Source organism: Melozone crissalis, unplaced genomic scaffold, assembly GCF_028551555.1.
Source record: "Melozone crissalis strain CALT ecotype California unplaced genomic scaffold, PUWL_Pcris_2 ptg000061l_1, whole genome shotgun sequence".
NCBI lineage: Eukaryota > Metazoa > Chordata > Aves > Passeriformes > Passerellidae > Melozone > Melozone crissalis.
Genome location: NW_026535839.1, coordinates 618,397 through 759,175, shown reverse-complemented (window position 1 = coordinate 759,175; position 140,779 = coordinate 618,397). Strand labels below are relative to the sequence as shown.

Below are 140,779 nucleotides of genomic sequence, written 5' to 3'. Positions count from 1 at the left end.
CACCTTTCAACGCGCCTTTCATGCGCTTATTGACTTTAATTAGGGACTACGTGGCCCAATGTGAAAGCGGGAATTGGAGAGTAATCCCCGAATGAGGAGCAGTCAGTTCCCCCCGGGGCTCTGCCCTCTCACCCACTCGGGTTTGTGCCACCCCCTTGTCCTTGGATGGAGCAGGATCCAGAGGGGTCCAGCTGTGCCCCCTGGCTCCCCACCATCCCTGGCTGTGCCCCTGGCTCCAGGGCCCTGTGGGACACCCCGAGGTGGGATCTGTGCAGCCCCACAAACCCCAGTGCTGCCCCGTGCAGGAGCACCAGCACCTCTTGGTTCGTTTAGCAACCCCTAAAATAAAATCCAATCACTAAACCTTTGACCTGACCCTAACCAATCTTCTGGAAGTCCTGTGATCCCTTAATCTGATGAAGCATTCTGACCTCGGAGCAGTGGTGCAGTAATGCCACCACTGCCTTTGCAATAATTACTCCTCAAAGTCTCACACGGAACAAAAATCTCAAAATGCCAAGTTCAGCCTGAACGTTTGGGGTTTTCTCTAGAAATAGCAGCTCCTACTTTTTCTGGGGTAAAAATCAATTACCTCAGATTTTCTTTTCAGCTCATTTTTCCTTACACGTTACTGCCTATTGTGCCAGAGAAATTATTAAAAAACCCCACATATTTGTTACTCCTCCCCTTTCACTTTCATCCTTATTTCCAGGTAAACATCTGGATATTACTGGGTTTAAACTCATCATTCCTAGCAGAGGGAGCCTGGTTTTGCCAGCAGTGGGTAGGACATTGTTGGCAGGACACCCTTGCCAGGCTTTTGGTTTTGACCGGCTTTGCCCAGTGAGGTGCCCGTGGTGCCCAGGCACGGCCCCAGCCCTCAGCCTCCTCCCCAATTAATTCCTTGCCTCGGTAACTGAGGATGCCCCATGGGGAACAGCAGCTACAGGAGGATGATCTGGTTGATTACAGCTTGATTTCTGTACAGCGGTGTTTGGAGAACTGAACACACAGCTCCAGCACAATGGAGGTGCACAGAGCCCCAGCCTGCTGGAGAAAGGCTCACAAAGGGCCCTTTGTGCTATTCTGGCATTCTGCTCATCTCAGACCTGTTTTCTGTCTAAAGCACCTTTTATCCCTGTCTGATGCAGCACACACAACATCTGGCTGTGCCCACATGCCTGGGTGTTGTCAGAGCAGTTTTACACAGACACTTTTGCTGTGCAGCTCCGAGGGCAGTGGGTGAGCCCTGGAGGAGCCTGCCTGGGATGGGGACCCTGCAGTCCAACCTGCACCACCTGAGCAGGGCAGGAACTGGAGTTCAACCACAATCCTTCCACATTCCCTTTGGGGGACCCAGAGTTTTCTCACACAACCCGAGCAAAACTCTTCAGGGGACATTTGGAGCTTTCAGAGCAGCAGAGGGGGATCCTGGGGCTGTGCTGGTCAGGCTGGCAGGGATTCATCCCAATGATGCCCTTGGGAGCCGTGGGCAGTGCAGCACCTGGCCAGCTTGGAATGCTGCTCCTGCCAGCCTGGGCTGCTCTCCCAGCCCTCCAAGGTGCTGTGAGAAGTGACCCTCACCCAGCTGTGACCCAGGAGCATTTTGTGTTCTTCATCCACTTTTCAGCACAAAAACAGGACTAAGATCAATCCTACCTGACTGCCTGATCACACCTGGAGGCACATCGTCTGCCATCCCTCAGGGATCCTGTGAAATCCATGAGCTCAGTGCTGCCAGGATCCTGCTGCAGCTGTTCCATCTCCTCCTGGCCACAGGGGTTATTTCCTCCTGTGCAGATCAGTCGCACCTGGGCCAGGTCTGTCCTGGCAAGGTCAGCACACCAAGCCCTCTGTTCTTGCTCCACCTCCTTTTGGGAGTCCTGGCAGCAGCCTGGCTGGATTTTGGGTTTCATTTGGGTGCTGGGGTCTTCACCAGGGCAGCAGCATCACTCTGACTGGATTTAGGGTTTCACTCAGGTGCTGGGATCCCCACCAGGGCAGCAGCACCACCCTGGCTGGATTTAGGGCTGCATTCAGGTGCTGGGAGCTCCGTTGAGGCCAGCAGAGGTGACCCCTGCTCTGGCAGCACTCAGGGCTGCAGATGGCTTCCCAGGTTCCTGCTGGGGGAAAACAGCTTGGATCAGACTTTAACATCACTGTGTGTGTGTGCCCTGAACAGCTTGGATCAACTTTAACCCTGTGTGTGTGCCCTGCCCTGCAGTGCCCCATGCCCAGCCCTGGCAGGGACACCACAGGGAAGGGCAGCCAGGGCAGACCCTCCTGAGGGAGCTGAAGGGCACAGGGGGTTCCCTCAATGATGTTTCACAGTGAAATCTCAGAGCAGAAATGAAATCACAGCCTCCTGTGAAAGCCTCTGCAGAGGGGGTTTGTGCTCCAGGTTTTCCCTGTCACTCAGGGCTGAGGAAATCTTGTTGCCCTTTGCTGAAAACCCAAAGTCCCCGAATTCATTACTGCCATCCACTCCTCTCCTCTGGGCACTAAGCACTATAATTCACTTCTCCAGGCCCCACCTGCACTGTGTTCATAAAAGTAAAACTTTGAGGAAGTATATTTTAAAATCAAAGTTGATAGATAGTAGTTAATTTTATTGCAAGTGGCGTCCTCTATTTGTCACAATGGGAAGTACTTTCACCTGATACTCTGGAAATGAAGTCATGACCTTTAATAACTCCATTTAGCCTAAATGAATAAATAGAGCTGGGAGAGAATTGAAAGTCTTCCCCAGTGCTACCAGAGGATATTCTCTATATCTTGTTGTCATTAATAGCTGATGAATCCAGCTAATAATGTCAGAGGACATTGTCAAGGTTGATGGACCCAAAACTTGTCCTTGTTTTGGCAGTGTTTCCATGGAAGAGGGTTTTTTAGGGAAAGCCATTACCCAGGCAGTGAGAGTGGTCTCCAAGGAGCAGATCAGGATGGATGGGCACCGGGAGATGGATAGAACAGGATTTATTTCTTCCTTTTCTTTTAAAACCTCCAGTTCTGACCCACCCTGATGCTCAGCTCTGGTTCTCTGCCAGGGCTCAGTGTCAGCTCTTGACTCCCCACGGTGCCAAGAGCAGCGGAGCAGAGCCAAGCGCTCCCAGATTTTGTCAGGAATTGTTCTCTGCTCCTTTGCCTGGTCTGTCACCAGGTCTGTTGTGCCCCTTGGCTTCCCCTGCCTGGCACGAGCCCCCTTGGCGTTATTGCAGACATTTATCACACTGCAGAGCTGCTGGGTGGGCACTCATCAGCCGGGGGGAGAGGGACAAGCTCCCCACAGAGATCCAGCTGGGACAGGCCGGGAAAGGCTGCCCTGACCCCTCTGCTGAGGGGAGGAGAATCCCATCAGTGCCATCCCCTGCCCTGGACAGCACCTCTAGTGCCGTCCTCCCCCTGGGATGCCACCAGGGCAGCGCCTCGAATCTGAATTTTTGTATTATCACACTGATCTGGCTTCTACCAAACACTCCCAAGGCAGCAAATCCAGAGGGAGCTGAGCACTCACCTCAGGGCTCCCTCACTGAGGGGCTGGTTTAGGTTTTCTAATGGAACTGCATTGTTAATCCCAATCGTTAAACCAGGCACTATGAGTGGAACATGGGCCTTAAAAAATCTGCATCAATGTTTAACTTTACAGAAAAAATACATTTGTTTTGCCAAATTTTTAATCTAAAGCCACTTCACACGTCAAGAAAATAAGAACTGAGGCTATAAATCACTCAGCATTGGTGGGGAGAAACAAAGAGATACTGGACATGCTTTTATGTTTTTCATATTGTCCTGTGCAAGATAAGGTTTTACTCTATTTGGAATATCTCTGCCTTGATCTCCCCAGTGAAATAGAGAGGCTCGGTGAAGTCAGGAGGAGAAATGCATTTGTGGGGTGAGTGCAGCTGGCAATGGAAAGAAGAGCACAAAGGATAAGGAGTGTCAGCAGGAGCTGGGCTGGGCTCTGCTGCCTTCTGCCTCCCAGCAGAGGCAGGCAAGGAAGGAGACAGGAATGTTGAAGGACTTGGATTCGTTTCAGATTTGCAAATATCTGTGATTTTGCAGGACCCCACAGGCTGGGGTTTTTTGTTTTTTAACATCCCAGAATCCCAGCCTGGTCTGGGTTGGAAGGACCCCAAAGCCCTCCCAGTGCCCCCCCTGCCATGGCAGGGACACCTTCCCCTGTCCCAGGGGTCCCAGCCCCAGTGTCCAGCCTGGGCACTGCCAGGGATGCAATGCAAGTGGTGATGCCACCTAGAGCGGGGTCACACAGGAAAAACCCCACAAACCTGGGAATTTTATCCCTCTGAGGTGAGGATTCTCTCACGTTTTGCCTACAAGAGAGCTCTCTGTGGAGCTTTGAATTTTGTAGCCCCAACTAAACTGTGAATACATTATGAAGTGACCTTGTATAAATTAATAATCATTAAATAAAATGCTTTGAACTGCTAAACAGCATTACACAGCGTGCACTCTAATTATTTAAGTGACAGAGGCCAAACCCTCCTCTCCATACCAGCACCAGCTCAAAGCAAATCCATTATTTAGTGGGGAATTACTCTGTCTGACACGAGCACAGCTGAGATGGAAACCTGGCCCCTGCTTTGCCTGCTCTAATGAAGTTCAATTGTGCAGAGCACTTGAAAGATTTTTCCCTCCAGTCTGCAGTGTGTACAACCAGGAACACTGGTCATTTAAAAGATAAAAAAGCTAAACACCAAACCTGAGCATATGTAGATGTTTAGGCCGCCGGGAATAAAATTCTCCAATTAAAATACTAATAAATGCAGAATATCCCCTCCCTTAATTAATTGGTTAAATAAACAGTGAGACTAGGTGAAATACTGCCATGATTATTTAACACAGAGAAAAACCAAGAAGGTTGACTGAATAACAATTCCTCAATTAACACACAATGAAGAACATTTGAGTTTTAATTAATCCTTATTGGCACTGCAGTAACTTCCACGGAGAATCTGTTCCAACTCATTTCATAGGCAGGCCTTTCAAGTTTAGGTAATTTTAACATTTGGTGCCCAATATAAATCTCCTTATTAAACCTGATACAAATACAGGGATTAAGCTCAGAGCCCAGGGGCACTTGGGGAGTTATTTCCTCACTCGGAGCATCGCTGCTGTTGACAGAACACGGCTCCATATCCTGCCCTGCTGATGAGAAATGCTTTGCATCATCATCATCACCATCACCATTATTATTACTATTACTATTATTATTATTATTGCTTGAAATCCTTTCTTGTGAGTGGCCAGAAACAGATAAACTGTTCTTGTTCTGTGTCCAGCTGTGGCTGCCCCTGGAGCCCTGGCAGTGCCCTGGGACAGAGGGAGGTGTCCCTGCCATGGCAGGGGTGGCACTGGGTGGGCTCTGAGCTCCCTCCCCACCCAAACCAGTCTGGGATTCTGTGCAATGAATAATTTCAGTTTCTGGGGTTTGTTGACCTGAACATGGGTAATCTAATGGAAAAAGATATTTAAGCACATTGACAACACTGTTACGGGTAGGACTGGGTAACAAATACTGTAAAAGCCCTTTCAGGTAAGATCCAATAATTGTGTGACTAAATGTTGCTTCTATGAACAGCAGCTGCAGCAGATTTGCTGTTGTGCTGCATCTCAATCCTCAAACCAATTTCTGAGTTACGAGTGAGGAAGCTGAGAAGCAGCTCCTTGTCCTGCAGCGATGCCACAGACCTTTTAAACTTTTCATTCTGATCTTTCATAACCTTAATTCCTCTTTCTTGCTCAACAAAAGTCTTTCTGTTTGGATTTATAGCTATCTCACAGAATTATTTCTGTATTCTAGGTTGGATAAACATCATCCATCCATCATCCATCCATCCATGGATCCATCCATCCATCCATGGATCCATCCATCCATCCATGGATCCATGGATCCATCCATCCATCATCCATCCATCCATCCATCCATCCATCCATCATCCGTCCATCATCCATCCATCATCCATCCATCCATCCATCCATCCATCCATCCATCCATCATCCATCCATCCATCCATCCATCCATCCATCCATCATCCATCCATCCATCATCCATCCACCCATCATCCATCCATCCATCCATCCATCCATCCATCCATCATCCATCCATCCATCCATTCATCCATCCATCATCCATCCATCCATCCATCCATCCATCCACCCATCATCCATCCATCCATCCATCCATCCATCCATCCATCATTCATCCATCCATCATCCATCCATCCATCCACCCATCATCCACCCATCATCCATCCATCCATCCATCCATCCATCCATCCATCCATCCATCATCCATCCATCCATCCACCCATCATCCATCCATCCATCCATCATCCATCCATCCATCCACCCATCATCCATCCATCCATCCATCTGTCCGTCCGTCCATCCATCATCCATCCATCCATCCATCTGTCCGTCCGTCCGTCCGTCTGTCCGTCCATCCCTCCCTCCTGCAGGGCTCTCTGGTGCCCCGAGGGCAGAGCCAGGGCTGGCTCTGTACATGGCACCAGGTGGATCTCAGTTCCCTTGCTCCAGGCACAGCCCCGTGTTTGCACAGCTGCAGCTCTCTGCTAAACACCAGCACTTTCTGAGGGGCTCAGCATTTCCACCTCACCCTTTTTTTTTTCAGGAAACCTAATGCCTAAATGGGAAAGATGAAATTATATCCGGAGTGGGGAATGGAGCTGCATTAATCCAATGGCTCCTTCCAAAAAAGGGGCTTTTGTACAAGAAATGCCACGGCAGAGATCTGTTATTGGGGCGTGTTTACATTAGAGATGAAAAGCCTGTCTCAATCAAATAGGAACCAGAGCAGGGCTCTCTCCAAGGCTTGTCTAGACAGCCCAGCAGCAGCCAAACCACAGCGGGGCCGTGGCAGCTGCGGGGCTGTCCCAGCCCTCCTGGGCTGTGCCCTGCTCAGCCCTGGGGTCACAGGGGCTGCAAGGGACCCCAGGATCCCCCAGTGCAGCCCCTGCCCTGCCCAGACCCCCAAATCCCACCCTGTGCATCCCTGGTGTCCAAAGGCTCCTGGAGCTATGGCAGCCTCAGGCTGTGCCCATCCCTGGGCAGCCTGGGCAGTGCCAGCCCCCTTGGGGAAATCAGAACCTTTCCTGATCCCCAGCCCCCAGGGGCTGTGCTGGGGGCAGCGGAGCTCCCTGTGCCCCCCCAGCTGTCGGGGCAGTTTCTCACAGATGTGATCCCAGCATCGCCGAGCTCACACACTGCGAGCACTCCGTGCTGGCAGCAGCGCCTCCAAACCTTCTCCAAAAAGCTTGAACTCTGCTATTGCACTTCATTAAGAGCCCTGCAGAGCTAAAAGGAGAGGTGTGTGAAAGGCTTTGCGAGCAGCAGAACACTTGCCGTCCATCCTTGACTGAATTTGGTAAAGATGAGGCGTGAGCAAGGTCTCTGGCTGCTCCGGGAGCAGAAGTGTTTTAGGAAGGAGGCACCAGGAGCTGCCTGTGCCCAGAGCCAGCCCTGCTGCTGTCCCTGGTGCCCAGAGCCAGCCCTGCTGCTGTCCCTGCTCCCAGCCAGGAGCTGGCTGTGGCACAGGAGGAGCAGGGGAGGAGCAGGGGATGAGCAGGGGATGAGCAGGGGATGAGCAGGTGTGCCTCACCCAGGCCCTCCAGCCCTGCTGTTCTTTGCTTATCCATGTGCAGCACAGAGTGATTCATTCCACACCTTCCCTGCATCCCCATCCTACTCAGCTCTGGGCAGGATTCTTACCAAGCACCAGCAGCAGCCTGTGTTGAATTATTGAGTCTGGAAGAGCCTGTTCAACTCAATTTAGTCAAACCAGCCCCAAAACTGCACATGCTGTTGGAGTGGGAGCCTTTTCTCACTCTGCTTTTGCCTTCATTCTGCCTGGACACCTTCATTTCAAAGTTTGTTTTGCTTATCTTTAACTTCCAGCTCTTAGAGCAGAATATTCCCCTTCCTCAATCTCCACCTGGAGCTCAATGATTTCTTCATTATCTCCTGTCAGTGGCAGAGCTGAGAGCTGAACCTGTGCAGAGCTGCTCCCACAGTTTGACACACTTTGGAGAACATTGGGTGATGGATTTGTTAATGTCTCCTCTCATTCTGCCCCTCTAAAGTGTCTTTGTGCACCCTTTAAATGTTCAATAACTGGAATATGAGGTCGGACACATCCAGTTTGGGGGCCCTGAAAAGGGAGATACAATCCCCAAACTACCTCTGAAAAAGCATCTTAAGGCAGCTGTGAGCAAATGAAGGGATCCCAGGGGCTGTGCTCTGTGTGCTGCCCAGGCTGCAGAGGAAATCCCTTTGTTCCCCACAAGAGCAGCTCTAAAGCCAGCACCGAGGAACCAGGAGGACACATCAGGGTGGGGCAACCAAAACCTCCCCAGAGCTGTTCTCATCTCCCATCATCTCCCCCTGCTTGCACAGCTGGGGCTGGGGGAACCCCAGGCGAGGGGGGCTCTTGGGCTCACAGCAGCCCAGAGGTGCCCAAGAGCAGGCCTGGCACAGCACTCGTGCAGGGCACTGCCCTGAGCCATGGAAATGCCCTTTCCTGGCTGAGAACACCTGGGAGCTGGGAGGTGGCAGCTCAGAACCAGCTGCTCCCAGGTAAATCCCACCTGTGCCACAGCTCCAGGCTTGGCAGGCTGGGCTGGGGGTGCCTTTGGGGGGACGCTGGGGGTGCAGAGCACTCTGCCTCTTGCAGGAGCAGCCTGGGAAGAGAAGATGAAAGCCAGAGCCTGGAGATGGAGCTGTGAGGGGAAATGAATTCCCTTTGTACTCAGCCATGTGCACAGGAGGGAAGGAGGGAGGGATGCTCCCAAGGTCCAGAGACATTGAAAGAACCTGTCCAGGCCCAGCAGGGAGCTGTCACTGCTTGCCAGCAGGGTCACAGGGTCAGAGAGGATTTCTCTCTGTCTCCCAGCCCTCATGAGAACGTGAAGCAGCTCGTGGGGAGGATCCTGCTGCATTTAAGGGTGTCCTCCAGCTGCTCGGCAGCGGCGGAGCCGCATTCCTGCCAATCCTGCCTGGAAGTGATGCAGCTCCTTGCGTGACCAGAAACTGTAAAGAAACTGTAAAGAAACCCATGTAAGGGCAGCCAGGCAGCCCTGAATGCACAAAAGCAGCCCCAGATTTTATACCCCGGGTTAAGGCAGGAAAGCTTTGTTTGATCTGATTCCAGCAGAGGACTCAGGGCGGGAGCTGGCCCTGGGCACAGCCCTGCAGGCACCTCCTGCTGCCCCTGCAAGGTGCAGCTGTGCCCCTGTGCAAGGAGCAGCTCTGTCCCCTGCAAGGTTTCCTGCGCATTTCCCTGCAAGGTGCAGCTGTGCAGAGAGCAGCTCTGTCCCTGCTGTATTTGGGCTGAAAGGAGCCCTTTCCTTTGCCCCCTGTGCCCATAGCACACAGCAGGGCAGGCAGGGGACACTGGGGGTCACTGGGGTGTCACCCCCTGCCACCAGCCCTGCCAGCCCTGGCTTGGCACCCTCACAGCAGGCCTGCTGACAAATGGCTCCCAGAGGAGGCACAAAGGGACCTGATGTTCCATCAAAAGCTCCAGCTTGGAGCAATATCCATGGCTCTCCCCAAAGGGCTCAGTGTGACTCCTGCACGTTCCCATGGGCAGGAGTGCTTATGGCAGCTGCATAAATCAGAAATAACTGGGGATATTTACTACAATGCTGAAGCTGAGGAATGAGATGCTTGACCTGGGTTTGAATGCCAACCATCACATTTAACAACTGCAGGGAGCCCATTTATTCCCTGGGCTCTCCCAGCACCCATGGCAGCGTGATCCATCCTGTGTGCAAGGAGGGGGATGTTTGTGCAGGCTCCCAAGCCGTGAGCCCACAGATTAAATTATCAACCTCTGCTCCTGGCCCTGCCCCAGGAACGTGAGGGTTTGTTCCCGTGCTGTCCTGGCTCCCGGCGCGGCCGGGGCACGGCACGCACACAGCTGGCTGCATCTGCACGGCCCATCTGCGGCACCAGGACACCCCCAGCAGCAGCAGCAGGGGAGGGCCACATCCTGAGCTGTGCTGAACGCTCCTGCAGAGTCAGGAGAGCAGGGGGAGAGGAGCTGAGACTCAGAGCTGGCAGGAGCTGCGCCCCTGTACAGCAAACACATCCCTGCATCGCAGCCCCAGGCCAGCCTGGGCTCATCCTGCTGCTCTCACACAGCACCTCAGGCTGGGACTTCTCCTGTGGTGTGCACAGAAATCAGTTGGTTTGCTCAGGCTGCCTCGCAGCACCCTGTCCCAGAGAGCAGTGATAGCAGTGACAGCAGTGACAGCAGTGACAGCAGTGACAGCATCCCCTCACCACCAGTAACAGCTCAGACATCCCCAGAACACGGCCCAGAGCAAAGCCCCGTGGTAAACAGGGCTGCATGACTCATTCCCATTACGGCCTTCATTTAAAAGGAAAATAAATTAAACACCTCCTCAGAAATTAGGAGGCTGGAGGCCCTAGCAACAACAAAGTGCACACGTGTGTTTGGATGTTAAAGCAACGTTGGGCTCCATCCTCATCCTGTCCCGGTTTCCCACTCCCAACCTCTGCGGGGTTTGTGGGCACCTCTGAGCTGGGATTGCTGGGAATGACCTTGTGCAGCCCCGAGACAGAATCCCAGGATTGGCAAGGCTGGAAAAGACCTTGGAGAGCATCAGGGCCAATTGTCAGCTCAGCCCCACCACGTCCACCTCGAGCTCCTGCAGGGAACAAAGCCCAGACCCAGCCCTGCCTGTGGCCCTGCAGCAGCAGCAGCAGCAATAAAATGTAAACCCTGCAGATTTACACCTCTTCCCAATGTCATTCTGCTAATTGGACCTTACATCACTGCACCTAAAATAGTTCTGTGACTGGGCACATGCGTTGCTTCAAAAATAATTATAGGAATGACAGAGATTTCCCCCCATTGTCTTCCTGACACCCCCGGTGATTTTAGCTGCCTGGCAAAACACACCTCAGAAACTTTGCTGTGCTGCTTTGGCAATGCCTGGAGTCAGATACCAATCAATCCATCAATCAATCAATTAATTAATCATCATCCTCGTGTTTCCTTGGTTTTATTGCACAATTTAAGGCCCCTCTGTCCCAGCCCAGTGCCACCACCCTGCCTGTCACTGTCCCCAGCACCAGGACCAGCATTGCTCCCTTTGTCCTGCTTACAGCACACACCAGTGGCACCAAGGTTGTTTGGGGTGTTTTATGATTGGATTATACAACACCAAATTAATTTGCATACATTATCCTAAGCCAAAAAGGAGAAATTAAGCAGGATGTCCTCTCACCAGTTAACAAAGATGATTAATTAAGGAGCAATTGAAGAGAAGAAAAACATCTTTTTGCTAAATATTTTATTCCAGCTGAGATTTTAATCAGGAGTCTAAAGAACATCTCTCCAAAGCTTCACAAGTTGCTGAGAAGATTTACATAGGTAAAACCCACTGAAAATAGTTACTTGTACTTGTCACTAATATAAATATTCTCATTCTTAGCCTTTTCTTTTTTGAAAGGACAAGTTTGTGATGTTTGTAAAACTCCTGTGCTGTGCTTTGAAAGCCAAGAATACAAATCCCCCTCTAAAAACAGCAGAATAAAACAAATCTGGCTGGATAAAAGCCCAAACACAACCCAGCACAGAGAATTCCAGCATCATCCTCGGGCACCAAGAAATCCCCAGGTGAGGAACGCTCCCACCCCACCTCAGAGGCCCAGGAGAAGCAGCCCTGCCCCAGCCAGGGCACACTCTGTCCCTCAGAGAGCTCTCCCAGGTGCTCCTGGGGCTGTTTCTGCAGAAAAGTTTGAATTCCCCACAGTTTTAGACATGAAAGTGCAGAATTCCTTCGCCAGGGTTGACTCATGAGCTTTTAGAGATCCAGTGGCAACACTTTAAAATAATGGCCAGGCCATTATTCACCGCCATGACATTTATTTTAATAACATTAATCACAATGAACTCATTTGCTATTAATGCAGGTGTTACAAGGCCTTCTATAGAATTCCTCAGGCATTCATTAGGCTGGGCCATTATTTTTATTATTTCTCTAAAAGTTAATTTAACTGTGCCTGAAAGGTGCTGGGCTGGCAGAGCCAGGCTGGGCTCTCTGTTTACCTAGGGAAAAAGCAGAAATCAGCTCCTAAAGCCCAGAGGCTTTGGCTGGGCTCTGGTGGGATGCAGCACCATTGCCCTGCTGTGCCCAGTGCCCTGCTGTGCCCAGAGCTCCTCAATCCATCACCCCCTCACCATTCCCTGCGTTAATAACCTCGTCTCCCAGGCAGGCCCACGTTGCCAAGCAGCTGGGAAATGGTGCCAAATGCTGCATCTCTGCAGGAAGCTGTGAAATCCCTGAATCCCAGAGCCCTGGGGCTGGAACAGCCCTGCCTGCCCACCCAGCCCCAGCTGTGCCCATGCCCAGCCCAGAGCTCCGGGTGCCATCTCCAGGGATGGGATCCAACCCTCCCTGGGCAGCCTGACATTCCCTGCCATGGAGAAATTCCTCCTGGGAAACGAGCCTCTCCTCCTCTGGGCTGCTCTTTAGGGACCAAGGCTGGCTTGGTGTCCCAGAGCACGCCCAGGGCTCCTCAGAGCCTTTCTCTGAACCAGATAAGCAAAGCAGCTGATCCAGACTCTTCATCTCCTAATCCAAACACTGCCTCGTCCATAAATATTTGTGTTTTAGAGCTGCTCGCTCTGCCAGGAGCTCGCAGGGAGAAGGAAAACACTCCAGACATTAAAAGTACAGTCGGGGAATCCTGAGAGAGAAACCTGCTCCTCAGGGAAATCCTTCTTAAAGGAAAAGTGTCCCATTTGGGGCTGCGTCCCTGAGGAGGAGAGTGCAGCCAGCCAAAGATGGAAAACTCAGAAACATAACGGGATAGAAGAGAGAAATCAATGTAAAAGCCACAAAAAGAAACCCCCAGCACTGCTGAAATCTCTTCAGCTAAACTCAAATTCAACAGCCACATACCCCTTGGATGACAGCTCCTGTAGGGTGTAACAAGGAAATAATGTGAATTCTGGCTGCCTTTGCTGCTTTATGGCACATTTCAAGGGAGAGTTTACAACCACCCACATCCCTGAAATTCTGGGATTTTCATAATCTTGGAGAAAGCACCCAAACCTCCCAGCAGTAGCACATTAAAAGTCTGGTTTTCAGCTGGGAAGGAATTGGATGTGAGGAGAAGGCAGCCTCCCCTCTCCTCTGTGGTGGGAATCTCAGTTTTGGCAGTACCAAGAGCACTGACATGGGAGCAGGAGGAGTTCAGCACTCTGCAGTTGTGGAATTGCTGTTGCACAGGCAGGCCCTGCTTTGACAGCGGGCTCTGGGATGAGCTGGTTGTTATCTGAGGCGCTTTACAACCAGAATGCTTTCAGTTTTATATCCCAGGCCTCTGCAGCAAGAACTTTCCAGTAACAGCAGGGTGAGTAAAGAGCCGACATAGCCCTGGGATGAGTCACCCCAAGAGCAGCGATGATAACACAGGAACCCCGAGAGGCTCAGCCCCAGCCGGGCAGGGGGAGCAGCAGGAGCAGGAGGAGGAGGAGGAGGAGGATGATGATCATCAGGCAAACATCACTGCTGCCTCTTGGGGAGCGGGACAGCCCTGGTGTTGGGGAAGATGAAACAGGAAACCCTTATCAATATGATTGCCTGGCAAAAGGTTTTGAGAATATGGAAACTAAAAGTGAGACTGAAATGAAAGCAAGCTTTGAGATCCCTCAGTTACTGAACAACTGGAAAACAATGGTGTGGCAGCTGAAGGTGATCCCCTTTTGATGGAACAATTTCCTCTGCTTGCAGACAGGCCCAAGGGTCAGAGCAGACTCTACAGCTTGGCAGAAGGGGCCCAAAGAGGAGTTTTTAGGGTTTAAAATGTAACACAGTATGGTAATGTAACGATTCTTATAGGCTGCATGTAAATGCTGTAGGATTTGTATATGGTACTAGATTGGTTAGTGAGAATTAGAATATTCAACACAGAAGAAGATTTATGGTATTGTAATGGGAACCTCACGCTCTTACCCCTTTTAGTCTCTTACCCTTTTACTCTCTTACCCTCTCATCCTCTCTCCCCCTCTCTTCTCTGGGGCCTACTCTGAGCTGTGGCAGCTCCCAGCAGGGCCCTGCACCCAGGCCCTCTGCAATGAACCCCAAATCCCAGCAGGGCCCTGCACCCAGGCCCTTTGTAATAAACCCCAAATCCCAGCAGGGCCCTGCACCCAGGCCCTTTGCAATGAACCCCAAATCCCAGCAGGGCCCTGCACCCAGGCCCTTTGCAATGAACCCCAAATCCCAGCAGGGCCCTGCACCCAGGCCCTGTGCAATAAACCCCAAATCCCAGCAGGGCCCTGCACCCAGGCCCTTTGCAATAACCTCAAATCCCAGCAGGGCCCTGCACCCTTTGTAATAAACCCCAAATCCCAGCAGGGCCCTGCCCCCAGGCCCTTTGCAATGAACCCCAAATCCCAGCAGGGCCCTGCACCCAGGCCCTTTGTAATAAACCCCAAATCCCAGCAGGGCCCTGCACCCAGGCCCTTTGCAATAACCCCAAATCCCAGCAGGGCCCTGCACCCAGGCCCTGTGCAATAAACCCCAAATCCCAGCAGGGCCCTGCACCCAGGCCCTTTGCAATAACCTCAAATCCCAGCAGGGCCCTGCACCCTGTGCAATAAACCCCAAATCCCAGCAGGGCCCTGCACCCAGGCCCTTTGTAATAAACCCCAAATCCCAGCAGGGCCCTGCACCCAGGCCCTTTGCAATAACCCCAAATCCCAGCAGGGCCCTGCACCCAGGCCCTGTGCAATAAACCCCAAATCCCAGCAGGGCCCTGCACCCAGGCCCTTTGCAATAACCTCAAATCCCAGCAGGGCCCTGCACCCTGTGCAATAAACCCCAAATCCCAGCAGGGCCCTGCACCCAGGCCCTGTGCAATAAACCCCAAGCTACAAAAGACCCCTGCCCCCAGGCCCTTTGCAGTGAACCCACAAGTTCCCAGCCCTGATTTCAGAGATCTCTCGTCTCCATCCATCCCCACTGTCCTACCCCCTGATGCTCCTACACCCAGCTCGGGGGTTTTCCTGCCCCAGCAGTGCAGTCTGGCCCTTGGTGTGGCACAGTCCCTGTCACGGGCATGAGTGCCAGCCCTGAGCCAGCTGCTCCAGCTGTGCCAGCTGTTCCAGCACCCCAAACTGGAGGCAGCTGTCCCTGGAGCAGCAGGAGCACACAGGAGCAGAGCCTTGCACTGGCATTAGATGGAATGTCAGAAATTCCAGCTCCCGTGCCCACACAGACCCCTCCAGTCACACCCCTGTGGCACTGTGCTCATTCAGGTTATTAAAGCAGAGCGGCACAGCCATTACCCATCACCAGTTTTGTGCCCCTCTTGGCTGTGGGAATAAAGACCCCAGCTTCTGCAGGCTGGCAGGAGAATTGAGCCAGAGCACGAGGCCACAATGGCCCCGGCCGTGTCACTGGCAGGAGAGGCAGAGATGCATTAGGTGCCTTTGTGCCTGACATTACAGCATTCTCCAGGTACAAGACTCCCAATACCTTTAAAAACCCCGTCCTTGAAGAGGTAATGGCTGTGTCAGACAATGAAGTTAAAATAGGAGATGTGAAAGTAATAAAACACTCTGTGTACAGCAGAGCAGGTCCCAGCCTTTCACCCCTGGCACACCAGGATGTCTCTTTCCCCAAAGATAAGCTGAGAGAGATGACTACTCTGAAAATTACATTTTAGCTCCAATGAATCACATTTTCCAGCTTGAAGTCACTCATAGTGAAAGCACTATGTGCCCAAGGACAGTGATTTCCAGAAATAATGCTTGGAGTGGCAGGGAAAAGCCCCAGATGCAGAGGCTGTAGGGATGCAGGGACACTATGCAGATGTGCCTCAAGATCTCCTCCAAAGACCACGACCATCCCTCTATTTTTAATCCCCCAGGTCTTTAGCAGAGGACATTTGTGCTCATTCTTTTCCCAACCCAACAGAGGGTTATAAATACCCAGAGGTAGTGCTGGGGAGAGAGCCCAGGCAGAGGAACACAAATTGTCTTTTCTTGGTGCTCTCACATCATTTCCCTTCCCACTTTCTCTCCATACTTTGTTTTCTCCCTCTGCTGCCTTCTCCATGTTCTGCTGGCAGTGGTAATTATAGTTTTAAATGCGAGATGAAAGGGATGAGCTGGTTGCAGAAAATCCTAGCGCTTTATGTACTCACCAAATTGAATGTTTTCCTTTTCTTGGATGTTCACATGAGCTATTAATTTTGTTTTCTTTTAGGTATGGAAGTCGGAGCTTCAAAATAATCACTTGGCTTGTTTATTTGCAGAAGATTTTCTGATTTAATTATTTATAAGAATTATGAATTAAGAATGATGAATAAACATGTGTGACAATTAATGGATTCTTTGTTGAATTCTCCTATGGAACCAGATGGTCTGACTGATGCATGTAAACAGATCATTTATTTCATTTGGAATTCTGAATATTGAATAAGAAATTAGATAGTTGCAGTTGAAGCCCTTACCAAATGTTTAGGCTCATTCAGAGCAAAGCTGGGGAATGGGTTGTACATGGAGATCAACCCAGGGCCTCGCCAGAGTGACCAGGGCTTAACAGGAGCTGATCACAGCTGCTCAGTGTGCACAGGAGCTGATCACAGCTGATCACAGCTGCTCAGTGTGCACAGGAGGGAAGTATTTGCCTGTTTGCCAATCTGAGTGCCCAACCAGAGCAGCAGCCCTGGAGCTGCCCCAGGCCCTGCCCTGGCTCAGGGGCTTTGCCTCCACAGCAGGGACCTGCCCACAGGGGTCCCTGCTGCTCACAGTGACCCCCAGATGTGTCACAAAGTCTCTTTTCCCAGCCTGGCCCTTGAATAAAGAGTCAGGGCTCTTCATTTCTGGGTCTCAAGGCTGTTTATTGTATTTTATCTATAAAATTCTTTCTCCTGCCCTGTGGAGGTCTGCTCAGCAGGACAGTTCCAGGCACTCTGCCTCCCCTGGGGCAGTGTTATCTTATTATACCAAAAACTACTTGTACACTATTTCAATTACTTCCCAATATTTATCACCTATGTTAGACAGTGAGCTTCCACTCTAAACCAATCTGTAAGTGCCAACATCACCCAGAAGATGGAGGCCAAGAAGAAGAAGGAGAAAGGCTGGACACGCCCAGATTCCTCCATCTTGCCCCCTGAACCCCCATTCTAAAAACCCCAAAATCTACTTTTCCACCCTGTGATAAGTTCACTACCATTCCGCTTAATTTGTCATGGCTTGCAGATCCTCATCTAAGGTTGGTAACTTGCTCCATGGGTCATAATCAAATCCAGAGGCATCTTGGGCTCTGAGCCAGGGTCAGAACTCAGCACATCCCTCCAGGTGTCCAGAGTTGCCCAGGACCTCGTTGGGGGGCTCAGAGACCCTGGCACACAGCCCAGAGCACCTGGGGATTTGATTGTGACCCCTGGAGCAAGTTGCCAGCTTTGTATGAGGACCTGAAAGTCACACAAGTTTGAATAGTGCAATAACAAAATGATCACAGGGTGAAAATGTAGATTTTAGGATTTTTGGTGTGGGGGTTATGGGGACAAGATGGAGGAATCAGGGCATGTCCAGCCTTTCTTCTCCTTGTTCTCCATTTTCTGCAGTGATGTTGGCACTTTGGGATTGGTTTGGAGTAGAGGTGCACTGTCTAATATAGGTGATAGGTATTGGGAATGAAGTGTAAATATGTTATATGTAGTTTGTTGTATAAAAGGACAACACAGAGTGCCTGTGACTGCCCTGCTGAGCAGATCTCAGCTGCGCAGAAAGAAAATTTTATAGATAAGAATGAATAAACAACCTCAAGACCGAAAAGTGAAGAGGCCAGATTCGTTCATCAGCCACGCGGGCCGAAGCAGAGACATCCTGCACAATAAACAACCAAAACCTGAGATTCTGGGGTCCCTGAGCCCCCTGGCAGGGTCTGGGCTGCTGGGCACAGCCTGAGGGGTGTGCTGGGTGCTGGCATGGCCTCCCCTGAGCCCAGCTGGCACCTGGGCACTGCCAGGGCCACCAGCAGCACCAGCTGGGCACAGCCAGCCTGGCTGGGCACGGCTGCCCTTGGGGAGCTGCTGAGAGCCAGGGCACAGACACTCTGTTCCCTCTCCGCTCTGGAGCACTTTGGTATCGACTACAACACCATTTTCCTGGGCAATTACTGCAATGAAGCTATTGAAAAGGCAGGGATTTAAAAATGGACTCCCCGGCTATTAAAAAAAAGTAAAAAATCCAATAGTTAAAGTGTCATTAGTGACAGAAATCACAAAGATTTTCACAGCTTTTAACTATAGGTGGAAGAATGAAAATTTTACCTCTAATTTTGAGGTTTGGGAGGGCCTGAGGTCCAGCTGGGATGATTGGAGTCAGCAGCACCAGAGGAAATCAGCCCCTATTCAAGCACTGAACAGAGGTTTAAAACAGCAGCATTATTGTTTATTTGACAGCTCATCAGCCTCGGGTTTAAATTCTAGGAAATGCTGGGCACACACCTGGAAGCCCCGTCCTGAGCCAAGGAAATCTGCCTTGGTGGCACAGCCTGGGCAGGAAGAATGCAGTGCTGGTACACGGGTGATTCATGCAAATGGAGATGAATGATGCTCCCTTTTCCCTCCCCACACCCAGCAGCTCCAGCCATATCCCATATCACTGCAGGAGAAAGCCCAGCCCAGCTTTCCTGTGGGCTTCTCATGGATTCTCTTTAGCTACACAATGCACAGGACACAGAGCAGTGACCCAGGGCTGTGTGTGCCACCCTGCCAGGGGTGGCTGTGCCTGCAGCACACACAGGGCTGCCAGGGCAGGAATTCACCCCCAGAGCTGTGCCCGGGCACACAGCAGGATCCCTGAGGCTGGAAAGCAGCTCCAGAACCTGACATCCAACCTGTGCCCCATTATCCCCATCCTGTCCCCAGAGCGCCGAGTGCCACCTCCAGGGACACTCCAGGGATGGGCATTCCAACCCTCCCTGGGCAGTGCCAGTGCCTGAGCCCCCTTTCCATGGGGAAATTCCTGCTGTGCCCACCCTGAGCCTGCCCTGAGCCCCCTTTCCATGGGGAAATTCCTGCTGTGCCCACCCTGAGCCTGCCCTGAGCCCCCTTTCCATGGGGAAATTCCTGCTGTGCCCACCCTGAGCCTGCCCTGGCCCAGCCAGGCTGCTGGGGCAGGTGTGCTGCTGCTGTTTGGGGCTTTGGAAGCCAAAGGGACCCCGTGAACAATGCTGGGGGCTGGAGCAAAGCAGGGCCGCTGCCAGAATTTCAATGATTAGCTGAGCTCAGGAGATGCAGGCACCTCTGAGTGACTATGAATATTCAGGTAAATATGTTTGGCTGAAATATTGAGTCAACAGCAGACACTACATGCACAAAATGTACTCCTGCCTATTTGTCCTTAATTTCAGCACCGTGCTGGCCAGCACTGTTGGCAGCTGCACTCCAGGCAGGCTGATTCCCTGGCATCACAGGGCACCAGGGTACAGCTCCTCACTGCACCTGAACCTCCAGATCCACGGGGATTGCAGCTCAAAGGAGGCCGGAGCACAAGGAGGGGAAGAAAGAGCTGTGTGGCCCAGGGAATTGGGGAGGAGGGTCCAGGATGGGGTGGGTGCTGTGCCCGCCCTGGGGATGGGGCTGTGCCCCTCTGGGAAGGGGCTGTGCCCACCCAAGCTCCCCTCCCGTGTCCTGTCCCGCAGGAGCCCCCAGGGCCGGGCTGATGCTGTGGCCACCAAACCCCCAGTGCTCCCAGTGCTGCTTACTGGGCAGCCCAGGCAAGGCCAGCGTGGCTCCCCAGGGTGAGCCCCTGGGAATTATCCAGTGCTGAGTCAAAAGGAAAAGCGTGACATTGGAGTTTTGTGTCCCAAACGCTGCCTGAGGGGCATTTTGGGTGCCCCCTGCCCCCGGGGCAGCGGTGGCTCTGTGGGAGCCCCCAGGAGCTCTGGGGCTCTCCCTGAGCTCTGGATGTGGCTCTGCCCCTGTGCAGTGCCAGAGGTGGTGCCTGATCCAGGACACTTTATGGCATTAAATGAAGCGTTAGAGGTGTGAGAAAGGACAGGAGGTGTGTATTGACAGCTGAGGGAGGGGAAGGGGAGCAGATTCCAGTGAGCCCAGCGCTACCACGCACTGCACTGAGATCAGGGCCTGGAAAGCTGCAGCCAGTCCTACCCATTCCCTGTTTTCCTTGGCCAGTTTCTCCCCATCCCGGGCCATCCCCCCTCAATATCCCGGGCCAGCACCCCCAAACTCCCTGGGCCATCCCCTCCCCGATATCCCGGCCATCCTGTCCCCATCCCGGACCATCCTGTCCCCATCCCGGCCATCCTGTCCCCATCCCGGGCCATCCCCACCCCGGACCCCCCGGCCTCCTGGTGGAGCAGCCTCTCTCTCTGGCTTTGCCATTTTTCATGCAGCTGCAATATAAACAGCCCCGGCTGTGGGTAAATGTTAGCTCTCCCTGACAGCCCCTGCACATATAGATTGCATACAGTTTACTCTGCCTGTTTTGCTTAGAAGGTCACAGGAGTGCTCAAATATTTGGAAGAGGCACGAAGTTTACAGCACCTGAGGAATTGCAGCACACACACACACGCGCGCACACACACACACGCCCATTTCTGTGTCTGTACACACAGGGAGGGCTCAGCCCGGCCTGGCACTTTGTTCCTGTGCAGCAGCCAGGCAGGGAGCTCCTGCTCCTTGGCAGCTCCTCCAGCTGTGGCACACAGGGCCGATGCAGATCTCTATTTACATTATCTTTATTTAATTAAACCGGTTTGGTACACACAGCCGTGCAGCTGACACTCACGGCTCCCCTCGGTGCCCAGTGAGGTTTCCTCTCTGCGGCCCCTCTCCAGATGTTCGTGTTCAGAGGGTGCAGGGCTCCCCCAGCTGTGCAGGGCAGGGAGGGGGCAGCAGGGACGGCGCCGACCCAGCCCTGCCCTCTGGGTGAGGATGGGAGCCCGTCCTGCCCTGGGTGAGCATGGGAGCTCGTCCTGCCCTGGGTGAGCATGGGAGCCCGTCCTGCCCTGGAGCTGGCAGTGCCAGGCCCAGCCCTGCCCTCTGTGGCAGCCCTGGCAGCTGCAGGGCAGTCCGGCTGTAATTCGTGGGAGGGTTGCAGCTGCAGCTTGGCTTTTGACACAAAGCTCTCCTCCCTCCAAGACTGGCTGGAGGTCACTGCTCCCTGCACCCCAAGGGCTGGCCCTGGGCAGCTCCTGGGGGTTCTGCAGCGCTGGGTGAGCCCCAGGATGGCACTGGGTGCCACTGCTGTTGTTTTCAAGAGAACAGACTCAGGCTCAAGCATCGCCTTTCACAGCACAGAACGAGTGGGAAAAGCAAAGGGGTGAAAGCTCCTGAGCTGGGTGACAAAGGGACAACGAGGGCAGCCAGGGGCACATCAGAGCAGCTCAAATCCTGGCTGCAGGCTCCCTGTGAAGCCACTGGCCACCATGCCAAAGGATGATTGATTGTTACCCTTTGCCCTTCCAGGCACCAGCCAAGTCCTGCCCCAGCACTTGCAGATTAGAGAATCCTGACAGACTTGGGTGGGAAGGGACCTCAGAGCCCCTCCAGTGCCACCCCTGCCGTGGCAGGGACACCCCCCCCCGTCCCAGGTGCTCCCAGCCTGGCCCTGGGCACTGCCAGGGATGCAGGGCCACCACAGCTGCTCTGGGTAACAGGATCCAAGCCACGGAACGGCTTCCACCAGCAGGGTTTGCTCAGGAGGATTGTTAACTCAGCCCAAAGATGGAGTTTTCCCCCAGATGGAGTTTCAGGACGGGGACGTTCAGTCTCTGGGCAGGATGCCCTGCAGTCTGAGCCTCTCTCTGCTCTGTCCCAGCTGCTCAGCCCCAGCCTGGCCAGAGCTGCTGCCCAGGGGCTCTGGAGCATCCCTGCAGTGCCCGGCCCTTCCCGGCCCAGAGCTGCAGCAAAACTCACACGGACGCTTCACAATTCCTCACACAGAAAGCACTTAAAACCCTCATAATTAAAATAAAATGTGGTCATTTTTATGTACATCATCTTTTTCTCCTTGGTCTATTTTTAGAATTTGAGTTGCCATAACAACTTATTTTACCATATAGCACATCCTGAAATGGGTCTGGGCTCCCTCGTGGTGTGCAGCAGAGCCCTGAGCACCTGCACAGCCCCAGGGGAGGGGGCTCCAAGCACCAGGCCCACCCAGAGCAGGGCAGGGGCCAGGCACAGCCCCGGGGTGCCAGGCACAGCCCCGGGGTGCCAGGCACACGGGGAACACAGACAGACAAACAGCCCCAGCAGCTCTGTCCCGCTGCAGCCATCACTGCACAGCCCCTGGAGCCCCCCACACCCCAGCACAGCCCTTACCTGCAGCCAGGGCCCTCCCTGCCAGCAGAGAGACCCTCAGAGAACAGCCAGAGCCCCTCGGGATGCACTGGTGAACAGGAGAGGGAGAGGGGGATGGGGCAGGGGCACCTGTGGGCAGGGGCACTTTGGGAACACCTGTAGCAACGGACACAATGGGCACATTGGGAACACCTGTGGGGATGGGCAAATCAAGCACATGTGGAACACCTGTGGGCACTTTGGGCACATTGGGCACACCTGTGAGAATCAAGCACATTGGGAACACCTGTGGGCACTTTGGGGCACATTGGGAACACCTGTGGGCACTTTGGGCACATTGGGAACAGCTGTGAGAATCAAGCACATTGGGAACAGCTGTGGGCACATTTGGAACACCTGTGTGCACTTTGGGCACATTGGGCACACCTGTGGGAATGGGGGCCACACGTGGCTCACCAGATCACCCAGGTGGGCAGGGGGCAGCAGCAGGCAGGGCGGGCTCTCTGTGCCACCTGCCCTGGCTGCAGGCCTCACCCCATCCCCTGGCACCTTTAGGATGCAAACCTGGGCAGTGAACATGGTGCTGCTGTGGCACCCAGGGCTGAGGGGTGCCTGCAGGGATGGCATAGGCTGTGGGCTGCTGCTGCTCCTTCAGAATGCGCTGGGTCTGGGGGCTCGGTCAGAATGGGCTGGGTGTGGGGGGCTCCTTCAGAATGGGCTGGTTATTGGGGGGCTCCTTCAGAATGGGCTGGTTATGGGGGGCTCTTTCAGAATGAGCTGGGTCTGGGGGCTCCTTCAGAATGCGCTGGGTCTGGGGGGCTTTTCCCCTGCTCCAGCAGGCCGTGGCTCCCAGGAGCCGCCTGTCACTGGTGACTGAGAGCAGGGAGCAGGGGGTGCTGGGCCCGGCTCAGCCCCGTGGTCACTGAGCACGGCCTTCAAACACCTCCCAGGGTTCATTCCCTGCTTGTCCCCCCTCTCTGCAGGGACAATGGCCGTGCTCCTCATTCCCTGCTTGTCCCCCCTCTCTGCAGTGACAATGGCCGTGCTCCTCATTCCCTGCTTGTCCCCCCTCTCTGCAGGGACAATGGCCGTGCTCCTCATTCCCTGCTTGTCCCCCCTCTCTGCAGGGACAGTGGCCGTGCTCCTCATTCCCTGCTTGTCCCCCCTCTCTGCAGGGACAGTGGCCGTGCTCCTCATTCCCTGCTTGTCCCCCCTCTCTGCAGGGACAGTGGCCGTGCTCCTCATTCCCTGCTTGTCCCCCCTCTCTGCAGGGACAGTGGCCGTGCTCCTCATTCCCTGCTTGTCCCCCCTCTCTGCAGGGACAATGGCTGTGCTCCTCATTCCCTGCTTGTCCCCCCTCTCTGCAGGGACAGTGGCCGGGCTCCCTCCCAGCCCCACAGGCCAGGGGTGCCCTGCAGCAGGTGAGCCCCCCTGGCTGCCCCACAAGCCGGGATCCTCTGAGCAGGGACGTGCTCAGACCAGCACGGGGCTGGGGGAAGCACGTTCCGTGTTTGAGCGGCTGAAGGGCCTTAATGAAAACCAGGGCGAAAGTTTTAAGTACAGAAAACACTATTTTCTCCAGAATTATTTGCTCTGCTTGAAAGCTAATGCTCTGTTTAAAGTCTGGTTTTATATGTCTCTTGGACTTGAGTTACGGCACATTAATTATGGCCAGAGGCAATGAAGAAGTGTTATTTCTTTACAAAGGAGATGGAGAAATTCAGTTAAAAATAGATTATAAGGCAGCGCTGTCAGGCAGAGGCATTTTCCTGCTCCGCTGGATTTCTGGTTTCCATCGACCAAGGAGGAATTTGCTTGCAGAATATAAGGAATTTTTTCTATTACTCAGCATAATTAAGTGTAGCTGGTTAAATGACTGTGGAGGTCACTAGAACAGCCAGTAACTTCTCCCTGCTAAGGGAAGTGGCGCTTGGCCAGAACCCATTATCCTCCCCACCCCTGTCTGGTTATTTTAGCGTGGCTGCAGAGGATTGGGAGCCTCTGTGGGGAGGATGAGGAGGAGCGGGGTGCACACGTGTCCTGTGCCCCGGGTGGCACCGGGGGTGGCACTGGGCTGGCACCGGGCTTGCTCAGCAGGCACAGAGCCTGGGAACAGAAACACCGACCTGTCCTTCCTTCATTCACAATGAGTCCCTGCCCCAGCTGAGCTGCTGGGCCGCGGGCTGGGCTGGGCGGTCCTGAAGGTCTCTTCCAACCTGGACATTCTGTGAATTCTGTGGATCACGGGGAAGCTCTGGATAATTCTCAGATCAAAGGCAGGGTTTCTCTCTTGTGCTCTGACATGTTAAATGTCTCAAACACATCACCAAGGCGTATCCAAAAGCAGCCCTGGCTCTGGCTGTGTTTGTCGGGCTGGGACCAGCTCCTGCCCGGCTCCGGTCCCGCTGCTGTGCCAGCTCCTGTGCCAGCCCGCACAAGTCCCGCAGCCGGGAGCGATGGCACCCGCAGCATCCCGCATCCCCCCCATCCCCCCCCCATCCCGCATCCCCCCGCATCCCCCCGCATCCCGCATCCCCCCGCATCCCCCCGCATCCCGCATCCCCCCACATCCCCCCGCATCCCCCCACATCCCGCATCCCCCCGCAGCATCCCGCATCCCCCCGGGCGCTCCGGGCACGCTCGGGCCGGCATGCCCCATCGCAATGAGCCGGTTGCCATCTAGCGGCACCCAGAGCCGCCCTCCCAGCTCTGTCCCCAGCCTTGGTGGCCCTGGCCGGTCCGCGTCCCTGCAGGGCTGCTCGGAGCCGTGACCCCGCCGCTGCCATGCACTGCCCGGGCCGTCCCTGCTGCCAGCCCGTGCCCCCTCCTGCCCCAGGCGTGCCCAGGGCTCCCCTCCTCGGGCACAGGGGTGCCCAGCTGGCATCGCGGCTCTAGGGTGAGGAAGGAGCCGTCTGTAAAGCCTGGGGTGAGTTACTCACATATGGACATGTGCCCTAGGGATCTGTGCCTGAGCAGGGGAAGCCCTTGGAGATGTGCTGAGACAAAGCCTGGGAACAGTGAGGAGTGTCGAGAACCACAGATACAAAAAGCAGTCAGGAACTCCTGGTTGAGAGAAGGATGCAGGTGCATTGCTGAGAACAGGACTGATGAGCACAAGGCAAAGACGCTCTGCTGCTGTGCTGGGGGCCTGGGCCAGGGTCCTGCTCTGTGCCCTCCCAACAAACATTCCCCTGCTCTGTGCCCCTGTCCTCCCCTGGCATGCAGAAATCATAACAAAAATGAACCAACACCTTTGTGAGCTGCTCTGCAGGGAGAGGGGTCAGTGCCTGAGGGGCGGCAGGGGCTGGGCACGGACTGGCACGGGCTGGCACGGGCTGGCACGGGCTGGGCGCGGGCTGGCGGCGTTCCTGCATCTCCAGCACCTGCAGCCCACCCCTGCCCAGCCCAATCCCCTCAGAACGGGCAGAGCCCAGCCCCAGCTCCCTGCACGGCTCCATCCAGCGGGGTCTGGGGAGACCACGGGGCCATGGCAACCAGGCCAACAGAGCCGGGTGGGATCTGAACACGAGCCCGGCGCCGGCTGAGCGCTCGGGGTTGTTTGGGGGATCGCACTGCAGGTTTCCATGGAAAAAGCTCCCTCAGAACAGCCTTCCAGACAAATTACTGGGTAAACTGCAGAGGTTTCAGAGCTCCAGCCTGATGGCTTTAATGGGTGCTATCTTGCTGCTGCCAGTGCTTCACAGGTCCAAAACTCAGCTTTGCTGCCTTTCCTCTGGGGTCCTGGATTGTGCCTGTGTTTGAAACAATGGGGGTCCAAGGAAGGGAGCCCATGGTTATTCCATCCCCTGCTCAGCAATCCAGGCAGCAAACAGGGAATGTGCAGAGGCAGCAGCAGGGAGAGAGCTGAAGGCAAACCCTGCTGTTCCCCAACAGGAGCCTGCCTCTGTGCTCTGGGTGACCCCCACAGCTCCCTGTGCTCACTGAGGACTCCCTCGGGCTCCTGTGCCAGCCCTGGGGCTTTGTCTCCCCTGGCACCCTCTAACCAAGCCCCTGTGCCATCCCTGGGGCTTTGTCTCCCCTGGCACCCTCTAACCAAACCCCTGTGTCCTGCAGTGGGTCTGAGGAGTGGAGGATGCAATCCCATCCCATTCCATCCATGGGCTCCATCCCAGCACAGCCACCCCACATCCTCCCACCCCACCCAGGAATGGGGAAATTAATGGAAACACTGACTGGGGGGGAACTAACCCCAGCTAGGTGTAGGCAGGAGGATCATCTTCAAATTCAAACTCTACATTCAGGCCTGAAACAGCACTAAGAATAGGATTGAGGCAGAATTAGGCCTTTTAAGCTCAATTAAAGCTCAGGCAGAACATGAAGATCATCAGCACACGAGTGAAGATCTCTTGATTGCTACAAATTTATTCTGAATTAACAGTGGTGGGAAGGAGGGAAGAATTAATCCGATGATGTGGGCTTGCACTGATCAATCATTTGTAATTATTATCTTCTCTTTTGTCAATAGGCACACTGGAAATTTAATTCTGATGGTGTATCCAGCAATGACAGGGAAATCACCAGGGATGAAGAAGTGAAATGAGGAGAGGCCCATGCAATTAAAAACCAACAAAACCCACACACAGACTTTGATATTTAAAGCAGATAATTAAATAAATGAATGGAAATAAACTACCCCATGGTGTTGGAATTGTCATCTTGACTGTGCAGACATGTGAGTGCATCAGTGCATTCTGAGTGAGGATGCTGAAATTCCCTGTTACCCAAGGAGTGAGACACAGCAAAGGTTCCCCATGAACGGGGAGGGATCCCGGCCCTGCAGCATCCCCATCGTGGCCGGAATGGATCCCTTCCCCTGCCAGGGACAGAGAGCCCCTGGATCGGGGCTGTGACAGCGGGGAATGTCACTGCAGCCGATGTGGGACACCAGCAGGGAGGGCAGGAGGAGGGAAAGGCTCCCCAGGCCCTGCTGCAGCCCAGCAGCAGCTTTGGGTGCAGCAGTGGCACCGTGGTGCTCGGGTGTTTGCACAGCACTGCAGGACCCGCATCCAGCAGGGATTTCTGCAGGGACAAGGTGTTAACAGCGGCAGGGGGTGTGGATCCCCATCCCTGGAGTGCCCAAGGAATTCCCGGCCGTGGTGCCCGCTGCTCTGGGCCGGGACAAGGCGGGGGTCAGGCACAGCTGGGGCTCGATGTGCTGGGAGGGTTTTCCCAGCAATGTCAGGGCTCTGTGCCGGGGTTCTGCAATGGGGTCAGGCACAGCTGGGGCTCCATGGGCTCGGTCAGGAACAGCTGGGGCTCCATGGGCTGGGTCAGGAACAGCTGGGGCTCCATGGGCTCGGTCAGGAACAGCTGGGGCTCCATGGGCTCGGTCAGGAACAGCTGGGGCTCCATGGGCTCGGTCAGGCACAGCTGGGGCTCCATGGGCTCGGTCAGGAACAGCTGGGGCTCCATGGGCTGGGTCAGGCACAGCTGGGGCTCCATGGGCTGGGTCAGGCACAGCTGGGGCTCCATGGGCTCGGGCAGGCACAGCTGGGGCTCCATGGGCTGGGTCAGGAACAGCTGGGGCTGCATGGGCTGGGTCAGGCACAGCTGGGGCTGCATGGGCTGGGTCAGGCACAGCTGGGGCTCCATGGGCTGGGTCAGGAACAGCTGGGGCTGCATGGGCTGGGTCAGGCACAGCTGGGGCTCCATGGGCTCGGGCAGGCACAGCTGGGGCTCCATGGGCTGGGTCAGGCACAGCTGGGGCTCCATGGGCTCGGGCAGGCACAGCTGGGGCTCCATGGGCTGGGTCAGGCACAGCTGGGGCTCCATGGGCTGGGTCAGGAACAGCTGGGGCTGCATGGGCTGGGTCAGGCACAGCTGGGGCTCCATAGGCTGGGTCAGGAACAGCTGGGGCTGCATGGGCTGGGTCAGGCACAGCTGGGGCTCCATGGGCTGGGTCAGGCACAGCTGGGGCTCCATAGGCTGGAAGGGCTTTCCCAGCCACGCCAGGGCTCTGTGCCGGCTCGGAGCACATCGGGAGTGCTGCAGACCCACCCAGTGGAGAGGCTGCAAACAGCAGCGCCCGGCTCCGCACGGCCCGGCCTGCAGCAGCCCGGGACAGCCCGGGACAGCCCGGAACAGCCCGGGACAGCCCGGGACAGCCGCTCTGGCTTTACCCCCGTGTCTGGGCAGCGGCCGGGGCGTGGGGCCAAGGCTCGGGCAGCTCTGTCACTGCCGCAGTCCCTAAAGCCGGTACCGACCCTGAACGCTGCTGCTGGCAGAGCCGGCCCCGGGTGACAGCGGCTGCAGGTGACCCCTCCCGGCCGTGCCAGCCCAGCCCTCGCCCACAGGGCACGGTGCCAGCCCGGTGCCAGCGCACAGAGCCCCGGGGAACGCTCCGGCGCCGTCCCTGCAGCCGGCGCTCTGCAGCTCCACAGCCACGGCGGTGACAGACACTGCTGCACCTCAACAACACAGGGCGGCACGGGATGGGCCCGGGAGGCTGGGACAGGAACGGAACCGAACGGGACCGAACGGGACCGGGGGCAGCAGCTGCCCCACAGCACAGGGGACCTGGAAAACACAGCCACTGCCACTGTCACCAACAGCCCAGGGTGACCACGGACAGACTGGGAAAGGCAACTCACAGCTCCTGCAGGGCAGGGCACGATTTCAGGACTGGGGGATAACAAAAGGGGGTTTGAAAAGGCCACTGCAGCATTTGTTGGGTGCCATAACCTGAGCGACACAAAGGGAGCCACAGCAGGATAACGTGGTGCTGAAAGCCAGGTGAGAAGGGTGGGGACAGACTGTGGGGGAGCTCGGACGTGGAAAGAGAAGTCCTAACTGAGAAAGGCAAATGTGGGAGTGCAGAGCTCCAGCTTCCACTCTTGCCTTTCTATGGGACTGGGAGACTGAATCATCTGAAATGTAACTAAAATTGAAGCAAGAACTAGGACAAAACTTCATTACAGAAAATCGATGGGATTGATTTTGGAAAGGCAATAAAGAGTCGAGGCAATCACATTAATTACGGAACCAGAAGTTTGGGATCTTTAAGACAACTACTCTAGACATAACTGGTTTTTATCAAGTCCTCCACGAAGTCAAGTGTTTGACCACCTGCTCTCATCTGCTTCTCTCTGCTCCCCAGAGACCACTTAGAAATTCAGTTACAAACTGCTAAATTCTGTGAGAGGAAACTCCTGGGTCAGCCCTCACTGCTGGAGTAAACGTGCAGTGTCCTCCACTGCTGACTTTGTGAACATTTAAATCTAAATAAATCCCTTTTCCTATGGTTTCTCCAAACTCAGCAGCTCTATTGCCAGGGCAACACTGAGTTGTTCTTCCTGTGCACTGAGGTCTGCTCATGCTGTGGTGGAAGAAAACATTATTTATAGTATTTTATTACCCAGGTGATCACCCTGGAAGGCACCTATGGAATCACTGCAAGGCTGTAAGAACTTTCCCTCTGGAATGTGCAGGCTAAGCTGAATTAGCTGTTCTCAAAGTACAATATTAGAGTGCTAGAACCTGACTTGCTCAAGCAGCTGAGGGAGCTCTTCTGTGCCCTAGAACTGTGTTAATTTGGCTTATTGGCAATCAATGGTATTGAACTGCACAGACACAGGACAGGAGCTCCCTCCTGCTCTTCACTCACTGTAGCAAACACCAAAGCCACCCAATGAATTCAATTTTAAATGCGATTTTGTTTCAACAAGAAAGTCTCTATTTTAGTAAGTGAACATCAAAAATAAAGGTTAGGAAAATCAAACACCTTTTTCAAAATTTAAGGAAAATTTAATCAATATGCCTTAAATTATTTTACAATAACTACAATACTGACAAGCATAACGTTTTCCAAATGGTGTTTTAATTAGAAGCACTGTGAGAGAGATTCCTCTTCATCCACCCAGCAGAATGTGCACCATGAGGGAAGGAACCTCTGCCCACGTCCTTCAGAAACCCCAGTTAACATAAAGCTACAGACACCCCAATGTGGTCATGTTTCAAGTGTGACAGAATCACAGATCCCTTTCACTTTTAAGCATCTGTTTTCTACTTCATAATTTAAGTATCTTAAATCCTGAAATACTCTCACAGCAAATGAACAAATAATTGAGACTGGAGAGCTTAGGAGGATATTGGTTAAAATACAGGAAATACTCTTATTACTTTTGTTCATTGGTGAGAGGGGTCAGGAAACAGGTTCCCCTTTCCTGCAGATTTATCCAGAGTCCCCCAAATCCACGGCAGCTCCTTTAACTGTTTTGGATAAAAATCTACCAATTTGCAACTGCAACCCTTCGCCCTCCCCTACAAAACAAAACAAAACAAAACGAACAAAAATCACAACCCTCAAAAAAACAACTGAAAGTTACTTTTTCTAAATATCTAGGAATGGGAAAGAAATCACAGGAACTTGATAAGCATGAACACGTATTAAAGCTCTGGACTCTCCAAGTCATTGAAAACAGTATTCAAGGTCCTAAAAAAGTGAACACGAGACATTTTCCATTGTTCCAGGTGATTCGAAGAGGTCTAAGTTTCATGATAGCAACACGAGACAGTTGTTTGCAGCTGTTTCTGGTCCGAGTCCATGTTCCACGCTGGGATTTTCCTTTTGGCCCCCAGAGTCTGTTCAGAAGACGGAGATGAGGGCGAAGACTCCGTACAGCAACGCGCAGGGATAGGCCACGAGCAGCTGCTGGCCCTCCATGGCTAAGGCAGAGATAAAGATCTTGGAAGCAGAAAAGCTGCACCAGCCAATAATTCCAGCCGTGAGAATAATCCCCATCATCCCCCTGCAAAGGCAGAAAGAACAGAATTCCTGTGAGCCCTGGGAATGTCCACCTGCAGGAGTCACACCTGGATTCATCAACACCTTGTGCAGGTTCTGGGATGAATTTCAGCATTTGGCATTAACTGAAATATTCCCACTAAAAGCACTGGGAAAGCCCTGGCACAGGTGCCCAGAGCAGCTGTGGCTGCCCCTGCATCTCTGGCAGTGCCCAAGGCCAGGCTGGGCAGGGCTTGGAGCACCCTGGGACAGTGGGAGGTGTCCCTGCCATGGCAGGGGTGGCACTGGATGGGCTTTCCCAACCCAAACCATTCTGGGATTCTAGAATTTTAGAAGAGTATCAGTCAATTATGACGGTAGAAAGCCCCCTCAGAATTAACTCTATGCATATGAAAATTTCAAAGCAGTGAATATAAATTCTCTGCCAAGCCGTTTCTTTTCAGTCCCTAAATTCGCAGAACCAAGACGAATCATTCAAAATTTCTTGTATTTGTATAATCCTAATTTGTGTCTTCAATAATAATTACTTTCAGACTTTACAGGTGCTGAGACCTGTCAGATTCAGAGCTGGCTGAAAACAAACCTGAGCTTGCTCTTGGAGCCTAGGTATTCAAAAGCTGTTTAATGACTTAGAGGTCAAGCCAGGATTCACCCCCTTCCCCCAGTAAATACCTGAAGGCACTGATAATTAATTCTCGCCCTTACTGAAGACTCCTGCCACACTCAAACGACACACAGCTGCAGCACTGAGCGTGCAGACTCCTCCCAGAGATTCCCTCCCGTGGCAGCAGGGCCCCGTGCCCAGGGGCACACAGCAGCACTCACTGCAGCGAGAAGACGATGGCGAAGGAGGAGAGCAGGATCATGGGCAGCAGGCAGTAGCCCAGCACGCTGGCCACGCAGCCGAAGGACACCCCGGTGATGCTCATCAGGTTCAGCAGGCAGAACATGCCCAGGCAGCCGATGGCGCTGATCCCGTACACGTACCCGAACTGGATCTTGCCAGCCTGCGGCGGGCACAGCACGGGTCAGCACAGGATGGGGTTCGGGATGGGGTCAGGATGGACGCAGCACAGGATTGGGGTCAGGATGGAACCAGCCCAGGACGGAACCAGCCCAGGGAGCACACCCACCCACCCTGGAACACAGCAGGGTGGGCACAGGCACTGTTCCCCAGCCCCAGCTCCCTCACTCCCATCCCACGGGGAGTGTTTCCCCCCAGAGTCCCAGACATCTCATGCTCCAGGAGCCTGGAATTCCTCCTGACTCTGTGGACCTTAACGAACAGGTTCGGATCTGGTTGTTCCCTGATCTCAGCCCAGCAACTGTTTAGGGTTTATCAAGGACTTCTCATGCTGATTGATTATTTGCAATAATGATCTCTACAGAACTGGTATGTAAAGACAACAAAACTGTAATTCAGGAACTTCTTGACAAACCCAGAGCTGAAGCCCTTTAATTTGTGGTAGAATGCACAAAGTTATGGCACAAAGAAAACCATTTTAGAAATCCCAGGAACAGCTGAGGCTGAGCTGCCAAGCACTGTGTGTGAACTTGGGATTAGCTGAGGGAGATTTTAAAAAGCCAAACCCAAATTTGCTTGTTCAGAAGCACAGGGGAAGCACATGTGGCTTATGTCCATGTATTCAGGGCATCTCCTGGTTTTCCCAGGCTGAGACTGCTGCCTCCCCTCCAGCACCTGTCCCAGGCACCCTGCAGGACAGGGGGCTGTGCAGCTTCCAGTGTCCCCCTCCAACAACTTCCCACTGGATGTGCTTAGACCCAGCTCTCCTCCTTCCCAAGCAGCACAGGAAACAAGCACAACCGTGCAACCTCTGAGCCAGGCTCAGCCCACTTCCTTCCACAACATTCCATGGATTTTTTTAAAAAGCACACAGGAGAAATAATTTTTTGGGAAAAGAAAATCGAAACGTATCTATTCTAAACATGTTCATTAATTTGACTGGCCTACTTTCCATAAATAGAAGTTACTTATTAAAGTAGGCTTGAAGGCCCCTTGGTACCAGAGTGTGTTTTAACTGTCACAGCAACGTGAAATTTCAGGCAGAAATGACAAGCAGTGCCTGAAGCATTTAAAGCTAGAACAGATTAAAACCCCTGAAGCTTTCACTGCCAAGGAACACTGTTTGCTGTCATCTTTGAGCCATTAAAGCACAATTATTCCAATTAAGCCCAGTTAGAAAAACTGACCAGACTCCAGCAGTGCCAGCCCCACGGAGCAACACAAGCAGTGTGGGAGCAGGTTTGCTCCAGAGGGAGCTGACACTGAGATCCCACCTGGTGTGACAGAGCTCACCCACCCAACAGTGTGAGGCCCCGGCGCCTCTCCCATGCGCACACAAATTTCTGTGCTGTGCAGGGCGAGCAGCTGGCCTCTGACGATCCCTGGGGGTCCCTTCCCACCCAGGACACTGCAGGGGCAGGATGGGCTTTGCTGGCCCCGTGCCCAGCCCCAGGAGCCCTGCAGGTAATGCAGGGTTCCCCTGGCACGTTTCCCAGCAGAGCTGTGCCCAGCAGCCCCCGTGGCAGTGCCTCACCAGCAGCAGGGTGGCCCCAAAGGCCAGGCAGAACACCATGGGCCCCGCCAGGTCCGTCTCGTTCATGATGGTGCCGTCAGCCACCTTCAGGGGGTGCAGCACCGTTAGTGTTTTCTGCCAGATGTGGTCGAAATTGATCCCCAATTCTGCAAGGGAACACAACGCGGATTTCATTTCTTCCCTTCCTGGCTGCCCCACTGGCTCCCCCCTTTGTGTTCCCTGCCTCTCCAGTTCCCATCTCCCCCAGATCCGTGGTGGGCACCAGGGCATTGAGCCCTCCCCTCTCTCCTCCTGCTGCCTGCACACAGGCCCAGTTCCCTGATCCTGTTTTATTCATATAAATATATTAACAAAAAAGGTAATGATACCTTCCAGGTGGTGGAAGGTATCATGCCAGGGGACAGGTGACAGGTGTGACAGATGCCACCCTGTAACAGGGACAGTTTATTCAGTTGTTGGGAAGTGAAAAATAACAGAAATAAGCTGGAATCTGATCCCAGCAAGCCAAACTTAGCTGAATATCCAGCCTGGCACTCTGCACAGGCTGTACTCCACACAGGCATTTCTGCAGTGTTTAGCACTCCTTGTTAGCAATGAAACATTCCCATTCTAACCAAGAATCAACTCACAGCACCTGCAGGCACTTACTTTACAAAGTGGGCAGTTACAATTATTATTTGCAACGTGAGGAATATTGAGTGTTTTGCCACAAAGTCGGGTCTCCCAGTTAACTGATTTAATCTGGTGTGAAGCAAGAAAGTACAAATTCCCAACTGCAGAAGTTCACACAAGAACAGGGATTTCACATGCCAAAATACAGGTTACAAGAATTAATGAGAATTACAAACGCACGGAGCAGTCGCAGCAGCAGGGAATGCACACACTGCTACCAACTTACCCCCAAACTAGGAGGAGTTCTGGATTTAGGCCACAGCAAAGTTATACCTTCTAATAGCGGAGGCTCGTCCTCAAAGTTGCTTCCATAAAAAGACTGTGCTGAGGCCGGGGTGTAGCCCTGCGTGGGCTGGTAGATCTGCCCCGTGTAGGGCTGCTGCTGCTGCATCATGTCGTGGGGCACAAAGCCAGCCTGCTGGGGGTACTCGTAGCCTCCATAGGGCCTGCAAAGCACAACCCCACGTTAGGGACACCCGGAGCTGCTGCTGAAACACCTCCTGCGAGGCAGAGCTTCTTCCAGCCAGTATGTCACAGCCAACCCTTCCATCTCTCTCAAAAAGTTCCACAACGTGGTCCCATAGGTCCTCCACAAAAAACCCCAATCAAAGCCACCCTCTGCCCCAAACAACTCTTCAGGTATTCCTGCCACTAATCTATCCCAAGTCTCACCACAGAGATTTCCATAAACACTTCCAAAACCTTTAACTGTGGAAGCAGAAGGAAAATGCAGAACTCCTCGTGTCAGCAGAGTCCAGCACAGGGGCACATTTGGTCAGGTCACAAACGGCACTGAGCTGCTCACCCATCTCAGGGATCACACGGAGGGAAGCAAAGCCCTCAGCCTGAGGCTGGATGCTGACATGGGGCTGCCAGGATCCCCCTGCCCCAGGAACACCCTCCACACCTCCCTGCTGCAGCCTGGGAGCCACCAGGACACTGCAGGCTCACTAAGGTGACACTAATTCCTAGTTCCCAAGTGAGTGGCTGGAGATGGAGCTGCAGAAGAACAGTATTTCTTCTCCCAAGGACATGCAGATCACTCATATAAAACTGTTCATTTGGCTTGTCCTTTAATCTTCTAACACTTGCTCTAAATCTACCAGGCAGAGAATTGAACACAAAATTCCTTCAGATCTCCATTTACAGAGAGTTCAGCTCTCCATCCAACAGAACAACCTGGACTCATTTCCAGAAACCAGCAACTGGCTGAAGTACCAAACCTTTCCTGGAGACACAGACTGTCCCAGAAGTACCCTAAGGAAACCTAGAGGAGAGCTGGAGAGGGACTTTGAACAAGGGCCTGGAGTGCCAGGACAAGGGGGATGGCTCCCCAATGCCAGAGGGCAGGGCTGGATGGGATATTGGGAAAGAACTGCTCCCTGGGAGGGTGGCAGGCCCTGGCACAGGGTGCCCAGAGCAGCTGCGGCTGCCCCTGGATGCCTGGCAGGGCCCCAGGCCAGGCTGGACAGGGCCGGGAGCGCCTGGGAGAGCGGGAGGGGTCCCTGCCATGGCAGAGGGGGACGGGCTGAGGTCTGGGGTGCCCCAAGCCGAGCCCCGGGATGCCGTGCCCGGCAGGGCACACGAGTTACTTGCTGTACGGCCGCCCGCTGTAGTCGTAGGGCTGCGCCTGGTCCTCGATGCTGTAACTGGTCTGGAAGAATTCGGTGTTGAAGCCGTCGAACCCGGACATCGCCCCCTCTGCAAGAGACCGGCGAGGCGGGTTGCGGCCGGCCCGAGCGGCCCCGCGCGGCGCTGCCCGCCGGCCCTCCCGCCGCTCGGCCCCGCCGCGGGTCCGGGACCTCGCGCTGCGCCCCGCGCCCCGTTCCCTGCGCCCCGGGCCGTCCGTGCCCCGCGCTCCCTGCCGGGGTCCCGGCCCCACCTGCGGCCCCGGCCCGGCCCCGCTCCCGCCGCCGCGGCCCCTGCGACGTGTCACGGCCGCGCCTCCACTTCCGGGACACCGCGCGCCGCTCCGCGCACGCGCGGGACGGGACGGCCCCAGCCCGGCCCTCCCTCGGCCCCGGCCCCGCCCCAGCCCAGCCCGGTATGGCCCTGGCCCTCCCTCGGCCCCGGCCCCGCCCCAGCCCAGCCCGGTACGGCCCCGGCCCCGCCCCAGCCCCGGCCCCGCCCCAGCCCAGCCCGGTATGGCCCCGGCCCCGCCTCAGCCCCGGCCCCGCCTCAGCCCAGCCCAGCCCGGCCCGCCCCGCCTCAGCCCCGGCCCCGCCTCAGCCCAGCCCGGTATGGCCCTGGCCCTCCCTCAGCCTCGGCCCCGCCTCAGCCCCGGCCCCGCCTCAGCCCAGCCCGGCCCGGCCCAGCCCGGCTTGGCCCCGGCCCTCCCTCAGCCCCTCCTCAGTCCCTCCTCAGCCCAGCCTTCCCTCAGCCCGGCGCTCCCTGGAGCCCAGGTTCAGCCACACGGGGTCGGTGTGGCTCCGGTGCAGCGGCTTCACTCCCTTTCATAAGTCTACAAGAAATATTTTCCTGTGCCACACGAAAATAGCTTTGCTAGAGCTGTGAATCTCCTTGTATCACAGCCCGGCTGTTGGCCCATCCCTACCAAATGAGCTGGCGGACCTGGGAATGCGGGGCCGCTGGAGGAGCTGACATGACTGGCACTGTGAACACGCTCTCATGTGGAGAAGCTCCTTTTAGGGTCACTCACTGCTTATAAACAGGGCTGGGGGAAAGGATTTCAGCAGCCTTTAGAAGCCTCTTAACTAGAATTTATTTTTATTAACTCACTCATGTCCCGGAGCTGAGCACAGGGAGGAGCAGCCCTGCTTTGTGGCTTGGGTGGGCTTTGAGGCAGCAGTCAGAAAACCCTGGCTGGGGAAATGCAGCTGAAACTTCCCAATGAGCTCAGTCAGGGCTGCTGCTTTATCCCTGTTTCACACCTCGCTGAAGGGGTGTGTGGTGGTGAGGCTCAGAACTACCCCAGAACCATTTCCATCCCATGCGTGATGTGCTCTGAGCTCTGGCAGCCTCCTGGAGCCGAGCGCAGCCGTGGGGGCTGTCATGGTTTAGGCCTGGCACAGAGCCAGTGCCCCCTGAGAACCCGACATTATGCAGGCCATGTTCCTGGTTTGAGTATGTGTAGGTTTTTCCTTTGGTTTTTTAAATTCATTTTGGCTCAGGACGCAGTTACAGTCATTTTGTTACAAACTTGTGTATGTAATATTCTGCCGTTAAAATGGCTGTATTTAAATCGCAGCCCTGTTCCAAGCCTCACCTGCAAAGCAGATCTGACGGTGCAGAGTCCATGGCACTGCTGAGAACAGGCTCCCAGGAAATGTGTCACTTTGTAGAGCTGAATGGAGTACAGAGGAGAATTGCAGCCACGGAAAACAGAGATCAGTAACTGTGCCGTAAACTGCTTCATGCAAATTTACGCTTTAGGAGAATGAGTGTTTGAAGGCTGAGACGATGCCAGCGTTCATGCGAGAGCTGCACAGTGTGCGGGCTGCACCTGATGGCTGCGGCTTAGCGCCCCTGGGCTGAGCCGTGTGCCTCGCTGCAGCTCACTGGGCAGGCAAATGAGACACAAACCCCAGGCACTGGGCTGTGCAATTGGGACCTGCTGGGGAAACGCTCTCTGCCGAGAAACCTGTTTGGGTTTGCTTAGATTATTAGAATTTCCTGACAGCTTAGGTCGAGCTTTCATTGATGAGCTCTCCCTGCACCAGGCATCTCAGCACTGCTGTAGGGAGTCACTGTAGGGATGGAGTCTCAGCCCTCCGGGGCAGGGGGTGCTCTGACACAGCCCATCGGGTCAAGGGGAGGGCAGGCACTGCTGCTGCACAGCTGCTCCTTCCCGATGCTTTGGGAAGGGCAGCCTATGGACTGCCTGGAACTGCAGTCTGGGGAGGCACCAAACACCAAACACCAAACGCCAAACACCAAACGCCAAACACCAACACCGTCCCTTTGCCATTCGCCAGCTCCAGCTGCACTGGGGGCTACCACACAGTGCCAGAATCCCACACTGCTTTGGGGTGGAAAGGACCTTAAAAGTCATCCCATCCGTAGCCCAGATTGCTCCAGGCCCCACCTGGCCTCGAACACCACCTGGACAGGGAATTCGGATTTGCAGGAGACCTTGAAATGACTTCAACCTGGAAAGAGTAAAAGTACTCCTAAAAGTACTCGGTTAGTACACGGGTTACACAGTGCTGGTGTCGTGATAATGCTACCAAAGCTTTGTTTTAGCTGTGATGTTAAAAAACACACTTTAATTATACCAGTGTTGATAACAGAATAATTTGAATCAGACTGAGAATAAAAGTATTATTCAAAGAACTCTGGAGGAATGGGAGGATGGGGAAAGGGAGAGGAGGAAGATGTCTGCTGAAATAGGCATTCTTATGGCAGAACTGGAAAGGGAGGAAGGAAAGACCTTGCAGAGGGGAGACTGAAAACAGCGATTTTTGTTTGATTTTAATCCTCGGTTGCTGATGTGTCCATGGGGTCTCTGCCTGCCTGTATGTGCTGATTCTCTTGCAGGGTCAGGGCTGTTTGTGTAGCAGATTGCTTTGTTGAAGAGTGGCCATGGAATTCCAGAGGAGTTGTCAGCACACATATATCAATTATTCTCCAGAATGTTCCCCGATGTGCAGTGATTGATATGGAGATCACTGGAACATGATTCCCTCACACTGTCACCTTTTGGAAGGCTCAGCCCTTGTGCTGTGCGTGTGCTGTGGGTCTGGTGCTCGCCAGAAGGAGTAAAGAGTTGCTGTGACCCCTCTCTGTGTGACACACCGTTCCAGAAAGTGATGTCGTGTCTCCATTTGAGCCCTGCTCCCAGCCTGTGCTCGCATCCTGAGCAGCTGGGAAAGCTGCTCTTCCCCTTTGCTTGTTTGGGATGGAAATACATTATGCACTTGAGTTATGAATAAAAGATCAAGGGCAAATCTGCGTAATGCTTTACTCTGTGAACAAACCCGCCTTCATGGCACTCACGCTCTTTGCTGGAAGATCCTTTCTCAGGGACACTCAGCCATTTAGTGTTGCTTTATGCTTTTTCTTCAAAGGGAAAGATTTGTTAGGGCTTCCCATTCGCACGTACTGCTGGATTTGAGCAGATGAGAATTTCACTGTGTGTAATTCACACTGCTGGATCAGGGGATAATCTCTGATTTAGCTCGGTAGCACTTGTTCCTGCCTGGCTTGCCTTGCAGGGAGCTCGGGAGCTGGCTGATGGGAAGGACACAGCCCTGCTGGAGAGGTGTCTGGGTTAGGGGGCTGGAACTCGCTGGAGTCTGGGCCTGGCTCCTCCCAGGCTCTGCTCTTTGCCGTGGTTGGGGCTGGATCGGCAGTCCTGGCTGGGAGCACCAGTGCAGGACACGGTTCCTGCCTCTCAGGGAAACCACCGGCCCTCATGATAGACCCAGTGCAGACATTCCTTGTTCCTCTGCCGTGCCACCCTTCTCAGAAACTGCCCTCTTCTCGCTGGCTTGGTGGAGTTCTGCCCTGGGAAACATTGCTGGGCTCAGTGCTCAGACACCAGCCTGCTGAGAAGCACAGAATGTTACAGGGAACAGGGCTGAAGGATCCTTAGGTGGCACCTTGAAGTTATTCCTGAATCAAAGTGCAAGCCTGGAACTGGAAGTGCTGTTCTTCTTTCTCCCTTTTTTATTTTAACTATTGTGTGTAAAGAGCACACAGAGCGATTAAAGTTCTCAAGTGGCTTTTTAGGTGGAATCTTCTATCCAAAATCCAACTTGAATGTATTTTTTCCTCAGAATTACTACTTCAGTTTCTGCTTCTTTCAGTTGCTCCTTCTCCAGGCACCTCAAAGCTCTTGTGTTGTTGCTGATAAACAGCTTCCATGTTTCTTACTATGTGTGGGCGACTTGATTGGAATTTCCAGCCTGTGTGTTTCCTCTGGAGATGGGAGGTGATACACACACACTCACTCTGCTACTCCGGCCCAGGTAACACTGCCCTTCCTTTCTAGCCCTCACTGCTGCTGCTTTTCAGACACCCATTTCTAACACCCACCAAATTCAATAAAGTCACTTGTTCCACGATTTCCTGAAACGCCAATGTAGCACTTTGTCATAAGGAATGACCTCAGACCTGTGAATGATGTCACAGCATTCATGGATTGGCTTCCAGCACAGCTATGCTGGGGCTTTTGGAACACACACTTTAAGCTCAGGCTAAATTTTCCCTTGCCTGTGCTGAAGGTTATGAAGGCATCTGTCAGAAGTGAGAAGTGCTTCCTCCTCCTCCCTTTGATGGATACTGCTTTTCTCTTCCATCAGAGCTGTGGTTGCTCCTTGGTGTGGTCCTGACACGTATTTTACATTTAGGTCACCATGTATTTGGCCCAGATTTTAAAGTTTCACTCTGTCAAGCTGCATTTTGATGGATTTGGCCCATGGCTTGTATTTAGCTGGGGAGCATTACGTGATGCTTTTACTCCTGAAGTCATTTCATCAAAGGAAATTGTGTTACAGTGAAATGATTGGAACGTCCCATGTGAAGAAATAAAAGCAGGTGCTGAATTGCTTTCATTACTATTTGAAAAGTGCAGTTGCATTTCTAAAGCTGTTGTGATTAAAATTCTATGGGTTTTGTTCTTTTCAAAGGGCAATTCTGATGATAATGTTTCAAAAAGACTTTGAGCTTAGAGCTGTGTCTCCTGGCTAATCACAGGGAATCCGTGCCTGCTGCTCGTTAGAGCTCGTCAGGAGTCCCAGGTGTGGGTAGCTCCTGTCCCTGCTCGCTGGGCACCTGCACATCCCCAGGTGTGGGTAGCTCCTGTCCCTGCTTGCTGGGCACCTGCACATCCCCAGGTGTGGGTACTCCTGTCCCTGCTCGCTGGGCACCTGCACATCCCCAGGTGTGGGTAGCTCCTGTCCCTGCTCGCTGGGCACCTGCACATCCCCAGGTGTGGGTAGCTCCTGTCCCTGCTCGCTGGGCACCTGCACATCCCCAGGTGTGGGTACTCCTGTCCCTGCTCGCTGGGCACCTGCACATCCCACTGCTGTGGTGTCCTGGCCCCAAGCAGTGTGGGCTGAGCTCCACCCCCAGCCTCGGGCCGTGGCTTGTTGTCACAGGGACATCACAAACAGGGACATCACAAACGCTGCCGTGCCAGTTTGAGCACCATCAGCTCTTACTGGGGACAGGGAATGGATTCCTCAAGCCCTGCCAGTATGAAAATGGATTTTAATCAGATTGCAGCGTATGAGCTAGCACGGCCAACTGAAATGTTTGCAAAAGCTGATGCAATTCTCCCTGCTGTGAACAGGGACAGCACTGACACTCCCAGAGGCAGCTGTCGATCCCCCTGGCTGGTCACGCAGGTGTTAAATCCTGTCTGCACCGACCGCACCAGGCTCTTAAAAAAGTAATGAAGACATTTAAGCGAACATGATCTCACATGCCACCTTTAAATCCTCTGTGCAGGGGTTGTGGAGCCCCTGACCTGCACTGCTTCAGCTGCTCTGCAGAGCCACAAGGGCAGGACACAGGACTTGGGCTTTCCTGAGGCACAACCAGCACACTCTGTAGTGGCACCAGATTCTGCTGGTTTGAAAATAAGGATCCTGAACTGAGAGACAGATTTTGTTCAGGAGTGCAGCAGTTGCTTCAGAATTAATGAATTGAGGTAAAAATCAACAGTTAATTGATTAACTGTTCAGCTTTCAGATTTAATTTGAAAAGTCTGTAGGTACACAAGTAATGATTTTCTGTCTTAGCCTTGAAAATTATTCTTTTGGCTATTTTCTTTTAAATTACGGCCGCGTTTTTAAATTATGGCCATGCTTATTTGCAGCCTCAGCTGGTGCTAATACACCAAGGTTATGGATTCAATTCCTGCGTGGATTTACTTAAGAGCTGGACTCCATGATCCTTGACCCTTCCAACTCAGAATATTCTGTGAATCTGTGAACTTAAGTGCGGTCAGCAAAATCTACCCCTGCATGGTGACTCCATCAGAGAGAGACTTCACTCTAAAGCTTTTAGCCACCTTTGAGTAAAAGGCTTTCTTTTCTCATGTTTTGTTATTCCCAGAAGAGTTTTTTGCCCAGAAGCGGTGTGAGCTGTCAGGGGGCTGTGCTGCCCCGTTCCCGCGGATGCCCGGCAGTGTGGGGTGCTCGGGGGAGCCGCTCCCGCAGCTCCTCCGCTGGGTTTCGGCTGCCGCCGGGATGCCGGCTCCTCTCCCCGTGCCCGCAGCGCCCGGGCCGAGCAGCGGGGACGGACACGAGGTGGCGGTGCGGGCGCGCCCGCGGCTCTCCCCGTGAGAGCCCCGCAAGTACAGCGGGTCCTCCGCACCGCCGGAGCCGCCCCCGGTCCCTGCTCCTCCTCCCGCGCCCCGCGGCCGGTCCCCTCCCCGCCGGCTCCGGGAGATGAGCAGCGGCGGCAGCGGGAGCGAGTCCCGCTCCTGGCCGGCAGCCGCGGCCGCGCGCCGGGAGCCCCCGCGGAGCCGGGACAGGCACGTTGGGGGCGGGCGGGGGACGGGCGCTGCCGGCCGAGGGGACGGAGCGGGAGGGACTGCACCGGAGCTCGGGCGCTGAGCGGCGGGCGGCGCTGCCCGGCCCGGCCCGGCGCTGTCCGCGGTGCTGCCCGGGCTGTGCGCGCCCTGCCGTGCCCGCCTGTGCCGTGCCCGGCGCTGCCCGCTCGCTGCGCTGCCCGCCTGTGCCCGTGCCCGTGCCCGTGCCCGTGCCCGGCGCTGCCCGCTCGCGGCGCTGCCCCGTGCCGGTGCCGGTGCGGGACGCGGTGCCCATCCCGGCCCGACTCCTTTAAGATGATGCAATCGGCATCGCCCTCCGCGCTGGCGGCCCCGCGCCGCTGAGCGCTGAGCCGAGCCCGGAGCGCGCAGCGGGGCGGAGCGGAGCCGGCGCGGGGCGGCCCCGGCGGTGCCCGCGGTCCCGGGGGCCATGGGGGAGCCGCCGGCCGCGCTGCCGCCGCGGGAGCCGCCGGAGCCCGGCAGTGCCTAGCGCGGGCTGCGGGCTTTCTGCAAGTCATCGGGGCCGGCCCCCGCTGCCCTCCCGCTCCCCCAGCCCGGCGCGTCCGCTCGGGAATTATTTCATTTATTTGTTTGTTTGTTTATTTATTTATTGATTTTCTTCCGCCGTGCTGTATGTACTGGTTTCCTCGTCACCCGCCACGGTTAACTTCCCTGTGACTCGGTTTAACACTTGAGACCTCCGTGGATGCTGCTAAGAGCACTTCTCTTGCCTTTGCTGTCCCTTGCTGGGATCGGATTCACACTACCCGGACCCTGTGTGGCTGTATGTGTGTTCTGAGTGTCTTGACATTTTGGTTTTCTTTACAAGAGCTATGCATTAATTGTTACCAAGGTAAGACTCCCCGTTCTTGTTCCCTCGTGTGCATGTCTAATTTAGATGTTTCTTTAAAGATGAAGTCTGCCGTTTCTTTTAAACAGTGGAGTCGTATGTAGCCCTTCCATTGATGAATACTTGTGAAATAGAAGTGTAGAACTTGCCAAAATAAAGAGACCTATTTAGCAGATTTAGCTTGGCTCTACAAACTGCTCTGCTTTGCTCTGTTGCAGCAGCTGTGATGCTTAAAGAGTAATTTGTGCCTTGTTTTGCTTCCCCTTTTCACAGACCTGTGAATGACCATAGGCTTGGCTTGACCTTGATTTTGATGGCTTTGTTGGAAGATCTGATGATGTGATTGCATGTCATGAGGTGATTGCTCTCGAGCCTCCAGCCTCCGTGGCTCTGTGCATAAACCACTTCTGCCACACTGTCACTCATGGACAATTCAGATTTTTCTTTTAAACAGTTCTATTGGCTATTTTTATTTTCTCAATTTTCATTTCCCCCTTGTTTCTTCTTAATATTGGGAGCTTTATTCTACCCTCCGATGTGATTGACAGTCCTGCTTCTCCGTGCTGCTGATTTCCAGTTTAAACTACAATGGCTCTAAGCGGCAACTGCAGGACTTACCTTCCTGCCCGGGAGCAGGGGCCGGGGCTGCCCTCCTTCCCCGAGGTGGTGGAGCTCAACGTGGGCGGCCAGGTTTACTTCACTCGCCACTCCACCTTGGTTGGCACCCCTCACTCCCTGCTCTGGAAAATGTTCACCCCAAAGAGAGACACGGCCAACGATCTGGCCAAGGACTCCAAGGGAAGATTCTTCATCGACAGAGATGGTTTCCTGTTCCGCTATATTCTGGACTATCTCAGGGACAAGCAAGTGGTTCTGCCCGACCACTTCCCAGAGAAGGGAAGGCTCAGGAGGGAGGCTGAGTACTTCCAGCTCCCGGACCTGGTCAAGCTCCTGACTCCCGACGACAGCAAGCAAAGCCCTGATGATTATTGCCACAGTGACTACGAAGAGGTGTCCCAGGGCAGTGACACCAGAATCTGCCCCCCCTCACTGCTGCCGCCCGACCGCAAGTGGGGATTCATCACCATCGGCTACCGTGGCTCGTGCACCATTGGCAGGGAGAGCCAAGCAGATGCCAAATTCAGGAGGGTCCCGAGGATTTTGGTTTGTGGAAGGATTTCTTTGGTCAAAGAGGTTTTTGGAGAAAGTTTGAATGAAAGCAGAGACCCGGACAGGGCTCCAGAAAGGTACACCTCCAGGTTTTATCTCAAGTTCAAGCACCTGGAGAGGGCTTTTGACATGTTGTCCGAGTGTGGATTCCACATGGTGGCCTGTAACTCCTCGGTGACGGCTTCCTTCGTCAACCAGTACACAGACGACAAGGTCTGGTCCAGCTACACCGAATATGTCTTCTACCGTAAGTACCGGCCGCACGGGGAGGGGGAGAGCAGCGCCGAGCTCGGGCTGCTCCGTGCCGTTCGCCGGGGGAGCCCGCAGCCGGGGAGCGCCGGTGCCGTGCCCGCCAGGCTCGGGCTGGGCTCAGGTCCGGGGACACCTTTCCGTGCGGGCCGTGCAGGTGGAGCGGGGCTCAGACCCGGGGACACCTTTCCGTGCGGGCCGTGCAGGTGAATTGGGGCTCAGACCCGGGGACACCTTTCCGTGCGGGCCGTGCAGGTGAATTGGGGCTCAGACCCGGGGACACCTTTCCGTGCGGGCCGTGCAGGTGAATTGGGGCTCAGACCCGGGGACACCTTTCCGTGCGGGCCGTGCAGGTGGAGCGGGGCTCAGCTCGGCGGGCCGGGCCTGGCTAGGTGGCAGCACAGACTGCCGAAAGCACCGCGCCTGTGCCCGCAGGACGCGGCACCTCTGGCACTGTAAATCAGCGCCCGCGCACCTCGCACGCTTCGGGATGTGTGGGACACAAACCGAGGGTGCAAACACAGCGAAATTCATTACAGAAAACCTTTGACTGGGCTTCACTTTGCAAAGGTAATAGAGGCTTGATAATCATCAGGCACAGGCAGCCGAGCCATCTGTCAGCAGCCCTGACACGCTTCCACGCAGGGAGGGAAAGCACAATTCCATCCCTCTGGCCGCATTTCAGCGGGGCCCTCTCGGAGCAGCTGCTGCGCTCTGGAATGAGGGCTCGGAGAGGGGCAGGGGCTGGGCCCTGTTACACAACACGCCGTGGAAAGGCAGGTGTCCTCTCCAGGAGCATCCTGTGCCCTGCTTCCCGCAGCCACCCCGAGCCACGCCACTCCTGCCCTGAGCTGGAGCGCTCACGGGCTCGTTATCTTCCCCTGATAGCCAGGTACGGCTGGTTACCAATGGTAACAGCGGGCTAATCTGGGTCCCGTGAGGCTGAACCACAAAATCATTGCACATCTGCTGTGCCGAAACCTTTGAGAGGTTCGTGAGGCTCTTTGCCTCCATTTTCATTTGAGGAGGATGAAGGATGGAACAACTGCCCCATCCATCAGTGTAGCCAGCTGCTGCTTTGGCCAGTGGCCTTGGGATAGAGGGACTGAGGGATAGAAGGGCACAGGGATAGAGGGATGGAGGAACAGAAATACACAGGGATAGAGGGATAGAGAGATAGAGGGACAGAGGGATAGAAGGACAGATAGATAGAGAGATGGAAGGAGAACGCAGAGCTGCCACCCCGGGTGTGGTGCTCACAGTGAGCAGGCTCCTGGTGTGTGGGGCTGACAAAGTTTTCGATGGAAGATGCATCAGGAAGTGAACAGTTTGGGTGTAATTCCATGGATTCAGTGCCATCTACTCTTGTGTGGGGCTCAACAGGCAGCCCTAATCTGCTTATGCAATGAAGCTTAAGTTAGCATCCTGAAAAGCCATCTGGGTTTTTGACATCTGTAGGTTTACTTAAAATTAGTTTTCTAGCTGGATTTCTTAGCAAAATAGTTCTAAGGTCACGGATCCGCTTATATTCCAACAGGGATAGATGATTTGTGTTATTAAGAAGCTTCTGCTTGAAATTACAGTGTCTTGTACAAGTTCTAGTAGGAGAATTAATGTAGGTAAAGGAATGGATTAGAAAAATTGTGCTGGCATTTATATTTAAAATAAGGAAAAAATATAAGTTCTTTATAGGCACAATGATCTCTGCTAATTGAAGAGAGGATGAACATAGGCTTTCCCTGAATTAGCAAAACAGACTCCTGATTTTCATATTTCTGAAATTTTTACTTTAGAGGATTGCACACTGCTCCCACACTTCAGCCAGGGTAGGGACCAAGAGGATAGGTACCATAGAAATTTTGGAGAATGAAAGTCCTTAGCAGGTGTCACAAAATCTTCTCTCATCAGTTCAATCCAATTGAAGTTCCTGGAAAGATCCCTATTCAGTTCAGCAGGCTTTGGATTTGGCTCTGATCGGTTTTGTGGGGTTTTGACACTGCCACAGATTCAGAGGGGGATTTTTCAGCGTCCTTCCCAGGTAAAAGCCAAAGCCACGGCTGTGGTGCCAGATGACCCTTTCTTGTCCAAGCAGTTCAGTTCTGCCTGGTGCTGGTGCCGGTGCCATGGAGCTCTGGCTGTGGATCTGCCCTGGCCCCACATCAGGGCTCTGCAGCTGATGCCCCTCACAGCAGGCTCCACCTGGAGCAAAGGAGCTCCCTCTCCACATCTCCTGAAATGATTCCATTCCCATCGTCCCAGAGCCCTTTCCTCTGAAACTTTGAGGACCAATAAAACTGACATCTGGCTTTGCAGTGGAGCATGGCATCTCCTCTGCAGCTGCTTAGCCATAATTACTTCTTTAGATGCTGCCAGCTGTGCCTGTGTAAGCATTAATCATCAGGCTGCTGTGAGCAGCTTAATGGGCCTGAACCTGGAGGTGTCTGACACAACCGGGGAGGCACAGGCAGAGGTGGTCTTTGCAGGGCTGCTCAGGAACTCCTGTCAAAGGCATGTTGGAGGAAATATTCTCAGCTGGAAATGGATGATTAGTTCAAAGGAGCAAGAATTCAGGGAGGAATGGTGTTTCAATACACCAAACACATTGTATGCTCCAAATAGCACTGGGAAGGAAAATGCCTGTGGTTGGCACAAAGATAAAGAGCATTTTTCACGTTCAAATCCATCTGAAAGTGGCTGAGATGGAGCGGAGGGGGTGGGAGCTGAGCAGCTCTCACACGGGTACAGTGTGTGCTGGGGAGAAATGCACCCTCAATATTGCAGGGCCCTCTGTCCCACGGGCCATGCTGTGCTCTTAGGGGGTGTAGGAGGGAGCCCCCCGTGGGGGAGGCTGTCCCAAACCAGCCTGCAGGGTGAGCCTGGCACCGCCAGCCCTGCAGGGTGAGCCTGGCACTGCCACCCTGGGCTGTTTGCTGAGAGAGCCTGGGCCGTGGGCACAACGGGCACTGCCAGGCTCCTGCCAGCAGCGCTGTGACACAGCGGGATGTGTGTGCCTGTGGGGCAGCTGGGGCCTCAGGGACATGCCAGGGATGGCATGGCATGGCATGGCATGGCATGGCATGGCATGGCATGGCATAAATCTGCCTGGCAGCCCCATCTGACACGGCTATTGCCCCAGCAGCCCAGAGCCATGTCCCCCTCTCTCTCTGACAAGGGCTGACAGCATGGTTGGTCTCATTTGGTGGAGCCTTTCCCTGCTCTGGCCCCTTCCCAGCTGCACACAGGGAGCAGCCCAGGCGGTGCGGATGTGCAGAGCGAAAGGTGAGGCGTTGCTGGTGCTCTGAAAGCCCAGAATGGATGAAGGATGCTCCTGCAGGCTCTGCTCACTCCAGGACCCCGGGGATGCTGCGCTCCCCTTGCTCTGGGCAGGGGCTGGCAGGTGTGCCCTGCACTGCTGGCAGGAGGCTGATGGGCAGAGATGTTTGTGAGGCAGGCTGCAGAGTGTCCTGGCATAAGCAGATGAATCCTCTTGGCTGGGGACGGGCAGCAGGAAGGAGAAATGTCAGGTGACATTCCCAAGGCCTGTCCTTTGGGCACCGTTCCCTGGGATAATCCTGGTGTCTGCTTTACCAGAGGATCCATTTGGGATTGCTGCAGCCAGCTGGGGCCTGTCACCGTGCATGTGTGGCTGAGCTAGAGGATCCCATCCTGATGTGCCTACCACTGACTCATAAATTCATTGTGTGGCAGAAATTTGACTCACAAAACGGAGCAGCCTTTGCACAGTGACACCCACAGCTGTGCTGTCAAACGGGCAAGATGTGGGAGAGGAACATCACCCAGTTCTCTGTAAATCACATGATCCAGGAGCTGCTTCTGTCTGGTTTAAAATCAGTGAAGATCAAAATGACCCCAAAGTGAGCAAAATGAAGTCTAATCCAATGAATAATGCAAGCTTCTTCCCCGCTGACAGGAGATGTTTCTGTTTCCAGGTAATTATTGTCATCATTGATGCCTGTGGTTCCTCTTGCCAAAGCAAACCCTCTCACCAGGATGATCATCTGCAGGTGGTGGGGCTGCAGCCAGCCAGGTCTGTCAGCCTGCTCATGGCTGAAGGACCTTGCTCCAAGCTTTTTTGCTCTCCCAATTTGTCAGGGCAGACTGAAAAACCTGCAGAGTTGTTGATTAGAGTTATTCCACAGATCAGAAATGCTGTTATTTATTGGAAACCAGTTTTGTCAAATCTGACTGTCAGATTAGGCCAAGAATCTGCTGCTCAGTGAGTAAGCAAAGCAAAACTTGACAAAAGAGCTGGCTGGATTGAGGGCTCAGAGTTTGTTCTGACATCTACAGACAGTGATGTTGAGGAGGCAGTGAGGATGCCTTTGGCTCTGGCCTGCTCTGCCCAGTGCTCACTGGTAACTCAGGTCACCCTGACCCTTGGCTGTGACCCCTATGGACTGCCCTGCTCCTGCCCACAGCTGTGCCCTGCTCCAAGCACCTCCTGGGCACGGCAGCAGCCCCCTGTCCCAGCAGCCAGGCAGGCTGCTGCCAAGGAGTAGCCTTGTCCCTCTGTCCCTCAGTCCCTCAGTCCCTCAGTCCCTCAGTCCCTCAGTCCCTCTGTCCCTCTGTCCCTCTGTCCCTCTGTGCCTCTGTCCCTCTGTGCCTCTGTCCCTCTGTCCCTCTGTCCCTCAGTCCCTCAGTCCCTCAGTCCCTCTGTCCCTCTGTCCCTCTGTGCCTCTGTCCCTCTGTCCCTCAGTCCCTCAGTCCCTCTGTCCCTCTGTCCCTCTGTCCCTCTGTCCCTCAGTCCCTCAGTCCCTCTGTCCCTCTGTCCCTCTGTCCCTCTGTCCCTCAGTCCCTCAGTCCCTCTGTCCCTCTGTCCCTCTGTCCCTCTGTCCCTCTGTCCCATGACTGGGGGAAGGAAGGGGCTTTGTGGCTGGTGAGATAAGCCAGCCCTGCCTGCAGTGTTGAGTGGCCTGCAGTTTGTGTTTTCCCTCCCTGCCAGGAGGGCAGTGTGCCAGGGGCACTGCAAACACCCCCATGGAGCCAGGGCCCGGCTGTGGGCACGGCCGTGGGCACATCCTCACTGTGCCCGGCCACCAGGGCTGCCACAGGGCAGCGGGGAGGGATGGAGGCACAGCCTCCCCTGGCACTTGCAGCGCTGCTGCTCTGTGATCCAGAAAAAGACCGCAATGACTAACAGATTAACCAAGGAGAGCTGGCATTTAGGGGGGAAAAAGAAAAATCCGTGTATTTGAAAGTGCAGCCTTGGGCTGGCCGTGGGCCAGGAGCAGCACACGAGGTCCCCAGCCCTGTTGGGAGGCTGGGCAGGGTTTGCTGAGCTGGAAACAGCCCTGTGCCAGGGATGTCTGTGGGCACAGAGAATCCCTGCCCTGTGCCAGGGAGGGCTGTGGGCACAGAGAATCCCTGCCCTGTGCCAGGGAGAGCTGTGGGCACAGAGAATCCCTGCCCTGTGCCAGGGACGGCACTCCTGGGTGCCAGGCAATCCCTGCCCTGTGCCAGGGAGGGCTGTGGGCACAGAGAATCCCTGCCCTGTGCCAGGGACGGCACTCCTGGGTGCCAGGCAATCCCTGCCCTGTGCCAGGGACGGCACTCCTGGGCTGGGCAGCCCCATAACCCAGGCCAGGCTCAGAACAGCTCCCCCAGCCCCTCTCTGCAGCCCCTTCACCCCGCTGAGCTGTGACTCCCCAGAGCTCGCTGGAGGTGCCTGTGGTCTCAGCCAAGCACAGTCAGAGAGTGAGGGGTGCAAATGGGAAAACACAAACCCGACGTTTGCCGTTCAATAAATCCCACAACATATTGTGCACACACGCAAACACTTCCTTGCAGCAGGTTGGGTTTTTTCTCTCCAGCCATCCTGGGTTTGTTTAATTTTGTAACCACAATATTTTCTCAGTTTCTCCTCTTTTTTTTTTTTTTTTTCGGCTTTTCAAGTTCAAGGCTCACGTACAATAAATACACAGACACTAAACAAAATCTAAATTACATCTTTGCACACAGAAAGAAGAACCCTTTTTTCTTTGAGCTTCTTTGCTCGAAATTGTATTTCTTAAGAAGGAAGAAAATAGATTAAAGTGCTTTAGGCTTGGTAGAGTCACTTCAATTGTCACTGAGGTGTAATGCTGCCTGAGCTGCCCAGAGCCAGGAATCCTGTGGCAGCAATTCCTCTGCTACTCTCAGATGCACTCAAGTCAATTCTGGAATACACTCAAACGTTGCTGCCATTATCAGGGCTCCTAATGCTGCTCCCAGTGCCCAAGGGTAGAGGAGCTGAAGCTGCAGAGGTGCTCGGTGAGGGAGGGTGCTGTGGGGATGGTTTGGGAGGTGCTGAGCACCTGGAACGCTCCTGGCCTCACCCAGGGCTGCCCTGAGCACTCGGGTGTGTGCAGGAGCTCGTGCCGGGGCAGTGTGTCCCTCCCTGGTCACTGCAGCGGCCTGGAGTGGCCCCGGGCCCACGGACCTGACTGAGCCTGCCCAGCCCCTCTGGGCTTGCACAGAGGGACTTTGACCAGGTGTGGGTGACAGGGCTCCAGCCCACACCATTCCGTGGTTCTGTGGCTGCTGGAGTCCCTTTGAGTGATTGTCCCTTGGCTTTCTCTCTGCTAGCAGGCCTGAGTGAATGCAGTAGAGAATGCCCAGCAGAGCCCTGGCTGGGCTGTTTCCCCGAGTTTCCCCAAAGCACCTTGCTAAGTCAGCTGTCTAACAGTGTTTGAAGGAGAGAGAGAAGTCTGAGCTGTTAGAATTATTTTGCATTTCAGTAGCTGAGCTGGTCCAAGCTGAGTAGAAATGCCCACAAATGTAAAGTGGTCAATTGGAGGGTGCCCCGGTGACCCCTCTATCGACTCTCACTATGTCCTCCCGTCCAGGAGCTGCTCATACATCACTTGTGTTACAGATTTCCCTGCTCTGCCCCTGCCTCTCTAACGACGTGATTAATGATTTCCAGGAGCTCATTGATTAGCTGTTAGGGCAGCTGAGAAATTCCTCCAGCAGAAACAAAGTGAGGGAGCTGTGGCCGTCCTGGTTTGCAATCCATCCTGGAAATCCTGCTGCTGCGATGCTGGAAAGGGAGCACAACATCCCCAAACCCTAAATCCCAAGGAGGAGAGCGATCCTGGGCTCTGGGGAGTGATCCTACAGCAGCGTGGAGGGAGCAGCAGCCCCAGGGATGCTCCCACCACCCTGGATCTGGGCAGGGGCTGCAGCTGGGAACACACCCAGCCCTGCCCTCCTGGCCTCAGGCCTGGCCAGGGCCTCAAAGTCAAGTTTAGAGAGAAAAATCCTCTCTGCATGTTTTGGAGGAGACTCATTTCAGCACCTCAGATTGAATTTCCATCCATCTGAATCACAGTGTATTTTTACAGTGGAATTAAATCAGGCTGAAATAGAACCCAGTGGAACATGCTGATTTTGACTGAATTTTGCACTTTAAATATTTCCAAAGCAAAAAATTCCAAGCAAGGCTTGAGTGAGGAAAGACCACACCACCAGAGAGCTTGGGAGAGTGTTAGTGCTCCTGCAAAGGGAATGGCACTGGATTTCTCTGAGCCCAGAGCCTTCACTGGTGTGGGCAAATCCAGCACCAGTCCCAGAAGGATCTCAGGGGCTGATCCCGAGGCTGGGAGGTGAACATGGCTTATTGCAAACCTGCCCTTTGATGCTCCTATAAAAATGGGATTTTTGACCACCACTTACATTAAATCTGCCAGCAGGACCCGTCATGGGGCTTTCATAGACAGCTGGAACAGAGTTTTCTCCCACAGTGCCATTGCCTCTGTGTGAGTGTAGGGGAAACACTGAAGATCTCAAACCCCCTCGTTTTACTGTGCCAAAATCAATAGCAAGGAATCTGAGGAGTTACTGCTTGTTCTAAAAGTCTGTTGGCTTTGGTTTTCTTTGGCTTTCTCTCCCGACCATCAGTCAGTGCAGGGAACTGGGCCTCCAGAGGCTGCCTGGTGCTTTTTCCTTTGGTTTGGTGTTGCAGCCTAATTGTGGGAAAAATAAATGACCATTGCCCTGCTGTGGAATTGCAGCGGGAATTCTTTTTCTGAATTAATGGTCCAGCAGTGGTCAGTGGTAACATAATTTTATGCACAAATAGTGCCATTTGTTACACTGTTGGTGCCCTTTGTTGTTGATGTGTTTTAGCACCAGAAGAGCAGCTCTGAGGAGCCCGGGTTAATGGCAGGAGCTGTGCTGAGCCCAGCAGAGCTGGCCCAGCCTCTGTGCAGCTCAGCGTGTGCTCCCGTGGGGGCTGCCTGACTGCAAAGGCTGCCGTGGAGAATGTATTTAATGTGCTCTGCTTAGGAGCAGCTGGGCTTCCTTGAGAGGTCACTGTCGGGAAAATGTCGCTGAAAACTTCTGGGAACTTGGGCTCCTTCTGTCTCAGGGCATGACATGCTGTCACAGAGTCGAGAATCCTGGGGTCCCTGAGGCTGGAAAAGCCCTCCCAGAGCACTGAGTCCCAGCTGTGCCTGAAACCCACCCTGTGCCCAGCCCAGAGCACCGAGTGCCGCCTCCAGGGATGGGCACTCCAACCCTGCCTGGGCAGTGCCAGCGCCTGCACCCCCTTTCCATGGGGAAATTCCTGCTGTGCCCACCCTGAGCCTGCCCTGAGCCCCCTTTCCATGGGGAAATTCCTGCTGTGCCCACCCTGAGCCTGCCCTGAGCCCCCTTTCCATGGGGAAATTCCTGCTGTGCCCACCCTGAGCCTGCCCTGAGCCCCCTTTCCATGGGGAAATTCCTGCTGTGCCCACCCTGAGCCTGCCCTGAGCCCCCTTTCCATGGGGAAATTCCTGCTGTGCCCACCCTGAGCCTGCCCTGGCCCAGCCTGAGGCCGTTCCCTCTGCTCCTGCCCCTGTTCCTGGAGCACAGCCCGACTCCCCGGCTGTGCCCTCCTGGCAGGAGCTGTGCAGAGCCACAAGGCCCCCTGAGCCTCCTTTGCTCCAGGCTGAGCCCCTTTCCCAGCTCCCTCAGCCTCTCCTGGGGCTCCAGCCCCTTCCCAGCTCCCTCAGGAATTCTCCAGCCTTTCCCAGCTCTGTCAGGGATTCTCCAGCCTTTCCCAGCTCTGTCCCTGCCCTGGCCATGCTCCTGCCCCAGCGCTGGAGGTGCCCCAGCAGTGCCAGCACAGGGACGGGCACTGCCCCAGCCCTGCTGCCAGCCCAGTGCTCTGTGTGAGCCCTCCTGCCAGCCCTGCCCACGGTGACCTTTTCTCGCTGCTGCCATCCCCTCCAGAGCCACAGCCTCCTGGAGGAGAGGTGCTGTACCCAGGGCTGAGGAGCTCCCTGGGCACTGTTTAACCCAGCCCACGTGCAGCCCATGGGTGGCTTTGCTCTCCCTGGCAGAGCCACAATTACCAGCATGCAAAACCTCTCCTTTCGAGCTGGGAGAAGAGCAGTTTCCAGGTATTCCTGATTTCATTAATTTGGGAGCATTCAGGAGAACAAACCCTCTATTCTCCCAAGTCAATGCACTTGTGTTATGTGAGGATTAAATCATTCCCTTCCCTCAGAGCAGGGGCTGCAGGCAGAAACCTTCTGTGCCTTCCCTTGCCTGACAAAGGATATTTAAATAAGGATGCTGATAAAAATGCTTTCACTGGTAAAGACTTGATTAAAGGATCTGTTGCTTTAGTCCTGTAGGTGAAGGCAGAAGTCAAGAGGTGCCATTTCGTGCAGAGGGAGTGAAAAGTTTGTTTGAGTTTGGTGTATGGGAAGAATTTTCACAACTCAGTGACATCTGCAGGGCTGGGGAGAGCCCAGGTCCCAGATCTGGTGGAGGTCACTGGTGGGGAGGATCAAACCCTGCTCTATCTTATTTCCATTCCTAGGAAGCATCAGTGCTCACTTTACACGAGTTTTCTGGGTTTACGAAGCCCAAACAATCTTTGCTGTGCCGAGGCCCGAAGGGCTGGAGCGGATCCACTGGGAACTGTCAATAATTGCCTCCCTTCCTGCAGCAGCAGCCCACGAGTCCCCAGCAGGCTGGAACAGGCAGGTGGCACGTGTGGGAGGATGACAGATCTGCCCACCTCTCCCTGAGAGCTGCGCAGCCTCTCGGGCTCCTGCAGATAAGGCAGGGGCTCAGGGCTGCTGGGGCTGCTCTGCTCCTTCATGGCATGTTCCCGTCCCTGGGAGGGAGTGCCTGCTGTGCCAGGCCCACAGAGCCACTGCAGGGGCACAGGGGCTGGAGCCTGTGCCCCCAGCAGCACCTGCAGGGATCAGTGTCACTGTAGGACACCAAAGAACACACCGCTGTTCTCAAGGTGAAGAAAAAGGGAAGTTTATTTTCTGACTCCAACATTTGTGGATTTCCAAGAGTGACAGTGGATTGGAGGGTGACAGTGCCACCTCTCCAATGACACTGGACAAACCAACAGCCCATCAACTTTCTCCTCCTCCATAAAGGAATGCAAAACAATGAGTTGTTTACAGAAAGTGGGTGAGAAAGTTCACTACACGAATGTCGACATCAGAAGGGTTAGGAAATGTCAGGAAACCAGGGTGCCAGATCAGCCCATCCTGGCTGGCACAGGCACAGCCCTGGCCCCACAGCAGCCTGGCCTGCAGCTGGGCACTGCCTGTCCTGCTTCTGCTTTGGCTTTGGTACAAACACCAGCAGAACTCCAGCCTGGAGCTGAGAACCTTCAGGGCCACCCAGCTGTGCCCCTCCAGTGCCTGCCCATGGCAGGGGTGGCACTGGCTGGGCTTTAAGGTCCCTTGCAGCCCAAACCATCCGTGGTTCTGTGACTCCGTGGTGCTGAAGTAGAATTTCAGAATGCCTAAAAACATTCGCAGATTTTCTCTGCAAAAAGACAATCAACCCACAGGCAGCGAGGGAAGAGCAAACCCTCCCCCAAAGCCTTTGGAAGCAGCCTGTGCTGATGGAAATGCAGCAGAAATCCAGCACTCTCCTGAGGAAAGCTAAAAGCTACATGGCAGACAGTAAATAAATAATTGCAGGGAAACATTGCACATAGATTTCTTGGGGAACAGAACTTAATTAAATTTTGTGAACATGCCTACAGAGTTCCATTGATCAGGAAAAAATGGATATGGGCTACGTCTGTAAGATTTACTTGCTTGGTTGTGTTTTGCCTTTCTTCCCTCCCTCAGCTTCATTCACTCTATATCCTGCAGTGGTGAGGGAGCACATTTCTGGTTTTCCTCTGTGAAGAAATTGATTCTGAGCAGCACAGGACATGATGTATGGTTTGTAACTCTACAATATTGCTAAGCAAAAAAAATCACTGAAGAAGGCCATGCAGATATTATATTAATTTCCATTTTAAAATGGATTTCTTTCCACTAGGACCAATAAGAAATATGCAAAGACTTTCAACAACCTCTCTAGTAATGATTAATTAAAAGATGGGATAAATCTTGCTAGGCTCATTTAGCAAAGTAGGTTTTATAGACACTTCACAGGACATTTTCTGCCATTGAATCCAAACTTATACCTGATTTCACCCAGCAGCCACTCTGGCTCAGGCTGGGGTCTCAGATCTGTTTGTCACCACAAGCAGAGTCAGGGAGGTGAGAGTGGCACAGGGAGTGCCAGGGGACCGGACCTGCTCCGTGGTGGTGATGGGGACCCTTTGGAAGGGCTGAGCTCTCCTGGAAGGGCTGATCCCCTTTGGAAGGGCTGAGCTCTCCTGGAAGGGCTGATATCCCTCCGGAAGGGCTGATATCCCTCTGGAAGGGCTGATCCCCTTTGGAAGGGCTGATCCCTCCTCTGGAAGGGCTGATCCCCTTTGGAAGGGCTGATCCCCTCTGGAAGGGCTGATCTCCCCTCTGGAAGGGCTGATCCTCCTTTGGAAGGGCTGATCCCCTCTGGAAGGGCTGATCCCTCCTCTGGAAGGGCTGATCCCCTCTGGAAGGGCTGATATCCCTCCGGAAGGGCTGATGCCTCCTCTGGAAGGGCTGATCTCCCTCTGGAAGGGCTGATCCCCTTTGGAAGGGCTGATCCCCTCTGGAAGGGCTGATATCCCTCTGGAAGGGCTGATCCCCTCTGGAAGGGCTGATCCCTCCTCTGGAAGGGCTGATATCCCTCCGGAAGGGCTGATATCCCTCTGGAAGGGCTGATCCCTCCTCTGGAAGGGCTGATATCCCTCTGGAAGGGCTGATCCCCCTCTGGAAGGGCTGATCCCCCTCTGGAAGGGCTGATCCCCTCTGGAAGGGCTGATATCCCTCTGGAAGGGCTGATATCCCTCTGGAAGGGCTGATCCCTCCTCTGGAAGGGCTGATCCCCTCTGGAAGGGCTGATATCCCTCTGGAAGGGCTGATATCCCTCTGGAAGGGCTGATCCCTCCTCTGGAAGGGCTGATCCTCTCTGGAAGGGCTGATCCCTCCTCTGGAAGGGCTGATCCCCTCTGGAAGGGCTGATCCCCCCTCTGGAAGGGCTGATCCCCTCTGGAAGGGCTGATCCCTCCTCTGGAAGGGCTGATCCTCTCTGGAAGGGCTGATCCCCTCTGGAAGGGCTGATATCCCTCTGGAAGGGCTGATCCCTCCTCTGGAAGGGCTGATATCCCTCTGGAAGGGCTGATCCCCCTCTGGAAGGGCTGATCCCCTCTGGAAGGGCTGATCCCCTCTGGAAGGGCTGATATCCCTCTGGAAGGGCTGATCCCCTCTGGAAGGGCTGATCCCCTTTGGAAGGGCTGATCCCCTCTGGAAGGGCTGATGCCTCCTCTGGAAGGGCTGATCCCCCTTTGGAAGGGCTGATCCCCTTTGGAAGGGCTGATCCCTCCTCTGGAAGGGCTGATCCTCTCTGGAAGGCCCAGCATAGGATTGGTACTGAGGGGGCTGCTGTCCTTGCTGCAGGGCTGGGAGCTGGCACATTGGTGAGGCATTCAAATTCCAATGGAACAGATGGTGCCAGCATTCTAACTTATGTTTATGAGATGCAGATGGTCCAAGGAGTGAACTTGTTCACCAGTTATTTTTATTTTGAGCAGGTTAAGAACAAATTACTCTCTGACTATTGTTGTTACTGCTCTGCTTGTCATTTCTTCCTTCCCTGAGCGCATTTGTGTCTGTGCTCATGTACAAGTCTCAGAATCTCTTTTCCATGGAATGCCAGACTGAAATAGCCCAATTTCTGCCTAAAGCTGCTCTCTCTATATTTTATTTACGGTTCCCATGTGCTCAGCCTAACCTCCTCTGGAATAACAGTCCCTGTGCCCAAGGGCAGCTCAGCCCTGCCCAGGCTCATGGGGAGGCAGGGTTTGGGTTAGGGTTAGGGTTGGGGTTAGGGTTAGGGTTAGGGTTAAGGTTTGGGTTAGGGTTAGGGTTAGGGTTAGGGTTAAGGTTTGGGTTAGGGTTAGGGTTAGGGTTAGGGTTAGGGTTAGGGTTAGGGTTAAGGTTTGGGTTAGGGTTCGGGTTAGGGTTTGGGTTAGGGTTATGGTTAGGGTTAGGGTTTGGGTTAGGGTTAGGGTTAGGGTTAGGGTTATGCTTCTGCTCCTGATTGCACTGGAAGAACCCCAGGCTGACCCTCCTTTTCTAACCCTGTCATGAAACACGGGGTTGTATTTTCATCATAATTTATAAGTTTGTTTCATTTTTTATGGAAAGAAAATACATGTACTGCTACAAATTATTAATGCCCGCGTGAATATTTTACACCCACAACGCGGCACTCATTTTCATGGGAAGGCCCCAGTGTTTGGCACACAGCACCTGTGTTCATTTTCCAGCCTGGTGCCCCTGTGTTGTGTCACACACTCAGGGAAGGCCCAGGAGCTCCCTGTGCCATCCTGGGCTGTGCTGGGCTCTGTCCCTGCTGGTGGCACCTCCTGGGAGGGTGTGGAGTGCCCTGGCACACGGAGCTGCTCCTGCAGGAGGTTTGCTGTGTGCAGCTGGGCACGGGAGCTGCTGCAGCTGCTGCTGGTGTTTGATTTAGAGCCCAGCACAGAGAGCAGGAGAGCCCCAGAGCTCCCTGCAGTTGGAACAAGCTGGAGGTGTTTGAGATCTGTAGACTGGGGAAAACAACCTTTCCCGAGGGTTAAAGCAGTGAGGACGTGTCTGCCCAGCTCACTCCTAACAAGGAACATGTTGCTGAGGTCTGGCTGTGATCGAGCGCCTGGGCCAGCAAAGATAAATCCTTGTCTGTTCCCTGTCCTTGGTGCAGCTCCCGTGCCCAGCCTGGCAGGGAAGGGTCCCAGCAAAGCCCACAAACGCATGGCAAGGGCAGAGCAGCAGTGCAGGTGGGGGCTAATCAGGTTCAGCTATTCCTCCCTCGTGCCTGCTGCCATTACTCATCCTCTCTCCCGCATGCAAATGTGCAATCACAGCTCTCCCTGCTAAAGCCCACGGAGTTTGGTGCCTCTGTTCCCACCCCCCGAGCACAGCAGGTCTGGGAATGCAGCACTGGGGGCACCCAGGGACCCCTGATCCCCCCTGGCCCAGGGCCCTGGCTTGCAGCTTCACTGTTTGAGATGTGCGGGGTTTGGGGGGTGCAGGAGCTGCCTGAGGCTGCAGGGAGGCTCAGGGATGCCTGACCACATCTCCAAGGCTGTGAGATGCCTTGTCCCCCCCAGGGCTGGCACGTCCCCTCTTGCTGGGCCAGCCAAGCTGCTGGGCTGGGCTTTGGGGATCCCCTGGAGCACACAGAATCACCCTCCCACCTACTTCTGATAATGAGCATTTGCCATAATTATCCCGGGTAAGATGACATTGAGGGAGCAGGCCGTGCCATAGCCAGAGGTGCTGGAGCTAATTCGGGTTCCCTTGGAGCAGCTGGGCAGGGCAGGGCTGAGGGGAAGGGCTGAGGGGCTGGGCTGAGGGGTAGGGGCTTTGGGAAGCACCACCACTGCTCTGCTTGGGGCTGCAGTACCCATGGGGGCCAGAAATGCTTGAAAGTTCCTGATGCTGCTTCTGAGCCAGGGGATTAGAGAGCTCTGCAATATCAATTTCCTGCACTTTGCACTGTGTTTGAAACCGTGCCTTCGATCCCTGAGCCCCTGTGGGTGCAGGATGGGAGGGATCTCCCTCTGCCCGCACGCTGATCCTGTCTCTCCATCCCAGGGACCCCCAGGCCGGTGGGGCCAGGGAGAATTTCCTGCACCCAAATTTCCTGCACCCAAATTTCCTGCACCCAAATTTCCTGTACCCAAATTTCCCGCACTCAAATTTCCTGCACCCAAACTTCGCCCAAACTTCCTGCACCTGACCCTGCCAGCTCTCTGCACTGCAAGGAATAACCACCGGTATGTTTTGGTGAGTCAAGTAAATGGAATAATAAGTGGAATATCAGGGGCACTGGGAAGTGTTTGCTCAGCTGGAGTGACAGCCTCAGTCCCATACTATTTTTTGTTTGCAGATGCAGCTTTTGCAAACCATGGCTAAAGGACAGATTAAATATTGTTTGAAAAAGTGATCAGAGATTTTGTTTGCAACTGTGCCGTAGCTCTTCTCCAAATATTGGGAGGATTTTAAATTGGTTTTTATTGATAATGGCGCTGTAATGCCTTTCCTTGCTTGTACAGATCATCAGTGGTTTAATGTGCTTATTCCCAAGGGATGCAGTGACTGAAAAGAAGAGATTAAGATAAACCTTAAAGAACGTTTCGTGGGGGAAAATTGTATTTCCTTTGAGCTTTGTGTAAGGCCTTGGCTTGTATCTGTTGGCGCTGCTGTGAGCAGTGGGCACGGCCGGATCCCTGTGTGCCCCACTCTGAGCCCCAGTGCAGAGAGAAGGACCAAGCCAGGGGTGTGCCAAGGGCCTTTCCAAAAAGGGGTTCAAAGGGGGTGCCCCCATGTCCTGTCCCTGGGGCTGGGCTGCTGGGGTGTGCCCCCCATTCCTGTGTCCCTGCGTTCCAGCAGGGCCCTGGGGCTGCAGCTCCAACCCAAAGCTTCCCCTCCCAGCTGGGAATGGAAACGGGGAGACCTGGGCTGTGTGTGCTGTGCCCTGCTCTGTGCCCTGCCCTGTGCCCTGTGCCCTGCTCTGTGCCCTACCCTGTGCCCTGCTCTGCTCTGGCTGTGCTCTGGGTGGCCAGGCTGGCACAGCCAGCTCTGCCCTGCTGTGTGCCAGCCAGCACAGGGACACAGCCACTCCAGAGCCATCCAGCTGGTAAATCCAGAGCGACACCGTTTGCCAGAAGCTGTTTGGATGTACAGGAGTCACATCTTTACTGAGCTGTTCTGAACACGTCCACCTGGATCCAAGCTCACCCAGAGCAGGCTCCTTCTGCAGGACAGGGACGTGTCCCATATGTCCCCAGAGGAGCTGGCTCCATGTGATGAGCCCTGTCCCACAGCCCTTGGAGCTGATGTGCTCCAGCCACGAGGTCCTGAGGGAAATGGATGAACCTGTGGGTGGCTGCAGGAGCAGCACTGCCGAGCCCATCCGCCAGTGGGGCTCAGATCATTTCAGTGAGACCTTTATTGGGTTTCAGCCTTTGGAGCTGGAGTTTGGGTCGGTGTGCGTCGCACACCCTGAGAACAAAGTGGCAAATGGCACAGGGACACCGTGTCACTGTGACCACCCAAAGCCACCAGAAACAGTTCTGCTTTCTGCTACAGGGGAAGCTCTCCTTGGTTTGGAAGTGCTGGTTAAATACAGGGCGGCACAAACCTGTCTTGGCACTGTGGTTTCTGCTCCTTGGCTTTGGCAGCTGGATGGGGACAAAGCTCAGCCCAGGCCAGGCTCAGCAGCAGCCCAGGAGCTGGCAGTGTGGATGTGACACTGGCTTTGTTTACTGTAGTAAAAATACAACAAAACCCCCAGAAAACCAATATTTCAGCTGATCAGAACTGGTTTATTTGTCAGTCTTTATTGATGCTCTGATCTCTGGTGAGAAAATAATTGGCTTAAGCAGCAGAAGCCTATTGCATGTAAAGCCCGTGACAGCTTTGTTCGGTGCCAGCAGTGGGTGACCCTGCTCTGAGTAAACAAACAAACACTCTCACTTATGGGCCAATTATGTGTTATGGAATGGAAACTCTGAATGCCCACTTTGCCTCGCTCTAATTACTGTGCTGCCTCCCTGCGTATGTCTGCTCTTGGCTAATTGCAGTTTTTCAACTTTGGATTGCACTGTGGGATACGGGCTGGTCAGAGCTCGGTGGGAGGGCAGCAGCTGGACATGTGGGTACATATTTCAGTGCATTTATATGTGTTTATAGATCTGCATTTAGCCCTGGCATTGGCTGAGGTGGGCAGGGCGTGGTGCTAAAGGTGCCAGGGCTGTGGGCTCTGTGTGAGCCACCCACTCGGGGGCTGGACCCCATGGTCCCTGTGGGTCACTTCCAACAGAACACTCTGTCATTCTGGGATTTATCAAACGTGGCTGGATGGTCCCAACAGCCCTCCTGGTTCTCTGATTGAGCTGTCAGCCCCTCCTGGGGAGCACAGGGCAGGGGCAGCTGCTTCACCCAGGCCCAGGCAGGGCAGGGAGGGTGCAGAGACCGTGCCAGGGCCTGCCCAGCCCGGGCAGTGCCAGGGTGGCAGCAATGCCAGGGTGGGGTGGCAGCAGTGCCAGGGCAGGGTGGCAGCAGTGCCAGGACGGGGTGGCAGCAATGCCAGGGTGGGGTGGCAGCAGTGCCAGGGCAGGGTGGCAGCAGTGCCAGGACGGGGTGGCAGCAATGCCAGGGTGGGGTGGCAGCAGTGCCAGGGCAGGGTGGCAGCAGTGCCATGGCAGGGTGGCAGCAGTGCCAGGGCAGGGTGGCAGCAGTGCCAGCACCCCCAGGAGGTCACAGCCCGGGCCACTGGGTGCAGTGACGTTATGTGAACTGAAAGTGAAGGACTCATCTCCTAACAATAAATGGCTTTGTTTCCCCGGGTGATTTATGTTTGTGCATGGCTCAGCCGTGTGTTTGTTCAGCAGGGCACAGAGCCCGGGGCACAGGGGCTGCCTTGGAGCGGAGGCAGGCCTGGAGCTCTGCTCCTGCCTGGAATGGGCACCTCTGGGTGTTTGGGTATTTATGCAGCGATTTTTGACCTGGTTTACTTCAAGATTAACTGAACTTGGGAGGTTTTTTGTAGAGAGTAGGTCCAGGGCCTGTTTTCATAATCTGGAGCCACACAAGATACATTCCTGTGGTTGTCCTGTGCAGGGCCAGGAGCTGGGCTTTGGTGATCCTTGTGGACCATTGGGATATTCTACAACTTTCAGTTTTATTTCTTTATGATTTTACTGTTCTGCGGATTGAAGACATTTGATTCTCAGCTGGGAGCACAAAGAGCAGTGTAGAAATTCAATTTGCTGTCAAGATAATCTGCAGGCACATACAATTGCTCCCTGAGAAAGCCCAAGGGAAAGGAGCTGGAGAAGAGAAGCCGAGTGTCCCTGACCTTGCAGGGCAGTGCCAGTGAGCCATTGGCACCATTCCTGGGCAGTGAGCCATTGTCACCAGCCCTGCCATGAGCCATTGGCACCATTCCTGGGCAGTGAGCCATTGTCACCAGCCCTGCCATGAGCCATTGGCACCATTCTTGGGCAGTGAGCCACTGTCACCAGCCCTGCCATGAGCCATTGGCACCATTCTTGGGCAGTGAGCCACTGTCACCAGCCCTGCCATGAGCCATTGGCACCATTCTTGGGCAGTGAGCCACTGTCACCAGCCCTGCCATGAGCCATTGGCACCATTCCTGGGCAGTGAGCCATTGTCACCAGCCCTGCCATGAGCCATTGGCACCATTCTTGGGCAGTGAGCCACTGTCACCAGCCCTGCCATGAGCCACTCTCACCCAGCTGAGCCCTGCAGAGCCCCCCGAGGTCTCTGTCCCAGCCCAGGGTCCCTCAGAGCCCTGGCAGGAGTGCTCAGCCCCTGAGCTGCTCCCCAGCCATCCCAGCCCTCCCCAGCTGCCTCTCAGCCCCATCTGCACTGGCACCATCTCTTTGCCCACAAGGTCCAGCAAGGTTCTGTCTCTCTCTCCCAGAACCAGGTTTGTTAGGCTGGGACTTGCATCTCTCCTTCCCCTCCAGTGTGAACACTCCTCAGATAACACAGCTCACATGAAAAGACTTCTTCAAATTCTTTAAGTGCACATTAAAATGCAAATCGCCCTTCTTATTAAAGACTTCTGGAAGTTCTCTGACAACACATTTAAATGCAAATCAGTGAAACGTAGACTCAATATTAAAATCCAAACAATTGCTTGATCCACGTGCTGAAATTAAAGTGGGAGCACGTCACATGTCTCCAGAAAAGCAGTGGCCTTTCCAGCAGCACGGGGGCAGCTCTGGCTTTCCAAGGGTCACTGAGCCCTCTGTCCCACCACGATGGTGGCACAGAGCTGTCCCCATGGCACACAGCTCCCAGGCTGCTGCAGTGCCCAGCTGGCAGTGCCCAGCTGGCATTTCTGAGCCACCAGCTCCTCTCTCTGCCCGGTTTGGATGTCACCCATGTGCCAATGCCCCGGGAGCAGCCAGGGCAGAGCTGGCAGTGCCCAGCTGGCATTTCTGAGCCACCAGCTCCTCTCTCTGCCCGGTTTGGATGTCACCCATGTGCCAATGCCCCGGGAGCAGCCAGGGCAGAGCTGGCAGTGCCCAGCTGGCATTTCTGAGCCACCAGCTCCTCTCTCTGCCCGGTTTGGATGTCACCCATGTGCCAATGCCCCGGGAGCAGCCAGGGCAGAGCTGGCAGTGCCCAGCTGGCATTTCTGAGCCACCAGCTCCTCTCTCTGCCCTGTTTGGATGCCACCCATGTGCCAATGCCCCGGGAGCAGCCAGGGCAGAGCTCTGTGGGCTCATCAATACCCAGGGGACACAGTGGCAGTGTGGGAGGCAGCAGCACAGACCACTCCAATCCCCTCCATGAGTAAGGAGCTGTTACTGGATTTTGAATTTTCCCTCAAATGATGCAGTGTGAGGTTAAAGCTCTGCCCCAGACAAAGTGCTGGTAATTATTTGATGGAGCTTTCGTGGGCATGGGCTGAGGCCAGTTCTGAAAGCTCGGGGTGTCAGGGGAGGCAGCTCAGCTGAGCACATCAGATCTGCTTTATTTTAAAGTGTGATCATCCATTAGGAACATCAGGCTTTATCTATCTTTAAATCTGAATGGGGCCCTTCTGCGGCTGCTCTGCAGCGCTCCTGGCGCTCCTCAAGAGGAGCAGAAGGTGCTTTTCCCCCACTCTTTGTTCCCCTCTCTGAATTTATTGGGCTGTTTTCGCTCAGGCTGGCTCTCAGAGGTCACTGGGTGACACTCAGGGTGTGACTGAAGCATTTCTGTGCTTTTCTCCTGTTTCTCTCAGACTTTCCTTTGGAACATGGCTGCTTTGTCTGAAAATCTCAGGCAATGTAGTTTGGAGGACAGGAAGGTGTTGATGTACTCCAGGAATAAGGGACCCCTGTGCTTGGGAAAGGCACTGGCACAGGGAGGGCTCGGAGGAGCAGCCCCTGGTGACTCTCAGGTTCCTCACAGTGGTTGCAATTATTTGCTTTGTCATCCTGGCCAGGCTGAGGGGACAGGGGACACTGCCCTTCACTCCTCTCACTTGGCCAGACCGGGTTTTATTGCTGGCTGGTGTGTAGCCACACCTGAGGCTTCTCCAAGAGAAAAAGGGGATTCTTTTCTCTCCTGAATTGGAGATCCCACAAAGAAGCTCTGCCAACACCAACATTTTATTTATTTGGGGTGTTTGAGGGATCTGAAGCTCTGCTTTTGTTTGGATCTTTTATGTCATTTCATGTGCTAATCAGGGCTTTTTAACTTGACTCTGTCACTCAAAAGCTTCTTGATGATGATGAGAGAAATTAAGCTGTTTCACTGCTGAGTGTGTATCATCAGTGAATTTTAATTTTAAAGGAAAAAGTGAGAATTTTTCCATTTTTAAAAGTATGACTATTTTAAAAAAGACTCATAGTGGTTTTAGTTAATCTTCTAAGTAAAATGGATTCCAAATTACAAAATGGATCTGGTTGTTTCCTCTCCCCCACATACCATTTATTACATGAAAACAAATGTCATACCCAAGTAGATGTGAGGGATGCCCAAGGACAAGGTGTCCTGTAGCTGGGATCCATCAGAGAGAATGGCAAGTGTCTCAGCTGGTGATGCTCGTGGGTTCCTTGTCCCTGCCCCACCCTTGACTGCAAATATTCCAGTGTTGGGGAAAATGGAAGATCAGCTCATGAACTGTGAATGAAAATGAATTTTATATGTGAGCAGGTGGGGACCTTGGGAAAAAGGCCTGGGCTGGGCCGGGGCACGGAGGGTCCCCAGGAGCCCGCGGGCACCGGGCTGTCCCTGCGGCCACCATCCCTGCAGGGTCTGCGTTCGGGACTGGGCACAGGGACGCGGCTCCGCCTTTCGCAGCCCCAGCCGGACGGGGAGTCGCCTCTGCCGCTGCCTCGGGGCTGGAATCCCGACACGTGCTGGTTATCATGGCTTGGGCAGCCTGCAGAGCCCGCGCCTCGGCCATCCCTCAGCACGACGCGCGTTCCGCAGCCCACAGTGCGAACTGGGCTGGAAAAGCGCCTCATTCCCGAGCTGTTTGTCCACGGCTTTGTTGCTGAGTTGGTGCTTTCTCATTCAGAAGGAGACGGGAATGCAAAGTGCCCGTTTTCCGTGGGTGCTGGGATCCGTGTGGGGAACATCTGCTCATCTGCTCCCCACCACGAGCGTTTGCCTCAGCTCCGCTCTATTCCCTGCTCTATTCCCTGCTCTATTTTCTGCTCTATTCCCTGCTCTATTCCTCAGCTCTGCTCTATTCCCTGCTCTATTCCCTGCTCTATTTTCTGCTCTATTCCCTGCTCTATTCCTCAGCTCTGCTCTATTCCCTGCTCTATTCCTCAGCTCTGCTCTTCTCCCTGCTCGCTCCCCACGCTCTGTACCAGCGCTGGGAGGGTTTTGAGCACTGGAATGTGCAGCAATCCCGGGAAGAACCCCCATAGGGCTGCGGGCACTGCGGAGCTCAGCCTGGCAGAGCCCCCTTAGGGCTCCTTATCCCCCTGAGGGCTGCGGTCCCTGCCCGAGCCCAGCCCCGCCCGGCACGGCCGCCCCGGCTCCGGTGGCTCCGGCGCTCCGGACGCTGCTCGGGGCTCAGGCTCGGTTTCTCCCCTCCCCTCCCGGAGCCCATTCCCATGCCCTCCTTTCGGAAGTGCTCCTCTCCAGGAGCTGTGTAGGTTTGCCGTCGGTGCCCAGCCTGTGCCCTCTCAGCAATCCCCGGAGCATCCCTGGGTGCCGCTCCCGGCCCTGCCCGGCCGTGCCCGCCGCGCTCCCGGCTGGGTCTCGGCTCCCTGCTCCCTCTCCCCGTGCCCCCTTGTCCCAAGGTCACCTCTCCCCGTGCCCGCTCCCCCTGCCCTCGCTGTCCCCTGCGGTGCAGTGAAAGATATTTCCATTTTCCTATTGAATTTCCGCTCTGTGCGTGACCCGGCTGAGGGAGCCGCTCCCCTGGGGCTGCACTGGAGCTTTCTGGGGCAGGGGAAGGCGGCAGGGATGGCACAGACCCGGCTCGCTGTGCCCTGCCCTGCACGAACTGCCCAGGAAACACAGCCCAAGCACATTTCCTAATGATCCCTGAGCTGCAGTCAATACCTAACAGGAGCTCCTGCAAGCTGCTTTCCGCGCTCCGAGGAGAATTCCTGAGGAAACAGTTTGTAGGAAATGTATCGGAAAATTAACTTTGTGTTCATCAACACATCGTTAACGGCGCTCTCAGGCTAACAATCAAGCGTCCCCGATTGTTCCGGCTCGGAGGAAGGCGAGGGCCGGCACCAGCGATCTGTTCTGCCACCGTTTGCTCGTGGCAGCGCTGCTCCCGGGGGGCTGCAGGCTCCTGCCGGGGGGCAGCGCAGGAAAAGGCATCTGCTGTGTTCCCGAGCCTGTTTACAGCGCCCAGCCCGAAATCTCTGTGGCGTGGAAGTGAGGGATTTATTTAAAATTTGTTTTTACAAGAAGCAGGCATCATTCATGATTCCCTTTTGCCCTTCTCAGTTTTCCTTGCTTCTCCCTCCCAGCCTCCTCAGCCAGCCAGTGCAGCTTTTCATCTCCCGTGTTTTCTGGCATCTCTTCATTCCGTGTCTGCCTCCTCTGCTGCACCAAGAACATCATTTTTTATTCTGTTTGGTTTTGGGTGCCGGTCCCCCAACTGTATGATTTGCTAAAGCAGCCAAAGTTTAGTTTTTCTCTTACTTGCACGGCATCCATGTGAATTCCAGCCATCCCCACCGCCCCCACGCGGGGTTTTGAGTCATGAGCGAGTTGCCTTGGAGCCGGTGACTGCTCTCGCTGCTCCTGTGGTGGTGACAGCCAGGACTGTGGGATGCCTCGGCTGCCGTGCCCAGAGCCACCCCCGGGGCTGGCAGGGCTGTGCTGGCAGGGACGGGCATGGAGGGGCTGCAGCTCCTTCCCCACACACTCGCTGCCCTGGGGTGGCGATGGGGCTGTTCCCACAGGCCAGGGGGACCACAGCTCCCACAGGGGTCTAAGGGCAACATCCAGGGATGCTCCAGCCCTGCAAGTGTCCCAGGAGCAGCCCGGGACAGTGGGAGGTACATGGGGATTGGGATTGGAATGGGATGGGGATTCAGGTCCCTTCCAACCCAAGCCAGGCTGGCATTCTGTGGTAACCCCATTTCAGGAGAGAGGCAGGAGCTAAAGCAGTTGTGGTTGTGAGGAAGAGGAGGCAGAGAAAGGGTTTGCAGGGGGACACAGAGGTGACACCTGGGGCTGTGACCCTTCCCAGGCCCTTCTGGCAGTGTGTGAGTGTCAGGAAGGAGGAGCAGCCAAAGAGAAGAATTCAATCATTATGGAGATGGGATTTGTTTACCAGGAAACAGCAGAGAGGGGACATTGAACCCTTGAGCCACAGAGCTGGCACGGTGTGGGTGCAGCCAGGCCAGGCCATCCCAGCTGAGGGCGATCCCAACCACGGGACTGAGTTATTGTGTGATCAGGGTGTGACCCCAATGGACAGGGACTGTGGGAAGCTGGAGAGAGAGAGGGGCAGCGTCCCCAGCCCTGCAGGACAGAGCTGCCAGCGCTGGCAGGGTCCCTGGTTTGGGGCTGGGGCTGCAGGAGAGGTGGCAGGAGCTGAGAGAGGCATCTGTGAGTCACCAGCACGGAACCGGCAATTAAAGATGTGCTGAGGGATGGAATTACGCAGAAACGAGTGAGGAGCAGAGACAAACAAGCACAGAAAGCTGAGGAAGCTGTGGGAGAGGGTCTCCAAGTGATGGATTCAGCAGGGATTTGGTGCCAGGATGCGCTGGGAAAAGAGGGGGCAGGGGAATGCAGGTGGAGGGGCTCAGCCTGGCCATGCAGTTGGTGTGGGATACCCGTCCCTGGGCAGCAGCAGGTGCTGCCAGCCCGCTGCTCATTTCCATTTTAACTGCATTCTCCCTCCAGGGAGAGCACACCAGGTAATCTGTTTTGCTTATTCTGACATTAAAATGGAATAACAATAGGGTAACAAAAAAAAAATAGATTAATTTTCAAACAGTAATTGCCTTTCTGTTGATGGCACTGACAACTCCCAGGCACCTTCCAATTACAGCATTCGTGTCTTCCCTTGGCCTCAGCTCCCGTGGCTCCGTGCCTGGGACAGGACCTGCAGCATCAGCCAGCAGCTGGCGATGCCCCCTGCTCTGTGGGACAGGGGGTGGCCAGGTGGGCAATGTGGGGCTGGAGGAACCTCCAGGTTGTAGCAGGGCTGTCTCTGGCTGGAAACAGTGACCACAACAAGGGGTGATGCTGAGCTGGGCCTGGAGCGGGATCCTGGGCTCTGCTCCTTCTCTGCACTGTGAGGGACGGGATGTTGGGCTGCTCTTCTCACACTTCCTATGTCCCCTGTGCCCCCCATGGGCCATAGCTGTGCCTGTCCCTTCCCTGAGCTCCCATCCCAAGGATTTAACCCTGGGATTTACCTGGCCCCTAGTGCAGGTGCTCTGGAAGCTGCAGCTCTGCCCGTGCAGACATTCCCAGCACATGTACAATTGTATTTCTCCTGATTTCCTGCAGCCTTTTAGTGTTGTCATTTAATGGGCACCGGCACCTTCCAGCTCAGAGGGGAAAAAAGATCTTTATGGGGGAAGTGGGGAGTGTGCAGCGTTGCTCTGCATTCAGTGCCTCCTCTCTATTTCCCTTTTCACCACAAGAAAGAACATGTGAGGGGAGCTGCCTGACAGGGAATGACGAGCAGAGCCCAAGGCTGCTGCTGCTGCTGAGAGCATTTGGTGAGCAGGGCAGCGGCTGGATGGGGGAGCTGGGTAAGAAGCATTAGCACAAGTGGCTCCACAGGCCAACAAAACCTAACAAAAGCTGCCTTTTAGGAAGAGCTGGTGGTGCACTTGTGGTCTGCAGTCAGTCACTGCTTTCACCGTGGTTTATTGCAGAGAGGGCTGTGCTTGAACCACAGAAGGGCTGGTATGGAGTTACCCACGTGCAGGGAGAACCCCACAAACGGTGTGAGCTGCGCCGAGCTGTGCCTGGGTGATCAGAGCCCCTCAGCTCTGCTCCCTGCTGGAGTCACTGCCCACCAGCACTGCCCAGGGCCCCCAGCCCCTGCTGGCTTTGGCTCCCTGTTCTCCTCGGAGAGGAACTGAGTCCATCTGTGTGTAGGGGAGCACCAGGACTGAGCTGAGGAGCTGAGGATGTGAGGAGCTGGCACTGGGGGCTCTGTGGGACCCTGTCCCTGTGCTGGAGGGCTGTGGCTCTGAGCCCCTGTCCCTGTGCTGGAGGGCTGTGGCTCTGAGCCCCTGTCCCTGTGCTGAGCAGGGCTGTGGCTCTGAGCCCCTGTCCCTGTGCTGAGCAGGGCTGTGGCTCTGAGCCCCTGTCCCTGTGCTGAGCAGGGCTGTGGCTCTGAGCCCCTGTCCCTGTGCTGGGAGGGCTGTGGCTCTGAGCCCCTGTCCCTGTGCTGAGCAGGGCTGTGGCTCTGAGCCCCTGTCCCTGTGCTGGGAGGGCTGTGGCTCTGAGCCCCTGTCCCTTTGCCGAGCAGGGCTGTGGCTCTGAGCCCCTGTCCCTGTGCCGAGCAGGGCTGTGGCTCTGAGCCCCTGTCCCTGTGCTGGGAGGGCTGTGGCTCTGAGCCCCTGTCCCTGTGCTGAGCAGGGCTGTGGCTCTGAGCCCCTGTCCCTGTGCTGGGAGGGCTGTGGCTCTGAGCCCCTGTCCCTGTGCTGGAGGGCTGTGGCTCTGAGCCCCTGTCCCTGTGCTGAGCAGGGCTGTGGCTCTGAGCCCCTGTCCCTGTGCTGAGCAGGGCTGTGACTCTGAGCCCCTGTCCCTGTGCTGAGCAGGGCTGTGGCTCTGAGTCCCTGTCCCAGTGCTGAGCAGGGCTGTGGCTCTGAGCCCCTGTCCCTGTGCTGGAGGGCTGTGGCTCTGAGCCCCTGTCCCAGTGCTGAGCAGGGCTGTGGCTCTGAGCCCCTGTCCCTGTGCTGGAGGGCTGTGGCTCTGAGCCCCTGTCCCTGTGCTGGGAGGGCTGTGGCTCTGAGCCCCTGTCCCTGTGCTGAGCAGGGCTGTGGCTCTGAGCCCCTGTCCCTGTGCTGGAGGGCTGTGGCTCTGAGCCCCTGTCCCTGTGCCCTGAGCCCGGTCACTGCCGCAGACCCGTGCATTCTCTGGGAGCGCTGGGCGCTGAGGTGGCAGGAGGTGACAGTGACAGTACCACACCCAGCGTCGGGCGGGGGATGCAGATCAAACCCGATTGCTAAAGGCCAATTGTCAGCTCCTTTCCCCGTCCATTCCAAGGCGGGCTGTCACCGCAGGGCTGTGCCCCGGCTGCCCCGGAGGCTGCAGGTTCGGTGTTTGTGGTTCAATGCTCATCACGAATTCGATGCTTTTGGGTGCTCCCCGTCGTTGGGGACAGTTTCAGGCTCTGGTTCCCCCTCTCCTGGGTCAGCTCCGTGAACCGGCTGAGCTCCGGTGGGCCCCGGGCTGCTCTGGGCGCGGGGATCGTTGCCCCGCGCTCGGCAGTGATTTATTAATTTATTGATTTATTTATCTCCTGTTTGCCCGATTCCCGTGTGAGGAGGCTGCGGTGAAGCACAGCCCCAGACAGCTGTGCCATCCCATCGCCATCCATCCTTCAGCTGCCGCCTCCGCTGCGCTGCTCCCCAGCGAGCGAACCGGGGCGCTGGGGCACCGGCCGGGCGGGAGCGGGGCGGGAGCGGGGCGGGAGCGGTGGGATCGGGGAGCAGTGGGATCGGGGAGCGATGGGATCGGCTCAGGGCTGCGGGGCTCTGGGGCCGCTCTCTGCCGCACCGGCCCCGCTCCGCCTCGCCCGCCCCGCGCGCGGCGCTTTCCGCGCCAATTACACCGGAAATAATTATTTCATTACGCCATTCTTCGCTAACTGCCTTGCTCTCCATCTTGCCTTTGATTGCTCAGCAGCGATTCGGGGTGAAATAATTGCATGTTCGGGGAATTTGCTCCGAAGCTGGTAATTATTAATTTCCCCTTCAGCTGGTGTTCCACGTGCGTTCGGTGCGCACGGGCTGGGAGGGAGCGCGGGGCTGGGGCTGCTCCTTCCCGGCGGGACCCCGGCCCTGCTCTACTGCAGCGTTTGACTGTTTTACACCATCCCTGAGTTTGACTGCTTCACCCCATCCCTGGGTTTGACTCTTTTACACCATCCCTGGGTTTGACTGTTTTACACCATCCCTGGGTTTGGCTGTTTTACACCATCCCTGGGTTTGGCTGTTTTACACCATCTCTGGGTTTGACTATTTTACACCATCTCTGGGTTTGACTGTTTTACACCATCCCTGGGTTTGGCTGTTTTACACCATCCCTGGGTTTGACTGCTTCACCCCATCCCTGGGTTTGACTCTTACACCATCTCTGGGTTTGACTGGTTTACACCATCCCTGGGTTTGACTGGTTTACACCATCCCTGGGTTTGGCTGTTTTACACCATCTCTGGGTTTGACTGGTTTACACCATCCCTGGGTTTGACTGGTTTACACCATCCCAGCCCGAGCAGCCTCGCACTCCTCGGGCTGGTGTAAGAATCCCAGCGCAAAACAACAACTAAATAAACAATTTAGTGCGATACAAAAGGCTGGTGCCCCTGCACTTGCTGTGCTCTGCAGCTCAGTGTTTCTCCAATCCAGCTGCCTAGTGTCTTCGAGCTGCTGACTCCCATTTATTAGTAATGGTGTGCTAATGATTCTGGTTCTGTGTCTGTCGATAATTGCTTCAGATTTTGAGAGTATAGAACCATTAAGGTTGGAAATGACCTCCAGATCATCAAACCCAACCTTTGACCAATCATCACCTTGTCAACTAGACCAGAGTGTGTCTGATGTTTAACAAAGTTCAAGAAATTACTTTTAGTAGTTAAAAGTAGTTTGAAGTTCATGAATAATATGTAGGTCATCTCAGGAGCCATCATTAACCTGTGCTGAAGCCCACTGAAGAATTTAAACTGGGTTTAAGTCTCCCATTTCCTGAGCAGAGGTGATGTCTAGGTGTGAGGAGAGTGACAAATCCTCATCTCCACCCCCTCCATACTGTCCAGCAAGTGCTGAATTATTCTTTCCCGCAATTAGGCCCATTTCCTAACGGTGAAATTTAAAAATCCAGTTTTCCCTGGAAAACTGCCCCAGTCTCCCACTGAGCTTTAATCTGCTCGTTGGACTTTTGCTCTTTTTCCTCTAAGCCGAGATCAGTGTCTCACTCCTGGGGGACAGGAGGGTGACACCCAACTCTGTCCTGTGTTTGCAGGAGCCTCGGAAGCCTCAGCTCTGACAGGAGGCAAGGCTGGGTAACCACAGCGGAGGGGGGACACAATTGTGATGTGCTTGTGACAAACAGGAAACAAATTACGATTCGGAAAGGATTTCATTAACCTGAATGAATTCAGTTAAGCGGCATTAAAAGTTCTGCCCAGAGTATTTGCTGTCTTATTTTTTCATTTCCACGTAGAAAGGTCCCTTGCTGGGTTTGTGCACGTTACCCTGAGGTTTTGATTAACTCCAGTGTTTCCATTAGTTAACTGTAATTAAATATTTATGGTACAGTACGTCCACGTTCTGCACAGCGCTGAGAGCGGAGAGGGAAGGGGCTCAGGAGCAGCAGAGGTGCAGGGGCTGGGCTGGGTTTGTGCTGGGCTGGCTTTGCCAGGCTCTGGTGCTGCTCCATGCCAGCCCTGTGCCCAGCCTGGGGCTCTGGGCCCTGGGGCCGCTGCGTGGGCAGGGCCCAGCCAGGAGCAGCAGGGATTTCCCTCCCCTGGTGCCTCCTCCTGGGCTGTGCACGGCTCACCAGGGCAGGGAGCATCCACCAGTGCCCCTAAATCACCTTGTCAGCGTTTGCAACGTGGGCTCACAGAACTGGCAGGAGTTACTGGTGTGGGACACCTCGGGGGCCATAAAACTGGGAGCTTTGGTTAGATTTCATTAGTGACAAAAAGCACTTTTGTCAGACTCTTTCCTCACAGAGCCCTGGCTGGCAAACCCCCCATGGCCTTGGGAAGGACTCCTGGAGCTCAGCTCCTCACTCAGCATCCACACATTTGTTTAAAATGGGGCATCCTGCCAGAGGAAGGGGAAATGTCCTCGGGCTGCCCCGGGGAGGGTTAGAGTGGATGTGAGGAGCATCCCTCCCTGCTCAGCGTACACTGGCTATGAGGAGCATCCCTCCCTGCTCAGCGTGCTCAGGCTGTGAGGAGCATCCCTCCCTGCTCAGCGTGCTCAGGCTGTGAGGAGCATCCCTCCCTGCTCAGCGTACACTGGCTATGAGGAGCATCCCTCCCTGCTCAATGTACACTGGCTATGAGGAGCATCCCTCCCTGCTCAGCGTGCTCAGGCTGTGAGGAGCATTCCTCCCTGCTCAATGTACACTGGCTATGAGGAGCATCCCTCCCTGCTCAGTGTACACTGGCTATGAGGAGCATCCCTCCCTGCTCAGCGTGCTCAGGCTGTGAGGAGCATCCCTCCCTGCTCAGCGTACACTGGCTATGAGGAGCATCCCTCCCTGCTCAGCGTACACTGGCTATGAGGAGCATCCCTCCCTGCTCAGTGTACACTGGCTATGAGGAGCATCCCTCCCTGCTCAGTGTACACTGGCTATGAGGAGCATCCCTCCCTGCTCAGTGTACACTGGCTATGAGGAGCATCCCTCCCTGCTCAGCGTGCTCAGGCTGTGAGGAGCATCCCTCCCTGCTCAGCGTGCTCAGGCTGTGAGGAGCATCCCTCCCTGACTCTGGGAGCACAGCTGGTCTCAGACCAGGCAGAGCCTCCACAGCCCAGCTTTGCCTTGGGTAAAAGCACAAAGGATGGGATCCCTTTGGCTCCCTTCTCCCAAGGCCAGAAGCTTGGGAGCAGTTTCAGCAGGGCTCTCTCTGTTCAAACAAGGAATGTGCTCCTGCTGAAAGCCAGGGAAGGCAGCACAGAGGATTTGCTGCTGTTCAGCAGCCAGGGTGGTGTTAACAGCTGTGGAAATTGGTTTAACTTCATTGACTTCCCCAGAAATGAACCAATTCTTCTCCACTGTGGATCTGCTTCCATGGGACTTAAGTGATTTTCAGGCTGACATTTTTACTGGGAATAACATTTAAAGTTCAGATAATACTCATCAAGTATTTACTTAGTGGTGCCCCCACCATCCTGACTAGGTAAATAAGGTTACTGTAGGTACAGAAATCTGATAAATAGATGAAAATCTGGATATGATGTTTATAATTAACCAAGGTGGGAAAGGTGAGGCTGCCTGAGCAGAGCTGTGATTGGCCTGAGCTGCCAGCACACCCTCAGGCCTGGGAGCTGTGTCACTGTCACCTGCAATGAGGTGGATCCAGTCCCCAGGGCTGGGCAGGGCCTGTGCTGGGTGAGCCCACCCTACACAGTGCCCCCAAGGTGACTGCAGTGCCAAGCCCTGGTGCCCCATGGCAATCCCTGCTCAGCCCCTCCTGCTCACCCCAGCCAGGACAGGCAGCCTGGGGAGCCTCCAGGGCTGCTCTGTGCTGTCACTGCAGCATCTTGGAGGTGCCACATGCAGGAATCACAAACCCAGGCATGGCACACACAGGTGATGTCAGGTACTGTGTTCCCTTTCGTCCCTGCTGTATTAAATGCTGCTCCTCTAGAACCAAATGTGTTGTGCACTCATTTGGTTGAGCGCCAGGAACAGCATCTGCATTTGCATTCTGTGAATTAGAGAGCAATCTGTTGCTGAAGGGAAGCTGCTGTAGTCGTTTCTAGCTCGGAGTGCTCCTGAGATATTTCACCAGAAATACCCTGGCTCTGAGCTGCTGCTGCTCCTGTCTCGGGTGAAAATGGCCACACAGGTGCTCCAGGAAAGAATCATTCACAGCTGTTTGTGTCACTCGCCTCATGCTGCTCCACGGAACAACCACCATGCTTCCAAGCAAGACTGATTTGTTTTGTTCTATGAAGCTTTTTTTAGTAAAATGAAATGCTGGGGTTGCTTTACCTTTTTGTTTAGGAAGTGGCACAGTTGCAGCTGCAGGAGGGTGAGCTGGGGGTGCTGCTGACACACACAGCTCCTGCAGGGTTACCTGGAGCTGCCCTGAGCCTTCCCAACACCTCTGCAATGTGCCCTGGGTGTGATGGTGTACAACAATGTCAGATGGATCAGTGTCGCAGACAACTTTTGTGAAAATTCTTTTCTTTAGGATTTTTCCTCCTGAGAAGCTGAGGTCTCAGAAACAAAATGTAAACAGTGGTTATCTGCTGCTGTGGAATGCAACAGGTGCATCTGGGATTGGTCTCGTGTAGATGTTTAGATTTAGTGACCAGTCATAGCAGAGCTGACTCTCTCTCTGTCCGAGCCAGCTGCCTTTGTTATCATTCTTTTATTTTCTATTCTTAGCTTAGCCAGCATTCTAAGAAGAAACCTTTATTTCTATTCTTTTAGTTAGTTATAATGTAATATATATATCATAAAATAATAAATCAGGCCTTCTGAACATAGAGCCAACATTTTCATCTCTTCCCTCATCCAAAAACTGCCACAGATGAGGTTCTCCTGAGGTTTTCCAGGGAAAGCAAGGCAAGCTTCACACTCAGATTGTTCAGGGCTGGCTTTGCTGGGGCTTGGAGCACCCTGGGGCAGGGGAAGGTGTCCCTGCCCATGGCCCTGCCAGGGGTGGCACTGATGAGCTCTGAACTCCCTTCCAACCCAGACCTTTGGGGCCCTGCAGAGCTGATGGCAGGAGCTCAGCACACTCTGGAGCCTGCTCCAAGGGCTGGTTCCTTTCCCCATGGAGGGGCAGATCCTGATTTTGATGCCTGCTTCTCTCAGCATCCCTGGAGGTTTTGTTTCCTTGAGCTGCTCTCCTGCAAACTGCTCTGGTTTGTTTGGCTGAATCCTCGTCGAGGCACTTGAGCTAAAAATGAAATGCAAATGTACAGGAGCTATTCCTGCTTTTTTCAGCTGTATAAAGCAGGAATTGGAAAGATAAATTACCATAGTTCCCTTTAAGCACACATAGCTGGGAAGCAAACACTAAAACATCAAAATAAAGCCTTTTTTTCTCCTTCCCTCTTTTTAAAGCAAGAATATAATTATGCTCCATGGCTCTCACCAGAGCCCAGATCAAAGCCATTAAATGAGGAACTGCTCTTGGCTGTTTCGCTGTGGCTCTGGGTGGCACATGCAGGGTTTGTAGCTGGCGCTGCAGGGAGCAGCCCTGGCACCAGGAGGGCTCAGGGCACTGGGCACCTCTGTGCTGGGCACCCTGGGGAGGGCAGGAGGAGCAGCACAGCCCCAGAGAGGGGTGGGGGGCTGCCCTGTGTGCCAGGCACAGGCTGGGATGGGGCTGGGGCAGGGGATGCCCCAGGCTGCTGGCAAAAGGGATGCTGGTATCGTCACTTGTAGCTTCAGTGTCTGCTCAGCTCGTTCTCATTGAGGATAAAAATCTCTGTCTGAAGCTCACAATGCCTAAAATGCAGCTCCCCTGAGCCCCTCTTTGCAGCAGGACAAATTGGATGCCCAGCACTGGCAGCCCTCGCTCTGGGGCTCAGCAATGGGCACTGGGTCATTTCCCCAGCACAGCCAGGAGATTGTGCACAGATAACACCATCCATCATTTTAACACGGGCAGCCTTGGCAAAAAAAAGACATTGCAAGACTGAAAGCAATTTATATTTCCCCACAGAAATGCTCCCCTATTTTAAAAGCACAGCAGTTCCCTCCTTGCCTTCCTTGTGCCTGCATCCCCTCCTCCAGGGCACGTCCCAGCCCTGCTTCGGTTCTGAGCGCAGGGAACATTCCAGCCCTGCCTCAGCCCCCAGGGAAAAGGCACAGGAGACAGGGAGAGAAAGGATGAGGAGAAAAGGGAATGATCCAAGGGGGAAAGATGGTGTCCCCTGCAGGAGGGGGAGCTGCAGCCTCACCCAGCTCCCACCCAGGCCCAGCTTAAATTCCAACTCCCCTGTGGCCGGGGCAGTGCCACACCACGCCAGGCCAGGCCCAGAGCGGGGCCAGAGCAAATTCCAGCTCCCCTGTGGCCGGGGCAGTGCCACACCACGCCAGGCCAGGGCAGTGCCACACCACGCCAGGCCAGGCCCAGAGCGGGGCCAGAGCAAATTCCAACTCCCCTGTGGCCGGGGCAGTGCCACACCACGCTAGGCCAGGGCAGTGCCACACCACGCCAGGCCAGGCCCACACCACGCCAGGCCAGGCCCACACCACGCCAGGCCAGGGCAGTGCCACACCACGCCAGGCCAGGCCCACACCACGCCAGGCCAGGGCAGTGCCACACCACACCAGGCCAGGCCCAGAGCGGGGCCAGAGCCACAGGGACCCACTCTGATCCAGTGTTTGGTGTGGTGCCCAGCCCTGGAGTGCCCCAGGAGAGGCTGGGGGTGGCACTCAGAGCTCTGGGGACAGGTGGGGATCTGGGACAGTGCTCACAGGGGTTCTTGGACTGGGGAAGAGACGAGGATCTGACTCCATGTTTCAGAAGGCTGATTTATTATTTTATGATATATATTACAGTAAAACTACACTAAAAGAATAGAATAAAGGATTTCATCAGAAGGCTGGCTAAGAATAGAATAGCAAAGAATGATCACAAAGGCTTCTGCCTGGGACTCTCTGTCTGAGCCAGCTCACTGTGATTGGCCATTAATTAGAAACATCCAACATGGGCCAATCACAGATGCAGCTGTTGCATTCCACAGCAGCAGATAATCATTGTTTACATTTTGTTCCTGAGGCCTCTCAGCTTCTCAGGAGGAAGAATCCTAAGGAAAGGATTTTCATAAAGCATGTCTGTGACAGGGATCAGGCACAGCTGGGGCTCCATGGGCTGGAGGGCTGTGCCAGCCCCAGGGATGCTGGGGTTCTGTGCCCCACGTGCCCCATGAGTGAAAAGCAGCTAAAACACCTCAGTGTTGGCAGGGCTGGCATCTCCCCAAGGTGTCCTGGAAGAGTGACTCAGAGAGCTCCCCAAAACTGCCCAGGGACATTTGTGACACTGCAGAAAGGAGGATGGGAAATGGATCACCACTGGGCTTGGGTCAGATCCAGAGGATTTGTTTGGAAAAGAACTTTTCAGAGGAAAGGAACAAAGTCATCCTGAGCAATGGATGTCCTGAGCAATGGACACAAAACCCCTGTCTCATTTGCCCTTTCCCCAGGCTGCCAGAGGAAAACTCTCCAGCTATGCCAGGGCTGCTATTGGGTCCCCAACAAAGTAGACTTGAAGCCAAAGTTCCCCTGAAATGAACCAGGATATTAATTAAAATCTGTAATTGCAGAGCTCCTGAGCCAGTAATGATAGGATGTGTGAGTGTTTCTCTGTGATTCCTGTTAATCAAGAGGAGAGCCAAGGAAACAATGCATTAATCACAAAAGTGCAGATTTCTGAGCACATAATGGCTGGTAAGGACCCAAGTGCCATTGATTATCCCAGGAGTTGCACACACCATGGCCTGTTGTGCCTTCCAGAGTGTGCCTGGAGCAGAAACCCCCAGATGCTGCTGGGTGGGCACTGAGGGAGGGCTGGGGGTTTGTCTGCTGTGATTGCAGCAGTTTGGAACCTGCAGGGGCCGAGCCTCCATCTGGACACCTGCAAACCTTGGGTGCCAGCCACTGAACCAGCCCTGGCTGCCAGAGCCTGGGCAGGGCTGGGCCCTCTCCTGGCTCAGCTGAGGCTCTCCTGATGCCTCTGCTCATCCTCTCAGCCCGTTTGTGCCTCTGCTCTGAGAAGCATTTGCTGGGCAAGCAGTAAATGCGTCACTCCAGCGAGCGCCTAATTGAGCTGCTCAGCCCTGGGCAGTCTCTGTTTCCTTTCAGAGGATAAATAAACCCCTTCCACCACAGCATTTCTCTGCCTCGCCTCCTCCATCCATCCCTTTCCGAAGCCAGGAAACCCAGCGGAGCAAACAAGCAGAATGTTCTTGTCCTGCTCACCTGGGCCCTGCCTTTGGAGCTGTTTGTGGCCCTCCCTGAGCTCCAGCTGGGCCAGTGTGGGGATCAGGGCAGGGCCCAGCTGGACACTGACCCTCCTTGCTGCTACAACAACCCTCAGTGTCAGGCGTTGTGCTGCTGAGCTCATGGACTGCCTCAATGCTGCTTTGGGCCTTGAAACAAATTGCAGTTTCATCAGATCCAGGATAAATCACTTAATGGCATTTCCCAGGTGCTTTGAAATTAAGTTTATATTCTCCTAAAAGAACGTCAGGCTCCTTGCTGTGATGGGGAGCTCTCCCAGTTTACTGGAAAGTTAAAGTTCTTTATTTCCATCTGAAGTGCAGCCCCTGCGGCCTGGGCTGCGTGGGGAGGGCAGAGCAGGGCCATGCCTGAGCTGGGAGTGGGGCTGGGGAGCACCAGGAGGGCTCTGACAGGGCAGGTCCCAGAGGATTGCAATCCAGAGCAGCACAGGCTGCCCCCAGGGGATACAGGGCCTGGGACTCACTTCAAGGGGGTTTTGCTCTGCTGAGGGACCCGTCTGACCCCTCTGGAATCCCCTGCTCCTGCAGAGTGAGGGCACTGCCCAGCAGTTCTGGGCAGGGTCCCTGGGGGCCCAGAGACATCTCCAATGTGACCCTGGGAGAGGAGAATGCTGCTCCAAGGGAAAATCCAATGCTGCCAGCCAGCTTGTAATGCAGAAATGAAAATCAGTTAAATAAAGGTTACTGTGGGGTTCTGCTGCCCTGGGAGCCAGGGGAGCTCTGGGCTGGCCTTTGTTTGGTTTGGATGTGGGTGAAGTTCTCCTGCTGGGGCTCAGGTGTGTTGGGGCTCAGGTGTGTTGGGGCTCAGGTGTGTTGGGGTTCAGGTATGCTGGGGCACTCAGGTGTGCTGGGGCCCTCAGGTGTGCTGGGGCACTCAGTGTGTGAGGCTGGGGCACTCAGGTGTGCACAGCTGCAGGGTGCTGGCACACAAATGCCTTTGGCTACCCCTGGTGTGCCTGTCTTGACTGCCATGGCACCATTCTCCTCACCCTGGGGTGCAGCTGAAGGGCACCAGGGCTCCTTTGGCCTGGGGGCTCCTCTGGGGCTTGTTCAGGGCAGGGGCTCATTCAGGGTGGGCAGTGGGTGCCAGTGGCATTCAGGGTGGGCAATGGGTGCCAGTGGCATTCAGGGTGGGCAATGGGTGCCAGTGGCATTCAGGATGCACAGTGGGTGCTGGTGGCAGCTCATCCCAGCCAGCCCTGCCGGGGTTCCTGTGCACTCCTCTCCACGTGTTGGGGCTTTTCCATCCCCCCAGTGCTCCCCCAGTGCTTTCATAACCGTTCCAGCCACGCCATCAATATTTAAAGAGGCTCCAAGTGCTCATTTCCCTGGTGCAGGCAGCAGCTCCAGCCAAGTGCAGCCCTGCACAGGGAACTTCTGCTGGGCTCTCCAGCCTTCCTTTCCCAGGGATGGATTTGACTGTTGTTATGGATGTCCTGAAAGGAGGATACCAGAAAACATACATTAGTCCAATAACCATATCATAAATATGTATTTGCGCTGGAGCGGGCAAATTTATCTGTGGAATGATTTAAAACAAAATAAATTCATAGGGTAAATTATTCAGTGATTAATATTTGACCAGGCACAGTGTATGCAAAGTTACCTTAATCTGTTTGGAGGCCTGGGTAATGCACAGCCTTGTGCAGGATTTTTACAGCTGTTAAATATTTAGGGCCTCTTGGTCATGTGCACGGGGGCCCCATAAATCATTTTGTCTCTGTAAAGGGGCCTTGAAACACAAGTAAATCACTTTGCTGCTTGCTTTATGGTCCTTGTGTGCAGCAGGAGAGATATAAAAAGGCTTAATGTGTAAATGAGGCTCTGATTCTGCTGCTTTGGGACCTGTGATGCTTTCCCAACACCAAGCTCCCTGCGGGAAGGGCAGCGTGGCCAGAGGCAGCGCACGCCGAGCTGGAGCAGCTCCCTGGGCTGTGCCATGGGCTGGCAGGGTCCTGGGCATCTGTCCTGCTCTGCCCCTGCCCCCTGGCACCCCCTGGCACCCCCTGGCACCCCCTGGCACCCCTGGCCACCAGTGCCAGCGCTGTACTGGGGGACAGGGCAGCCCAGGGCTGCTGTGCCAGTGCCAAGGTGCCAGCTCGGCTCAGCTCAGCCCCTGCTCACCAAAGTGGGACTGACCCCAGCCAAACAGGAGCCTCTGCCCCAGACATTGCTGATGCTGCTTTTAATTCCATTGTTGTTTAATATGTAAGGGAAATCTCCCGAACTCAGTGAAATCCCTCAGCTGGCAGGGCGGGAGCTGCCGGAGCCAAGCTGTCACTGTGATATCATAACTGGAGCAAATGGCTTTTGATTTGGTGATGGCAACGAGACAGACCTTTAGCTGTAAATGATTCATGTACAGGGCTAATACAGCAAACATTACAGCCCGTGCCAAAACGCTCCTTGGGTGTTTGCTGTGCCTGACTGCGATGCAGACGAACGGTTCCTTTGTCACTGGTGAATCCCAGATCTCCGGGAACTGCTTATCACAGCACAAATGCAAGCACCCATGAAATGAAATTTCACTCTATTAATTAAATATTCTGTGTTACAGATTAATCTCCCACGTTGAGTAAGAGTTTGTTCCATTTTCTGAAGGCAATAGGTTAAACGTGAGAGAGAGATACAATCCAAAGTGCCAGCCAGCAGATGAACCCTGCCAGGCCCTCCAGGAGCACCCCAGACCCCTCGAGGCTCCTGGGCACAAAAGGTGCTTCCTCCTGGCACAAAGCTGCTGAGCTGCCCCGAGAAAAACTCCAGTCACTTGTTTTTAAAGTTGTAAAAGTTTATTAGTAATAAAATGGTTATAAAAATAGCAATATAATTAGAGTAATAAAATTTTTGGACAATTTGAATTAGGACAATATGAGACAATAGAGTTACGGATATCCAGGTACCTTTTCTGGGCAGCACAAGCCCAAAAAAAAGGCCTCACATTAACAGAGGATTTACCCTTAAAAACAATAACCTGTTGCATATTCATACAGCTCATCCATGATGCATAAATTCCATTCAAACACAAGATCCTGTCTGGGCAGTGTCAGCTCCTTCCTCTGAATCCTGGCAGCTCTTCAGGGCTGAGCAAGGCAGGAAGAAGTTCGTTTCTCCTGATAATGGAGCAATAAATTCTTTTTCTCTGAAAGATTCAGGTGTCCCGTGGCTGCTGTCTCCCTGCGAGTCCTTTCTTTAGAAAAAGTATCTCACATAGCATCGTTTCAATTTTAACATTTTGTTATAACCCAGAACTGTATTTAACACACTACTTAAGAGAACTAACACAGCATCACTTCCTAAGACAACACATACAATACTCATTTTTATATTTGCCAAAAGCCAGTCTCCCACCTGTGTGCTGACGCAGGGCTCTCTGCTGCTGGACCGTGGCTGTCCCATCAGGGATGCTGGGATGGGGCTGGTGCAGCCCCTGGGGCAGACCCTGCACCCCAGGGCCGAGCGTGTCCCTGCAGCTCCAGCCTGGTCTGAGAGCTCCAAGGGCCAGACTCAGACCTCGCACTGCTCAATAAATAATGACCACAAACCACCACAACGAGCCTCTCGACCAGCAGGGCACGCCTGCATTTACAGTGCAATTCATCTTTCCCCAGCAGAGGAACTGGGCTGCAGCATTTGGTGTTCACCAGATAAAGCTGAAATAAAGCAATGGGTGAGACCTGAGCAGCTGCTCCCAGTGTCAGCAGCCAGAAATGACTCCCAAAAACGAGCTCTAGGCCATCTCCTTATGGCTGGGGCTGGCTTGAGGGAGGCCTTTTAAACCATGGGCTGCTGGGGTTCCCACCCTTCCCCAACAGTGAAAGCCCCTTTGGGGCTCAGTCTGTCTGTCAGGACGTGGGCTGGAAGCACCTGCTGGGCTTCTGTGCTTTCTTGAGCTGCCTCCCTCCTTAGCAAGCTCCTTCCCTGGCCAAATGCCTTCGTTTCTGTGGCTGATTTGGTGGCAAAAGGGCCCAGGAGGGTGCAGGAGGGAAGGGGGGAAGGAAATGCCTGGAGCAATTGTTGTGATTAGAGCAGCAGAATGCTCTGCTTCCCTACACCAGCACAGCTCCCATGGACCTGTCTGTCTGAGGGGCACAGAGCTGCCCTGCCAGGCCTTGCTAAGCTCAGCTCATTTCTTGGTGGTGCTGGACACCACCTGTGAATCCACCTTCTGTAATTACCTTCATTCTTTAGTCAAATCCCAGAACCCCTGAGGTTGGAAGCGTCCAGCCCTGTTCCAGCCCCGTTCCACACTCTGGAATTGCCCATCCCCTCCCTGCAGCCCTGTGTGAATTCAAAGCAAAGGGGCACCTGAGCTTCACCTGCCCTCTGTTTTTGTCCTTCCCAGCCCTTGCACAGGCAGAAGGACCCAGGTGCTTTTGGGTGATGCTGCACGAGGGGAGCTCAGGGAGCTGGGGGCCCTCAGCCCCTGCCCAGCACCCTGGGGCTGCCCCTGCCTGGCTCAGCACCCTCCTCATCCCCTCAAACCCTCTGAGAAGGGAAAGCTTCTGATCCCAGAGCATTTAGGATTGCCCAGGCATGGGAAACTTAATTGGTCTTGAAACTGGTGCTGAAAATGTTTGGAATAAAGTGGTGTCTGGAGGGTCTCCCACTGCCTGCGTTTATTTGATGCAAAAGTGCTTTGCTCAAGATGCTAAATCAGATAAAGCAAGCCATTCATTTCTGAAAGTTCAATTCACCACTTAGAGGATAGAAAATAAACCAAGCTAAGCCACAGCACCGCTGAACAGCGAGATACGGGGTTTAAGGCAAAGCCCACTGTGCCTGGGAATGTTTCTCACATAAATCAAATTTATCTCTGTAGAGCAGAAACCCAGTTTATGAGCTTCAGACAGGGAAAAAATAAGAAAACTTCCAGAGAGGGTGTCTTAAATAGCTCATAAAAACGGAGCCTGTGCCCCTGTGGAAAGGGATATCTGATAGTCCCAGGAAATTGCCAGCCCTGCACAGAGCCCAGCTCCACCTGTGCTCCCACAGAGGGCTCAGAGCATCCCTCCCTTCCCAACACAGAGCTCAGCTTCATCTGTGGAGCTCCGAGGGCTCAGAGCATCCCTCCCTTCCTCAGCCAGCAGCAGCAGCACCTCTGCCCATCAGTGCTCCAGGGAATCCATCACCAGAGGCTCCTCTGGCCCTCAGCCCTCCTGGGTCTCTGGCAGGGCCAGGGACGGGAGAAGGAGCAGGAGAGAAGCAGGAGCAGCTGGGCACGGGCAGCCCGGGCAGGGGCACGAGGCACTGTCCCCATGTCCCTGCTGCTCCAGGCTGGCACCGCTGCCCACAGCAGTTCCCTCTGCTGCCTCTGCCAGAGCACAGGCTCATTCCCAGGAGCTGATCAGCAAAATGCAGCTGCTTTGGGGCTGAGGAGAGGCAGCCAGGCCTGAGCTGTCTGTCAGTGCCTGTGGCCGGGGGAAATGCCACTGTCATCCCAGGGGATAAACCAACTGGGAATGCCCTGTGGCACTGCTGGGCACTGCTGGGCAAACCCTGCCTGTGGAGCCACAGAACGCCAGCACGGTTTGGGTTGGAAGGGTCCTTAAGCAAATCCACAGGATTGGAAGGGTCCTTAAATACCAATCTGTTCCCATCCCTACCGTAGGCAGGGACACCTTCCAATATTCCAGGTCACTCCCAGCCCCATCCAGCCTGGCCTGGGACACTTCCAGGGCTGGGGACACCAGCACTTCCCTGGGCAGCCTGTTCCAATGCTTAACCAGTCTTTCAGTAAGGAAATTCTCCCAGCAATGCAACCTGAACCCCCCCCCCGGGACACTTGGGGCCACTTTCCCCTGTCCCACCCCTCCCTGCCTGGGGAGGAGGCTGATGCTCCCTCACAGCAGCCTCTAATTAGGAGATCAGTAATGGCTTTGAGCAGGAAAGAGGGCAGTAATTTCCAAAGTAATTGTTTTCACAGGCATCTCTTTCAGCTGGGTGTCTCAGCAGAGCCGTTCGTGGCCGCTCTGCTGCCCTTGCCCCGTCCCTGTGCCCAGGTGCAGCAGCCACGGTCCGTGTCCCCCTGTAATGGGGACATCCATCATGTCCCTGTGCCCAGCCAGGAGCAGCTGCCCTGCCAGCCAGCCCGGGGCAGTGCCAGCTCGGGGCTGAAGGAGGCAGGGCAGAAATAACAGCTCCTGGTGGGCTGGGGCTGCAGGGGCTCGGTCACCCGGGCAGGTGGGACAGAGTCTCTGCCAGGCCTGGGTGCCCCTGGCAGAGCTGGCAGGGCTGCTGTGCCCCTCTGCCACCCTCCACGTGGCACCCAGCGCGGGCACTGGGCTGTGCCAGCTGGGTGGGAGTGCCAGGGACGGGGGAGCCTGCAGACCCCAGACCCCTCTGGGGGCTCCTCTCATTGGAGACCCCTCTGCTCCTCTCCCTGCAGACCCCAGACCCTCCTGGGGGTTCCTGTCCCTGGACACAACCCAGCCTGGCAGTGGATCCCCTCCTCTCTGGACCGAGCTGCCAGGGGGAGCAGCAGGGCTGCATTCACTCACCTCTAGCAATATTTGCTTTGAATTCAACAAAACTCCTCCCACCTCCAGCCTTTTTCAGCAGAGTCACTTCAGTTGTGTGTTTAACAGCTCGCTGCCTGCTATAAAGCTTAATTATTGATTGCTAGCCCTGTTATATAGCTCAATTATTGATAGGGAAGGGAAGGGAAGGGAAGGGAAGGGAAGGGAAGGGAAGGGAAGGGAAGGGAAGGGAAGGGAAGGGAAGGGAAGGGAAGGGAGCTGCAGCCCTGAGCAGAAGGGGACTGCAGAGCCCAGGAGGGCTGCCCAAGGAGCCCTGGGAGCAGCTCCTGGCCAGGGTGACTTTTGGGAACAGCACTGGAGCAGAGACAAAGGGACAACGGGAGGATGCTCCAAGAATAGCAGATCACTTGATACTGAGAGTAAAGGATGAGAGAGGAGAAACTGGAGCGACTGCAGGAACAGAACAGACTAGAGGTGAAAGGGGTGAATTTCTCCATGTGGTGGTGGCACACAGAGGCCACAGCAGGGCCAAGGAGACACAGATTTATCTATAGTGGAGATGAGGACCAGGTGGGAGATGAAAGGGAAGAGAGCATGGCATTAAATCATCGGGGGAAAACAGTGAAACTTGGGCCTTTGAAAAGAAGAGCTGGGTTTGTTCCAGCTGTATCCAGAATAAAATGCCATTCAAAGACAGCAGAACTGCAGCTGGATAAAACCCCACCTTACTGTTTGGCTGCTAGCAGAAGCTCCTCACTGAAGAGCTGGTTATCTCAGCCTGGGATTTCCCTCTGTGCCACGAGGGACTGGCCTGTCAGGCTGGAGCCAGGGTGACACTGAGTGACAGCCTGGCTGTCCCTGAGCCCTGAGCCCTGTCCCTGTCCCTGCAGGGCTGCCTGCCCAGCTCCGCAGCACAGCCCAGCCTGCTGCTGAGCACTTACTGAGCTCATTGCATTCACACCAGAACAGCTCTGTCAGGACTGGGGCCCTGTAACCCAAACCAAAGTGCTGCCCCCATCCCAGCACCGGCTCCTGTCCCCAGGGCTGGCATGGAACCAGAGCTTGGCTTGGAAGGGATCTGGAGAAAACTGAGCTGCAGCTCATTAAACAGAGCAGTGTCAGAGCTGCCATCTCAGTGAGTGTTGGGGGGAGCCCAGGAGCTGCCTGTGCCCCCATCCCATCCCTCACCCCCTGTGCCCCCATCCCATCCCTCACCCCCTGTGCCCCCATCCCATCCCTCACCCCCTGTGCCCCCATCCCATCCCTCACCGTCTGTGCCCCCATCCCATCCCTCACTGCCTGTGCCCCAATCCCATCCCTCACTGCCTGTGCCCCCATCCCATCCCTCACCCCCTGTGCCCCCACCCCAGCCCTCACCCCCTGTGCCCCCATCCCATCCCTCACTGCCTGTGCCCCCCATCCCAGCCCTCACCGTCTGTGCCCCCATCCCATCCCTCACTGCCTGTGCCCCCATCCCATCCCTCACTGCCTGTGCCCCCCATCCCATCCCTCACCGTCTGTGCCCCCCATCCCATCCCTCACCCCCTGTGCCCCCATCCCATCCCTCACCCCCTGTGCCCCCCATCCCATCCCTCACCGTCTGTGCCCCCATCCCATCCCTCACCCCCTGTGCCCCCATCCCATCCCTCACTGCCTGTGCCCCCATCCCATCCCTCACCGCCTGTGCCCCCATCCCATCCCTCACTGCCTGTGCCCCCACCCCAGCCCTCACTGCCTGTGCCCCCATCCCATCCCTCACCACCTGTGCCCCCACCCCAGCCCTCACTGCCTGTGCCCCCATCCCATCCCTCACCGTCTGTGCCCCCATCCCATCCCTCACCGTCTGTGCCCCCACCCCAGCCCTCATCCCTTCCCCTGTGAGCCCAGAGCTGCTGTGCCATTCACCTGCCAGGGGACCGGAGCAAATCAGGGCTCTGCTCCTCTTCCTCCCCTGTTTGCTGAGATCTCCTTGCACTGATGTCATTTGTGGTGGGGTAAAGGGGAACACGCAATTTATTCTCCATTATGTTCAGGGTAATGACAAGTCTTAAAATAGCTCTCAATTAGCGATTGATTGCAATTAATTGGAACAACATAGGCTGACATGATAGCTTCGGATCTCCAGAGCATTTCTGACTTCATGAGCTCTAATTTCCAAAAATTCGAGGATTCTGGCTCCCACATCACCACAGCCATCTGTCAGCAGTTTCTCACACAGGTCTTCGAGAAGCAGGAGCAATAAACTCTCTGGCTTTGCTAATTAAAGCAGGCGTCCAAAGTGGGGCCCATTTCATGTGAACTGGGGGCTCCATCCAGGTGTGGAAGTATCCCTGTAGTGCCCATGCACTGTGGGCTCCCAGCCCTGGCAGTGCCCTTGGCCAGGCTGGGCTGGCTCTGCCCTCGCCCTGCATTGCTGCAAAGCTCCTGGCAGCAGCTCCAGAGCTGGGGCAGCCTCAGGGACCTGTTTGTGATCATCCATACAGTGTGCTCCTACCTGTGCTTTAATTAGTGCATGGGTGGAGGGTCTCCCTTAAAAACAGGTTCAGCCCGTGATCCTGATCCCTCCCTGGGTTTGGCTCTGTGTGTGCTCTGCAGGGCCAGGCTCACCCCGGGAGGACAGGGAAACCCCTGCTCCTCAGCCCAGACTGCTGTCTCTCCATCAAACTTCGCTTTCAAGGTCTTGAGCAGAAATTGAAAGTAGCACAGAGCAAAAGGAAAGGCTGTGTTTAGGTGCTGGGTTAATATGGCATTGATGAATCAAGAAATACCCAGAAAATCTTAAATTTGAGGAGGCAAGGAAGATGCAAACAGTGGCAGCTGTGAGTTCCCTGTGCTCCAAACTCACCCAAGCTGGAGCTGCTTGGCAGAACAGAAAGAGCAAATGCTGTAGGCAGGGAAAGCTGAAGTGCCAGGTTTCCATATCACAGCATTTCCCCAGAGGAAAATGCACTGAAATGCCTCAGTCCTGATGGTTAAATATTGTTTTTGTTCACGTCCTGGGAAAGGGGAGCACCAGGCAGGGGAGCCAGCAGCACTGGGTGATTCCAGCAGGCACTGCTCACACCTGGGTTATGCAGGCACTGCTCACACCTGGGTTATTCAGGCACTGCTCACACCTGGGTATTCGGGCACTGCTCACACCTGGGTTATTCAGGCACTGCTCACACCTGGGTGATTGCCCAGGCACTGCTCACACCTGGGTTATTCCCCAGGCACTGCTCACACCTGGGTTATGCAGGCACTGCTCACACCTGGGTTATTCCCCAGGCACTGCTCACACCTGGGTGATTCAGGCACTGCTCACACCTGGGTGATTCAGGCACTGCTCACACCTGGGTCATTCCTGCAGGTGCTGCTCACACCTGGGTTATTCCCCAGGCACTGCTCACACCTGGGTTATTCAGGCACTGCTCACACCTGGGTTATGCAGGCACTGCTCACACCTGGGTGATTCAGGCACTGCTCACACCTGGGTTATGCAGGCACTGCTCACACCTGGGTTATTCCTCAGGCACTGCTCACACCTGGGTTATTCAGGCACTGCTCACACCTGGGTTATGCAGGCACTGCTCACACCTGGGTGATTCAGGCACTGCTCACACCTGGGTTATTCCTCAGGCACTGCTCACACCTGGGTTATTCCTGCAGGCACTGCTCACACCTGGGTTATTGCCCAGGCACTGCTCACACCTGGGTGATTCAGGCACTGCTCACACCTGGGTGATTGCCCAGGCACTGCTCACACCTGGGTTATTCCCCAGGCACTGCTCACACCTGGGTTATGCAGGCACTGCTCACACCTGGGTTATTCCCCAGGCACTGCTCACACCTGGGTTATTCCTCAGGCACTGCTCACACCTGGGTTATTTCTGCAGGCACTGCTCACACCTGGGTTATTCCTCAGGCACTGCTCACACCTGGGTTATCCAGGCACTGCTCACACCTGGGTTATCCAGGCACTGCTCACACCTGGGTTATTTCTGCAGGCACTGCTCACACCTGGATTATTCCTCAGGCACTGCTCACACCTGGGTTATCCAGGCACTGCTCACACCTGGGTGATTCAGGCACTGCTCACACCTGGGTTATTCCTCAGGCACTGCTCACACCTGGGTGATTCAGGCACTGCTCACACCTGGGTGATTCAGGCACTGCTCACACCTGGGTTATTCCTGCAGGTGCTGCTCACACCTGGGTGATTCAGGCACTGCTCACACCTGGGTGATTCAGGCACTGCTCACACCTGGGTTATTTCTGCAGGCACTGCTCACACCTGGGTTATCCAGGCACTGCTCACACCTGGGTTATTTCTGCAGGCACTGCTCACACCTGGATTATTCCTCAGGCACTGCTCACACCTGGGTTATTCAGGCACTGCTCACACCTGGGTGATTCAGGCACTGCTCACACCTGGGTTATTTCTGCAGGCACTGCTCACACCTGGATTATTCCTCAGGCACTGCTCACACCTGGGTTATTCAGGCACTGCTCACAGGGCAGGCTTGGCTGTGCAGGTATCCCAGCCCGGGGGCACCAGCAGAGCCCACAATGTTCCCTGCCCAGCCCAGGGGATGGGGTGACCATGAGGAGCCCTCTGTCAGCCTGGGGTGCCCGCAGCCCCCAGCCATGAGCAGCAGCTGCTCCCACCCTGCTGTGCTCCCATCCTGCTGCTCACACTCCAGCCTGCTCCCTCTCTCCAAATTCCAACTCCATCACACGTTACTTTGAGAAGATCCCTACATAAATATTTTGGCTCATTTGATATGCCTTCTGGTATTTTAGCACCAGGTCTCTTTTTCTTCACCATTTGGGGAAATTATTTTTATTTTCAAACAAATTTGATACTCTCGCAGCAGTTCACTTCCAGAAGCAAGTGTTTTAGGGAAGATTGCAGGAGTGAAATGGCAATGTGCTGGGAGCCTCCTGATGGAAATGTGTGTGTGCTGGGCCCTGGCTGGAAATCACTGTGCAAGAGCAAGACAGACCAGGGAGCAATTCTGGGCTTTATATTGGGCTGGCAAGCTCAGGATATTTAAATGGAAAACACTTTGAACTAGGAATGTTAAATTTTAATTTCAATTTCAATTGAATTCAAATCAGATGGCAGCATGCAGGTGTCCCCAGCTGCCCCCAGAAGGGTGAGATTTGTGTGAGGCTCCTCAGGGGGCTGGGACAGCCACAGGCTCTGCCTGTTCCTTCCTTGGTTCCTTCCTCCCCAGTTCCCTCCTCTCCCTCTCCCCTGTCCCTGCTGCCTCTGAACCCCTGGGAGGGCTCAGAGCAGCCATGTCCCTGCCAAGTCCTTCCCAGGATTGTCTCTCGCTGAGGTTTTACTGCAGATGCTTGATCCTAAAAGCAAATAGAAGCAAATAAATCCCGGGGTGTCTGTGCTGCTGCCAGGACAGATCCCAGAGCCCTCGGTGCCCGGGGTTTGTCAGCTCCCCCTGCCAGCCCTGCCCACCGGGCATTCACTGCTCAAACGGGCACCAGCCGCTGCCATCGGCCCCAGCAGGGCACAGACAGGAGGGGGAGGAGGCAGAACCCAGAGCAGAGGGGAAAGTCATAGGACAGGAGGAGAAAAGGAGCGTGGAACAGAAATAAATCAAACCAACAGCAAAGCCCCAAAGCAGGAGCAGGGATAAAAGGCAAGAGGACAACATAAATGGACCAGAGTGGATTTGGAACAGGAGGAAATGGCTCAAGGGATGATCACAGGCTGGGAGGTTGGTACAGCCACGCACGTGGAGGTAAATGAGCATCTGGATACAGAAAACATCCCTGAGCGCCTCAAGAACGGGCAGCAGATGTGTGTGAGCGTCTGCCTGGGGACACTGTCCCCTCCCAGCCGTGACACCAGCCCTGCCCTGGGCCCAGGACTGCCTGTGCTGGGCTCTCCATCCCTGGGCCAGCATCCCCAGCCCTGACCAGAGGTGTGGGAGCTGGGGCAGTGCCTGGCCCCTCTCCCACCATGGGAACCCTTCCCTGGTTCCTGTCACTCTGGTTCCACCCCAGCTCCCACAGCACCTGTCTGTCTGTCTGTGCTCCTGCCCAGGGATTTCCCATCCCCTCCCTGCAGCCTGCCTGGAAAGGGGAAAGCTGGGTGGCTGCTGGCTCGTGTGTCAATTATACATCAGAGGCTCTGCTGCCGCTTCAGAAGCTTCTAATAATAATTATTATAATTAGGGCACTGGGAGAGAAATGTGCTGAGATCAGGGAGGGGAGCAGGAAAGCCAGGCCAGAATTAATTAGCCACTTTTATCTAAGAATCTCAAAGCATTTAGACATTAATTAAGGGAGCTGTGGTTAAGGCAGCCGCTGCTCCTCCGCTGCCGCTGCGCTCGGGCTCGGCCCCTCCTCATCCTCCTGCGGGCACGGGGATGGATCCTGATGGCTCCTCAATCCCCTCGGCCTGGCTGTCACCCCCGAGGGCAGGTGTGTGTGTGTGTGCTGCTGCAGCCGGGCACTGCCCTGGCACCCTGGGCACCCGTGGGCAGCAGAGGCTCCTGTGGGCCCTGCCCAGCCCTGGAGCTCCCACCCACCCACCCACCCAGCTGTGCCATGGCACCAACACGCTGGTTATCGGGGCACCTGTGCCATGGTACCTGGGCACCAACAGAGCTCCCACCCACCTGTGCCATGGCACCAACACGCTGGTTATCAGGGCACCTGTGCCATGGCACCTGGGCACCAACAGAGCTCCCACCCACCTGTGCCATGGCACCAACACGCTGGTTATCAGGGCACCTGTGCCATGGCACCTGGGCACCAACAGAGCCGGTTATTGGGGCAAATCCTTCCTGGTCACTGGGGCAAATCCTTCCTGTCTCCCGCCACACCCCGTGCTGTGCCCACTGTTGGTGAATATTCATTAAGAGAAATTAGCATCTAATAGGGCTTAATTGACTTATAAAAGCCTTGCTTTGTGCTAATGAAGTCTGCGCCGTAGCTGTGCCTGATGGCAGCTGGTGGAGCCTTGTGCCCCGCTGCCACCTCGGCTGCTGGGATCCCTTCTGCTGCCCCACGGCCCTGGGAGGTGTCCCTGTCCCATCCTGGGGTGTGTGCCTGTCCCATCCCTGTCCCATCCCTGGGAGCTGTCCCTGCCCATGGGGGTGTCCCCCCTGCCCATGGCAGGGGCATTGCAATGACACAAACATCCCTTCCATCCCACACCATGGTGTGACGCCTGTGAGTCCCGGCTGGGGAAGGGTGTCCGTGGCCTGGGCACTGTGTGCAGGCTTGCAGAGCTCCCTGATGATCCCAGCAGCGCCCTGGGCCCCTGCAGGGGGATCTGGGGTCCGTCTGGGGGCTCGAGACACAGTCTGAGCTCTGTTCCTCGGCTGGAACAAAGCCCTCAGAGCTGTCCCAGTGCTGTGGGATGTGGGTACCAGAGCAGTGAGGAGCTGCTGCAATCCCCACAGCTCCTGCAACTGCTCTCAGGGCACGTGGGTCAGGGTTCTACAGGAGCTCAGCTCATAATGCCTTTGTCCAAGCCTAGAAATGGATAAAAAAATCCAGTTTAGCCATTATTGACTGTTTTCAGAGGAGACACAGGGCAGCTTTGAAGTGAGTCTGTAAATGAGAGTGGCCCTGCAGCTCCAGACTGAGAGACTCCTTCATCATTGACAGGGAAGAGGAGGGAGGAGGTGAGGAGGATTCCTGGCTTCTGGTTTTCTGCCTGTTCCTGTAAATTGTGTGCTCTGTGTTCCTGGTAAGGATGGAGGCACAGGAGAGCAGGGCAGTGCCGGGGGGCTCCCAGGGCCCACAGCCCCTTGCCCAGGCTCTGCCCCACGGCCTCAGGGGCTCTCAATTGCCACCAACATCTACTCCTCTTTTTCTCTCCTTTTCCCCATTTTTCGATGGGGCTCTGGGGCAGCAAAAAATCACCTGAGTCCCACAGCTGAGCCCGCTGCCAGCTCTGCCCTGGTCACGGACTGCTGCGGCTGGGCAGGGCTCCAGCTGGAAACAGCCTCAGCCCTGCACTGCAGGATGGCAATCGTCAATTGTCACTGTGCTGGGCTTCCCTGCCGGGCTCTGCCAGGGAAGGACCCGCTGTAACAGGGATCTGCTGCTGCTGCTGGTGCTCCTGGGAGCTCCAGGGTAACAGGGATGTGGTGCTGAGAGCTCCAGGATAATAGGGATTTGCTGCTGGTGCTCCTGGGAGCTCCAGGGTAACAGGGATTTGCTGCGCTGGTCCTGGGGAGCTCCAGAGTGACAGGGATCTGGTCCTGGGAGCTCCAGGCTAAGGGGATCTGCTGCTGGTCTGGGGGAGCTCCAGGGTAACAGGGATCTATTGCTCGTCCTGGGGTGCTCCAGGGTAACAGGGATCTGCAGCTGGTGCTGGGGAGCTGTGCCAGCACTGTGTGCTGATGTCCAGGGAAGGTCCCTGTGCGGGTCCCTTTGGCCCTGGCGGCCCTGGCAGCCCAGGGAAGGGCACAGCAGCCTGTCCTGGGGTGTGTGGGGTCCGGAGCTGCCCTAACCCCTCTCTCTGTGCCTGCAGGCGAGCCCTCGCGCTGGTCCTCGTCGCACTGCGACTGCTGCTGCAAGAATGGCAAGGGCGACAAGGAGGGCGAGAGCGGCACGTCCTGCAACGAGCTGTCCACGTCCAGCTGCGACAGCCAGTCCGAGGCCAGCTCCCCGCAGGAGACCGTCATCTGCGGGCCCGTGACGCGCCAGCCCAACATCCAGACTCTGGACAGGGCCAAGAAGGGCCCGGTGCAGCTGCTGCAGCAGGCCGAGAGCCGCAGGAAGAGCGACCTGCTCCGGACTCTCACCTCCGGCTCCCGCGAGTCCAACGCCAGCAAGAAGAAGGCCGTGAAGGAGAAGCTCTCCATCGAGGAGGAGCTGGAGAAATGCATCCAGGATTTCCTCAAGATCAAAATCCCAGACAGGTTTCCCGAGAGGAAGCACCCCTGGCAATCGGAACTGCTGCGCAAGTACCACCTGTAGGATCGGGGTGGGCAGAGGCACGGCCCCGTACCGAGAGCCAGAGCCAAGGGACACAACGGGAACTCCCAGTAATAACTGTGCGTTAGGTCGCCAAAACCAAACCCATCTCTAGTACTGCCTAACTTGCCTATTTCACCTTAACATTTCTAGTGGTAGGGCAGCGATCTCTCTGCAGTCCCGGAAGCACAATGACAAACGCTTTTGTTTGTAAACTCCGAGTCTTACACAAGCTGAAAACCTTAATGGCACAGCCAGGGCACGCTGGTGTGGCCCCAGCAGGCAGGGCAGGGTGGGCAGGGCTCGGTGCCCTCTGCAGCCTGCTCAGACCCCGTGTGCCTGCAGGGAGGAGCACAGCACAGAGCCCAGCCCTGCCCCGCAGTTTAAGCATGTGTATTTATATATGTGCATATATATATGTGTGTATATATATCTCTGTGTATATATATATGTATATATATAGCAATATATATTGCTTAAAGATTTTCTGGCTCTCTCCTTATAACTGCACTTTCTCAGAAAAGAGCATTTTTTTAGTCTGTGGATGTCCCGTTTCTCCTCCAGGCCTCTGAGGGCTGAACAGTACGAATCCATCTCCCTGTCTCTCTCCTCTCCCCCTGCCTGTCCTTCCCCTCCCTGGGGCACTGTGAATGTGTCCCTGGGGAGAGCAGGGTGCAGTCTCTGGGTTTGTGTCACCATCAGTGAAATACTGTGTTTGTTTGGGAGGCCGTGTCCCTCCCTGTTCCCCAGGGCTCTCGGCTGTTACAGGTGTGGAAAGCTGCAGGGACGGCTCTGGGCTGTGTGGGGATGCTGGTCCTGCAGGTGCCAGCTGTGTGTGCCAGGAGGGGCTGTCCCAGCTGGCAGGGACAGTGGGCACTGCAGCCCCTCAGCCCAGAGCCCCCCCAGCCCACGCAGGGGCTCAGAGCTGGCACTGCAGGAGGGAGCAGGGCTGTGCCAGGGGCAGCACAGCCCTGCAGGAGCTCCCTGCAGCCCCTCCTGTGGTGCCAGCCCTGCCAGGGCCCTGGTGGCACTGCAGCCATGGGAAGGGCTGGGCTGCTCCTGCACTGCCCCGAGCCCAGGAAACGGCCAGGGTAGGGGGGCACGGGCTGGCCAGAGAGGGGCTGGGGCTGGCACAGCCAGGGCTGGCACAGGCAGGGCTGGCACAGGCAGGGGCACAGCCAGGGCTGGGCAGGGGGCTCGGGCTGCTGGGGCAGCCGTGGAGAAGGACAGAACACTCCCGTGCTCCAGCTGGGGAGGCCACAGCTGGGAACAAACCAGCTGCAGGATTTGGGATCAATCATTTCTTCTCTAAAGGCACAGGAAGAAGAGTTTATATATATATATATATATGAATATAAAGTGTGGGCAGTGCTGGTAGCACAGATCACTCAGCTCTGACTCAGTCAGTGTCCTGCAGGTCCCAGGCTCCCCTCCCACAGCCCAGACACTGCTGTGGGAGCTGCAGTGCTGCCTGCACTGTCCTTTCTGTGCTCCTGCTGCAGCTCCAGCCAGGAGGAGCCTCGGTGCCTGCAGGGCTGGGCAGGGGTGCCAGGGAACCCTGGGGTCTCCAGCAGCCCCCAGCCGTGTTTGGGGTCGGGTGCACCCTAAAAAAGGAAGCAATACGTGTGCAGAGGATGGGCAGGCAGGAGCTGGCTGCAGCTGGGGAGCCCTGCAGGAGCAGTGCACCTGCAGGGGCTGCAGAGCAGGGCGCCGTGGGCAGCTGGGGTCACCTGTGGGATGCTGTGGGTGCAGGAGGAGCTGTCCCTGACCCAGCTGTCCCTGACCCAGCTGTCCCTGCCCTGTCCCTGCCCGAGCTGTCCCCTCTGTGGGTGCTGCAGGAGGGCTCTGCCTGGGAAATGCTCACAGAACAGACTCTGCACCGCTGGGCCTGCGCTGCAGAGCCAGCTCGGGGCTCAGGACATGCCCGGCCTCTGGAATTCAGGCTCTGGGGCCACCCTCTACTCACAGGCTCAAAAGGCACAACTTCCCACAGAAATCAATGATTTGTACAAGCTCCACACATTTGGCCCTGCTTGGTTAATTCATGGTTAGTTTCTAGCATGTTTCTCTCCCCACTCAACATTTCCTGCACCTTGTCCCTCTGGGACCCCTGTCCCCTTGCTGTGGCACCAAGCGGGACCAGGAACGGATAGAGCTGCCCTCTGGATTTCGGCAGGGTTCAGGACATGCCAGCTCTCTTCCTTGGCAGGAGCCTGCAGCTAAAACCTCCTGCTGGCTCTCCAGACCTTCCCCTGGTGCTTTTCAGTATCCCAGCTCTGGGCTGCAGGCAGCGTGTGCAGGGTGGAGGAGCAGGTGTTGGGTATGAGTGTGAGTGAGTGTGTGAGTGTTTGTGTGAGAGTTTCTGTGTCTGTGAGTGTGTGAGTGAGTGATTATCTGTGTGAGTGTGAATGTGAGTGAGTGTGTGTGTGAGTGTCTGTGTGTGAGTGTGTGTGTGTGTTCCCAGGGGCACGGGACTGCTCCATGATTAATCACTGGGGGAAAATGAGACCAAATGAAAAGCGCCCAAGTGGCTTTGATTTATGTGGCCTTCATGTCTCCAGTCTGAGATGGAATGGTTATTGCTCTCCAGTGCTACAGAAATAAAGGTCTTAAACTTCAGTGATCACAGGCAGGCCCAGCCTGCAGGGACACCCAGCCTGGATGGGGCAGTGCCAGGCGTGGGCTCTGCCCATGTGTGTGTTTGTGTGGGCTCTGCCCGTGTGTGTGTGTGTGTGTGTGGGCTCTGCTCTGTGTGTGTGTTGGCTCTGCCCGTGTGTGTGTGTGTGTGTGTGGGCTCTGCTCTGTGTGTGTGTGTGTGGGCTCTGCCCGTGTGTGTTTGTGTGGGCTCTGCCCATGTGTGTGCGTGTGGGCTCTGCCCATGTGTGTGTGTGTGTGGGCTCTGCCCGTGTGTGTGTGTGTGTGTGGGCTCTGCCCATGTGTGTGTGTTTGTGTGTGTGGGCTCTGCCCGTGTGTGTGTGTGTGTGTGTGGGCTTTGCCCATGTGTGTGTGTGGGCTCTGCCCGTGTGTGTGTGTGTGTGTGTGGGCTCTGCCCATGTGTGTGTGTGTGTGGGCTCTGCCCATGTGTGTGTGTGTGTGTGTGGGCTCTGCCCGTGTGTGTGTGTGTGTGTGGGGGCTCTGCCCGTGTGTGTTTGTGTGGGCTCTGCCCATGTGTGTGTGTGTGTGTGTGGGCTCTGCTCTGTGTGTGTGTTGGCTCTGCCCGTGTGTGTGTGTGTGTGTGGGCTCTGCCCGTGTGTGTGTGTTTGTGTTGGCTCTGCCCATGTGTGTGTGTGTGTGTGGGCTTTGCCCATGTGTGTGTGTGGGCTCTGCCCGTGTGTGTGTGTGTGTGTGTGGGCTCTGCCCATGTGTGTGTGTGTGCGTGTGGGCTCTGCCCGTGTGTGTGTGTGTGTGTGTGGGCTCTGCCCATGTGTGTGTGTGTGTGTGGGCTCTGCCCGTGTGTGTGCGTGTGGGCTCTGCCCGTGTGTGTTTGTGTGGGCTCTGCCCATGTGTGTGTGTGTGTGTGTGGGCTCTGCCCGTGTGTGTTTGTGTGGGCTCTGCCCATGTGTGTGTGTGTGTGGGCTCTGCCCGTGTGTGTGTGTGTGCGTGTGGGCTCTGCCCGTGTGTGTGTGTGTGTGTGTGGGCTCTGCCCGTGTGTGTGTGTGTGTGGGCTCTGCCCATGTGTGTGTGTGTGTGTGAGCTCTGCCCATGTGTGTGTGTGTGTGGGCTCTGCCCATGTGTGTGTGTGTGGGTGGGCTCTGCCCATGTGTGTGTTTGTGTGGGCTCTGCCCGTGTGTGTGTGTGTGTGTGGGCTCTGCCCGTGTGTGTGTGTGTGTGTGTGGGCTTTGCCCATGTGTGTGTGTGTGTGTGTGGGCTCTGCCCATGTGTGTGTGGGCTCTGCTCTGTGTGTGTGTGGGCTCTGCCCATGTGTGTGTGTGTTTGTGTGGGCTCTGCCCATGTGTGTGTGTTTGTGTGGGCTCTGCCCATGTGTGTGTGTGTGTGTGTGGGCTCTGCCCGTGTGTGTGTGTGTGTGTTGGCTCTGCCCATGTGTGTGTGTGTGTGTTGGCTCTGCCCATGTGTGTGTGTGTGTGTGTGGGCTCTGCCCATGTGTGTGTGTGTTTGTGTGGGCTCTGCTCTGTGTGTGTGTGTGTGTGTGGGCTCTGCCCGTGTGTGTGTGTGTGCGTGTGGGCTCTGCCCGTGTGTGTGTGTGTGTGTGTGGGCTCTGCCCGTGTGTGTTTGTGTGGGCTCTGCCCATGTGTGTGTGTGTGTGGGCTCTGCCCATGTGTGTGTGTGTGTGTGTTGGCTCTGCCCTGTGTGTGTGTGTGTGTTTGTGTGGGCTCTGCCCATGTGTGTGCGTGTGGGCTCTGCCCATGTGTGTGTGTGTGTGTGTGGGCTCTGCCCGTGTGTGTGTGTGTGTGTGGGCTCTGCCCATGTGTGTGTGTGTATGTGTGGGCTCTGCCCATGTGTGTGTGTGTATGTGTGGGCCCTGCCCATGTGTGTGTGTTTGTGGGCTCTGCCCATGTGTGTGTGTGTGCGTGTGGGCTCTGCCCGTGTGTGTGTGTGTGTGTGTGGGCTCTGCCCATGTGTGTGTGTTTGTGGGCTCTGCCCATGTGTGTGTGTTTGTGTGTGTGGGCTCTGCTCTGTGTGTGTGTTTGTGTGGGCTCTGCTCTGTGTGTGTGTGGGCTCTGCCCATGTGTGTGTGTTTGTGTGGGCTCTGCTCTGTGTGTGTGTGGGCTCTGCCCATGTGTGTGTGTGTGTGTGGGCTCTGCCCATGTGTGTGTGTGTGTGTGTGTGGGCTCTGCCCGTGTGTGTGTGTGTGTGTGTGGGCTTTGCCCATGTGTGTGTGTGGGCTCTGCCCGTGTGTGTGTGTGTGTGTGTGGGCTCTGCCCATGTGTGTGTGTGTGTGGGCTCTGCCCATGTGTGTTTGTGTGTGTGGGCTCTGCCCGTGTGTGTGTGTGTGTGTGTGTGGGCTCTGCCCATGTGTGTGTGTTTGTGTGGGCTCTGCTCTGTGTGTGTGTGGGCTCTGCCCATGTGTGTGTGTGTGTGTGGGCTCTGCCCATGTGTGTGTGTGTGTGTGTGTGGGCTCTGCCCGTGTGTGTGTGTGTGTGTGTGGGCTTTGCCCATGTGTGTGTGTGGGCTCTGCCCGTGTGTGTGTGTGTGTGTGTGGGCTCTGCCCATGTGTGTGTGTGTGTGGGCTCTGCCCATGTGTGTTTGTGTGTGTGGGCTCTGCCCGTGTGTGTGTGTGTGTGTGTGGGCTTTGCCCATGTGTGTGTGTGGGCTCTGCCCATGTGTGTGTGTGGGTGGGCTCTGCCCATGTGTGTGTGGGCTCTGCTCTGTGTGTGTGTGGGCTCTGCCCATGTGTGTGTGTGTTTGTGTGGGCTCTGCCCATGTGTGTGTGTGTGTGGGCTCTGCCCGTGTGTGTGTGTGTGTGTGTGGGCTCTGCCCATGTGTGTGTGTTTGTGTGGGCTCTGCCCGTGTGTGTGTGTGTGTGTGTGGGCTCTGCCCGTGTGTGTGTGTGGGCTCTGCCCATGTGTGTGTGTATGTGTGGGCCCTGCTGCCCCTCTGAGGGGCCTGCCTGTGGTGTGACCCCATGGCAGCTGTTCTGGCAGTGCTCTGTGCAGAGCTGGGGCTGTGCTGGCAGGGTCTGTGCTGCTCAGAGGGGCTGGGGGGCTGCAGGTGGAGCACGGGGGCCCTGGGCAGTGCTGGGGGCTCTCACAGCCCCGCAGGGGTCAGCAGCTCTGCCCAGAGCTCCCCTTCTCTCCCTCCTCACTCACTGCTCAGCACCCCTGGGGCACGTCCCTGTGCCACCCTGGGCCAGGGCTGGGGGCACTGGCAGGGCAGAGCAGCCCTGGGAGGCTGGGGCACAGCAGGACAGGGGCAAAGGCTGCTCCTGGTGGCCCCGTGGCTCAGGCCGGGGGTGGTGGCTCAGGAAGGGGCGCCCAAACCTCCTGCAGGCAGCAGGATGGGGGCAGGAGGGTGAGCTCCCCATGAGCCTGAGATCCCCTCCCAGCATTGGTGCCATGCACACTGACATTAGTGCCATGCACACTGGCATTGGTGCCATGCACACTGGCATTGGTGCCGTGCACACTGGCATTGGTGCCATGCACACTGGCATTGGTGCCATGCACAGCTGCACAGGGCACTAATTCCCAAGGGCAGAATTGCCCATTCCCAGGGGCTTTGCCCCCTGAGCAGGACTCAGAGCACTCGGGGACACACAGGACGTGTCATTTCACAGACCATGGGCCCCAAGTGCTTTCGCCCTGCCCCACCTGCACTCCCTGCACAGGGGCTGCCCAGGCTCTGCAGAGCGCTGTGGGTCACTTGGTGAGTCCATCACTGATTTCCTTTGCAGGCTGTGGGCTGGAGGAGAGGGCAGGGCTGGCTTTTCCTGGCAATGACCATCACGTACCTGAGCCCCTCAGCCGTGTCTCCCTGCTCTCCCAGCCTTGGCAAGGCTGGAGGGACCCCCAGCCCCCTCCCCAAGCCCCCAGCCCTGTCACTATGGGCTCGACTTCCAGAGTACTTTATGCACAAAGCCCCATGTGTATCATGGTACAAAATAATTGTCCAGTCTTATGGATAGTTTATGCCCCAGCGGGGTTTTGTAGATTAATAGTAAAAGAACAATAAAAAAGAAAAAAAAAAAAAAGAAAAAGCACTTTTAAATTATTTATATTATAAAAAGACATCCTTTATTTTTCTTGGCATTGATGTCACTTAGCTAAAAACTCCGTTTCTAAGTAGGATATTGCAGATTTTAAACTATAGCAATGCTCGAGCAAACACGGATCCAGAGTTCCACAGAGCAAAGGCCCGGGGGGAGGCAGAGGGGCAGGGCCCTGCTGGCCCCGGGGTGCTGCAGATGGGGACGTGGGGGTGTCCCTGCCCTGCCCTGGGCTGTGTGAGGTGCTGCCAGTGCAATATCCCCAGCCCAGAGGGGGGAAAAGGGGCTTGGGGGCCCCGGGGTCCCTGGGGCCTTGCTCACGTTACATTTTCGGACCTCATTCAGCACTAAATGACTTTGCTGAGGCTCAGTCAGCCTGTTGCACATTGATGTAGGTTAAGTGGCACCCACCGAATTACCTCTCGACTCTCCAACGTGGTTCACTTGTACATAAGTGTAATGTCAAACTGTTTACAGGTTCTTTTGTGCGTAATTGTGGAAACAAAAAAAAAAAGTTTACTGCAAATTTAAAGGAATCGATTTTACTGGAAGGTGTTTAAAAAAATGAATGTGCTTAATACAGTATAGACATCCTTGCTAATGGTCTCACCTGAATGCATGTATCCGTGTTGTCAGTCCCACCAGTGAGGTTCTTGGCAATATTCTGCAGTCTGTGAATAGCAAATATGCATCAACTACTGTGACTCTGACAAATATAACTCGGTAACTGTTTCTACTGTGGTGTGTGAAACCAATCCTGTAGCTTTTAGCCTGCTGTATTTCCCTGGTGCCAGGAGCACCAGGAACCAGAGAGGTCTGGGAGGGATGAAGTCACAGCTGTGCCCTGAGCAGGGTGGTGACAGCCCCTGCTGGGCTACAAGTGCTGAAATGCCATTTTCAGAGGCTGGCAGCTGAGGGGAAGGGGCTGGGGCTGGCAGAGCCTGGGCAGGGGCTCTGGGACCCTGCATGGGGGGCTCAGCCCTGCTCTGGGGTGCTGTGGCTCACAGACCGCAGCCCTGCTCTGGGGTGCTGGGGCTCACAGACCCTGCATGGGGGGCTCAGCCCTGCTCTGGGGTGCTGGGGCTCACAGACCCTGCATGGGGGGCTCAGCCCTGCTCTGGGGTGCTGGGGCTCACAGACCCTGCATGGGGGGCTCAGCCCTGCTCTGGGGTGCTGGGGCTCACAGACCGCAGCCCTGCTCTGGGGTGCTGGGGCTCACAGCTGCACACAGCAGTGGTGTTCTTTGCCGTTCCAATTCACGGAGAATGGGCTATACTGGGAGCTGCTCTTTGCCATTCCAGTTCACAGTGAGTGCTCAGTACTGGGAGCTGCTCTTTGCCACTCCAGTTCACGGTGATTGTGCTGTACTGGGAGCTCTGTTTGCCCCTCAGCTCACAGTGAATGCCCACAGGGAGGGCACAGACCAGAATAAAGGTGTTGGTGCCCCTCAGCAGTCACACACACACACTCACAGAAGTGCATCCATGGACACATCCAGGCCTTTTTGCCCACAGGGGTTCAGCACTGGCTCCTGTAACCCCTTCCCTCCCTGCTGGCTGGGTGTTATCCTCCCTTCTAAGCACTGGGGTTTTCCCCAGTTTATTTCTGGGTTGGTTATTGCTGTTTTTAATCTGCAGTACTTGGTTGTGGTCTGGAGGAAGCCCTTTGCAATGGCCCCTTCCTGGCAGGAGGTGAAAGCTCCATCTCTGCAGCACTTGCCCAGTTTGGAGCTTCCCCAGGCTGGGGTTTGGGTGCCACAGTGCCTGCCCTTGTGGGAGCTTTGGGTCTGTGTCCCCCAGTGCTGAGGGGATGCTCCCTGAGCTCCCCTGATGCCCCAGCCCGGTGCTGGCAGTGCCATGAGCCTGGTGGTGCCAGGATTCCTGTCCTGGCACAGCCCCTGCAGAGCCCCTGCCCTGTGCCCTGTGCCCTGTGCCCTGTGCCCTGTGCCCTGTGCCAGCACCTGCAGTGTCCCTGGAGTGCCCCCCCAAGTCTGGGACGAGCTTCTCCCCATGAAGCAGCTCTGTCTGGAGCCAGGGCTGGGGATGGCGCAGGGGGGGCTGCAGGACCCTGCATTGCTGGGCACGGCGGGGCTGCAGGACCCTGCATTGCTGGGAACAGAGGGGCTGCAGGACCCTGCATTGCTGGGCACGGCGGGGCTGCAGGACCCTGCATTGCTGGGCACGGCGGGGCTGCAGGACCCTGCATTGCTGGGAACAGAGGGGCTGCAGGACGCTGCATTGCTGGGAACAGAGGGGCTGCAGGACCCTGCATTGCTGGGCACGGCGGGGCTGCAGGACGCTGCTGCTGCTGCTGCTGCTGCTGCTGTTCCTGGGCACAGAGGGGCTCCATCCCTGCTCCCCTGCCTGGTGCAGCCCCCGGCCCTGCTGCCCTGCCCGGCTGGCTCCCAGGCGCCACGCCAGCTCCCAGGGCAGGGGCACAGCCCTGGTGCTGTGGCCTGGCTGGTGACAGCCCTGCTGCAGCCAGCACAGCCCTCAGTGCTGAGCAGGGCTCACCTCCATGCTGCCCACTGGCATTCCGAGCAGAAAGGTGATTTTGGTTGTTCTGAGCACTGGCTGCTCCTGGTGTCAGGGCAGATGTGAAGGAGCAGTGGGTGCTGGGGTGGAACACCTGCACAGTAATTACGGAGGATGTAATTACCTCCCTCACGCGGCACGGGGTGATGTGCACGGGAAGGAGGAGAGATTCCCTTTGGTACCAGGTGATACCAGAAAATGATTTTAATCTGCCTTACAACTATATAATTAAGAGAGCTTATATATAGAAATATCTATCTATTTACCCATCTATCTATCTCCCCACAAGTGTATTTATTTCTGGCTGGGCGCAGGGTGGGCAGCACAGGCCTGGGCTGGCCCTGCTCATTGCCACAGGAGACAAACCCAGAGCTTGGCCGAAGCCTTTCCAGAGGAGAGACCCCCTCCAGGGACAGCCCCCACCCCCAAATGCTGAGCTGGGCCAGCAGCTGGAACCACGTGGGGCTGGGGAGGCAGGGAGGGGGGACCCTGCAGGTGACAGTGACAGGTGAGGGGGGACCCTGCAGGTGACAGTGACAGGTGAGGGGGGACCCTGCAGGTGACAGTGGGCTTGCCAGGGTGGGGCTGAACTCTTGCTATGCCCCAAACCCGAGCACGGGAGGTGCTCCCTCGGGCAGGAGGGGTGGGAGGGCAAGGCTGGGCTGCAGAGCATCCTCCAGCCACCCCTCTGTGCTGTGCCAGGGCCAGAGCAAACCTGTGCAAGGAGAGGGGCTGGGGCTGGGCTTGGGGGCTCAGGACACCCCCTGCTCACCCCTGGGTTTGGGGGGCACAGGCCAGCACAGGACCCCCCTGTACACCCCGGTTCTCCCCCTGCTCACCCCAGTTCTCCCCCAGGGCTGCCCTGCCCCTGTCCCGTGCCCTGGAGGGAGAGCTCTGTAAATACAGCAGGTTAAAAACTGGCGCGGAATCAGCGAGTCTGTACTTAATGCAGATGTTTCCCATGTTTTGTAGTATTGTTTTATTGATAAATAAAAATCAACCAAAGACAAAACCGGAGTTTGGCGTGGTCTGGGTGGGCACTTATTGAGAATGGCCTGACACAGGGGCTGCGGGCTTCCAGCCTGTCCCTGCCATCGCTGCCACACTGGGGATCCTCCTCCCAAACCGAGACAATGGAAATGGAAATGGAAATAATGGAAGCGGAAATGGAAATGGAAATAATGGAAACGGAAATGGAGATGGAAATGGAAATGGAAATAATGGAAATGGAAATGGAAGGGATGGAAATCTGCCCTGAGCTCCATGGGAAGAGGAGCCCCAAGCTTGTCACCATCCCAGGTGTGCCCTGCACTGCCCCAGCTCTGAGGTGACACTGAATCACCCAGCAGGGCTGGGATGGCACAAACATCACGAATGGCACCAAAATAATCCCCAAACGCTCAGGATTTTTAAAGCACAGCAAGAAAAGCAAAACTTGCAGCAATTAAACTGCATCTTAATGAGCTGCCTCCCAAAGAAAAGCTTGAGAAAAATGGGTTCATCAGAGACTCGTTAACAAAAATCACTAAAACCATTAATACTATAAAAATCCTCTCCCCGGCATAAATTTTGCATCTTTCCAGATGTGTTTTTATTATTATGCCCAGTTTATGGGAGGAGAAAACAAGGCACAGCTCTTGGGTTTTTTGTCCCAGGGATGCCAGCAGGCAGCAGCCAGGAGGTACCAAAACCTCCTGTTACCAAATCCCTGGGCAGCTGTGCCCATGCCACACCAGGCTGCCACATCCAAACCCTTTAGCAAACTTTATTTGGTTTTTACCAGAGCAAAAGATTCCTGGTTTGGGGACTTAGTGCTGCCTGAAGGGGGAGTGATGTCCGTGACCCTGTGAGTGGCCATTTGCCCTTGAAATGGGGCTGTGAGTGCTGTACCCAGGCATCCCCAAAGGAGCAATAATTAGCACTGACTCCATGATTCCAAGGCTGATCAATCACTTTATTGTACTGTACTTAATGAGAAACCCATCACCCTTGCAGACAGTCCCACACAGGTGGACCCAATTGGTCCTTGGATCCAAACACCATCACCAGTGGCCAGTCAAGAAATCACCCTTGGGTAAACAAATCTCCCTAACACATTCCACATGCTCACAACAACGGGGGCAGCAAGTGAAGATAAGAATTGTTTCTCATCCTTTTCCCAGGACAGGGCCTGGGAAAGCTGTGCCTGCTGCCACACAGAGCAGAGAGAATTTGGGCAGACTCTGCTTGGAGAGCAGAAGGAATTTGGGCAGGCTGTGCTCGGGATTTAACCCCTGAGCTGCCTGGGAAGGGTTTGCAGCAGCTCCTGGGCAGTGCCAGGGCTGTGCCAGGGCAGTGCCAGGGCAGGGCTGCCCATGGCTGGGGGCACCATCTGTGCCCTTGGCCCCCAGCAGGAGCCCCCAGCTCCCTCTCCAGTCACCCCCAGGCACCCACCCCGAGCTCCATCCTGCTCTGGCCCAGCTGGACACCTGGAGGCCAAAGTGTGAGTTCTGCTTTCTCTCTGGGCTTGCCTCTGCTGTTGAAGTTGTTATTAAGCTGCCCCAATTATTTTTGAAATCCAATAAAGGCAGCTAATATGTGCAATTTTAACATAATGTGTTGGGAATGGTAGTTCAGTGCTATTACCAGTGCTAAAACCAATGGCTCTGCTCATGGAGCTGGGAGCTTTTATTTTCATCATTAGGCCAAGAGAACAAGTGTGTATCTATATCTATCTATCTGTATCTATCTATATGCATCATTATTAATATGAAGTAGAATAACATAAAATTTAATATCATAAAATATTGGTAATTATTAATTAGAGCCATTACTCCTGGCCCCTCCCCTGCTGACCATGAGCCCTCTCTGCCTCACTGTGAGCCCTGGCAGCAGCCCTGGGGCTTTGCTGGGGTTGCTCTTTGTGTTTCTGCCATCACTGTGCCCAAGCACAATGACAAATTTGCTTTTTAACTTTCAGTTGGATAGATCCATCAGCTCTGGAGACCCTCCTGTCCCTGCAGAACCTGCACCTCCAGAGTCCCTGGGGGTTGAAATTTTATAAAGGACAAATTCTATCTGGATGGGGAGCCCAGCTTCAATAAGCAAAGCAGGATTCTCTCCTTTGGGGGTTTCCTCACCTGTATTTCATCCCTCCATCCCCAGAGGGGTGCTCTGGCCCCTGGGCAGCTCCCTGCTGTCCCTGCAGCCCCAGCTCAGCCCAGGGCATGGCGCAGCCAAACCTGGGGTCCCCCAGCCCTGCGCTGTGCCAGCAGTGAGGGTGCTCCCTGCAGGGCTGCCTGAGGCGAGCACAGACCTTATTCTGCTTTTTACAACGCCCTAGCATGGTGTTTCAGCTCTTTCTAAGAGGACAAATCCGGTGAGCTCTCTCCTCCAGGAAGGGCAGGTTTCCATCCTGCAGCTGTATTTCAGCACCGCCATGAGTGATCATCTCCTCCAGGTTAAACCCAAAGATGTCCCAAAGCATGGATTTAAATCATAGCCAAAAACTCCCCGAACTCCTTAAACTTAATGACAATCTTCATTTTCATTTGCCACATATTCCTCTCCCCTAATAGCCATGTGCTAAATCTTCATGAGATTTTTTATAGTTTCACTGAAGGAATATTTGCATAATTATTAGCACATAATCTGCTTTAATGGCCCTGCTGATTTTACTGTTACAGATAAATGCATGTGCTGTCAAATTTGAGCAGATGCAGGCCTGGGCAGTGCTGGGGAGAGCTGGGGAGCAGTGCCCAGGGCTGGGCTGGCTCCTGGGGACAATTGCCCTGCTGTGGGACAGCACAATGCCCTGGGGCAGCCAGGGGGACACAGGGACTGCTGTGCCTCGGTGTGCCCCAGAACCATCAAAGCCAGGCTGCTCTGGGGGGGGATGGACCCCGAATCCCCCCAGTGCCACCCCTGCCATGGCAGGGACACCAAATCCCCCCAGTGCCACCCCTGCCATGGCAGGGACCCCAAATCCCCCAGTGCCACCCCTGCCATGGCAGGGACACCTCCCACCATCCCAGGCTGCTCCAGCCTGGCCTTGGGCACTGCCAGGGATGCAGGGGCAGCCAGAGCTGCTCTGGGCACCTGTGCCAGGGCCTGTGATGGTGTTCACAGGGGTTCTTGGATTGGGGAAAAGACAAGGATCTGACTCCATGTTTCAGATGGCCGATTTATTATTTTATGATATATATTACATTAAAACTATACTAAAAGAATAGAAGAAAAGGTTTCATCACAAGGCTAGCTAAGAATAGAATAGGAAAGAATGAATAACAAAGGTTTGTGGCTTGGACAGAGAGTCCGAGCCAGCTGACTGTGATTGGCCATTAGTTAGAAACAACCACATGAGACCAATCCCAGATGCACCTGTTGCATCCCACAGCAGCAGATAACCATTGTTTGCATTTTGTTCCTGAGGCCTCCCAGCTTCTCAGGAGGAAAAATCCTAAGGAAAGGATTTTCCATAAAAGTTGTCTGTGACAAGGGCCCTGCACCCTGCCAGGCAGGCTCAGCCCCAAATCCTCCCCCAGCCCCGCTCAGGGCTGGGCTCAGGCTCAGCCCCAAATCCTGCTCAGCCCCCAGGCTGGGGGCTCTGGGTCCCCATTTGGAGCCTTCCCTGCGCTGACGTGGGAAGGGATAAATAAAAAGGAGCTGCCGAGGCAGGAGGAGTGAGGTGTGGGGAGGGTGTGATGACAGCAGCTATATAAGGAGGCAGCACAGAATTCTTGAGGGAAAGCATCGAGCTCCTGCTATTTTCCAACCGGATCATACCCTCGCTACGAAATGTCATTTCTGGAATTTTTTTAGACTGTTCTAATAGATGCTGATAAATGTTCCTCTCCTCAGGGCTTGTCAGGAGCAGACGTGATTGATGCTATCTTCAGAAGGAGACAAAAACGTTCTGTGTGGGATCTGCCACCGTGGCAGGTCTCAAAAACAATGGGCTGAACCGAGCAGTGCAGAGCACTTCCCAAGTATTTAAAATTCCTACAACAGCAATTCGGTTCTGAATCCTACCTCCTTCAGAAAGCCGCAGGAAAGACCTTTTCTAAATCTGGGAAAATAATAAGGAAAGAAAAGCATCTCAAAATCTGTAGGCAACAGCACAGCCTGAGTTCGGTCTAGGGCAAGCTGCACTTTCTGCACCGTTTTTGAAAGTGCCAATATTCAATTGATATTTTTTAATAAAATATTAACATGTTTTAATGGAGAGATTCTGCAGGGCTGAGCCTGGAGGCTGGGAATGGCTCTGCTCTCCCAGATCCCAGCTCAAGCCCAAAATTAAGCTCTTAATGCCTTAATAAGTCAGAGTTGAGTGTACAATGACCTGTTCTTTAAGTGATATATTAAATTAACTTTCCTTATGTATTTTCAGATGGAAGTTAAATATTTTCACATAGTTCTAGACCGCAAAAGACTATCAAAAGGGATTAGATGATATTTTTTTCTCTATTAAATGAGAAATCTGGCACCATGTGTGCAGGACAGCCCACCCCACACCCACTCCCTCTTCTCTTCTCTTCTCTTCTCTTCTCTTCTCTTCTCTTCTCTTCTCTTCTCTTCTCTTCTCTTCTCTTCTCTTCTCTTCTCTTCTCTTCTCTTCTCTTCTCTTCTCTTCTCTTCTCTTCTGCATTCCCACAGAACCCCAGCAGTTTCCCCTCCCTGCTGGGCACTTGCCTTGGCACAGGCATGAGGAGCCTCCTCCTGGTGTTTGTCACATCCCTGTGCTGCCCTGGGCATTTCAGCTTTCCAAGGGCAGGGTCACAGATTTGTTCTCCCATAAAAGCTGACAAAAACCCTTAATTGTTCCCCTGTTATCCAGGCAACAGCAGGAGACATCCCCAAAATGAGGATTTAAAGATCACACAGGAATCTGAGGCTTTGTTTGGCCTCATCTGCAGGGGCCAGTTTCTGTAGTCACTGGTTGTTAACTCTGCCATGCAGGACACAGGGAATGGCTCCCACTGCCAGGGATGGGTGGGATATTGGGAATTGGGAATTGTTCCCTGGCACAGGTGCCCAGAGCAGCTCTGGGTGCCCCTGGCAGTGCCCAAGGCCGGGCTGGACACGGGCTGGGAGCACCAGGGACAGTGGAGGTGTCCCTGCCATGGCAGGGGTGGCACTGATGGTGACACTTTGAGGTCCTTCCCACCCAAACCATGCTGGGATTCTGAGATTTTGGCATCAAGCTGTGCAGCAGGCTTCCTTCACTGGCACTGGGGCATTTCCTCAGGACTTCCAGCAGAATTTATGGTGTGGAAGAGAAAATTCCCCCTGCAGAAGAGAGCCTGAGCTGCAGCTGAAAGCCTCGGCTCTGAGGCTCTGCCTGCCTGTGAGAGCAGCCTGGAGCAGGATCCTGAGTGGAGCTCTGGGGCTCAGGAGTGTCCCTGGCACTGCCCTGCACCGAGGGGTGAGGAACATCAGCCCTTCTGTCTCTGTGACAGACCCATGATCAGTGTCCTCCTTTGTAAGGGATGCAGCTGGAGAGATGAGGAGATAACTTCTGGATAAATAGATTTATTGGTGCAATTTGGTTTTACATGGCCAGCATGGAGTGTTTATAAAATATTTATGGAGTTTTCCTTTGCAGTGATGGAGCAAGAACCAGTTTAACAATGTGTGGGGCTTCATTAGTGCTGCTCCACAGGCAGGTTTGCTCTGTCTCCTCTTGTCACTTCATTAGGCTGGCCCTCGTGATAGATTGGCCCAAATCACTAATTAATAATTACCTCTTCTGTATAAAATCAGATGCCTTTGGTTGGCACTAGTGGCCGTGAATTTAAGATGATGCATAAACCTGTGTGCGTTTCTCTGCTCCGTGTTTAAGTCATCCTGCTATTCATCCAAAACCTCATCAGAACAGATAATAAAGCACTTCATGAACAGATGTGCCACTTATTCATCCAGTTCTATCATGATAATGACGAGAATTTAATCTGGAGTGTCTCTAAGATGATCTGAAAGGCAGATTGGTGTGAATAGCGCGGCTGCAGGGATGGGGCTCATCAATCCTGAGCGCAGCCCGGCCCTGGCAGCGCCCACGGGGCAGAGCCAGCTCCCCCTGGCCCTGACAGCCCCCCAGCACAGCCCCCCCTGCACACGGAGCTGCTCTGAGTGCTCTGCCTTTAGAGGAGGATAAAGGGTGATTGCTGGCACAGCTGTGAGCAACATCTGACGCTGCACAACGCTGAAAGCACATGGAGCAGAGCTTGGAGAGTCCAGATCCATCCAGGGTGGGGGGGTAGCATGCACAGCTGAACATTTAGCCAAAACACGGAAAAATGCAGAGACAAGTAGAAATTTATGAGGCCAACTTGCTCTGAAGAGCCATTTACCCCTCGTTATCCAGATATACATTTATTTATGTGTCTCCTCATACAGGCTCCATTGATCCCTGTCAATGGAGAACATCAGGAATGTGGTACAGGAGGGAGCCACGCTGCAGGTGAATATTGGAAACTGGCTCTGCACAGCTCTGTAAATTCTGTTAGCAGCCAACAAGATCATTCAATCCCCAAAGTGCCTCTGAAGAACAAAAAGCCTCTCCCACTCCCCCAGCGCTGGGGAGGAGGCCTGGATTGGCAGCTGCTGTCCTGTCAGTGCCTCAGCAGGAAAAGCACAAACCCTGAGGGCAGGCACTGCAGAAACCAGCGGCAGCCTGCGTGAGGGGGATGGACAGGGCACCCCCTGCTCCCATGGGGTGGCACTGATGCCAGGCTGCCCCGTCCCTCTGTGCCAGAGCAGGGACACAGCCCTGAGCGTCCCCAGCCAACAGAGCCAGCTATTCCCTCTCAGGAATGACCCAGAGGGGAGCCAGCCTCATAACAGTAAATCTCTCCTTTAACAGCCTGCCAGCAGAGCAGTCCTGCTCTTCACACAGAAACACTGCCAGCCTCCCTCAGCATCTGCCACAGCAGCAGCAGCAGCAGCAAAGGCACCAGTGTGGGTTAGAGATGGGCGAGCAGAGGGGTTTGGGGTCAGGGGGGAGCTGGGGCTCTCTGGGGCCAGGGCTTGGCCAGCAGAGCCAGGGGAAGGCTCTGGCTCCTTCCCTGGGGGCTGCAGGAGCTGGGACCTGCCAGGGCACTGCTCCTTCTCTCTGCTGCTCCCTTGCCCAGCTCTGGCCAGACCCCAGGCCGTGCCTTTGCTTCAGTTTCCCCATTGCTTTTGATGGAAGTGGGGTCTGCTGTCCCCCCCGAGCCCTTGTGCAGCCCCCAAGGCAGAGGCAGAGCTGGGCCCTGTGCTGGACGCCCGCAGCCCTGGGCAGGTCCCCGGGCCAGGACAGGAGCTGGATCCCTGCCCTGCCTCCCTCAGTGCCAGCCTGAGGTGCTGGGGGTCCCCTGTGGTCCCAGGGGGCTCGGGGGCTGCAGAGCCAGCAGAGAATGCCCGGGTGGGAGCAGCTGAGCTGCCCCAGGCAGCAGCTCTGCCTTGGCTGGGCTCTGAACAGCCACCAGCAGGGCTCAGTTTCCTTGGTGATCGCTGTCACATCTGAAACACACAACTGAAATGGAAATAGGAACGTATCACAACTAATTATATGCGTTCATGTTAATTACACACCTTCTCTCGCAGCCTTCCACGGAGTCACTGTAGTGCTGGGTCTCTGCTTCTCAAGGACTGCCACGAACGGGTCAAAAGGATGAGCATTTAATCTCCCAGCGGCACAGCAGACATTTTAATACTGAAGATTGTTTTATTCTTAGGGTACCTTCCATACAGGACATGCATCTTCCCAAGGACAAATAATTACTGCAACAGCCTGGAGCAATTTGTCAGGAGAATGACCCTGAGAGCAGTTAAAGTTCATGAGGTACAACATGAGTCACCATTAGCAAATAACAGAACTATTCCTCTCAATGACAAGGGGTGAGAATTCAATAGCAGAGGGAGGTGAAATATTAGGACCCCGAGTAAATCAGGGATGAGAAGATGAGGGATTACGGTCGGTGCTCATTTGGGAAGCAAACGTGAGACGATGTGTTTGCAGTGTTTGAGAGAAAATCTGGTATCTTTGGTAACACAGCGAGAAAGGAAGAGCCTCCAAATAGTTCTCGTTTCTCTCTGTAGTCATGGAACTCAAAAAGGCAATGAATAATGAATGAGTAATGCCAGGAAGCATCTGAGGACTCGCATCCCACCTGCTGCTGGCTCAGGGGCAGCAGAGCCCACGGACAGCAGGACAGGGGGACAGCAGGACAGGCAGGACAGGAGGACAGCAAAACCCACGGACAGCAGGACATGGGAGAGTAGGACGGGGGGACAGCAGGACAGGCAGGACAGAAGGACAGCAAGACACAGGGACAGCAGGACATGGGAGAGTAGGACAGGGGGACAGCAGGACAGGCAGGACAGAAGGACAGCAAGACACAGGGACAGCAGGACATGGGAGAGCCCAGTGATGCAGAGGGGGAGCTGCAGGAGGGGATGGCAGTGCCCAGGATGCCAGGGCTGTGCCCAAGATGCCAGGGGCTGTTCCCAGAGTGCCAGGGCTGTGCCCAGATGCCAGGGGCAGTGCCTAGGGTGCCAGGGCTGTGCCCAGGGTGCCAGGGCTGTGCCAGGGTGCCAGGGCTGTGCCCAGGTGCCAGGGCCGTGCCCGAGATGCCAGGGGCTGTGCCCAGGTGCCAGGGCTGTGCCCAGGTGCAGGGCTGTGCTCCCCCCTCAGCAGCTCGGTGGTGCCCAGGGGTTCCCCAGCCCTGCTGTGCCCTGGGGCTCTGGGGCAGGGCAGGGGCTGTCTGTGGCACAGTCTCCCCTTGCCCTCCTGCCCGTGCCCAGTGCTCAGCCCTGTGCCAGGAGAGCCCCAGCCTGGCAGGAGCCCCTGGCTGTGCCCTGGGGCAGGCAGAGCCCAGGGCTGCCCTGCAGAGCTGCACCAGCTCTGATGGATGGCACACAATGGGAAATATTACAGCAGAGTGTATTTCATCCAGACAGGGAACTTTAAGCAGGACACAACAGACATTTTTCTTACAATATTAACAATTTACCATCTGAACTTTATCTTCTCCTTGGATAATAACCACCAGCCACGGGGTAAAGGAACAATTGATTTAAGATCTCAATCAAAGGAAAGCATTCCTCTTATCTGGATAGCCAAGCAAGGAGCAGCACTCAGCTGGGGCTGGGCTGCATTTGTCAGTCCATTAAAAGCACAGGCTCTCGATCTATACAAGGGCTGTAAGACATTTGTGGAAATGACTCTTGCAAAAATCTTTAGTGGTTAAGTGCCTGCCATCTAAACCTTCCCTTGATTTCCACAAGGCTTACTCAAAAAGACAAGGAAAAAATATATTCCCTGTATACTCAGACCTTCTTCCCTTTCTCCGCATGCTTTTCCTTGCTGACTAAGTTACTCCATGATTTAATTGCTGCTCTGATGGCTGGGGCAGGGCTGGATGGAGCTGGGGCTGCCCTGGGATCCCCCCAGCAAAGAACGTTCTGGAATGTTCTGGGATGTGTGATCTGGGCTGCTGCAGCACCAGCAGGACGAGGATGGGGTGAAAGAAGAGCAAACCATGCACAGAGCCCCTGCTCCCCTCAGCACAATCCCAGGAGGAGCCAGTGCCTCTCCAAAGAGGGGCCAAAGCCAGGCTGGGCCCAGCACAGCGACACAGACACCCCAAAAGTCACAGAGGGGCCCAAAGCCAGGCTGGGCCCAGCACAGCGACACAGACACCCCAAAAGTGACAGAGGGGCCCAAAGCCAGGCTGGGCCCAGCACAGCGACACAGACACCCCAAAAGTGACAGAGGGGCCCAAAGCCAGGCTGGGCCCAGCACAGCGACACAGACACCCCAAAAGTGACAGAGGGGCCCAAAGCCAGGCTGGGCCCAGCACAGCGACACAGACACCCCAAAAGTGACAGAGGGGCCCAAAGCCAGGCTGGGCCCAGCACAGCGACACAGACACCCCAAAAGTCACAGAGGGGCCCAAAGCCAGGCTGGGCCCAGCACAGCGACACAGACACCCCAAAAGTGACAGAGGGGCCCAAAGCCAGGCTGGGCCCAGCACAGCGACACAGACACCCCAAAAGTGACAGAGGGGCCCAAAGCCAGGCTGGGCCCAGCGCAGCGACACAGACACCCCAAAAGTCACAGAGGGGCCCAAAGCCAGGCTGGGCCCAGCACAGCGACACAGACACCCCAAAAGTCACAGAGGGGCCCAAAGCCAGGCTGGGCCCAGCACAGCGACACAGACACCCCAAAAGTCACAGAGGGGCCCAAAGCCAGGCTGGGCCCAGCACAGCGACACAGACACCCCAAAAGTGACAGAGGGCCCAAAATCCAGGCTGGGCCCAGTGACACAGACACCCCAACCGCCAAAGAGGGCCCAAAATCCAGGCTGGCCCTGAGCACAGTGACACAGACGCCCCAACAGCCACAGAGGGGCCCTGAGCACAGTGATACAGACATTCCAAAAGTCACAGAGAGCCCAAAGCCAGGCTGGGCCCAGCCCAGTGACACAGACACCCCAAAGGGCTTGGGGGGACCCCCCTGCTGCCCACCTCCGGAATTCTCCATAGCTCAGAACAATAAAAAATATTGAATCAACATGGATTGGAAATCTTTTTACTCCAGCAAGGATGATTTCCCTCTGGCTCTCAATATCCTGCATCCATGTAATGCTTCCTAACATACAAAGAACTGAAAGAAAAGTCACATAAAAAATACCTGAGCTCTATGAAGTTAAAATTCCCAATGAATTGTGCATTATCAATCAGGCCAAACAATTAACTGAATAATTAAATCCAAAATTATCCCAGAACCAAAGGGACCTTGGTCCAATGTAGGAGAGTCAAAACAGGGTTTAGTGCCAGTTCAGCTCAATCCTGCCCTCGTTCCCTTGCTCTCCCTTCCCTTGGCTTTCCATGGAGAGCTGTCCCTTTGCCCCAAGGGCTCCTTTCCTGGGCAGTGCCAGCCATAAACACTGATGGCACAGCTCAGCAGCCCAAAATACAAGGGGAAGGAACAGAGAATGGCCACAAAACATTTACTGTCTGTCGTGGTTTGACCGGAAATGGGACATCTGGGATATTTTGTTTTGCTGTGATTACCAATGGGTAATTGGAATTTAAGATGGGCACTTAGTTTGACCAGTGGGACATTTGGATCCGCCTCTTGAGACTACGAACTCAAGGGGTTAAAAGCAGGGCTCTTGGCCTTCGGAGCCCTCTTGGGATTTCCGGCGTGAAGAAGTCTCTCCCCCGGCCCAGTTTCTGGCTGGGCTGGGGGAGGGGAGAGCCATGTGGGCCATCTACGGTAGGCCCGGGTTCGGAGGAAGGGTGGCAGACCCTTGAGCGACCAGTTTATTCCCCCCCCCCCCCCCAGAGAATGCAGCCCGTGCTCGAACTGTATATCTTGAAACTTGATATCATGTGCCGGCAGGCAGCACGGCTGGGAGGAGAAAGGGGGGGGCAGCGGGCAGTCCGGCCGCCTGGGAGACCTTTTAACCCTTTGGGGAATGAAGGCTTCGCAGAACATTGCCTTTCCTGGGAAAGGGACAGGAGTGGAAGATGAAGGAAGAAAATTAGGCCAGTAAGGAGGGTCTGGCAAAGGGAGAAGAGAGATGTTGAAGGAATGGAGGAAGATGGAGTGGCAGTTTTTGCTGGACTCTTTTTTGTTGTATTTCCATGGACTGTTTCCTGGTGAGGCAGAGGCTGTATTGCAGGGGGAAGCGGAGGCTCGGCGTCAAGAGAGTTTGGTTTTGAGACCCCTCGGCCCCAGGGGGTATAGAAGACATGGGGGGGACAGAGGTCCCAGGATTGTGACTGTACTCTGCTTGGAACGAGACGAGGCATTCTTAAAAGGCCCTGAAGGCAGGCCCCTGCCCCATCCCATGCCAGGTGGTGAGAGCACCTCGGCATGGAAAGGAGATGTCACGAGGTAGCAAGATACCGGGCGGATTGCTGATTGTGACAAGAAGTCCGTGGCACAAGGAAGGACTCCGTCTATCCCTTATGAGCTGAAGATTTGATTTTTTTTTTTTTTCCAAAGGGTGGTGCCAGACCGAGTGTGGATAATTTTTTGGGAAATGTAAATGTGTTTGGGAATTTGGTGGGAGGAGGATAAGGAAGTGTTTCTGTGTAGTTTTCATTCTCCTTGTTTTTTTCCCTGTGTGTGTGTAGGTTAGTAATTGTGTGTGTAGTTTAGTAATTGTGTGTGTAGTTTAGTTAATAAACTTTTCTTTATGTTTAAGTTGGAGCCTGCTTTGCTTATTTCCTGGCCACATCTCACAGCAGATATCAGGTAAAAGGTATATTTATGGGGGCCTTGGCTTTGCCAGGCCTAAACCATAACACTGTCAAATAAGCTCCGAGTGCTTTTATAACTGTTACTCACGTCGTGAGATACTGCTGAGGCTTGGTGATAAACACTCCCAGCCATAAAAACCTTATGGATTTGCTTTCTAAGTCACCTCCAAGTATTCCAGTGCTGGAAACTTTTTGCTAAGGTCATTGCAGTGAGCTGTGGGAGCTCCTGCACTTCCCGAGCACATCCAGGGCTCTCGTGGGACATTGGACTCCTTGATCTTAGAGGGCTTCTCCAACCCTAGGGAGCTCAGGATGTGAGCAGGGTCACACCAAGAGCCGTGCCAAGGTCACCAGGACAGGGTGCAAACGTTCCCTGACTGCAGAGGAAACCCAAACCTGCTGGGCCCAGTTGCTGAGTGCCAGCCTGGCATGGTTAATATTCTATGGGCTCCTGCTTGTCCTCCTTCCCCTCTCTCCATCCTTCTCTTTCAGCAGGGCCCACACGGACCAGGACAACTTAATGAGGTGGGTTTGGTGTTTCAGGGCTTCAATCTGTTACAGGGACACCTTGGGACCAAAATCCAGATGTTCTCACTCTCATCTTTCCCTTTTTGTTCCTGCCTTCCATCTCAGCCAGATGGACCTCAGCTCCTCATCCCTTCAAGCTGTGGGCACCGAGCCAAAGGGGAACTTCTTTTTTTCTTCCATCAGCAATTTTCTACAGTAAATAAGAAAGAAAATGGAAAACCTTGTAGGAAGTCCCAGGCTGCTGAGGCTGTTTAAATGGGTTCAGAGCTCAGGCATGAGACAGATTAATCACAGAGCAGACACGTTGAGCCAGCGCAGGAGATGTCATCTGAAGGCTCTGAGGAAGGAGGATGAACTGAGGGGGGACAGAGGAGAGCTGAGCACGAGCCACAGGCACAGGTACAGGTACAGGAGGGCTGGGATGTGACAGCCCTGAGACCACCCAGCACACAAAAACCTGTCTGCCCTGCATGAGCTCTGTGCCTCTGCAAGGAGCTGCAGGTGATGGATTGGAACATTTCCACCTGCTCTGAGCAGGGCAGCGCTTCCTCCTGCCCTACAGAGGGGTGTGAGCCCTAAAGGAGCTGCAGGTGATGGAATGGAACATTTCCACCCCGCTCTGCCCTACAGAGGGTGCCAGCCCTTGGAGGAGCTGCAGGGGGAGCAGGGGATGAGCAGAGGTGTTGATCGAGAGACAAACCGATGTTTGGCACATCCATTACCCGTGGAAAGGCACCAAGAGGGGTTTGCACCCCCAGAGCCAGGCAGGTCCCCAGCCTTGTCTGGCAATGGGTGTTTCCTGTGGGAACCAGCTGGCCATGGGGCTTTATCTGGTGCTGAAAATCTGGAGTGGCCTTAAATAACCTTAAATAACCTTAAACAACCTTAAATAACCTTAAATAATCTTAAATAACGTTAAATAACCTTAAATAACCTTAAATAACCTTAAATAACCCTCAATAACTGGGGAGTCTCAGGCACAAGGTCCTGCTGCCTTCCTGGGGAGACAGCACCATTCTCTGGAAGGATGCAGAGGGATCCAGGAAGGATCAGCTTCTCAGAGAATATACCCAGAATTCTGACCCCAAAAGGGGAGGTTTCCTCTTGTGCATCCTCCCAAACCCCTTCCAATAAACCCCTGATTCTCTCAGCATCACTAACTGGCTCTGCCATTGATTCACTGCTCAGTTCCTGAGCAGTTTGAAGAGTTTTTTCCCCAGCCTAAACACGACTTATTTAAATTAGAAATTGAATCTGATGGGAAAGATTCTTTTAATTTGCAAAACCAGAGAGGGTTAAAAGGGACAGAGCAAAAACAACCTCTCTAAATGACCTACTCACGCCTCTGACACAGGTTTGGACACAGCAATGGTACAAGAGCAGCTCCTGTGCTGGTTTAAAGAACAGAAACAGACCCAGAGGCACCTCCCGAGCCCACGAGAGCTGTGAGGGGACTCCCAAAGGGGAGGAACTTGCATTGATCATGGCAGAAAAACCCTGTCAGGCACAAACTCTGCTCCATGTTCCTCACCAGCAACTCCAAGGCAGAGACTCGTTTTGGAGAGTAAAGAAAGATGATGTTTGTAAAGATTGTTTTGTGCAGAATAATTCTAATTACTCTAACAGGATTATTATCTATTACTATTGTCTGTTAAATTATCTATTAATAACAGATTATTCTAAAAAGAGAACAGAAAGAAAAGGATGACAAAGAAAATCCAGCTTTGCTCCAGCTCCTGCCCAGGCGCCAGCCAAGTGTCCCCTGCAATGACAGAGGGAAGTGGAAAAGCTTTTTAAACCTGGGTGTTTTAGCACAGCTTGTTACCTGTTAGGGCCAGCCCACGGCAGGGCTCTGACCTTCACTGCATTTGGCTGAACCTTAAAGTGAGACACAAATAACATCCAGGCAAATAATAACAAATAACATCCAGGCAAATAATAACAAAGAACATCCAGGCAAATAACCTGCAAATCCCCCTAGCCCAGGGCAGCACAGGGAGAGTCAGTGCCAGGGAGGGCACAAGGCAGCTCTGGGCTGGGGATCAGCTGTGGTGATCAGGGACGGTGTCAAGGGCTGTCCCACCCCATCCCTGCCCCTGTGCCCCCAGCCCCATGGCCAGGGACCCCCCATGCTCTGTGGCACCCGGTGACAGCAGGGCCGTGTCAGCTGCCACCACCCCCGGGCTGGAACTGGGTCAGATTCGATCTGCTGGAGCAGATTTTGGTCACCTTACAAACAACAACAGCCCCCTTCCCTCACAGCCCTCCCACTCACACATCTGCCACGCTCAGGCTGCAAAATCAGATCCCTTCTCCTCTCTGCTGCCAGAGCCAGCCCCAGCTCACAGAACGAGCTGGTTTAAATGAATTAACCCTTTCAGCAGGGCAGCCACAGGAGAACGAGCTGGTTTAAATGAATTAACCCTTTCAGCAGGGCAGCCAAACGCATTGGGGCTGGGGCCAGGGGTCTGTCCTGCATGGGGACACAAGAGGGGAGAGGGATGCTGGCACAGTGACAAACAGCAAACAGGGCAGGGCTGGCACTCTGGGGACGAGGGGACAGGCAGAGCCTTCCACTCACAGAGAAAACCATGAGCTCCCTGTTTGGGGGATGTTTAGTGGCAAGGAGATGAAAGGCCTCCCAGAGAACTACAACCATGAATTATTCCTGCGCTCAAGTGCTGCTTTCTCTGCCTCTCAGAAACCAGCAGCACTCGCTCACAAAGGCTGGCTGTGTGATCCCATCCGATATCAGCCAGCTCAGATCTCCTGCCACGTGCAACAGGGGAGCTTTTTCTCTGGGAGAAGCTCCTCCATACAGCCCCCATCACTGCTGGGTCAAACTGGCACTGGGTGCATTTCCAGAGGGAAAATGTGCCCTCACCAGTGGTAAAGCTATGCCAGTATTTAACTCCATTTCCAGTAATTAATTCATTAATTAATTAAAGTGTTAATTTCCAGCCAAAGGAAAACCCCAGACAGGGGAATTGAACTGTGACCATCTCCGTTGGACACCACCATGGAGCCTTGAGTGCTCCCTGGCCCTGACCCTGCAGGGACCCTGGTGCATCCCCAGCACGGGCACAGTGACAGCTCGGGAATGCCACCATAGGGGACAGCCCTGTGTCCCTGCTGGCACGGTGACAGCTCGGGAATGCCACCATAGGGGACAGCCCTGTGTCCCTGCTGGCCGTGCCCCTGCAGCCCCCTCTGAGCATCCTCCCCGAGCCAGCTGTGCCGCAGCTGCCCAGCCCCAGCCCTGCCCTAACTCTGGGCTTGGGGGAATGTTCGGGCTTGGATCAGGGATGGGCAGGGCTGGGCAGAGAGCAGGATGGGGCAGCGCCTGACCACAGCCCCAGGGTGTCTGTGAGCAGCCCCAGGGGTGGGCAGCAGCAGGATCCATCCCTGCCCCTCTCAGACCCACCCCGACCCGTGCCGTGCATTATTCAGCAGAGCCTCTGCTGCCTTTCCATTTAATCTATGTGAAAATTGGATTTATGGAGCAGGAGTAAGAGCTATCTGAGCACGGCCCATAAAACTGGAAGAATCATATTTTTCTCTTCAGCAAGCAACTTTTAACAGCTCTGCTGGGTGCTTATTTGCAGTCACCAGGCAAAAATTTCCTCTCTGCTGTTTACGATGCTTTTCCTCATTGCCGAGCAGAGGGGGGTGGTTTGGGCTGGGGCTCCTGGGTGCAGTTTGCTCCGGGGATTCTCTGATGTGCAGCCCTGGCTTCTCCCGTGTCCCCATCAGTCCTGATTGTCCTGGTGGGGCTGAGCCAGCCCAGGGCTCCCTTTGTGCTCGGTCCCTGCAGAGGGGACAGGTGGGGACAGGTGGGGACAGGTGGGGACACGGGGCAGTGAGAGGCAGAGCCACGGGTGGCAGCCCAAAGCTGTTGTGAGCCAAAACTGAGAACAAAAATATGTAATTTGGGGATACACACACACTCACACACACACACATAAATAAATATATGTATAAACACATAAATAAATATATGTATAAATATATAAAAATATATATAAATGTATGTGTATATAAATAAATATATAAAAATATATGTGTATATATAAATAAATATATGTGTATATATGTACACAGGTATACATACATATAAACATACACACACACACACATATATATACATCTATATACATTCATCTATATATATATGAATATAAAACATCCCAGAGAGACAAGGGCTGGGGAACAAAGGGCTTTAGCAGTCATAAAGCATGCTGGAAGGCCAATAAAAAAAAAGTTTTTAAAAAATTAAGTTAAAATTGGATACGGGCCTAAAATATTCATCAGTCCAGGTGGTTATTCCCACATTCTGGGGGGCCAAGCTGGAATGAGTGGAGATTTCCTGGTGACATTTCGTACCATTCCTGTTGGTGGGTAGGGTGAAATAGTGAAGAGATTTGGTTGTTGTTCCTCTGTGACACAACGCAGAAATTGGAAGGGAAAAGTGCAAATGGAGAACAAAAGGTCCTTTGGAGGGCTGTGTCCCTGGAGAGGAGGGTGGCTTTGGAAAGGGAGCTCCAGCCCTGCCAGCAGCCCTGCACCGGCTCTGCTGCTCAGGCTGTCCCAGCCCCGTCCCCTCCCCTGGCCCGGCAGGAGCACAGAGCACCCAGAGAGGAGAGGAAAGGAAACCCGGGCACTGTCCCGGGCTGCCTGTCGCTGAGCACCTGCAAATGAACACCTAAAAACACCTACAAACACACACCTGCAAACAGCTGCAAACAAACAGCTGCAAACACCTGCAAATGAACACCAAAAACACCTACAAACACCTGCAAACAGCTGCAAACAAACAGCTGCAAACACCTGCAAATGAACACCAAAAACACCTACAAACACCTGCAAACAGCTGCAAACAAACAGCTGCAAACACCTGCAAATGAACACCAAAAACACCTGCCAACACCTACAAACACACACCTGCAAACAATCACCTGCAAATAACCCTGTAAATGAACACCTGCTAATGAACGCCTGCAAACAGCTGCAAACAGCTGCAAACAAATGCCTACAAAAAAAACCATGCAAACAAACAGCTGCAAACACCTGCAAACAGGTGGCTCCACCAAATCACCCCAAATATCCCCCTCTGTCCATCCCCAGCACCTGCTGGGAGCCTGGGATGGGATGGGATGGGATGGGATGGGATGGCATGGCATGGCATGGCATGGCATGGCATGGCATGGCATGGCAGGAGGAGCTGATGAGGTCCCAGGGGAGGAAAGGCTGTTCCTGCCCGGAGCTCCCGGGCTGTGGATTTGCTGTTTTTGTGCTTTGGCAGGATGCAGATAAGGAGGGCATCGAATTTGAATGTTATGCTAATAAGAACATCTGTGTACTTAAATCAGCACCGAGCAGCTGGTACATTTAAAACAGCCCCCAGCATGTCTAAACACTCTGTAAATACAGAGTTAATATCTCCTGAGATCAATTCATCATTAATAAGTTATAAAACCAGGATTTGATGCACACAGAAATAAAAGTAGCCTGTTCTTTGCTGCTGTTTCCCCACCTCAGCCCGGGGGACGTGAGGAACGGACGGACAGACAGACAGACAGACAGAGGGCTCAGGGCTGGGCTCTGCAGGGGGACACCAGGCTGGACAGGGCTGGGGCAGCCTGCTCTGGGGGGAGCTGTCCCTGCCCAGGCCAGGGGGAGCAGGGTGAGCTCTGAGGTCCTTCCTGCCCAGACCAGCGTGGGATGATTGTGCACAGACACCTTCAAACCCTCCACAGCCGCCCTCACTCAGCCCAGTGCCACTGAGCACCCTGCAAGGACCTGCACGGGCCCCAAAGGGCTCCTGAGAGCACCTCAACTCAGTCTGAACACTTAGAATGACACCTGCTAAGCTGTAGGAATGAAAGCTCGTGGCTCTGATGGAATGAAGCCCCGCTCCTCTGTTGTGAGCAGGCGTTGCACACTCTGTACTTCACTTTTTGGGCCTCCTGGATGCACAGGCAGAGCCTGCCGCATTCCAGGTGTGTTTTATGCATGCTGTGGGCTCAGGGGATGCGTGCAGCTCCAGGTAGCAGCCAGGGTGTGCGGGTGGCACTTTGATGGATCTGTGTGCAGCTGTAAAACCAAGATACTCCTCTGCACGCTCGGAGGGGCTGTTTGCTCCCCCCTGCTCCTCTCTGCCTGGAACACTTTTATCTCACTGCAGTAATCGCCAGCAGCACTCCCAGGCAGTGAATCCACGAGTGAACAATGCCAGCCACGTCTCCCTGCACAGCTCTGGCTCCCAGAGGGGTCCCACCCCAGGGACGAGCATCCTGTCCCAGCCCATCCTGTCCCACTGCTGTCCCCATCCCATGGGGCACACGAGTGTCTGCAGAGGGCTCCAGGGAGGGATTGGGCTTTGCTTGTTGTGTTTGTTACAGCCCTGAGCTGCCCCAAGAGCCAAACACACCCTAGGATTGGTCATTCTGTGCAGAGTCACCTGTCTGGAGCAGGGTCACTGACACCCAGGGCACACCAAACCCACTCTGGGGGAAGGAGCCCGTCCTGGCCTGGCAGCAGTGCTGGGAACAAGCAGGGATTCTGCAGCCAGCACCCAAGAGCCAAACACACCTGAGGATTGGTCATTCTGTGCAGATTCCCCTGTCTGGAGCAGGGTCACTGACACCCAGGGCACACCAAACCCACTCTGGGGAAAGGAGCCCGTCCTGGCCCGGCAGCACTGTGGGCAAGAGCAGGAACTCTGCAGCCACAGGAGGGAAGGGGGGCACAGCAGCCTCTCCCAGGGCTGGGACACTGTAAATAACCACGAGCACAGCACCTCTTTTCCAAGCAATAGGAGTAGCAAAATGAATGGCATTTTCCTGGCCAGAAGCGAGCAGCATTTCTAGATGTATTGGGATGCCATAAACTGAAAATTTGTTGTATAGTAAAGTGCATTTAACATTTACTCTCTCTCCTGCTCCATCACTGCTAAACTGCCAATAACTCCCCCTCTTCACACACAGCTTCTGCTGGGGATTTGAAAGTTTCTGCAGCATTCGGAGAGACTTTACCTTGACGGCAGATGGGAGGGAGCCCAAAGCCCCAAACAGCGACCTTGTCCTGATCCCTTCTGTCCATGGGGTATTTCTGGAGTGCCTGGCAGCAGAGTCTGCCTGAGCTGGTGTCCACACCCCTGGAGCAGGTCCAGGCTGGCCAAGACAAGGGGTGGCAGCTGCTGTGACCGAGGCACCGTCTGTGCTGGCAGGAAAAGGGTTAATCCAAAATCACACCCTGGCCTTCACCACTGAAAGAATTGACCCAAATAAGAATGAAAATCCACTAAAAATATCTCTAGTTCTTGCGAGGTATAAGAACAATCCCGGTGTATAAAAGCATAAAGATTTTGGTAAAATAAACCAAAAAAGAATGGCTGCTACCTCTCTGGTGAGCACAGGGCTCCCGGAGCACACCTGCCCAGGTGCATTTCCACACCACACCAATCCCTCTGAGGGTGAATTGCACGGGTCAGGCCTCAGGACCGTGACCAAAGGTGCCACAATTGCTTCCCCCCTCCCCTCCTGGGCAGCCACTCACCCAGCCCACCTCCAGCAGCACGGAACAGAACTGAAAATACTCTGCTGTTTATTGAATCTGGATCTTCAGTCCCCAGCTCCATTTTTAATCCTCACAATTACTGAAACAGGCAGCTCAGACTCACAAAAATTAATTTTTCCCTCCAATCTTAGTTGTATCTCTGAGAGGCCGTTCACAGCCTTAATTAAAATCTATACACCCAAAGCACCATTTCCCCACTCACAGCAACAGCAGTGTAAATAAAGTCAGCAGGAGCCCCCACCTTTCAGCCCCTCATTGACTGTTTTACCCAAGGCAATTCCAGAACCGTTTAATTCCCCCGTCAGCACGGGAATGGCCATGGGACACCCCTCAGAGCAGAGCTCAGTGCCCAGCCCAGCTGCTCCGACCCTGGGAGCAAATCCCCAGCACTGCACATCTCAGGCAAACCAGCCTGGGAGAGCAGGGGCAATCAATAGCTAAACAAGAAACAGGTCAGCTCATTACTTTTAATATTTTACTCATTGACAAAGGGTATTGACTGCCATTGATGTTCTACAATATGTGTTTAAAGAGCAGATGATGCTTTACAGAAATATTTGGAGTGCACTAAGAAAAAGAACAATTACCCCCATGACAGAAAATCTATTTTTGTTTGCCATCATTTTTCATTAGGAGGAGCATTCACAGCAAAAAAAAATGCTGCATCAAGAGGCAGAGGTCCTTTCTGAGCTCCCAATTTGTGTACTTAGAGAGCAGCTCTGGAGAATTTAATTGCAGGTACTGGATTTCTGCAGATTTATCGATTGCTTTTATGGGATTTAATCTGAAGCCACATCTGTGCTGCGCAATTCACAACCAGATAGAGATGATGATTTTCTATTGGTTGTCACAGACTTTGGGAAAAACCTGCAAAGTGCTTTTCTGTTTCTCTTCAATTTCCTAAGTTTGCTTCACTGAAGGATTTACCGGGAGCTCCCATGAACAGCCAGGGCCTGGCTCACCTTTGGTGTGTGCTGATTTCAGCCCCTGAAATCACAATTGCAGCTGAATTCCTCACTTCCCACGGCAATCTGAAGCCAGTCCATTTCATTACAAATGGGTTTCTAACTGTCATCTTCCAAACAGATATTTTCCTTTAAAAAAAGGAAAGGAAGACTTAAATTCAAATGCTAACCCAAAATAAAATAAAACATTTTCTCCAATGTGTCTTATGATTTCTTTTCATTCATAACACTGAAATTGGAGTTTCAGTGCTTATCAAAACAGCTTCTGAGTGCTGGCTTGGAAGAGAAATTCCCTTTGTAAACTGAGTCAGTGAAGCCCCAATATTCAGACTATTAAACCAATACAGGGGGTGCCATTGGTATAATGGTCTTTTATAGAGGAAACACAAAACATAAGGAGAGACAGAATTATCAGAGCACTGCTCTTTTCTAAGGCAGAAATTTTTATCCTACATTTTTCCCTCCCCAGAAAAATGAAGTGAAACCAGTCCATAGCAGTAATTAAATCCCATTTCTTGCATTTCTTTTCCAACAGATGTGTCCTACAAATGGAGCTTGCCTTTGTTTTGTCATGTCCTAATAGATTCCAGAGGAAATTTAATAATTTTCCTCTATCCTGAGTGACTCAGTGGTGCAAAATAGATGTTAAACAAGGAAAGAACAATTTATTTATCTGTTCTTGTGCTCCCTGTGCTTTCATTTGCATGTCAGCTGCTTGGCTGAGTGGTGGGATGGGGAGGACGTGAGCACTGCTCTGCCTTGTTCTGCTGATGTAACGACAATGGGAGGATTATTTCTTAATTTTCAGTGTGGTAAGTGGGTAATTATTGTCCAATTAGGCTTGCTATTAACCTCTCTGCATCTCATTTTGCCATCCATAAAACAAGAATAACAGCACTTCCCACTCTCTGGTTCTGTGGAGATTTATTGGTTAATGCAGGCAGAGCTCCATGGCAATGGGAAGCTCAGAGCTGGTGGGGCAGGTTTTCAATAAAGAGCCATCCTTGGCTGGCTGGGGCTCTGGGGGCTGGGGGGGGAGCTGGTCGGGGGTGAAACAGAATGTTCAGCTACAACTGGGTTTTTAAGGATAGTTTTTGGGGAGTTGTTGGGATTTTTTAAGAGATCGCGTCGTTTTCTGAAGAAGGGAGTCTATTGGAGCAACAGGGGCACAGAGCTATTGGTTATTGACTGGTTATATTATTTATGATATCAACATCCCCCCCTCCCACAGCTCCCACATGGTTTAATTTTATCCAAACCTCACTCACCAGCTGGTTTTAGCTGAAGTGATTGCTGTGGTCACACGAGTCAGGGGCAAACATCCAACACCCAGCCAGGATTCCTGTGGCTTCTCCCAGGCTTCCTTCTGGAGGTTTTACCCTGGAAGGAGAGCAAAAGGAGCAATTCTGAATTGTTCTGCAATAAACCAGAGACAGAAATGCCCGCGATGGAGGGAGGAACAGCCCAGGAAGGGCTGGAGGTGGCACTGGGGGCTCTGGGCAGGGACAGGGTGGGGATGGGGCACAGCTGGGACTCGCTGGTGTTGGGGTCCCTTCCCACCTCAGGGATCTGGGGAGCTGAGCCCCGGCCAGGGACGATGGCCAGGCTCTCAGGGACAATCCCCGGCCCGGCCAGGCACTCAGGGACAATCCCCGGCCCGGCCAGGCTCTCAGGGACAATCCCCGGCCTGGCCAGGCACTCAGGGACAATCCCCAGGCTCTCAGGGACAATCCCCGGCCTGGCCAGGCTCTCAGGGACAATCCCCGGCCCGGCCAGGCTCCCAGGGACAATCCCCGGCCCGGCCAGGCACTCAGGGACAATCCCCAGCCCGGCCAGGCTCTCAGGGACAATCCCCGGCCCGGCCAGGCTCTCAGGGACAATCCCCAGGCTCTCAGGGACAATCCCCGGCCTGGCCAGGCACTCAGGGACAATCCCCAGGCTCTCAGGGACAATCCCCAGGCTCTCAGGGACAATCCCCAGCCCGGCCAGGCACTCAGGGACAATCCCCAGGCTCTCAGGGACAATCCCCGGCCTGGCCAGGCTCCCAGGGACAATCCCCAGGCTCTCAGGGACAATCCCCAGCCCGGCCAGGCTCCCAGGGACAATCCCCGGCCCGGCCAGGCTCTCAGGGACAATCCCCGGCCCGGCCAGGCTCTCAGAGACAATCCCCGGCCCGGCCAGGCTCTCAGGGACAATCCCCGGCCTGGCCAGGCACTCAGGGACAATCCCCAGGCTCTCAGGGACAATCCCCAGCCCGGCCAGGCTCTCAGGGACAATCCCCGGCCCGGCCAGGCTCCCAGGGAGGGTTTGGCCTCTCCAGCAGGTGACAGTGCCTGCCCTGCGGCCAGGGCACAGCGAGCGTGAGAACAACCTGAAAATGACACCAAACTCAGCTGAAAAGCTCCTGCATTTAAACAAGAACATGATGTGTTTCTCAGGGAAAAAACAAAAGCGTTGTCTCGTTTTAGAAGGAGTGCTTCCTTTAGGGCTAATTAAGCTGACAAATAGCACTTGCTGGGATGGAGCAGCTGAACTGATGGCAAGGCAGCGCTGCCGAGCCCTGGGGAGGAGCGATGGCTGCTGTGCACAGCTGGGAAAATTACTGAGGGCCCTGTGCAGCCCGACAGTGAGGGAGGGGAAATAACACCTCGTTAATCTTCCTAATGAACCCCGCACAGAGGAGACGATTCACAGGTTCACGGTGCACAGGGGGCTGCTCTGGAGCTCCGGGCTGCACCAGAGGGTACAAACCCAATGGCAGCGCCAGCCTGGGCTCACCCTCCTGCCCCAGAGCCCCAGCGTGGCTTGGGGGATCCCAGATCCCCCCAGTGCCACCCTGGCATGGCAGGGACACATCCCCCTGTGCCAGGTGCTCTCAGCCTGGCCTGGGCACTGCCAGGATCCAGGGGCAGCCCCTGCTGCTGTGTGTGCCCCAGGCCCAGGCACGGGCTGGATCCCTCACAGGGCTGGCATTGCCTGGCTGCTGCCATTATCCCATGGGAGAGGCACTCAAAGCAGGACAGGGTGGCAGATGGCAGAAATGGGGTTTGGGCAGCAGGGCCAGAGCTGAGCACAGCCAGGAGAGCCCCAGAGCCCTTGGGCAGTGCCCCAGCAGCCCTGGCAGCCCTGGCAGTGCCACGGGGCCCTGCCCACCCCTCACAGCCCCTGAGGGTGCCCCGGACAGGGGGACAGGGGGACATTGATTACTGCGCCACAGGGGACATCGGTTACTGCTCATCCCACACAATAACCTGCTCACAGCCACAGTCACACACCGGGTGGGCTCCAGCCCCTGCTGTCTGTGTGTCCAGTGCTCACCCAGCCCCACTCTCACTGCCTCTGAGGGTTTGGGTTTGCAGCCCCGAACAGGAGCTGCCCCAGGGCAGTGCAGGAGTGCTGAGCCCTTCATTGTCAGTGAAACCCAAAGCTGCACAGCTCCACAGCCCAAATGGCACCTTCCCTGTCTTCTTACAGAGTTTGAGAAGGATTCTGATCAAAATCTCAATTCTCAGCAGTGCAGCAAGCCCTCAGGCATCCACGGAGCTCTTGGATTTCTAAATAAATAATTTCATTTACACAAACATCCTGAAGGAAGGGAATCCACCAGGGAACGTCCGTGTGGGTATTTCCTTCCTGGAGGAATTGCAAACGTCCCTCCCAGGGCTGTGCAGTGTGTGAGGGACAGGTCCTGTCCCCTCTCCTGTCCCCTGGGCTGTGCCTTGTGCTGAACAAGAAGCAGGATTCCACTTCAAAGCCTTCCACTCGTGTAAAACTGCTCTGCACACGAGCGGTGTCCCTGCAGAACAAGGATTTGTCCCTTTCTCCAGCCCCAACTCCTGTCACCCCAGAGAGCTGGGCTGGGGAATGCAGCTCTGGGGACCCAGGCAGCCCCAATGCCCCACAGCCCCAATGCCCCATACCCCAATGCCCCACAGCCCCAATGCCCCATAGTCCCAATGCCCCATACCCCAATGCCCCATAGCCCCAGTGCCCCACAGCCCCAATGCCCCACAGCCCCAGTGCCCCAGTGCCCCAATGCCCCATACCCCAATGCCCCACAGCCCCAATGCCCCACAGCCCCAGTGCCCCAGTGCCCCAATGCCCCATACCCCAATGCCCCACAGCCCCAATGCCCCACAGCCCCAGTGCCCCAGTGCCCCAATGCCCCATACCCCAATGCCCCACAGCCCCAATGCCCCACAGCCCCTGTGGCCAAGCTGGCCCTGGCACTGCCAAACCCAGCCTGGCTCTGTTTGCCCCAGCCCTGCCACCCCTCCGAGCTCTGCCCAGCACAATTTCGTTATCTTTGGGCCCTGCATGGCTTTTTGATGATCATTATTATTCATATAGCACGATGCACGCAGACAAATTTAATCATGTTGTTTACATGAGCAAACCTGATCGACTAATGGAGAAATTACACATTTTGTTCCCACTGTTGGCACAAATGCAATTTCTTTTCTCACTCTCATTAACACAGTTAATGTTTATAAAAGTCTGGTGGTGCTGGAGATGAAAGTGTTTTCTCCAAAGAACAGGTAAAGCATCAACAATAACAAGAGTTCCTCCCACCCCAATACTGCAATAAACGTGTTTCAGTCCCACCATGGAATGAGTGGGGAAAGCAGCCAAAGAATCAAGTCCAGATTAATCATATTTGATGGAGAGCTATTGGAAGAGCAGGAAAAAATCCTACAGAAAGACAAAAAAAAAGAGAAATGGATTAAAACCACCAACATTCAGCCAAAATACAGAACCCAGTACTTCTCCAACAGAAGGAGCAGGCAAAGGGGGGATGGCCAGAGCTGGGGGGTCCTCACGGGCGGCTCTGGTGGAGAAAAGCAGCTCCATCCCTGGGGATCTGCACCCTGAGCTCTGACCTGGGCTTGGAGAGGCCCCTGGTGAAGAGCTCTGTTTCTGCACATTTGCATCTCCTTGAAAACCTTTCAGCATCAGCTGCTCAGCCAGCTCTCGTGGAAGCTCAGGAGAAGGCTCTGCCTGGTGCCAGTGCCTTCTGAAACCGAGCACAGAAACACAACTGGCCCAAAGCTGCCCGTGCAGAAAATCTCATTAGTGCTCGGATTTGCAGAGGCACCGGGTACCTGCCTGGCTCCATCCCTTCACTGTCCCTACAGCAGCAGAATAATTAGGCAGATGCACTGCTGCCTGGGAGAGGGGATACGTGCCTGCTCTGACACAGACAGGGATGGGGAGGGAGCTGCTGCAGCTGGAGAGCAATCCCCCATCAGCAGCAGCAGTAATTCCTGCTCAGGTACTGCCCTGATCCCGGGTCATGGTGCTGAGATCACTCACAGGGCACTGCATACCTCCAGGGCACTCACAGCAGCTCAGGGATGCTTTAGTGGGCACACATTCCCTTTCCAGCCCCACTCCCATTCCCTTTCCTCTCCTCTGGCTCTGCCAAGGAACCGCCGCCCTCAGGCTGAAGCCCTGAGCTCCCCTGCTCAAACCAGGGGCGTTTCTGCAGCCTCTCCCCAGCCAGGCCCATGCTGTCCATAACATCCTGCAGGTTCCTCCCAGGAGAGCTCACACCCAGACCCTCAGAGACATCTCCCATGGAACCCCTTCGTGCTCACACCCAGACCCTCAGAGACATCTCCCATGGAACTCAGAGACATCTCCCATGGAACCCTCCCTGCTCACAGACAGACCCTCAGAGACATCTCCTATGGAAGCCTCCCTGCTCACACCCAGACCCTCAGAGACATCTCCCATGGAACCCTCCCTGCTCACAGACAGACCCTCAGAGACATCTCCCATGGAACCCTCCCTGCTCTGCCCCAGGCACAGCAACAGGCACAGCTGGCCTGGAAGCATCAGGGCAGGGGCTTTGCAAATGCAGTGAGTGGAAACCCCTCCAGCAAGATCCCATTAAAAGAACATCTATGGAATTGGGATGCTGGTGACATTTCAGACGAGTTTAATTTGGCAGGATCTGCCCGCGGTCCCACGGTTTGGGAAAACAAAGCCAAATTGGCAGTGCCCCCTCAGATCAAGGCTGGCAGGCAGGATGGATGGATTAAAGATTGCCTTCCCTGCAGAGGCTCCAGCTCCTCCTGATACGAATGCAATGGAAGTAGCAGCAGGACTTTAGGCCAACAGAAATATTTCTTTGGTGACTGACAGACCTGACTCTAAGTATTTCTTTTTACAAAAAGCAGAAAAGAATTGCACTTTTTGGTGTCTTTTATAAAACAACCCCTCTACCACATGGCCAGTGATGCAGGCTGAGGGATCAGAGCCCAGGCTGGAGGGACACACAGACAGCAGGGCACAAACCCCAGAGTGAAGGATCAGATAGAGCCAGCACTGGCAGGGGAAGGGGCAGCTCCTCCTCCTCCTCCTGTCTGAGCTGGGCAGCGTTAAGCAGCAGGGGATGCACAATGGCCTTGCTGTGTGTGGGGTTTCCATGCTGGGTTCACACTGAGGATTCCCTGAGGATTTAATCAGGTACCATTGCTGGCCATATGTGCCAGGCAGGGACACGTGCACTCCCTGGGCACAGATTGTCCCCTCTGGCCCCGTCCCCTGCCAGGGCCATGCCCAGGGTCCCCAGCCCCAGCCGGTGTCTCCAGGCAGGAGCAGAGCAGCCCCTGAGGGAGGTGGCAGTGCAGAGGAGCCCTCTCTCCCTGTGTCACCGCCAGGGGCTGTCACTGGGCTGTGCTCCCCCTGCCAGTGCCTGTGCCAGCACTAACACAGCCCTTGGAAACTGGAGTGTCACTTCAGCAGTAATGACATTTCATGAGCAGAAAGGAAATGGCTTGAAAGGTCTGAAACCACTGTGACATGGATTTCAGAGCAGCTGTGGCTCCTCTGCTTTCTGGAAATTTGGGTTGTGATTTCCAATCACAGCCTTTGATGACCCTGATTAAGTTGATTGAATTTTGTTACATTTCTCCAGTTTGCTGGTATTTAAAATCCATCCATCCATCCATCTATCATCCATCCATCCATCCATCCATCCATCCATCTATCATCCATCCATCCATCCATCCATCCCTCCCAGAGTGGATCCTACTGGAGATGTACCCGTGTAAGACAGATGTATAAAATATGACTTTATAATCAATTATGTAAGAACCATAAAGTCCACAAATACTGAGCTCTCTCCAGAGCTGATCTGACAAGATTAAACTCCTTTTGCTATTCCCCAGTTAACAGTCTACTGAATATTTGACTGAGCGTTATTAAAATCAAAGCCACCCAGCAAACAGCGCCTAATCCAGCGCAGGAAGCACGAGAGCGGGCTCAGACCGACACAGAGCTGCTGTCCCCAGCTCATCAAAGGCATGTTCAATCTCCTGGCCATCGCTCATTCATGCTGATGGCACGTGCAGGGAGCCGGAGCAGAGGAAGGAGCCACTGGCACACTCTGCTCACGAGGAGATGGATCACTTCCAAATCCTATTACTGAGCATGGGGCTCCAGTTGCCCAGAGCCCTCAGATTTCTCTCAGGGTCTCCAAAATGCATCTTTAAACCAGCAAATAAGTGACAGCCCCCTCAGCTTACTGTGAGCATCTGTAATTAGCAAAACCTCTTACACAGAGAGAGCCTGGGCGAGCTGAGGCTGCCCCAGGCACCCAGCCCAGTGCTGCTCCCCAGGGAGATGGAGCCCACCCTCAGAGGTACCAAACTCCCCCTCCTGGTGTTTAAAACTCTCCAAAATTGGTGTCTTTGTGTCCAGCTCATTGCCTGAACTCTGCTCCGTGTGCCTTCAGCCTCCTTTATGGGCTTGGACTATAAACAAACCAATAAAACATCTCTCAGCCTCTGATTTAAGCACTTTTTAATACTTGGAGATTTGTTTTTGTGCCAATTCAGTACAAAATCATTTTGATTTCCCACCAAGCAGAAATACAAAGGCGCTGCTGGCTGCTGGTGTGAAATGAGACCCTGGGGCTGCCCCTGTGTTAAACGTGAGCCCTCACCCTCCCCAGGGCTCCTGGGACACCTTGGGGTCCCTGGGGTTCCCTGGAGCCCCACAGGAGCCTCCTCAGGTTGAAATGCCAGGAAAGGCAGGTGTGGCAGGACAGGACACACTGACATCCCCTGCCCATTAACCAGAACATTCCAGGGGTGCCAACGACCCCAGCACAGCCTGACCTGCTCACCCACAGCAGAACCATCCTTTGGGACAGGAGAAACAAAGTCTATCACAAAATCAAAGCTGCATTCCTCCGCACTGAGTTTATCCCCTGTATCGATTACAGCACCAGGAACTGCTGAAGCACAGCTACAAGAAAGGCCTAAACACTGAGGAAATTACAAATCCAGTTGTTAAAGATCATGTTCCAGACCCCCAGCTGCCAGGGGTCAAACTGTGGGGCTTCGTAAAAGTCATAAAATTAACCAAAATATTTTCTGCATTTTTTATGCAGCGCAAAAACCTTCTTTCTATTGCAGCACATTATGTGCAGATATTCTATAAACATTAATGAAATTAAACTAAAATAATTTTAGCCATTAATAATTCAGCAGCGTCCAAAATTCTGCACAATAGACCAGTTTTGAATCAAGCCCAGTTTGCAGGATTAGGTGATTACAATGCTTGCATAAAGAAAACATCAGATTTTCAGTGACTTTCAAGTCAGTGTTTTACTGACACAAAGATCACAAATACTCCTGGAATCACCACTGCACGTGTGGCTGAAGCTCTCCTGTTCCACCCTCACACCGCCCAGCAAAACAAAAGCTGCCAGAAGTCACCCCAGGGTTTTGCAGAGCAATCCATGAAACTCCTCAGCAGCCCTTCCGGGAGCTGCAGTTGCACATCCTGGCTGGGATTTATTTTCTATTCTCTCGCCATAATCACAGCTCCATGGCTGCAATCCACCACAGAAATGAGATTCCGGGGTGGAGAATCCGGATCTGCGAGCTCCGTAATTGCATTTTCATTGCCCTCCTGGAGTTAGAATTTCTGAAGCAATTAATATTAACAGCATGTTGATAAGGAACACTAATGGGTTACAGGGAGCAGAGCAGGGCAGAGCAGAGCAGGGCAGAGCAGCCCTGGCAGTGCCAAACCCCCCAGGCAGGCACGGGGCCCGGGGCAGAGCAGGGCTGCCCCACAAAGGGGTGAAATTCCAGCCCCAGCCCGAAATCCCTGCTCAGGTTCTGCCCAGGGCTCTCCCACTGCCAGAGCCCCAGCTGTGACCCACAGCAGAGCATCCTGCTGGGAGAAAGGGCAGAGCCACGGGGGATTCAGGGCTGGAAAAGCCCTCCCAGCCCGTGCAGTGCCAGCTGTGCCCACCTTGTCCCCAGGGCGCCTGCAGGGATGGGCACTCCCAACCTCCCTGGGCACTTCCAGGGCCTGAGCCCCCTTTCCATGGGGAAATTCCTGCTGTGCCCACCCTGAGCCTGCCCTGATCCTGGCCCAGCCTGGGGCTGTTTCCCCTCAATAAACTTGTGAGCCACTGCTCCCAATTCAAATGCAGCTCCCATCCCAGACAAATTCACCGACAGCTTCTGGGTTCATTGGGCTCCCCTGGCTATAAAGCAAGGTCAGAGATTTCCACCAGCAAAAACCACATCAAAAGAACAGAGCAAAGGAGACTTTGCCTTGTGAGAACACTGGGAAATTCTGCTTTCCTTCAAGTGGAAACGTTCAGAGGGTCTGAGAGGCTGCATGGCAAAGCCAGGGGGCTCAGCAGGAAAGAGGAGAGGATGGAGCAGCACCAGCCCCAAGGCTGCAAACCCCTCTGGGCCTTTTCCCACCCCTGCCAGGGGAGCAGGGCCCCCACACACAGAAACCAGCACCAGGTGAATCCTGACTGTCCCTGTTCCACACACAGAAATAAATCAGCCCCAGGTGAATCCTGACTGTCCCTGTTCCACACACAGAAATAAATCAGCCCCAGGTGAATCCTGACTGTCCCTGTTCCACACAGAGAAATAAGAAACCAGCCCAGGTGAATCCTGACTGTCCCTGTCCCACACACAGAAATAAATCAGCCCCAGGTGAATCCTGACTGTCCCTGTCCCACACACAGAAATGAGCACCAGGTGAATCCTGACTGTCCCTGTCCCACACACTGAAATCAGAAACCAGCCCAGGTAAATCCTGACCATCCCTGTCCTGTGCCAGGCACAGCCTCCAGCCCTTCAGACCTTTCAGCACCGGGAATTTGCAATTCCTCACTCATTTATTCTGACCAGAACCAGCCCCACCCCAATGTCTTTCCCAAGACACTCTCAATATTTGTGCCAATTAATGCAGGAGCTGCAGCAGGTGAGCTGCTCCTCTCTCCTCTGGGAATGTACATTCAGTTCCTGAGGGAGATGGATTGAAGCAGGGCAGCCAAACACAAGTTCTTTTTATTTCTGCTCCACGCATCGCTGGTATTTCCAACTCATTCTTATGCAGAGGATTTGTGTGTTAGGAAAGAACCCTACTCGCCCCCATCCTGTGCATTACACTGAGCATTTTTTAAAATAATTTAAATTACACTGGCATTTCTGTGTCTCTAACAACCTGGGCAGTGCCAGCCTGAGCTCTGGACATCTGTTCCTGGGGGTGGCGTGCCCAGGGATGAGCATTCCCATTCTCACTCTCTCTCTGCCCAGGGATGCTGCATTCTCAGGGATGGAGCTTTCTCCTGTGCTTCAAAACACAGGGGAGTAATTGGCACAAGTGAGGATCCTGGGAGTTTAGTGCCTGCTCCAGGGGCAGCTGAAGGATGAGCAAAACATCCCAGCCCTTCTTCAGAGTGCCAGGGACCACGTGGAAGCCAGGCACGGAGCTTGTCTGGGTTCAGCCACGGGGGAACCCCTTCCCAAGGGAAAAGCTGTGCCTGGGAGGAAGGATGGAGGGTGTGCTCTGCTCACAGCTCATTGCATCCCTGCACTCTGCATGCACACAGCTCATTGCATTCCTGCACACTGACCGCTCATTGCATCCCTGCACACTGCATGCACATAGCTCATTGCATTCCTGCACACTCACAGCTCATTGCATCCCTGCACACTGACCGCTCATTGCATCCCTGCACACTGCATGCTCACAGCTCATTGCATTCCTGCACACTCACAGCTGATTGCATTCCTGCACACTGCACACTCACAGCTGATTGCATTCCTGCACACTGCATGCTCACAGCTCATTGCATTCCTGCTCACTGCACACTCACAGCTCGTTGCATTTCTGCACCCTGCACACTGATGCTCACAGCTCATTACATCCCTGCACACGGCATGTTCCTGCACACTGCATGCACACAGCTCACTGCATTCCTGCACACTGCACACTCACAGCTGATTGCATTCCTGCACACTGCATGCTCGCAGCTCATTGCATCCCTGAGGGCACTGCATGCACACAGCTTATTGCATTCCTGCACACTGCATGCTCGAAGCTCATTGCATCCCTGAGGGCACTGCATGCACACAGCTTATTGCATTCCTGCACACTGCATGCTCGCAGCTCATTGCATCCCTGAGGGCACTGCATGCACACAGCTTATTGCATTCCTGCACACTGCATGCTCACAGCTCATTGCATCCCTGAGGGCACTGCATGCACACAGCTTATTGCATTCCTGCACACTGCACACTCACAGCTGATTGCGTTCCTGGGGGCACTGCATGTTCACAGATCATTACATTCTGCTCACAGCTCATTGCATTCCTGAGGGCACTGCATGCACACAGCTCATTGCATCCCTGCACAATACATGCACACTCATTGACCCAGACCCTGCTGGCATCGCCTTCTCTCACATTTTTTGGAAGCATCAGCCAGGTCCCACTGTGGAGCCTGCACAATGACTGGGTCTCACAGAGGAGATTTTCAGGGTTTGTTCCAACCCCCAGGTTCTGGCTCTCCAGACACCTGCCCCAGGTTTGGTCACACCCTGAGCAGGACAGGCCCGTGTGCAGCTGATGGGAAGTGCCCCAGCCCCGCTGCTCCCAAGGAATTCCATCATTTCTCACTTGGGGCTGTGCCCCAGCCCTGCTCTCCCAAGGAATTCCATCATCTCTTACTCCAGCTGAGGATCAGCCCAGAGCTCCTCGTAGGAGGAAAAGCAGCATTTCAAATGACAGTCTTGTTATTTTGGCAGCTTATCTCTGCGTACAGAAAGCAATTATTGCTGGAATGCATTCACTTTTTGTTCAGCTCCGTTTTGAAGATTTAGCACCCCCTCCTCCCCGCTGCTGTTCCTGGATTGCTGAGACAACACCGTGGCAGAGCCATCACATGGGAGCACACTGGGAAAGGAACATGGCACCATTCTCATCCGAGCCCCCAGAAATCCTGCAAACACCTGAGGACACACAGGCCACGTGCTTACAGTGGCTGCACAAGAAAATCCCACATCCCTCCACACAATCAGCAGAGAACCAAGGCAGGAAAAGACCTCCAGACTACCAAAGTCCAGCTGTTAATGCAGCACCACCGCCACGCTCAGCATTGCTTACTCAGAATCTCCTGAGCTGGAGGGACCCCCAGCATCACCCAGCCCAGCCCCTGCCCTGCCCAGCCCCAAAATCCCACCCTGGCACCCCTGGGATCAGTATCCAAACCCTCCTGGAGCTCGGGCTGTGCCCGTGCTGGGGAGCCTGGGCAGTGCCAGCACCCTCGGGGGAATCAGAACCTTCCCCAAAATCCAGCCTGACCCTGTCTGGCACAGCCCCAGCCCTGTCCCTGTCCCAGGGGTTGGAGCTGCAGCCCCAGGTGAGCTCTGGCCTCTCACTCCTCTGCCCCAGCTGAACAAACCCAATTATCCACATCATTCCTTCAAGCTCTCTTCTTCCTCTCCTTTTGTGCAGCCCTCTGGAAGCGTGCAGGTACAAAGGGGCAGCACAAAAGGAGAGGATGGAGCAGGGAGGGATTGGCCAGCCCCTGAGCCTCAGAGCCACACACAGGTGAAATAACCTGGCTTCCACTCCTGCTCAAGGTCCTGCTGAGTTTACTCCCTGAGCTCTCAGCAGGCAGAATTCATGGACATCATGGCAGGGAAACCAAATCAAACCCGAAGGAAAGGCTGCCAGAGGGTGCAGGCTTTGTCCTCCTTCATGATTCTTCTTCACTTTGGGAGAAGGAAGGCAAGGGCTAAACAGCATTTGCAAAAGTTTCATCTCTTTGATAATGTTATCAGCTGCTCTGCCATGTTCTTATTATAACAGAATTCCCTTTTTCCTTTGAGCTGAGCTCTCCCACCCAGAGAGACTGCACGGGGGAATTAAACCACCTGAGCCCAGAGGGTCACTCACACAATCCCTTTCCTTACCAGGAAATTAATTTTTTCTGGAACTTCTCATTTTCAACTCAATCAGAGCTGAAAGGAAGGCACAGAATGGTTTAACCCTTCTTGGGTAGAGAGTAAGTAAAATCCATGGTGCTCATGGACAGCATTAATGCAGAATTCCGGGGTGGTTGGGGACTCAGTCAGGAGCTGTGGAGAGGCAGGAGATGTTCCTCACAGAGAGTTTGGGGTTACAGAAACCTGCCCCAGTGAAGAGCAACATGAACCTTCCTGCTCCACAA

The 140,779-nt window shown here is 54.6% G+C and overlaps 2 protein-coding genes across 3 annotated transcripts; one reads left to right on the top strand and one right to left on the bottom strand.

Moving 5' to 3' along the window:
- Window positions 1–30,519: 30,519 nt before the first annotated feature.
- Window positions 30,520–36,326, bottom strand: YIPF5 (Yip1 domain family member 5). The gene is made up of 6 exons (XM_054287720.1): window positions 36,245–36,326; window positions 35,955–36,063; window positions 34,636–34,808; window positions 33,691–33,836; window positions 31,958–32,139; window positions 30,520–31,136 (listed from the first exon to the last, which is right to left on the bottom strand). Exons 2-6 carry the CDS (start codon window positions 36,053–36,055, stop codon window positions 30,974–30,976), a joined length of 765 nt encoding a protein of 254 aa, XP_054143695.1. The 5' UTR covers window positions 36,056–36,063; window positions 36,245–36,326; the 3' UTR covers window positions 30,520–30,973.
- A 6,923-nt stretch (window positions 36,327–43,249) lies between these two features.
- Window positions 43,250–96,578, top strand: KCTD16 (potassium channel tetramerization domain containing 16). Of its 2 annotated transcripts, none has more exons than XM_054287719.1 (3): window positions 43,250–43,604; window positions 43,944–45,087; window positions 95,326–96,578. In XM_054287719.1, the coding sequence occupies exons 2-3, from the start codon at window positions 44,259–44,261 to the stop codon at window positions 95,772–95,774; spliced, it is 1,278 nt and encodes a 425-aa protein (XP_054143694.1). In that variant the 5' UTR covers window positions 43,250–43,604; window positions 43,944–44,258; the 3' UTR covers window positions 95,775–96,578. The 2 variants fall into 2 exon arrangements, with proteins under 2 accessions (XP_054143694.1, XP_054143693.1); XM_054287718.1 differs by having other exon boundaries at window positions 43,250–43,673.
- Window positions 96,579–140,779: the final 44,201 nt, after the last annotated feature.

Coding starts and splice junctions, on each gene's coding strand:
- YIPF5 (XM_054287720.1), bottom strand. CDS start 36,055: ATGTCCGGGTTCGACGGCTTCAACACCGAATTCTTCCAGACCAGTTAC. Junction 33,837..34,635: donor CGAGCCTCCGCTATTAGAAG/GTATAACTTTGC, acceptor GTTCCCTTGCAG/AATTGGGGATCAATTTCGAC. Junction 32,140..33,690: donor TTGGGGCCACCCTGCTGCTG/GTGAGGCACTGC, acceptor TGCCCGCCGCAG/GCTGGCAAGATCCAGTTCGG.
- KCTD16 (XM_054287719.1), top strand. CDS start 44,259: ATGGCTCTAAGCGGCAACTGCAGGACTTACCTTCCTGCCCGGGAGCAG. Junction 45,088..95,325: donor CACCGAATATGTCTTCTACC/GTAAGTACCGGC, acceptor CTGTGCCTGCAG/GCGAGCCCTCGCGCTGGTCC.